The 122,572-nt window shown below is 37.8% G+C and overlaps 6 protein-coding genes across 9 annotated transcripts; 2 read left to right on the top strand and 4 right to left on the bottom strand.

Annotated features, from left to right (window-relative positions):
- Nucleotides 1-1,400: 1,400 nt before the first annotated feature.
- Nucleotides 1,401-26,442, top strand: LOC139965764 (uncharacterized). 3 transcript variants are annotated; one of them, XM_071968450.1, is made up of 17 exons: nt 1,401-1,656; nt 3,535-3,779; nt 8,296-8,321; nt 8,676-8,705; nt 9,988-10,123; nt 10,245-10,258; nt 10,843-10,945; nt 11,634-11,779; nt 13,346-13,415; nt 14,070-14,220; nt 14,745-15,337; nt 17,599-17,660; nt 18,546-18,599; nt 19,214-19,694; nt 20,190-20,351; nt 21,272-21,427; nt 22,147-26,442. In XM_071968450.1, the coding sequence occupies exons 1-17, from the start codon at nt 1,629-1,631 to the stop codon at nt 22,462-22,464; spliced, it is 2,775 nt and encodes a 924-aa protein (XP_071824551.1). In that variant the 5' UTR covers nt 1,401-1,628; the 3' UTR covers nt 22,465-26,442. The 3 variants fall into 3 exon arrangements, with proteins under 3 accessions (XP_071824551.1, XP_071824550.1, XP_071824552.1); XM_071968449.1 differs by lacking the exon at nt 10,245-10,258 and having other exon boundaries at nt 1,402-1,656; nt 9,988-10,143; XM_071968451.1 differs by lacking the exons at nt 8,676-8,705; nt 10,245-10,258 and having other exon boundaries at nt 1,402-1,656; nt 9,988-10,143.
- A 1,372-nt stretch (nt 26,443-27,814) lies between these two features.
- On the bottom strand, nt 27,815-32,202 carry LOC139965768 (transcriptional adapter 1-like). The gene is made up of 2 exons (XM_071968458.1): nt 32,023-32,202; nt 27,815-30,557 (listed from the first exon to the last, which is right to left on the bottom strand). The coding sequence occupies exon 2, from the start codon at nt 30,468-30,470 to the stop codon at nt 29,472-29,474; it is 999 nt and encodes a 332-aa protein (XP_071824559.1). The 5' UTR covers nt 30,471-30,557; nt 32,023-32,202; the 3' UTR covers nt 27,815-29,471.
- Nucleotides 32,203-36,547: 4,345 nt separating this feature from the next.
- On the top strand, nt 36,548-42,182 carry LOC139965749 (uncharacterized). Of its 2 annotated transcripts, none has more exons than XM_071968424.1 (3): nt 36,548-36,967; nt 39,562-39,754; nt 40,054-42,182. In XM_071968424.1, the coding sequence occupies exons 2-3, from the start codon at nt 39,673-39,675 to the stop codon at nt 41,097-41,099; spliced, it is 1,128 nt and encodes a 375-aa protein (XP_071824525.1). In that variant the 5' UTR covers nt 36,548-36,967; nt 39,562-39,672; the 3' UTR covers nt 41,100-42,182. The 2 variants fall into 2 exon arrangements, with proteins under 2 accessions (XP_071824525.1, XP_071824524.1); XM_071968423.1 differs by having other exon boundaries at nt 36,549-37,207.
- Nucleotides 42,183-42,734: 552 nt separating this feature from the next.
- On the bottom strand, nt 42,735-68,626 carry LOC139965748 (differentially expressed in FDCP 8-like). The gene is made up of 13 exons (XM_071968421.1): nt 68,476-68,626; nt 65,553-66,521; nt 58,880-59,004; nt 53,440-53,589; nt 52,388-52,535; nt 51,826-51,890; nt 51,460-51,559; nt 50,687-50,814; nt 48,830-48,943; nt 47,391-47,471; nt 46,699-46,839; nt 46,071-46,180; nt 42,735-45,368 (listed from the first exon to the last, which is right to left on the bottom strand). Exons 2-13 carry the CDS (start codon nt 66,487-66,489, stop codon nt 45,266-45,268), a joined length of 2,202 nt encoding a protein of 733 aa, XP_071824522.1. The 5' UTR covers nt 66,490-66,521; nt 68,476-68,626; the 3' UTR covers nt 42,735-45,265.
- Nucleotides 68,627-104,352: 35,726 nt separating this feature from the next.
- Nucleotides 104,353-112,100, bottom strand: LOC139965767 (tubulin beta-4B chain-like). Its single transcript, XM_071968457.1, has 2 exons — nt 111,879-112,100; nt 104,353-106,769 (listed from the first exon to the last, which is right to left on the bottom strand). Exons 1-2 carry the CDS (start codon nt 111,933-111,935, stop codon nt 105,468-105,470), a joined length of 1,359 nt encoding a protein of 452 aa, XP_071824558.1. The 5' UTR covers nt 111,936-112,100; the 3' UTR covers nt 104,353-105,467.
- A 2,323-nt stretch (nt 112,101-114,423) lies between these two features.
- Nucleotides 114,424-122,088, bottom strand: LOC139965763 (tubulin beta-4 chain-like). The gene is made up of 2 exons (XM_071968447.1): nt 121,343-122,088; nt 114,424-117,072 (listed from the first exon to the last, which is right to left on the bottom strand). The coding sequence occupies exons 1-2, from the start codon at nt 121,397-121,399 to the stop codon at nt 115,780-115,782; spliced, it is 1,350 nt and encodes a 449-aa protein (XP_071824548.1). The 5' UTR covers nt 121,400-122,088; the 3' UTR covers nt 114,424-115,779.
- Nucleotides 122,089-122,572: the final 484 nt, after the last annotated feature.

Here is a 122,572-nt window from a genome sequence, read left to right as displayed (position 1 = left end):
AGCCTTATATTTAGTACCCTTGATAACTCTTATTGTATTAACTTATTTGCGTATACACATCACTCCATCAACGTCCCGCCCCCCCCCCCCTCAAGGAAAATATGCATACTAGCACTGCAATATCCAATGTGCAAATTGGGAAACAAGGAACAAGTTTTCTTTTGAGACAAAATGAGGTGAAATCATGCTAGTTGCTAATGTAGGAATCTTCCGAATTAGAGTTTATTTCTTGTTAATATCTTAACCAATTTTGTTTCCATTCGGAATAGCCTTGAGTTTGACCCACAGAAATTCATTAAAAGTCAGGGGCGTAGCCAGGATTTGCAAAGTTGTATGCACGACTATCTGAGCGGAGCGCCACCATCGGTTGCCGCGGAGCGTACAAAAAAATTTTTGGTTTTACAAACCCCTCAGATGGCCGGAAACGGCCCTTCCCGAGAGTTCATTCTGGTTCCCTGGCCTCTTGCTAACTTGAGACACCTCAATTTTTATGTAGAAAAAGGGCACATTTTTAACCTGAGGAAAAGTGGGGGGCACGTGCCCCCTGTGCCCCCCCGGTTCCGCCGCCCTTGCCTTCTGCATGTGTTTCTGTCCAAGTCTGTTGCGAGCTTTATCAATTTTGAAGGTGCACAATCATAGAATGAAAAAAAACCTATAGGAACTGTAGCGCTAGGGTGACACGGACCTAATTGCGCGCAAATACAGTGAATGACGGCAAAATTGGTACCTTTACTTTTTTAAAGAAAAGTCAGTGGGTCTCCCTTTGTCAACATAATAAATGTAAAGGTTTGTGCAAAACGTGAACATCATGTGTAACTTTCACTGTTTCTAAACAAAAACAAGTTGTGTGTATTATAGCAATTAAAAGAATAGTCCATGTCAAAATTTGGCAAATTTCACCACAATGCTTAGATAATGTTCCTCTTTAACATACCAAAAAGAAACTTTGACCTGGACTGTTCTTTCAAATATAATGCCATTTCGAAGGACAGTTCGTTTAAACTGTTTTCCGAGATGTGGGAAACATTTCCTTCAGTGTAGATGGGTTTGCTTCATTGTTCTCTAATAAACGTGGTTTTGCTTCCGTTTGTAAAGTTTAAGAATCGTTGATTCATTGATAGGGTAGTATTTGCTTTCAAAGATTCAATAATATGTTTTACAGCAAAAAATTAACCAAAAATGCTAAAAAAATATGTTATAAATTTTTTTAACATAAAGTAATATAGGAAGCATATTTAAAAACAAGCTTTAAGAATCATTAGCTGAAAATTGTATTTATTTGGCACCTATTTAGATTGTAGTAATCCATAGCAACGACCTAATCGATGTCAACAATGAGTGCAATCATGCGTTATGGCTGGGACCTGCCGCTATGTCCCTGTACATACAGTGTGTACAATGGTTAGCTTACTTTATTTGGTACTTGTAATATAAACACGGGAAGGACGTTACTGCAAGTGTACTAATATTTGATGAGTATTGGATCAGCCGATTAGGACACATCTGCACTAACACCTTACCAGATCGATGGTGATGTGGTTGTCAGCCAGAGTACACAGCAGTTTCCCGACAAGCCTAATTCCTGACAATTAGCATTATTTGTGGAAAATGTTAATATTGTATGGAAAATGTATGGTACTGAAACTGCAAAACGTGGTTAGTAACTTAGTGGTCTAGCATTTAAATGGAAGATGACCGTACTCGTACAAGGCCTAACGTTAGGGTTTTTAGGCCAATGCTCTAGGCCCTAGGTCTAGCTTAGGGCTAACCTAAGTGAGAGTTAAACAAGACAATCATGAACGTTTGGCCGTAGGGCTAGGTACTGAAATCAGTAAAAGTGAGGCAGGCTGGCTATTGTTATAGGTTATTCAAGTGTACGATATATTTGATAGGTTCAGAGTTGATCCCTTACTCCCTTAGAAGCAAAAAGACATTTAGGCCTAGGCTAGCTGAACACCACTTCATATTTAAAAGAAAATATGGTAAAGGCTTAGCCTAATTCAATTATATTTGCTCAGGTCTCAACATTGTTGTGAAGCTCTGAGCCTGATATCAGCCTGGCCTGGCCAAATAACTAGTATTAGTACTAAGTTACCTGATTTGTTATATCCATTCCTAGCCATGGTACATCTCACATTAGACATCTCATTATAGTTGAACTCAAAAGTTATCGTACGTATTTTTGCCTACCAGCCTAGTTGATTGAGCATGAGAAAGGCCCATTACACCAGTGTTGTAGTAGGATGGTGACTTCGAAGTTCGCCCACTTAAGACTTAAAACACCCCAAAACTAAATCTTCTGGTCTAAATCACCAGAAAATATACTTCATATGGTGGGAGAATTGTGTTTTAGTACGATACACGGCCAAACTTTCTTTCCTGCAAACTGTTTTCACGTTGTTTTCCAAGAAAATTCTTCGTGATTGTGGAACTGGTATTTCTTGCTAGAGTATTGCGAAGTTCGGCCACGCAACCTACAGTGTGGCGCTGGTAAAAATTGGTGGCGCTGTTGCTCTTTCAGTAATTATAACAGACTTCATAGATCTTCGTCATTTTATTGACAAATATATAAGTAATTTCTTGCACACGGGTCATTTTGGAGAGAAAATAACTGTAGCTTCGTACTTTTTGGTGAAATTTGGCTCTTCCTGTAGGTTTTCATGGTGAAAATCGTGTATTTCTTAGGGTGCCCGAACTTCGCAGTATGGCGAACTTCGCAATACTGACTATACTTGAGAAGTACTCAAATTGTTCTGCAAGTACTCAGTAATCACACTTGACCAAAAGTACTTGGATGCTAAGGTACTTTGACTCGTCATTCAGTACTCAGAAGTTGATGCTAAAGTACTCATAATTGTACTCGGTTAAAGGGTGTGAAGACTCGCGCACAAAGGAACGTCTCATGCCAGTAATCTGACCTAGTTTTGAATGAGGTGTAACAGAAGTGTTAGACACCACCAACGATTCCAGAAAATATTTACACAGCTTGCTACCGTTAATTAGACACTAGTGTACAGTCAATACATACAGCTTCGGTCACCCACAACACAGTGTACATAGCAGCGATGGACATCTCAGGTCTAGATAAAAGATAACAAGGCATCACGTTTCATTACTGTCTGCATTTTGTAGCGACAAGAAGAAACTTCACTTGCAAGCAACGGAAAGTTAACTTTTTCAGAGCGCGGCACACGGTTGAGGCGAATCTTCGATGCCTTTAAGTACTTTAAGAGTGTATTATAAATGAGTAATGTGAAACTGATGTTATCACAGGAAGTCGCATAACTGTTTATCATTTCGGCATTCTATTGTATGACTCGAATAATAGTACTATACTTGAAACTTGAAAGTTTTTAGGTCGTTCTGACTGGCAATAAAGTGGAAAAACATTCTTGACGGTTATTTGGACATGGAGGATTTACTTTAATGCGACCATGGAAAATTTAGGTATCAATTAAAACACTCGTTCAACTGTTTTGTATTTCAAAGAGATTGAATGTTTTCTATTCACTATTTTTTTTACATCTTTTGCAGGACCAACAGAGCAAATATTTCATAAGGTTGTTGAACCAAGCCTTGGCAATTTAAAGTTGGACTTTTACCCTCATCACCATAGTATTCGACTACACACAGCCTTCTATCCTCAGCCGAGTCATTGCCAGTTAGGATCTGAGAGCAGAGACAGTCTCCTACGACCCAGGACTCATCCTCTCTCAAGACAACATAGCAAATTACCACAGATTGCAAAGAAAAGTACAGCATATCAGAATGTCCCGTTGGTACGTAAATTGGATCGTCATGTCTGCAAAAAGACGGTTAAACCTTTCAAGATTTCACAGTCTTGTATCTAAACAAGGCCTTCTTGCACCTCCTTCACAACCACTTTTACCCCGGTCATTGGAAACTTGTTACACCCACACATTAAAGTGTGCTCAATTCAAACAGCCACCCCTGTATAAAGTTACGAGCCGTTTGGGATGTCTTACTGAAGCGAACCGCGGATGGCGGGGGGAAATTACTGGGTTTGGGGTCCTTCGCTTCGAACTCATAAGTTATAAATGAGGATGCAAGAGTTTTCTTGCGTTGAAACAACGGCTGACGATTTATTACAAAACTCAAACAAAATGAAAATATACAAATGAACAAATCATGATACATGACAGTATACAGTAAATGGCTTGATAAACTCAAATGGCTTAAAGGACTCTTTACTATCTTAATTAAAACTATCCTGACTCGGGGAAAAACCTTTACGCAAATAATACGAAATATTCATACAACATGAATACAATTAAAGAATGAATAATATTACTCACAGAAGAATAATATTAATACACAACACAACAGTGGAATGGCTCTGTACTCGCACAATACTGTACGACAATGTATAAAGAATAATGTAAAATGAACATTATGATATAATCTGCATAAATAATACAAAACGTTTGCCAACAGGCGAGGAATTTTAGCACCTTCGTAATGGTCAGCCTAGGGCAACACATGCCAGCTGCAACACATTATAGGCCTTTTCACCTATACTGTTCCTAGACAGCAGGAATTTTCACCTCCTGAACCCACAAACTCTCAGGAGACTTGTCACTCTGTAGCTATCCAAAAAGGCTAAGATTAAAGGACAAGCTCTGAGACAACTCTATAGGTAACAACAGTAACAATTATGTTCAAAATACAAAATACGTATACGCTCTTTACACTGCGAGCTGTACAATACTGAAATACAGTTACAATAATCTTTCAATACAACTGAACTGTCAATTACTTTCGGTAAACTGAAACCTAACCGGTACTGTAAGTTACAGTACAGTATAAAAGTACACAATACTACACACGTGCTTCACGATACACAAGACACGCTATAAACCCGTAGGACCAAGGTCCAAATACACAACCTAACGAATGTACTTTACACAGTGAAGTACAACCTAGCCAGAGGGGCAACAATTACAACTACGATTCAATTAAATAACAATAAGGGTACGTACAGAATTTATGACTTTATATCTTACTAAAAGTGATGTCAGCTCGCTTGCGATAAAGAAGAAGAAGACGCTCGCGGTAAAGGAGATCGCGTACATCGAGACTCCATCAACACTAGCTCGCTATATACTGTAGTAGGTCCGCCATCTTGGAAACCAGTGGCTTCGAGCCAGAAGCCGAACCATCCAAAACCTGAGGCATCCTGCCTCTAAGAAGGTGGACATCTCCTCACGGACTCCAGATAGTAAAGATGTGAGTAAATCTGGGCTATTTACGACCCAAGATTAAGTAAAAATTACGGAAATACAAAGGGATAACGAGGCGAACCCCGGAGCTCTGCAGGGACGATGCTGCCATTAAAACGACGTATACAGAACTGAAGAAAATACACACGTGCAAACAACTAACGCTACAATACAGTATATTACGTAATACATGTAAATAGGGTGCATACAACAAAATTTCACTTCACTACATTACATTATCCAAATAGATTATGTTGGGATTGAAGAAAGGTGGCAAAATGTAGTCATTCTTGTAGTTAGGGATTTTACCTGACTAAAGACTAGAGACTATGCATGATGGATGCTGGCAGCTCATACTAAAGTTTTCACATATTCTTGATTTCTTGTGCCATAATTACATTTATTTGTCCTTAAAATTAGAAATGAGTTTGTCCAGCGTAATTTAAGCCCACTTTAGTAGTATGGACGTTATATATTATCATTCAAGAAAACTGTTGGCAAATTTTAGAAAGAAATAGTAGTTGGATACTAACTTTCTACGATGCAAGATCTCATTTTGGAGACAAAGTGTGAAAGATCTTATAATCCTCTCTTACTAAATGTTTGCTCTTTGCTTGTTTTGTGTCACCTGTCTCTTCAGAAAGAAACACGAAAAAAGCAGTTTGAATGGTTTTCTATTGATTTTAGTTTGCTTACAAAAGACAAGATTGTTTGCCTTGGTCTGAGTGTCTGTTGAATATTAAATTAGCATATAAATGGTTCCTTGATATACCTGTCTGGTACCTTAGCCTTGTTTCCAGTCACTTTTATTGATTAGTTGGAGATAAGTAAACACTTGCAGCTCTTATGGCTGATGAGAGTGTCAATACAATCAAAAGGATACAGAGAGGTACAGTACGCTCTCGATCAATGAGGAAGGTCTATATCAAACAGTGTCTAGCTCTTTGCTTTATGTAGATCCACGAATAGTTTAAGGGATGAAATTGTAGCATATTCGAAGTTAAGATTGGATGGAGATATGAGATCAAGAAAGATTTCCTCTTTCTGTTTCTATCAAATGAGCAGTTCTAGAATTGAATTTGTAATGTAGTTTTGAAAACTGTGTGAGTAAAGAGGTATTGCAATTATTTCTATTCCTCGACATTCATGCACCACACCTCCCTCCCTCCCACCAAGCAAAAGTTGTGTTACATCCACTATGTTCTTACCCCTCCAGGTTTGCAAAGACATTCCCCCCCCCATTTCCCCACTCTCCATATTTTAGGTACATATATTTAGTGCAAAAACCTGGTATGTGAAAGCATACGTTATGCATTGTGTCGTTAAATGAATGTGTTATCAGGATATCCCACCCTTGTGCTAGAATCATCACAAATAAATTCTCTCCCATTTGATCTCATTAGTGTTTCCTTCAATTGAAAGGCATTAAACTGTAACATGTTCTAGTGCTAATTTGTGTTTAAATTTGACAAAAGATGTCACAATAATGTAAATATGCAGGTGTTGCAATAGAAAGGAAAGCTCTAGATTCTCCAAATTTGAACAAAATCATTGTGATGTGACCATTAAATAGTTTCATTACCCTGGTATTTAAAGTGCAAACACTTAACATTTATACCCTTTTACCACAATATTGCACATTTGAAGAGAAATCCACACAAGCATTTCAAAATCAAAGTGCTGTATGTTTTTCTATATCTTTTGGCTTCTGCCTGAGATTGTGTGATAAAGCTTGTCATACACATCAATAGTGAGATGATCAGAGACCTGCAGAAACTACAACTGAAGTATGCTTTCTATTCCAATAAGGGTTTTTTTCATAGAAAGCAAATCTTTAGGTTTCCAAGAAACCATTGAATCAATCTTCACATTGAAAGGTAATCTTCATATTGACAGAGATGCCAAGGTCAGATGTTTTTTAGGCGGGTGAAAATTGTCTGGTGCTGTTGGTTACTTACACCATCTAAGCGGAGCGCCACCATGGGTTGGCGCGAAGCGTACAAGAAAATTTTGGGATCTTACGGCCCCTCAGATGGCCGGAAACATCACTTCCCGGGTCATCTAAGCTGCATCTATACTGTCTCAATCGTATAGGTAACGTTGCTTTCAGCCGGGCATATTTAGCACGATCGGCTTTGAGTAATTTCCAATCCTGGCGGGTCTGAGATACTTCGCATTTTGATGTGATGAAATGAATTTCACGCTAGCAATGATACACTTTCACAGGAAAAACTCTGTGGGCCCACAATGCGGGAGATTCTTCAAAAATGCGGGAGTTTTTTGGAAAATGCGGGAGATTGGGACAGGTGGGCGGGTGAGCGGGAGACGACCCGAAAATGCGGGTGACACCCGCCCAAAGCGGGTGACTTGGCAGCACTGTATTGATTTATGCCACTTATGTCACTTATACATGTTTAAGTATGGTGGAATATATGTCACTTATAACATGTTATACGAGTATGAAGAAATATGCCAACTCTGTGTGTCCCCTGTATTAGCGTATCATGTGTGTGTTATAAATATGCAGCTGCACTGATAGACACTGTACATACTGTGCTCGTGAGTCAAATCGTAACCACTTTTGCAATTTCAGTTTTAATCTTTGAAACATAAATTTTTGTAGTTTGAGGCACTTTTGTCCATTACTCCCCCCCTCCCCCCCCCCATTTAGTGGAATTATACAGTAAACTTCAAGGCATGTACAAAGTTAGGTAAATGTTCCCTTGCTTTCCAGCAGTTTGACTCCCGACCTTTACTAGTATAATTCTTCATACTTCCGACTGAATCGGATAAAACCATCAATGATATCACACAGCTGATGGATAGAACTAAACAACTGAGCACCATCAGCAAGATTCTTATCACGGCTATCAATTAAAAGAACATATAATTAATGCAGCTTACAGTCACGAATGTACCATACACCATCCATACAAAGTGAAAGCTTATTGCTTAATCCCCTCTGAAAATGGTTAGCTTTCTTTATTGCTTTTGGGATGCTCCTTAAAGAAACACTGCAGTCAAAGTTTAACACAGTCTTTGCTTCTCTCCACAGAAATTAACTCAATCTGGATCTGTTGGGTAAGGATTTATTTATTTTTAAAACAAAAGCTGTCAAAATGTTATTTGCAATGTGATGATAGGTCAATTTGAGGTCAACAGAAGTCAAATTACACAAACCCATTAACAACAGGATATAGCTTCAAAAGTAAAAATGCAGATAACTTTTAAAGTGTATATATGTTCATATGAGTACAAGAATGGTGATTATCAGTTGAGGTAAGAAATGTACAAAATTTAAAAACCTTTCTGAGGTGTCAATGTACAATATTATGCTTGGTTTGCCATGGACCATGGTAGTCTGCAAATGGTGTAGGTGGAATGAAACTCTAGTTGTTAACCACTCATAGTAATACATTGTAAATCTCTCTACAGACCCACACAAAGTGTGCCATGGAGTTTTCAGTAAGTGACAATGTGTTTTGCTGTGTGGATTGCACCATTCATGTTCTTTCAAGTCACAGCAGCAGGTATCACCGGGCTCATCTTTCTTCTCTTAACATTAATGATATGAAGTTCTTTGGTGTGAATGATTATTTACGTAGGGTACTGGGCTGTGGGAAGTTCATACCATAATAAGTGTGGCTTCCCATAGACCATAACCTCAGCTAAAAAAATTCTTCAATAGTCAGGTAATGCAAATTTTGAAAGCGGTTTTGCTTGTTCAAAAAATGTAGCAAAATAAGAAAGACTAACCAATATGTGTAAATGTACAAGAAATAACTGTTAAACCCTTGGAATATATCACTGTTAAACCTTTGGAATATTTCACTGTTAAACCCTTGGAATATTCACTCTTAAACCTTGGAAAACTTAACTGGTAAACCCTTGGAATGTTTCATCCAAATATGATTGCAGTTGTTCAAATAAAATACAGAACCTCCAAAGATAAAACATTTTCAAGTGTGATGCTTTCAAAGTTGTCATCAAGGGCAGATCCAAGATTTTATAAAGGAAGGGATGTGGCCCTGGGGTTGTTGAAGCAGACTCCCCATGTGGGGAGGGGTAGGGAAGGGGCCTGGAAGCATCCTCCCATGAGTCTAAATGCAAAGTTGTGCTAAAAACCATTTTGGATATTCCCCTCAACCCCCCCCCCCGTCCCCCTTATTGATCCATGCCATTTCATTTCACTGGATTCTAAGATATAGTATGTTATGTTTTCTTGCATAACTTGGTTATGTCATATACCATCCTACTTGTCTACATATATCTTTAAATCTTTATGAATTTCTTCGTCACTCGTCTCTTACCTGGCTCCACTTCACATATGCACTCATGTCTACCTAACCTTCAAGACCTTGGTAACCTTGGTAACTTTTCTTTGAAGTAATAAGTTTCAAGGAAAAGAGCAGACACTTTGTGTCTAGAATATAAATCAAAAAATGTGCTTGTGTTCCCTATGGAATCTTACAGGGTTGATGCAGGCATGTTAATTATTTTCACTCCTCATAATGAGTTATCATTGTTAAGAACAATAGAAAGGGCTCACCTGTATCATACAACAGTAGATAGGGCTCACCCTTATACCACAGTAGAAAGGGCTCACCCATATACCACAGTAGAAAGGGCTCACCCATATACCACAGTAGAAAGGGCTCACCATATACCACAGTAGAGAGGGCTCACCCTTATCATACAACAATGCACATGTTACTCTCTATGTTGAAATGTCTGTTGCTATCCACAGTTCAGTGAGTCAAACCAAAGAGCTCCCTCTATTGACATCACGCAGCCATGAAAAAGGCGGCAAGCTCATATCCAGGAATGCTCGGAAGGCCATGTCTGTCTGTTCCCAGTATCGATATCTTGGACCTGCCAGAGTCCTGCAGTCACAGTCTGTGGGGTGAGATCTCTATTTATAGATATAAGATAATTACGCTATTGTACTACCTACTTCACTCCTCGCTAACATGTCTCTGAGCAACAACTGCCAGAGTCCTACAGTCACAGTCTGTGGGGTGAGGATCTCTATTTATAGATATAAGATAATTACACTATTGTACTACCTACTTCACTCCTTGCTTCCATGTCTCTGAGCAACAACTGCTCTCTTACTATACTGTGTCTAGAGGACTTGATATTAAACCAAGAAATGTACAAGAAATGGTAAACCAAGAGTACAGTTGTTGTGAGGAGACAGGAAAATTTGTCGTTCAAACATATCCAAACCAAGGAAGTTAAGAATTAACCTGATATCGTAAAGATCTATGCAAAAACAGCAATAATCTATAGCAGTCTTTGAACACAGGAATGAAAGTATATTTTTATTATTATTATTACACCGGTGCTTATATAGAGCAAAATCCCAGGGTTCAATGCGCTTAACAAAACATATACAAAAATACAATTGAATACACTTAACCATAGGTTTGTTTGAAATAAAACATCCTTAACGCTGATTTGAAAGTGCTGATATTTTATTTGTGATAAAGTTCAGGGCCATGAAAAATGCCTGAAAATTCTCCAAAGTGGGTGCCACCACGGGGTATAGATAGTCTGGCTACAATAGAAGTTAACTCTCAAGTTTCTTTTTCCTCAAAAGAGGTCAGGATGAAGGGGAGGAGGTCAAGAGCGAACAGGTCCGTCGATTCAAAGAAGAACAGAAGAGTTTGGACCATACCAGACATTTGAAAAGAGTCTCTGAGGTATAATTTCTCAACATGTTTTAAGCAATTTCCAAACTTCAAAGCAATTTCCAAACTTCAAAGGAAAAAAAAAATCGCTTATTTTTTTCTACAAAATTTGAGGATAAATTTCAAAGGACATTATTATTATTATTACGCAGTTATTACGCCGTTATTTATATAGCGCATAATCCACAAGTTCTATGTGCTTTGACAACTTAGCCTTGGTCATTGGTAACTTGTCACACCTACACACCAAAGTGTGCACAATTCAATTAATCTCTCCTGGGGCACCACAGTGCACCACAACCACGTGTCCCCCGGGGGACTTCTCATAGGGTGTAGCCACAAACCGGCGCACGCACTATATTTACAAGTTACCTTGCAAGTCCCCATTTATACACCTGGGTGAAGAGAGGCAATGGAGATAAAGTGCCTTGCCCAAGGACACAACACAATGATCTGGCCAGTGCTCGAACCTTTAATCCTTAGATCACCAGTCCACTGCCTTAACCACTTGACCACAATGCCCCCCCCCCCCATTTTACATTAGTAAAATATTTGTTTTCAAATAATGTCCAAGCTTTGAGGAATTTACTGCGAACATTCTTCTTTCCATTGTCCCGCCCTCCCTCTCTTTCCCCTACCAGATCAGGGTTGCATTGAATGAACAGTTTATAAGATTGTATTTATTTTGCCTTTTACCTAGATTGCAACATACCAACACAGAGTGGATAGGATGTACTACATGTGTGGCTCAAGAGTAAGGATTCAGGAAAGATATGATGTTGACAACGAAGAGTTAGAGAAATTGAGAGCCTTTTCTTTAGCCAGGTCGCAGAGCCGAGCTACCAGGTAAAGTTTCATTCAAATTGAGAGGAAGCAGGAACCAAGGTTTTGGCAAATGTTTTCCTTGAAAAGTTCAAATTTTGTGTGCTACTTTGAATGATATCATACTCAGAGAGTTTTTCTTCCTGGTTTCACACGTACATTTATAAAAGGTTTCCTTAAAATGCTTCTCTTTACATCATAGGAGACAAAAATAACATTTTGCCAAAAAAAACAAAGGATTTTGAAAGTTGATCCTAGAAGGAAGTAATTGGATCATGTTAGCAATTGAAGTTTGAAAACAAGAAATAGCAAGAATAATAGTGGATATTGTCTCCTTTTGAAGCATGACAGTTTAATTGTTTGTACAAACATGATAAGATGTCAAATATTTCCTACTATGTAATACTTGAGCTCAAAACATTGCATTAATTTTTGGTTCCTTGCTTCCAGCAAAGGAAACTATGCAGTCAGGTTGTTGTGCATGCGCCTGTATGTGTGTGTGTGTGTGTGCACAGGATTTCAGGCAGAAATGATAGATGTGGGTGTCCAAATTTTTAAAGTGGATGTTCTACCTATTTTGGGCAACATGATGGTGATGGCCCCTCACGGTGGGGGTCAAGGGGCCCGCCTAAGGGGCCCTTGTGGGGGTTAAGGGGCAACGTCCCCTAGGAAACTTTGTGTTTAGAGGTATTGGAGGGTAAAAAGCAAGCTGTTTGGTATAGTCAATTAGAGATTTGATTGGTAAAATAAGGGAAGTCGGAAACAAAAAAGAGAAAAACCAAAACAATATTGACAAAGTTGTCTCATTTCTGTAACTCTGTATATTTGCGTACTAAAAACCTGAGAAAACTTTGCACTGCTTCATATATATTTTGCAAGCCGTGCACGTAAAAATAGGCCATCAGTTTGTGAAACTGGCCGTGCAATAGACGGCTGTGGCTGGCTGCCAAACCCCTGTGTGTGCATCTATTACACTTGCTTGGGTGCGCTATAAACTCAACAATGGAGTGATGGATATTTGTCATACTTACTATGTAGATTTATTATAGTGAGAAGGTGTTTTAGGCACGGACCTAATGAATATTAATGAGGTTATGGGGTGAAACGTAAATATCTTTACATCTTGCAATAGCTACGCAACCTTAAGCCGGATTGTAGTCAAACTTGGTATACAGATGTTGGTTAATAGCTGGTACCTATGAAGGTGTAATTTTGTTTTGGACCATCTCGGCCCAACAAATTTCAGGCCTATTTTTGGACTGGGTGGGCCCAAATTTATTTCTACCTTAAATGCATTTTGGGAAACATTCTTTGGGGACCATATTATGAAACCCATTATTTGTTGGACCATTTGGGCCCACATTTTCTTTGCATTGCAGTAACTTCACAATTGTAAGTCGGATTGTAGCCAAACTTGGTATTTAGGTCTTGGCTAATACCTGGTATATGTGTGCCTAAATATTTTGTGACCATGTGGGCCATTTTTGCACCAGATGGGCCCAGATTTTATAAGCTTAACCCACTAATATGGCAACTTAACAAGTTGGATCCAGCCTTAATCTATCAGGTTTTCTTTTATTCTCTTCTCAGTGGTGGAGGGAGAAGTAGTCACAATAGACATGGATATGGAGGTGGGAGTTTCACATCCGGAAATGTACAGGTTTGTTTATAACCAGGTTTGGTTTTACTTGAATTTTATTGAAAATTTGTGAATGTAGCTAGTTTGTAGATTTTAGTTCATGCCTCTTTTACATGTCTCCTGTACAGACAGACTCCGATCTACCCTACCGTAAGAGCTGGTAAACATTCTTGAACTGTGCAATTGGCATTTTAGTTTACTCTGTGATAGTGATTTATGATTAAGTGATTGATTTATTACATATATTCAACTTTCCAGAAAGAACTCGAGACGTTCTTATTCATGAATGCGTATCTATTTGTTTAATAACTGTTGTGTCCATTTTGGGTACTTTGCTCCTGCAGCGCTTCTGAGCAGATTTTTTTAACTGGATAAAAGCGCTTTACAAATTCTTATATTATGATTATTATTATATAACCAGTATTTTTCTCAAAGAGGGCACAGCCCAGAGAGAAGTTGGTTCTGAAGCACCAGTGATTTAGGAAGTCCTCATGTATAGCGTGAGGCCCAGATTGGAATCCTTGGGTGGCAGCCTGGCACTTTCTGTGCTGAATGCAACAAGAAGAACTATTTTAGTAGTTTTACTTTGTAAGCTCTGCGAATCTCAAATTGGCCACTTTTGCTTCGACTTCCTTCTGCTAAATATATCATGATAACCTTCTGTTGTATTTATAGGCTGATCCGGACTTGACCCTTGACCTCTTATCTGGGACTGTTTCAAGGTCAGCTTACTTAGACCACAACAGGAAAGAGATCGGAGATAATCAAGACGATGAGAAGACAGAAAATGAAAAGACAGAAAATGAAACTGTTGCTTTTAGTAAAGGTAATGTAGCACAGTATCATCCCACCTATTACACCTAGGAACTTTGTTTTCAACATGACAAATTGAGTGTATAGAGATGCCATCTTTGTGACTCTTAGGAAGTCCGTCAGATAAGCATAGGAATCATTTGTCTTTGATACCTCACCCTCTCCAGGGATTCTATGGTGTATCATGCATTTGACAGGCGCATGAAACTAGTTAAATGTACACTTGAAAGGGAAATAAACAAAACTTAAAATAAACGTATATTTGTGACGTTTGTTTGGAAGCATTTCAACAGGAGAATTGCAAAGTGTACTACAAAAAAGTATGAAGTTGTTTTTAAAGAAACAAAAAAGTAGATTTTTTTTCATTAAGTACATTTTTTGGGATAAAGTATGTTAGGTCCAGGTAAATGATAAAATAAACATGCCTGCTTACATGTAGCTTTCTTGTCATGTTTGTTCAGCGAATCAATTAATTTGGAATTATTTTGTCTCCAGTATTTGCTTTTGTATTTCACATGTCGTTCACTTATCTTTCAGAGGATGATTTGTCTAACTTGAGAATAGATGGTCGCGGTACCAAGCAAGACAAAGATACCTTAATGGGAGGAGGCGGAGACAAATCTAGCCAAGAAGAGAATGTTAGAAATAGTCACGAGAATATGCTAGATGCACAAGAACATATTAATGATTCACATGAAGACATTCAGAATTTAGGAGGGAGTAGTACAGTCCCCAGTGCAGGAGGAGACACTGGTACTGCTAATGTAGGAAATACATTTGTAACTCAAGAGAAATTGGAAGAGAATGAGGGAATGGACAGTATTGACGCAAAAGATAATCATGAAAACTTGAACGTAGAGGTACCGCTAGATGGAGGAGGAATCTCGGACGGAGGGAGGAAGACTCCTGGGGGAGATGTAACGTCTGAAATAAATAATCAGGGAGGGGGGTCAGATGCATCCAAAGATGGAATGGATGTGAAGGATGTAGAAGAGTTAAAGGGAGAGGATGGTAAGGAGGTTGGAGATGAAATCCTTGGAGAAGGGGCAGAGGATGAAGAAGCTAATGATGAAGAGGATGTGGAGGAGGAATCTGAAGAAATCCTGCTGACAGACAGAACGGGAGACAGTGTAAGTCAGCCACCTGCACCACCTGGATGGATTCGTCATTTATAGAGCTGTAGCATAATGTCATTAGTATTGCTACCCATCCACCATGGCTTACTTTATTAGGGCGGCAGAAAACTAAGAAGTGGGGGTGGGGAATATTTTGCTTCTGTATTAAACAAGGTACTATAGCACTATATACTTGTGGTAGTTTTGTCATGTACCCTTAAACCATTTACATACTGATCACATTTTACAAGTTGCAGAATAACATTGGTTTCCAACGAATATAAATACATAAATTAAAAATAAAATAAATAACGGAAAAAGAGAGTCTGTCGACAGTAGGTGAAAAGTTGTTTGATGCAGCGTTGTTATACAATTTTTTGTGGATATCTGGAAGACAGAAAAAAACTGTTTATTTGAGGTGTGATTTGGTCAGTTTGGTTTATTTATAGCTATGAAAAATTCATGGACTATATTTTTCATCATATTGTAGATGTTTTGTTACCTAATGTTTATGTTATTAACATATGCATAATATATAATATCCCAAACACGGTTGTTAATGCTATTATAAGGAAATGCTGATGTTTGTTTTGAGCTATTTTATAGCAAGGCTCATCTAATGGTGATGGTGTTAGTTACAAAGGTGAGGTCATTGTATACAGTTAACAGAGTCTTTTGCTTGCTTTCTGTAGCTCGATTCAAAGGCCATCAGATTTCCGCTCAATTTTTCAGATGCTACTAAAACGGTGCCTGAGGTACTTAAGCCAGAGGTCTTGATTCCTTAAATTATTCCCACATATCTTGGGGGGGGGTTGGGAGGTGGGGGTGTGGGGGGAGGATTGGGGTTAAAGAAAGGATGGGGGAATTAAGTGGAATTACACAATAATATCTCAGTGGGTAATCTGGGAAAAGTCTAAAAGTTTTATTATTTGTGTCCAGGTTGGCCTTTGTAGCCTACTTTGGAGGGGGTGGGGGTGCCCGGCAGGGGCCGGGGGGAATACTGATAACCTTTGATGTTATCTAATTTTAACTTAGCATCGTACATTTTAAATAACTCCTAGTTGCTTCTCGATATCTTTTTAATCCCAAAATGAAAATTTCATACAATATCATATTTCGAGGATGCACATCATATTTTAGCTATAAATAAATCAAGAAGTGATTAGAATTTGCAAAATAAACTAACTGGGTGTTGGACTTCCTTCCTGTTCAGCCCATGCAAGATCTGATGAAATTTAATATACGAAAGAAAGAAACAAGAAAAGATTAAGAAAATAATTGATGGAGTGACTTAGTAGCATAGACTTTATAGATGTAGCTCAAAATGTTTGATCATTCTTTTCTATTAAAAACTAACTGTTTACATTTGTGTTCTTTGTTTTACTTAGATTTTGTAGACTTTTAGTTTAGTTTAGAGAGAGAAGTTCATGCTGTTTTAATCCTTAGAAATAAACAAAATATATACTTACAATGCTGTGCTAGGTTTGACATACTCAAACAACACTGAACTTTCAAACTTAATTTAATCAGTTGTGATTGTGACACACATTCTCATTCTGCTTGCTATCTATCTTACTTTAATTCTCCTGCCTACTTTTAATTATCAAGTTACAAATTATACCAGTCAAGAACAAAGTGCCACATATTTTTCCCTTTAACTTTTTCTCAAAGTGATATTATTATTTTTCTTAATACATGAAGTATTTCTTTTTTCTAGTGACAGAACTTCTAAAAATACTTTATTACAATAAAACCCACATATTTACAATTATATTTAATTGTGGTGTTAAATAACACATTGATAAAAGAAGAATGCGTTACACTTATGCTTCTGCATGTAACACTGCATGTGTCCATTACTTTTGGATTAAGCACTAAAAATACTTTTTGTTACTAGCTGTTTAATCTATTCAAATATTTTATAGGAACAAGTCTTCCATCCTGTTTGTCAATATGTTTTAAATTGGGCCTTTGGTATTTTCAATGGAAATGACAAGTTCCTAGATAAATGTTCCTTAGTGTGCCAGTTGCAGTCTATGTTAGCTACTGAGGAATGGGTCGGTGCACCAAACAACTTAAATGATGTATGTTATGGTTGTTTGATGTAAGGTAGATTTACTGGTTAATAGTTCAGGGATACTAGGCGTAAAACTAGATCTTTCAAATTTATGAATGATATTACAAGTTTTGTACAGTCGTGTTCAGCCGTAAACAATTTTTCATGTTGATATTCCTTTATTAAAGTCTACGATTGTTCCATTTTTGTTATATCGCAGGTCACGGAAGAAGGTCCTTCTGAGAGTGAACTGACCGAGAAGATGAAACTGAACCACCAAGAGTAAGTGTATTCATAAAAAATTTCTTTTTTGTGTAAACTTTGATGGTTTGGTTTAATCCTTGAGATGGCACGACTAACGTACGGATGGTAAACGTGTAGTCAAGCCTTCTCTTATGTTTAATTTAACTTTGACAATCAACAAAAGTGGTGGGACAGCAATAAGAGAAAGTAGAAAACACCAGTAGAGTTTTAAAATCCCAATGTAGAAGTTTACTCTTCTTGTCTTCAGGTGCAGTGTTTTCATATTCTCACACCTGTGATAGCACCAGTCTCACTCTCAAGTTGCTCATTAGTTACGTTGTACAATATAATCTCAAGTCTCAAATGTTGTCATTAAGTGCATTCACCCCTGTTCAATATCTGTCCTGTCCCTTAACATATGCAGTGCACAGAAATGTTCTTTTTACCATTGTTATGATGACATCATAGTTAGAGTTTAGTATGATCCAAGCTATCAATAAGTCTCTTTCGTTTTAAATTTCTGCTGCTAAAATGTATTATTAGATGTGTCTTTTGAAAATGTATCTCAATTTTTATTGTGCATTCACCCTATGAACCTTGCTGATGGTTTGTGTTGTTTCATAACTCTTTTTATTTGAGGGAGGAGGAGGGGGGGTGAGGAGTAGGCCTTGCTAACAGGCTTAAAGTTGCTTTCATCCAGTTATAATTTTCTTGATGCAGAGCAAGACATTTCCTTTAAAACACACTTACTATATAGGACACTACATTGTTTAAAGGTCAGGGTGTTAAAAATATAACTCCCTGCTAGGATGACCTTTTTTTCCCCTTCTGAATTGCACTTTGCTTTCAGTCTCAACAGTCTCAGTGTTAACAACAGTAATGTTTTTTTACTTTATGTAATAATTACTTTTGTCCATTTTACAGAGTGGGCTACGGCATCGTCCTGGATAGCACGCCTTTTCATGCGAGCAAAAAACAGTAAGTGTCTCGATTGGATTATGATTACACAAGGTTACGTAATCTTGTAATAAATGTGTTTCCTATATCTCTATGAAATGATACATCAATACACTGCATTACCTTCAGACCTCCATGTTAATTAGCTGTACAGAGCAGACTGCTGTATGTGCTATGATATCTAAATTTTTTAAGTTTTGCAGATGCACAGAATGGTACTGAAGGAGTAATAAACACTCATCCCTAACAGATCTGTATAATTTAGAGGTAGCTTGGAATGGGTGTGTAAGGGATATGTCTACCACATATTTGAGTATCAAAGCTTCAATTTAGATTGGGGGGTAACCAATAGGCAGCGTGCAACTCAAATATGGCCTGCAAGAGACTTTTATTGGGCCTGTGAATGGTCACAGTCTTGTACTTATCATCAGATCTGGTTCCCTTATGGCATTCTATCAGCCTACCCTGAACATTACTCCAGGCAGATATGAGATGTTTATTATGTCTGGCCCTTTTGCTCTAACCTATGCTTTTCTCTGGCCCTTGTAAAAATTAACTAGGGAACCCCTGCTCTAGTTTCTTTTACTAAATTTTCAATAGAATAATTAACTGTATTTTTCATTACTTATCAACAGGATATATGATAACACTACTTTTGAGAATCCAGCATTGAAGCAGTTTGAAGATTTAGCGACCCTGTCCAAAGATGTCCCCGATCCAGGTTCCACTACTGGTCTGCTGCCTCCGGATTTTACGCCCAGGACCGACGACCAGAGCAGCTACATCTCGGACACCAGCGATGCATTAATTAGCAAGATGGAGGACGACTTACAGTCCAAGGACCGTCTCTCTGATAATCTGAGCAGAGTCGGTCACTTGGAAGACTCGAGACTCGACCAAGACCTGTTAGGGGAAGACAACGATGATGAGGGGACAAAGGACTGGGATAATGGCGTTTTTGGAGAAGTGTTGAATGACGAAGAGAGGAAACAAAAGGAACAGATGGTAGAGAAGAGGAGGAAAGAGAAAGCAGAGGCAAGGGAGAGGCACAAGAAGATGAAGAAGGAAACGACCGGTGAAGAGAAGACAGCAGATGTCATCCCCCGAAAACTTAATGTAAGGCGATTAGTTTTTTTCTTCGTTTTGGATAATTCAGTAACAGTGTAATGCTGAAACTATGGTGTGAGGCTGGGGTTAGTTATGGGAAGCGCAGGATTTATAGAGATATTTTAAATACCATGGCTAGTTTAAAACTCCTTATAAGTTTGGTGGTGCATTTTATGGATGTTTTAGCTGAATGAGGGAATTAATGCCCATAAATTGCTTTTTTGTAACACACAAATGTGGCTGGAGAACTTAGGGTCTTTAGAGGCAATTTTCTGAAATGTATAAAGCTTTGTATAATGCTGACAAGTGCTTCAAAGAAGAAAGAACAGAGAAAATCATAACTGACTCCTCTGAAAGAGGACTGTTATATTTTCAACTTTAGAGGTATTCACAGCTATATATTCCTGACAACATTCACATCCCTTGAACATTCAAGTTCACTTGAAGATTAGGGAATTTTTTTTGGAAACACCCAAATTGTAAATGTCTGCTTTCTTCCTTTAGCTGACAGATGTTTACAGCTTCATCACAGCTCGACAGCGGATGATATTTCAGAAAAAATTCCAAGATTTAGATGTTGATCGGAACGGAAAGATTACCTTAAAGGAGCTGTCTCAAAGGATGCATGAGTGGGTGGATAAGAAGGAGATCAAGGAACTAATGAAGGTAAGAAGTCTCCAAGATGAGATCTCTCCTGTCAAAACTTCGAAAAATCTGTAAAAATGGCAAAGTTGCAATATTAACTAAAGAAAAATTGCATGACATGTAAATATTTCATGTGTCTATCCTCCCCCCCCCCCCCTGCAAGGTTGATTGTTCAATATTGTTAGCAGTGCTGGGTTAACCCCCTCTGGAGGCCTAAGGCACCACATGCTTGCCCACTTCCCACTTGTTAAAGGGTGTGATGACTCGCGCAAAAAGAAACGTCTGATGCCCGTAATCTGACCTAGTTTCGAATGAGGTGTAAAAGAAGTGTTAGACACCACCATCGATCCCAGAAAAAAAAACACAGCTTGCTATCGCCGGTAGTTAGACATTAGTGTACAGTCAGTACATACAGCTGCGGTCGATACCCACATCACAGTGTATAAACGATACAGCGATGGACATCTCAGGTCCAGCTAAAGATAACAAGGTATCACGTTTCATTACTGTCTGTATTTTGTAGCGACACGAACGAAACGTCACTTGCAAGCAACAGAAAGTTAACTTTTTCAGATGGCCGCACACAGTTTGGGTCGAGTCTTCAATGCCTTTAAGTTTTGCAGGTTCAACCTAAACATATAATGTTGGTATTACTTGCCTGGAAGAGTTCATGAATGCACCTTGACCTTGCTCAGCTGTTTCATGGTTACAAATGTGATCAGAACATAATAATGTAGGACATAGTGGCTATTGCTTTGTGTGTTTCAATACGTTTTGTGTAGTTATCACATGAAAGGAAAAGTTGGTGCTTTTTCTAAGAAAATATTGAGTCAATGCATATTTTTTAAATTCCTCAGTACTTACTAATTAGCAGGATGATTGATACTACTAGGGTGCACTGATTTCAAATTTACGTTTTTTTTGCTTATCATTTTGTCTAGGTATTTGATTTAAACAGTGACAAGACCATCGATGAACGTGAGTTCGTAACCGTTGCAGCACTGAACGATCAGCTGCTGGGCCGGGAAATTGAATCAGAGAGGGCACCCTTGGAACTGAATTTGAAGAAACTTAGCCTCCATATCACAGCTTATAAGGTAAGGATAATGAATCCTTATAAATCTTTTAGTTTTTCGATGAAATGCTGATCAATAATTTTCTGAGGAATATTCCCTGAACCTAATTTGCATATAAGTATCTGGACTGAAATTGTTCTTGTTATCAAAGAAAAAAAAGGCTGAGGTGAATTATCATCTCATAACAATTTTTTGGGGATGATAAGAATACCTTTGTAGAGACCATTTCATTTATAACATAGCAAAATTGGTGAGAAATTATGAAAACAACCTGCTACCGTATTGAATCACGCAAAGAGTGGGTACACCCAGCCTCGAAGCGCGGGGTTGTCAAGGGCTACAGACCCATGGCTTTGGGTCACTGAAGGGGCCTAGGTAAATAGCAGGTTAAGAGGAATATATTCACCTTTTGTGCAAAGTAGATATCAGGAAGGAATGAAGAGTTCCTAAAAGGGACATAATTGTCCCTGGGCCAACCTGGCTTTGGATGTCCCTGTGTGCACTGCTAATTTGAATATTGACACCTTACTTGGGGTGGGGGTCACATGATGACTTTATACATGTTGTATAAACAAGTAGGCATCAAGTGTAGAACTTAAGAACCAGATACAAGGGACTGGAAGAAGAAAAAAAAGAGTCATATGTCTGCTTGGTGCAACAAATAATAGTATTTATAATGAACCAAGCAAAGTGGTACAGATCTCTAAGATGTTGTAAATTGCTTCATTTTCATTTATCAGGAAATCTTTGAAATGACCGATCAGGACAACAGCGGTCACTTGACGTTGGACGAGGTCATGTTTGTGATCTCGATCTCTGTTGGTGAGGACATTGGTACAGACCAAGAGGTCGTCGACTACATCTTTCGAACTCTGGATTTGAACGAAAACGGTAGCGTGGACTTTATAGAGTTTTTGTCCTTCATTCCCTTCTTTCTGAAACTGCATCGCGAAATTGTTGGTCGGCCTGCGACCTTCCAGGACATCATTCAAGCAAATGAAGCGGTCAAGAGAGCCATGGCCGAAAAGGGAGCAAGGAAAAGTAAGAGGAAGTTTTAGCCATGAAATTGAATGTGGCGCAATTTTGGGGGATTTATTTTTTTGGCCTTAAACACTAAATTGTAGCCAGCAGTATTTACTTATCGGGTGTTTTTGTAGTAATTAATGCGTTTCGATACGTGGAAATTTGAGTTCAAAAGTATGTCAAGCATTTAAAGAAATTGAATTTGATTCCTGGCAGAGAACTAAAGTAATAAAGAACTAAAACTAATGCCCAGTGGTAAGAATTCACTGATTTAGTTAGCAAGGTTAGCTAGCATAATGTACTTTCAGCTATAAAGTATGCACAGATGCATGTATTTATGTTGAAGATCTAACATTCCTAATTTTAGGTCTGTTTACTTTAGCTGCCTGCACCACTGACAAAACAGGTGGCTGGTTTGACAATCATCATCATCACTGCCAATACCTCAGATTAGATTGCTGTTCTTCCCACACTCAGATGTGAATATGATTTGTAAATTTATTCAAAGGTTTTTTGTGTATCTTGTATAACTTGATTTCTTCAGAAAGGTAAAAGAGTTGTATGAAAATACTGCAAATGTAATTAAATTAATTTTTGGTCATTTTTTTATTTCATTCTTACTGTTGCTTAGACTGTTATACAAAAAAAAAGTCTTTCAAAATGACATGAACATTGGCTATAAGTTCCCAGTATTTTCACAAATCAAATGTTTGAAGTTATATTGTCAAAGTTACTTTTGATAATACATGGCTGATATTTTTGGCAACATGTTTATATTGTTTACTATGCATTGCAATCAAACTTTTAATCTTACACAGTATTACACAAACAAACTAGAAGTACACTTTTAATTGGAGATTAATTAACTGCTGATTGGCATAGCAACAAATGAATGTCATTTTATATTAAGCATTTTTTTATTCTTTATTAACTTATTTCCTAAGAATCCTGTTGCATTCCTTCTATTCCAAGGGCGTAGGAACCTGGGGGGGCGCCAGCCCCCCGAGTGAAAAATATGGTGGGGCGGAAGTATCATTCCGCCTCCCCGCTTCGCAAGTCAGAAAACCCCTTTTTCATTTCCAAATGAGAAAAAAAATCTCATTTGGAGCACCAAATTGCATCTTAGGCCAGGTGAAAATGCAAAATTACTTACAAAATGGAGTGGGTGTTGAGGTGTGCTATATTCAAGGGCGGCGGAACCGGGGGGGGCACAGGGGGCACGTGCCCCCCCACTTTTCCTCAGATTAAAAATGTGCCCTTTTTCTACATAAAAATTTCTAAATAAAAAAGCGAAACCCACGTCAAATGAAATATTTCGGGAAGTTTTAAATGTTTACTACCACAGGCGTAGGAGCCCAATTTGATTTGGGGGGCTGTAACGACTTGCCCGAAAAATATTACCAAAATTTTTCGCGCGCGCATGTTAATGTGCATATCATGTAAGCATGCGTTGGTTATTACATCGCATGCCAATAACATACAATCATTTGCCGTGTTATAACCCTTGCAAATCGGTTACAATTATTGGGAAAGTCGTTACAATAATAATGATCATAATAATATCAGTTTAACCATTGAAAAACACATAGAAAATTACTTTTCTTTCAGTATTTTGACATATTTCATTTGCTTTCATGCATGTACGATCGCGTGTGCAGGGACTTGGACTTTATAATGATTTCACCTCATTTTGGTTTTTTCCTTGTTTCCCAATTTGCACATTAGATACTGCAGTGCTAGTATGCATTGTTTCCTTGGGGGGGGGGGGCCTTGATTGAGTGATGTGTATACGCAAATAAGATAATACAATAAGAGTTAAAAGGGTACTAAATATCAGGCTGCATCAGTCCAATAGAATTTCTGCAAAGTGCCCTTCGACGTTGGTGCCCCCCCAGATTCAAAGTTCTTCCGCCGCCCTTGGCTATATTGCACCAAATTGCATCTGAGGCCACCTGGAAATGCAAAAAAAATCCAAAGGGGAGGGGGGGCACCCCCTCACCTTAGACCCCTCCCCCAGGTCGGCCATCAGTCTTTAGCCCCCCCACTCAAAAGTACCTTCCTACGCTACTGTTCTATTCTGCTATATGCCTTTATTGAAAAGACATTTTAAGCTGTACTATTATCACATCTTATAAAATGTTATTATCTGAAATTCGGGGGTCTATCTAACGGGTGCATGGGTGTAAATTTGGATAGGTCGACTTAGGAGGTCAACAGTAAACTAACTATACTAAAACTAAAATAGTATAAGGAACTTGATTATCCAGAATTTATTCATATCCCAAGGAATCATGAGAATTAAAATTTTACTGATTGAGTTAAATTTTGAATAATAAAATTATGTTATATATAATTATATATGATCAACTTTAGCTGAGCTTGGGATTAGGTTAAAGTTCTTTGTACTGCTGTGCACAAATCTTGGGTTTAGAGAAACACATTAGTGCTTTAGTCTTAAATAACCATCTAAACAAACACATTAGTGTACTAGTCTTAAATAAGCATATAAACATACACATTAGTGTTCTAGTCTTAAATAACCATCAAAACATACACATTAGTGTTCTAGTCTTAAATAACCATCTAAACATACACATTAGTCTCAAATAACCATCTAAACATACACATTAGTGTTCTAGATTAAATAACCTTCTAAACATACACATTAGTGTTCTAGTCTTAAGTAACCATCTAAACATACACATTAGTGTTCTAGACTTAAATAACCATCTTAACATACACATTAGTGTTCTAGTCTTAAGTAACCTTCTAAACATAAACACTTGTGTTCTAGACTTAAATAACCATCTAAACATACACATTAGTGTACTAGTCTTAAATAAGCATATAAACATACACATTAGTGTTCTAGTCTTAAAAAACCTTCTAAACATAAACACTTGTGTTCTAGACTTAAATAACCATCTAAACATACACATTAGTGTACTAGTCTTAAATAAGCATATAAACATACACATTAGTGTTCTAGTCTTAAATAACCATCAAAACATACACATTAGTGTTCTAGTCTTAAGTAACCTTCTACACAAACACATTAGTGTACTAGTCTTAAATAAACATATAAACATACATATTAGTGTTCTAGTCTTAAGTAACCTTCTAAACATACACATTAGTGTTATGGTCTTAAATAAGCATCTAAACATAAACACTTGTGTTCTAGTCTTGAATACCATCTAAACATACACATTAGTGTTCTAGTCTTAAATAACCATCTAAACATACACATTAGTGTTCTACTTTGAAATAACTCAGCAAGTAATAAGTATTCAGCTATGTCAATAACTATTCAAATGACAAGGATATTTCACATTGTTCAGTTCATAACAGGTTTAAGGACAAAATAAATAAACAAATGCTTTTGATCAGGAGTCTCTTAATCTTCAAGAAGATTTAAACAATGTGTGCCATTGGTCTTGAATAAGTTGGTTTTATTTGAAGGTAATTTACAATCTACTCTACTTTTGCAAATCTAAAACAATCATTGGCTGAGATAACATCATCCATTGTTTTATAATCATTTGTTATATGAATTGATGTAACTCATTAAATAATATGTACCATTCCACCCCCCCCCCCCCCTTCCATTTAGTTAGAAACATGTTAATTTTATCCGCTATGAAAAAGATGCAATAAGCAAATATTGAGTACTATAAATGATGTGATGTACTATAAATGATGTGAGCATGTTTAAAATAAAACTTGTTTATTCAGTAAGGTATTCATATTTAAACATTGAAATTCATTTGAAAAGTTTATGCAAGATATTTTTAAGCTATTTATTTTTTCAATTTATGAGAGCTAAAGTACAAAACTAATAAGCTGAAACTTGTGCAAACTAAGCTGGTTGAAGATATCTGTAAATTTTGAACTAAACCAAAGGGAATTTAATATCTATTTGATACCTGAAATGTGTTTATTTATAGTCTTTTTTTTTGTGGAAATTTTCATTTACTGCATTACTATTATAATAAAAGTGCTATAAATTTGAATTTTTTTACGTTTTCCATTTTTGTCTTTCTGAAAAAGTAACTATTCATGATTTAAATATAACGCTTGCCTCTTAAATTCTAATAAAGTTGTAACCATTGAGCAGGCATCACAAACTCTCATGCATGTTAAAGGAATCCCCTAGTGAAGAAATAATGCGAATACCTTTAAAAGGGTTTTGCTGATTGGTTAATAACATGGCTGGGAATTTGCTACATTTTTACGTCAAAACCGCGTCCTTTATAGTATTATGTATGGCAAAGATATGAATTATTCAAATCTTTTGGTATTTCTTTTAATGTATCAACAGTAGAATGAATGATGTCACCACAATTCCAGCAATTCAGCTGAATTTATGTGTGTTTTCCTACATAATATTTTAAATCACTTATTCTCAGTGGAAAATAATTTTTCTATGAAACACTTTGCATATTGATGACGGTCTTAACACAGATAACATTCCAATTAAATCAGTTTTCAAGGGTAACTGAAAAAGAATATTACATTAGGAAAGTGAAGCTCTTGAAGAACAGTTGCCGTTATAACATCACAGACTAACTTTTTCGATCCACTCCGCGGAAGAATCAAGGGTTTAACCAAGTTAAATAGGTTACATTCAACCAACCATATCTTTCAGCTATGAATAATATATTGAAATTGGTTTTTCAGCTAACAGTGTATTTGTTTCCTTTCCATGTGTCAAATATTATACACTGGATTACCCCTTTTAAAACTTAACAAAAAGAGAGACAATTTCATGAGTTATGCTTCTCCAGGAACAACTTCTGTTCCTGCTAATTAATGGTTCAATCTAATTATAAACTTGTTAAGTTGATGCTGACCGTGTAATTAAATATACCAGACTATCCAATTGTCACACAGGACATCATTTTAAAAACATAAACAACAATATGTTTGGTGGCTTGCCTCCTTGCTAGATTGTTTACAACTTTACATGAAGCTAAGAGAACATGTTCTTTCTTGTGACATTGTGATTTGGAGATAAAACTGCATATAAACATTTGCAATTAAACATTCTAAACAGAAAAGCTGACCTCTCCATCCATTGATTGATTGTAAAGTTAAGTTTTCTTAGATAATCACTTGTTAGGTCAAATACACAAGGACATATGATTAGCCTATTCTTTATGTGACTGGCCACAGAGACACATCAGCAAGTTATAGACCATCAGGTAGTTTGTAAAATTGTTAAACTATCTGCACCATGATGTTCAGCTGTCAGGTTTCTCTGTCTACACCTCATTACAGAGGTATTTGTACTTGCCGTTTAAACAGTTAGATTTGTTTCCCTTTAATAGTCTCTATATAAGTCTTTAAACTGCACTCACAAAAACACTAACAAAGCATCCAAAATTCAGATTCAACAATTCTTTGTTTATTATAACTTGAAAAGAGATGTGTACATTCTACGAACAAATTGTCAACTTACTTATGACTGAAAAATGACAAATTATGTGGACAAACTAATGCCATTCACGGATCAACAAAATCTTCATCCTTACAAAGGTACAGAATTTTTGTTAGAGTATTGCAAGCTTTTTGCTGTCCTGTCAAAGTATAATTAAATCCTTTAATTACCTTGCCTTGCTCTTTGCAGACCTTTTTCATAATTCCAAACATCATCACTGTGATGGATTCACCACATCAGAGATTAACATATGAAAGCATTCAACAGGATGATTGGTACTGCCTTTGAAACAAATGTGTTTGATACCAGTACAAAAGAAAAGAAAAAAATATACAGATATTCCTATATTGAACTTATAGCACTTAAGGGCTTCTGTACTTTTAAATGTCTTTAATAATACACAACTATGTGGTTTCAATTTTGACATACAAGCAACAAATTCAATAAATAGCTGATAATTGCCAGCAATTTTCAATATTTTTTCATGAAAGTATATTCAAGCATTGATCAAAAATAGTATGATTTCAAAAAACCCAAATACACTCCAAACTGGCATTATTTTTAACTGAAATATTGTTATCTAGAGAGTAATTTACTATTTAATTTGATTTTGAAAGAAAAAAAATAGTTGTCAACACTTTTTGCTACAATAGTACTTATCAAGTCACATACAATTCTAATATTTTCTTGTCCATATGAGACTCAATATGTCGAAGTGTTATTAATGCATATGGGGGTTTGAGCTGTGAAGGATCCTCAGATTCCAAACATAATGCTGTATTAGTGGTTTTACGCCAAAACAACACACTTGCCATTTTATACAACTTTTGACAAATTATGACCTGAGTATATAGTTTCAATCATAAAACATAATCAGATCCAGAAAAAATCTTTTACTGTTATTGTCATTTCTTCACAAAATTATTGTATATTATAAACAGTCTGAAGTAATATGATGGCAAAGAAAACATGTTTCTAGCATGTGGTCATTTTCTGTAACAACATTGCTGTCAAATACTTGATAATCCATAACACAAAACGGACTTTAAACATCTTTTTATCCTCTCATTAAGTCGGTCATTTTTCCAGCTGTTATTGATCAAAAAGGTATGATTCTAATTTCTAATAATCTGCAAACTTTCAATGCAAAAATCTTAACAACAAGACACGACATAAGAAAAGAAGACATCGCTGTGACATTCATCCAAACTTTGCAACTACTGACAGCAGCAACAGACTCTCTCTCTTTGACTTTTCAAAGACATTTTCATATCAAACCTAAAGTGATAAATTATAGTGTCTACTACACTAAAGTTTCATTCTTGGCTGACGTGTCTAAATTATCCAAATGTGGAAAAAAGCTAATAATTTTAGCACAAGGTTAATAATCTACTAAAAAGTGTCCTTCTTGGCCAATTGTCTTGTTATCTTATCCAGAAAATGGAAACAGCTTTAAGGTAAACAGAAGTTTACACTCTAAGACAACTGTTTTTTGGAGGTCTTGTTTCAAATATTTAAACAAATTTTAGTTTAAATGGAATACTACTCTGCTCCACAAAACCATCACTGTCGTTCCTGGCTACAAAGAAACTACCCGTAATTTTACCACACTTCATCTTTCTTCACAAGCTGTTTTCTCAATAAAAGATCTTGCTGTAACTCATCGTAGTCTGGATGCCAGCGTTCCACTAGGATTCTCTCTGTGGCTGCAGAGCTCACCAAGTGTGACTTTAAAACTCCTTTGTGCACTTGCAAGGCCTCCAGTACATCATCCAGGGTGAGAGGGCCTGTCTGTGAAGTTTGGCCGCTGATAGCTACCTGTGTGACCGCCTCTTCTTCACTCTCCTGATTGGTAGGGTGACCTACTCTCTTGCTAGGGGCTAATGGCAAGTCCTGGTTTCCACTAAATGGGTGTGTTGCACTGTAATTGAGAGCCTCTTTCAATGTAGCCCTTAGAGAGGGTGTGTGAACCTGTTGACCGAGTCCGTGCTTAAAATAATTATCTCTTAGCTGGTAACCGCTTTTCCTAGCAAGTGCAGCACTGATGACGTTTTTTAACACACATTCCACAGCATCAGTCACCAAAGAGACGACTCTTTCAGCGGAGGTATCTAAATTCCATTCCCAAGCAGTCACCAACACTCTTCCGTGTAGAATCGAGTTATCGGGAAGACAAGCACTCTGTGAACAAAACTCCATAGTACCACCACTTCCTGGAGTGCAAAGTTCAGTGGGGATGTACAGCATGGGATTAACCGGCATGAAACGTCTCTCAAAACTCGGTCTGGCAAACACTTTCTTCTTTTTCACATTCTTGACCTTCTTGGATACCTTGCCAGGCATCGAGATGCCCACTGTTGCTGATTTGGAACTTGAATTCTCGTTCTTGGATGTAAGAACTTGGCACTTGGTTAGAATGGCTACGATAAAGTCATTATGGTAACGAACATTATCACCCGACAAAATCTTCCTAGCTTCGTTATCAAATTCATCCTTCGTCAGCTTCTGTCTGTACCAATTTTTGACGAGAGTCCAGTAGTCTGTTACCTTCTCACCCAACAGTTCGCACAAATTTTTCCGAGCCCTTTCCAGTTCAGTCATGTTGACTCACTTGTTGCAACAAGTATCTTTCTCAAATAGCCGATAGTTGCATGCTAATTTCTTTCCTTCCAAAATTTATGGAATGATCTGACAAGAGAAGAAAAACTAAATGTAGCAAAATTTTACTCTGTCTGTGCAAATAAACAATGACTGGTGAGATGCCATGTTGAGTCTTAATGAAGTGAAAAACCTCAGATATAGATCTACATCAAGCTCTAAAATTAACTGTGCCTCTACTTTAAGTTGCCCACATTATTCATATCTGCAGAATTTGCATTACTTACAACAACTTTGCTGCACCAAACATCTAGTTTACTTCATCAAAATTACTGTTTGATCTGCAGAAATTACGTTATTTTTATTTTTTTAGCTCACTGAACTTGCTAGGTCACCTTCACTATGCAATGTAGCATTATAACACGGAAGTTGTCCAGTATGGCGTTACAAAATGAGACAAACAAATTGTAACATTGCTTCACAACTATAAAGATAAAAGTTTTGAACACAGTTACCATTATGAGAGACAAAACTATGAACCCTTCAAAACTGCTACACAAAATCTGAACACTAAATTATTACCTTTATGACAGCCTAAAGTAACATACTGCAAGTTAGTGTTGCATCAACCGTCTAGCCTAGGTAGGTTGAATGGTATTTAGGCCTAGTATAGTAAAGGCTTCATAATTGACGCGCCTTTGTAATTGACGCACCTTCAAATATTACTAGCAACGATACAGCAGGCAACCTAAACTATTTGCAGTCAAGCAGAGTTACATATTTGATGAGTTTTAATCCATTTCAGGTACATGCTGATCAAATTGTGTTTTTTCTTAAGCTTTTATCACCTTGCCCCCAGTTTTGCACATTTTGTGGGCATTGGGAAATCTTACTCCCTAAAAATAACAAAAATTACTACAATATGATACCACTACACTCTGGGACCTGACCAATCATAGTTCAAAGGCTCAGAGTATAGCAAACAGCTTTCCAATGTCAATGGATGTATACTTAGGCCTTCACTACAGTTATCTTATCGACAAATGTGTCAATTTAGGGGTATCAAAGAACTTGACACGGATGACATTTTGTGGTCAAATTTTGCTCAATTGCACGTTGTGTAGGCACAGAACAGTAAATATTTTGAGATCATTACATTTCTGAGGAACTAAACATATGAAAATACGAATACGATTTTTCATTGTTAGACATCGTTAATCAAATCCTTCAGTGCATCAATTATGAGCCCACCATGCTACTACTAGTAGTAGTACCACGGATCTTGGTGGATTTTTCTTGGCTTAGTTAATTTATGGAATAGTGTATCGTTCCATACACGCTATGTACGTCTCATTTCATTTATCTTGTATTAATATTAAAAACAATTGCGAAGGCTAGGCCTAAGTTATGCTTCTTTAGCCTACATGGAAATTACTGTTACAAAAATTCTCGTGCAACTAGTCCACACACAACATATGCTAATGAGTTGAAAGTATCATCTTGATGAACAACAATGTTGTCAACTTTCCCATATATCTGAGGCTATATTCCTTACCAAAAGTCTACTTGATCCTTAACAGTGATATTTAGGTTGAAGACCTGGATTTTATAATTAACTACTGTCCGAAATATTAGACAATTTCACACTTTCGTCATTTTGTCTTCTGCTTCAAAAATCGTTTCGAAGAAAGATGGAACACTGATAAGTTAACTTGGCCTGTATATATGTGACGACATAACTCTGTTAACGTCAAAGCGACGTCTAAATTACTTTTGCGTAATTAATCATATACTTTGACAAAACGTTGATCCGACATCGGATGAACAACGTACACAGAACGCGTTGTAAAGCGATCGTTAATTGAGTCGGATTTAAGTTAAATCAAAGTCACTACCGTCTGAATATATGTTCCAAACCAATTCGACGTCCATGCATTCATTACACCCATATAATAGGTTTTAAATTGCATCTAAACAATTAATAAACGTGTGTAAATTTAGGGAGGACGGACTGAAGAACTTATATGGTGATGTACAACTGAAGCTTATACGTCACTATTTAGGCGGTGCACCACCATCAGTTGGCGCGGCGCGTCGAAATTTAAGCAAAAAGTCAATCCTAGATCAGCAAAAATGACACCTCTGATAACAATAAATCGCATGTAGACAGTTCTTTCCCCCTAACATTATTAGTATATTGTGCATTTGACCGATCAAGAATATGTTCAGCACCCACTTCGAAATTCTCCCCGTGGTCCCCACTTCTTGGAGCACTTGGCAAATATTGGGGGCTGAACATACCTTTACCCCCACTTTTTTCATGGGGGATAAGCCCCTCAAGTCCACCGGTTCCGTCGCCACTGAAGTCGAGGCGGGGTGACTTTTTGGATTTTACAATGCGACTATAGGTGCAACATGGAGCAATATTTACGGGTCATTTCGTAGTACTGGCTGACATTTTGAAAGTGAAATTATTACCTGGCAGTACTCAGGGACGTAGCTAAGGCCTGATGATTGGGGGGGTGTAGTGGCTGAAATTCCAACTGGATGGGTTTTGGAGTCAGAAAATTCCGACTGCTGCCTTGTACCCCCCCCCCCCCCCCGCACTCATCGTCAACGATACGGTCAGTGTCAGTCAGACACCCCATCTTTCGCGACTGCACTTTTGTTCCGAACTTTTTTCAATACATTTGTACCTTATGGGGCAAAGTTTTTGCTTATGTTGATGGCACTTTTAAACTTCCGTAGATTAGCATTGAGTGTTTTAATTGTATACCATAGAGACAATGTATATCCCAACGTCGTAGCCAGGAATTTGAAAAGGGAAGCACTTTTTGCGATTGATATGGGGGAGGGGTCTAAGGGGAGGGGGTGTCCCCCTCCCCTTTGAGATTTTTTTGAACAATTGAAGGTCCTTAGATGCGATCTGGTGCAATTTGTTGCCAGTTTCATCATTATCATATGATATCATATTATCAGCAGATTTTGTTTCCTGTTTGAATTCTTTTACATGTTCTTTTACATAATATATCAGAAAGACAAACATAGTGCTCTTTTACAATTTTTCCAGAAGGATGATTCTTGTTTATTGTCCAATGTCTGGACTTAAATACATTTGACGAACTTAATTGATGGACAATATAAACTTTCATATTTTGTAAGACAGCCAGATTTGCAGTGGCCTAAAAAAATATCGTTATCTCCGTGTATTAACAGTGTAATAATTATTTATAGGAAGTGCGTATCACGTACCATTGCTAGCTTAGCTTCATAACATGCTGTTCGTGCAACAACTTAGGACGAATCATAGAACGGATGAGAACGAACTTGTCGTCGTCGTTGTGCATACGGTTCGTGACATTCCATCGAGTGAGGTTAGGTAGGCAATATGTATTTTATTACGCAGTGGCCAACTGTAGGTTTGAAATAGGCTATAGGCTAAATTTATCTAATTGCATCTGCCAAACTAAGTAAGTAGTTGAATCAGTAGGCCTGCATGTTATTACGATTATAATCGAGTTAACGGAGTTGACGAGTATTCAAGATCAAAAGAGCACTGACAAAATACCATGCTAAAAAACAAGTTTTTAAACATTTTTTTTCGACACTCAAAGGGGGGGGGGAGCAGTCGCGCCCCTGCTCCCCCTGGCTGCGTCCCTGGTATATCCTGAACTTACTAAGTACTTTAAGCTAGCGAACAGGGTCGACCCACCCAATAACAAAATTAATACATAAATTTTCCGAAATGAAGCTGGCGAACGTTGTATTTTTTTTTAGAGTATTCAAAATCAGACGAAGTTTTGTATGGTGGAGTATAAGGATCGCGAGATACAATTTCTCAATGTGACGAGGAAAACGTGGTAAATATGACTGATTAAAGGTCAATTTTGATCGAAAATTTTATGTCACTCACAAATTACAAGAACATATGAAAATAAGAGTGTGACAGTCAGAAAAATTAGAGCGCGACAGTCGGAAATTCCGAATTGAAGCTGGCGACAGTCGGAAATTCCGACAGTCGGAAATTCCGACTGTCGCACTCAAATTTTCCAACTATCGTCATTTTTACCAAGATTGGGGGGTGAGACACCCCCCACACCCCACACACCCCCCCCCCTCTAGCGACGTCCCTGGCAGTACTAGCATTATGTTTGAACTATTGCCAGATTATCAGGCAACATAGAAATGCATAATAAATACTTGAATGTTACTTACGGCAACGTTGAAAATCAATCCCTGAAGCTAGCACTGTAGCACATGCCGCGGATTCATCACATGCAGAATTGAATCGCTAGTGCGTGAGCTCCAGGATTCGTAACCTGTGCTGCGAACCATGTGCTAGCTCCAGCTCCAGTTATTCTGCATGCTACATGTGACGATGTTAAACACAAATTCGACTTAGATTCGAAACATATAGGCCTATTTGATAGAGCTGTTGTAGGGGAATAATTTCGATTAGGGTTGTGCACATTTGTCTGCAAAAAAGACACAAAAGGTGAACTAAGGCCTGGGAAAAAGTGGGGGGCAAATGCCCCCTCTTGCCCCCCCCCCGTAATCCCGCCCATGGTTACGATGGTGTATTACATTTAGGTTTAACGTCAGACGGAAGTCGAACCTCAACGCCTATAGTATTTGATATTGTTTAGGTCTACTTCACTTTTAATTTTACCAAATTTCTTTATTCTCTTTACTCTGTACACGTTTTAACTATTTTATTAAGCAATTAGGTTACATCTTATTTTTTTTTATATTTTGTATTTATAACTTCTTAAATGTTCATACATTTTATATGATTATATGTCTTATTAGAGGGCCTCGTGGAAGATTAGCTATTGCTAAACGAGCTACCCTCTTAAAATAAAGTTTAACTTAAAAAAAAAATCAAAAGATTGCAATCGGAACTGATATAGCTACGCCGTGCGCCGACTTCGACAACGTTCCGACCTCGGCATGCGTATTGTATAAATCCAAAATACGGCCACGAATTTCAAACTACGTTGTGACGATGGTATATAATTATGTCTGATCGACGTTGTACAGATGCTCGGGGGTCATCAAGACAGACTTTAAATTGGTTTGCAAAATATTGGCGGTGTCGTACCGAATTGAGCCGACGTCGTCGCAGCGTCCATACATTTACTGGGTTAGCTACATAGAAAACTTGTGATAGAAAATATTTTCAAATTTGATGCATCGTATTGAGCCTACTTGAATGTCGTCACAAGCGTAAATTTACGCGGTCATTTTAGGTACTTTTGCAATATGCCACATTCCCAAACACTTGAAACCATGGTTACGGTACTATTGTGAATGTTTCTCTACCCAAATGCAACAGTTCATTCCTGAGTTCCATCCGCTAAATTGTTGAAGTGAGAAGTTCAACTAAAAATATGAACTTGACGTATTGTAGAGAAAGTCAAGCGCATAGCCAGGATTTCATCAATCCATCCACGCTAGGGACGTAGCCAGAAATTTGAAGGGGGGGAGCAGAATTTTTAAAGGAGCATTTCTCACAAAGGCAGCCATGATGTACCGTACAAAGAAAAATTTTGCCCACCCAAGTATCCATTTATTTGTTAAAATCAGTATTAACTATATGATTGATGTCTCACTTTTCTTATATTTTACTTATAGTGCTTAAATGTGATTAATTCATTCTGAAGAAAAAGGGAGTCGACGAACTTGTTACAGGTATTGAGATAAAGAAAAGAGGTGTTGATGAAGCAATGGAAAACCAAGGAAAAGAGTGCAAGGGACACCTGTTCTGCGAATAGTTGGACATATATATACATGCAGATACATGCATATTCCTGACGTTCGGCTGTTGCATCAAAAAGTGATGTAGCCAAATTCCGACAGTGTTGCAGGTGTGTGAATGACAGCTTTCAGTTTGAAATGGCCAGAAGTTGATCATCGGTGATACGTGATAAACTTATTATTCATTCATAGAACTAAAATAGACTATTGGTAAACGTGTTCATAAATATCTATTATTTGCATATAGCAGTCTAGTCGATTTTAATGAAAGTGCACTCAATCGGATTCAAATTTCCCAGTATCAATCGATACCTCGCTTGGTCCTCTTCTTTCGTGACATGGTGTTCAATCCTCTCCGCGGTCCAACTCTATTGTCTATGATCCTCGTTGCCTCGGCCACGGATTCCGATTTAGGGATCGTCCATTCTTTTATCAGCCCCTTTCAATGAGGATTTACAATCCTATCCCTTCAACACGGAGACCCGCTAAGGCGCACATCTTCTATAGGAACTGTTTGCACAATAGCCATGTTGATACACTGTCAATGCAAGCCAGGAGGCCGTATTGATCCATTCCTATACCTTTGTATAGTTCATGTTTATTTCTGATACTTATACAGTCAACAGGAAAATCTAACGTTTCAAGTTTGGTTGCCAACGTAAAGTCTTAACGGTGATAACTGGATTCTTGTTTCTCGTTCGGAAATACAGCAAATGTTTAAATGACATGTTCGGGATAAAACAGTAAGCTTTTATCATTTTATCAACATCTTGTCTCGAAAGGGAGAAATCTTTTCCCAACATTCCAGAATACTTTGTTACTTTAAGGAAGATAAGCTGAGGAATAAACTAACTTCAGTGTCTTTTGTTTGTCGGATGCACAAGACCCACAGCAGCCTACTCGTGTCTATATATCTAAGTGTTTACCAAACTCTCTGATGTGATCGAAACGGCAATCGCATGTACACATATAGCTAAGAAGAGGTAGGTTCTATTACTTTCCCTTTCAATTCTCGTTTCTTGTACTTTTGAAGCATGAAATTAGAAAATAAACTCGGTAAATCTTATATCATACGTTGTCAAGCAAAGTGACGCACAATTGCATGAATGCATTATAAACACATGAATACACTATTGAACAGGTGCATAACTGCACATCATGAGCTAGAGGTAGGGGAGGGGAGCCTTTAGGTGACCCCCGCCCCAGTGACAGTGGTTGGCATGTCTTCTATGTGATTGTGAACGTCCCTCAATCATTTTCTTTAAGAATACATTTTTGCGTTGAAATAATCTTCTAATATCCCCTCGATATATGCAGTACGCGGTATGAGTCATGGTTTACATAGTATTCATGAAACACATCGACTGCCTGACAAGGGTAATGTAAGCTCAGTAGAGTGTTTATACTCCAGATTCACTTTGGCGGATCTAATATATTTTTTAAAACACAAGACAGAACCGTGTGTTCCCCTCAAACCCGCTCCCTCCCCTTCATTCAAATATGGGTACCATACCAGTCACCTCACAGTAAAGCTATACACATTGGAATAACTTTAAAACTAATTATATAAGTTTCGGATTAAAATGCACATTAGCCTGATATTTTGGCGGGACTCAACCGAGGCTGTTCATGTGGGATGTACAGAACCGACAATTTGTGATGTTACCTCCACATCAGATGTTCGAAACCAATTTATGTATATATTGGCACGTTAGTTTGAAAAGTGTTCATTTTTTTGGATGAAAAAAGCTCATACTGATAGAGTAACCGATAGAGTTTAAGAGAACGGTAAAATTAGTCTATTTGTTTTTAGATGATTTGATTTTTCGCACAACATTGAAAAGAAGAAAAACAGTGTAGACAAATACAAAATGCAACGGGAGGACGCAGAAAAGTCTGACATGCACTGTGGTCCATATAAACATGAAAATACTATACGTAACAAAACAACCAAATACATATAAAACATAAATCTAAAAGTTCAAAAATAAAGAGCTATCTTCTTCTTTCAAATTAGTAATAACATATTTTTTAATTGCTAACTTAATGATATTAAGATTAATAGACTTCTGAAATTTGGCAGGTATTGAGTTCCATAAAATACAGCCAGTATAATGAAATGTTTTAACACCATTATTTGCAGAAATATCTAAGAATTAATATCGACGATAGACCAGATCTGGTATTATAATGATGATTAACAAGGAGAACAAAAGTGTTAGATATTTGGGAGACAATACCTTGAGAATCCTATACATGTGAATTAACTTTAAATTGTTAAACTCTACGTTCAACCGGAAGCCAAATCATTTTCGTAAAATGCGAAGCGCAGTGTGAGGATGCAGATCCGACACAAAACGTTTCACAGTGAAGAATGATAAAACCATAATAATACTGAACAACTTCATAACAGTAAATTGGTTGATGTGTGGTTCTAGATATTATTTTAGAAAAACGACTGTTCTCTTTGTCTAAGTTAAAGGGAATCTTCAGGTAGCATACGCCCATTAAAAGCCCCATTGACTTACACAGTTAATCACAAAAGTATTGTGGTCTCTAAGTCTAGATAAAAGTTATCACTAGCTAAGCGCTACCCATAACCGGATAGCTGACAAGTTGGCCTTCCAAGGCACCATCAATTTTCCGTATCATGACCATTTTCTGCTATCCTAGCCGGAAGTTTTCGTCACTTGTAAACAAACCTCTTCACTTAGTAGTAAACAATTTTCGTACACTGCTCCTGGGAGTCTAAAATTGCCTCAATTGACCCAATGTTTTCACCACATGTACTTCCGTTCATGTTCTTCAACATGCAAGCCAGAAATAACTAGATCATGATTGATAACAGGTCAAAAACATGTTCTCCTGCTGCTTTTTGGCACCTTTCCTGAAGCAGGAGAACAATCGGGCGGATGGATATAGACTCTAATAGGAGTATGCCACCTTCATGCTCACTATACACCTTTTTGTATACCTGCTTTACAATTTTAGAATATATTCAGCCGTTTTATATGTTATGGATAAGTATCACGTCTCATTTCAACTTGCATTTTCGTTTTGTTTATTTGTTTTTCTACAAATATTAAATTTAACAAGTTGCACAAAATAACAAAAAATAAAATGAACAGCAATCAGTAGAGGGAAGTAAAAATAAACTGCGAGGGGCTTGTCGAAGAGTTTCACTTCCTAAAAACTGGGAAAAAAAGTCAAATCAGAAATAAACAGAGAAAACATTGAACGGAGGAATTAAAGAGAAAGTAAACAAAATAAAACTTTATGAATTTCCTTCTCTGTTTAATACTTAACCATTTCCTATGTTTTTTTTCTTCTCGCTAAGGTGCAATGAATCCAGCCGACTTTAATAAGACACACAACCAAAGAGCAAATGAAGATTAGAGACCACGGAATCAGAGTATGTTCAGCATGCATGGTCAGACTTTCTTGAGGGATGGTGTTCCGTGTTCTAAGACTCTGTCATCAATGCGAGTTGGTCGTGATGATAATTCTATATGTAACGATTTCGTCATCAGGTCAGTATTATCAAAGTTTCGTATAAAAAAAAAATAGAACTGATCAATTCATGAAGTAGATATTCCATATCCAAAAATATGAACGATATCTATAGCAAACATCATTCTGATCGGTTTGTCAATGTAACGTTTAGAACCGGCACGACTGGACTCGAACCTGCAATTCAAGTCCATTGTCTTAGCCACTTAACCGATTGCAACGCTTACCATAAAATGAATATTTACTCAATAAAGAAACCCCCCTCCCCGTTTCCCGCCTAATTCTGTTTATGAAAATTCTTTCACGTTTCCATTACCAGGAATGAGTATCACTGGTGCGACGACAGACCCACTAATGATGAGCTCAACCACGGCGCAACCAATCACCTTCAGTGACACGACTTCGTCCGACACAACCAAGACACCTGTCACTTCCCAAGCTCCACCTGACGAAGACTTCCCCAAGATCGTTGGTAGCGTTGTCATGATATTTCTCGCCATTGTGGGTAGCGTGGCAGCCAGTTGGTTCGCCCGTAAAGTCTGCCCGGATTCGTGGACCGGGAAGTATTGCCATTGTTGTCGGGACTATTTTGCTTCTTTTAAGGGAAGGAAACGGCGGAAAAGTGCAATAGTTTTACCGATCGATGAAGATAGTGGTAGTACCATTAGGTGGACAGTTGGTGATGGTGGTCCTTTGGGCTCTGTACCTGCACCTCCACGTGCCGACCCTCCAAAGGCAAAACAAGCCCTACATAAGACTCCTGGTGTAACGAAAAATGGTTCTCAGGGTAGAGGAGGATCAATCGGACATGCTAAAAAATCCACAGTTCCGACAAGAGCGAAAGGAAAACCTAGCTTTATGACGATCGGATCATTGGTCTCCACGTTTACAGTACCTAAATCAGATCTTAATGAAATAGCGTTACAACAGTTACAGGAAGAGAAAAAACCCAATAAAACAAAGAAAATGGAGGACGGTAAAACGTCTACAGAGGATGAAGATGTTAATGGTTTAAAAAGTGATACCGGCTCGGATCATTTAGAAGAGGACACAAACTCAAAAGAAATGCTTATTAGGGAAAGTCCGAGTACTGACCAAGAAGAGATAAAACCCGGCAAGAAAGGAAAGAAAGGTAAACAAGAAAAGAAAATCACAGAAGCAAAAGAAGACGAGGAATTTGAAGGGGAACAAGACAAGACAAGAGAGGGGGCAGAGGTCATTAATTTACGTGAAATTTCAAAGCTAGAATCACCCTCTCAAAAGAGCGAAACTTATTCTTCTGATTTCGAGTCAATGACTACGGCAAGAACTGTCGAATCACTTCCCAGTCCCATCAGAACTATACACGAAGATTTTAAAACCTAGGAACTTATATGGAGAGGGGTTGATGTGTAATCAATCATTCTAAAATTGGTCCATTAAGTATAATTAAAACAAAAGTTAGGGTTCGAGTCCATTTTCCACCATCCATGGGTAAGCCGAGATATATTGTACTTTAATAACAGCATCAAAACGTACCAGTTCTTTACCTAAGTTGCAGAATCTTTGCAAAAATGCGTGGAAAACAAATTGAACACATTTTAGTTGAGACATTGCAATATATGTTTACTGTACTATCATTTAAAAGAGTGGGTGTTTTCCAAATGTGTTTTTTTTCTCTGTCATAAAAAACGACAACATTTGATGAACATGAAAGACACCATGTTTGTTTGAATCATTAGATCTGCAGTAGAAATAATCCAAACAAAACAATGACAATACATACAGAAACAAACAAACTGCCAATCCATTGTGAGGCAAACTCCCGATACCGTCTTTGATATCTATTTTTAGCTAATGACGTAGAGCTCATCCATTGTCTGGTTATCATAATGAAGGACACGTCATGATACGAACTGTGTAATCTGGCTACTGTGACAGTACATTATCTGAGTTGTATGTAAGATGCTGTTTGTGAGGTCATACTCAAAACGGCGATTGACGAAGACATTGAGCAAAATATCTCGGCTCCGTCCATTTATATAGAGGATCGAATATATTGCAAAGGTACGATAGCTTAACGGAGCCCAAACGGTGGCTAAACGAAGCCCAAATTATTACAAGTTTGTTTAGTGCAGTGCTCTATCCCATAAACAAGAGTATAATTGCAGACCGGAAGATAATATGCATTCTTTAGGAATCATAGTTTTACATTAATTATGTCTTATGAAGGTTTATAACAATTTGTAAGGTAAGGTAGATTAGAGAGAAGGGTTTAAAGATTGTTGGATGATAGGGTACCAGGTTTGGATGGATACATTTCCCTCATTGAAATAGCTGTCTCATTTGTTCCATAAATTGTTCAGCATTCATTGAAACGTTTAAGATTTTGATTAACCGATGCTTTCAACATGTAATGTTATAAACATGTATTGTAAAATATGAAATTAAATCTTCCATATTGCACCATATGAGTTGTTACTCTCTCTTTCCTTATTACTGTGAGAACCTGCATACTAAACCTGTGGGCCTAATTGCATGTAGCACATCTTCACTAACACCACCCTCCCACCTGGTGCCAGAAATCCCTTGTAAATCGTTTTCAATCATATTGATAGGCATGTGCACTGCAATGCACAGACAATGTGTTATGATACTAGTGTGTGGTATGATATGGATTGGAGGGAGGGGGGGGGGCGTGGGGGTCACATATGCCCTATAGGAATAGCGACAAAATATTAGGTAACTATTTAAGAAGGCATTGTTTCCTAATTATAACATTCATCTAAGGAGTCCACTTATTGCAAATTTCCTATTTTCCATATTTTAAGCCATATTTTGAACGGGGTTAATTTTTTTCCTTTCAACATGGTTGATTGACTTTATTTAACAACCTGGGACTCTGAGAGATGATAGGCTCACTGACCATCTCTCCTTGGTAACATATTGAACACAACAACAACAAACAAACAACAATAAAATGTCTGTAGATGTAAGCAAACAGAACAAGTTAGACCAACGTCAGTTTTCAATACAAATTGCTTGTTTTTAATATCATTCATTGCACAGGCTTCTTTCCTTTTGGGAGACTGATGCGGTGTAGAAAACTGAAAATATAAGACAACAATTGGCTGCATCATAATCCATAATAGAGCAAGCATTCAAACCATTGTTTTAAGATCCATAACAGCATGTCAATAACAACAAACAAAGACAATCATCTAGGCATTTCATAATTTATAGCACCTTAGCTATGTTGAAGTGAAATTTTTAAATATGTAAATTAGAATTATGTAAATTAGAATTATGTAAATTAGAATTACTCTTCTGGTCTACATATGGAGCCATCATCCTAATCCAAGGGTAGGAATCTTTTCTCACGATATAACACTGCTTGCTAAGTCTGTCAGAAATCAATTTGTAGGGCAAATTCTAACTGGCATCTTTCTGTGACTAAATTTGATTGTTTAACAAAAAAATGTTAATTTTATGCAACATCTGTATCAGGCAACAGCAGGATAAGTGAAATAGTAATGGGTGACAAGCAGTAGATAGATGCCTTTGTCTTTAAACCGTATTAATTATTCATCCACAGAAAGAAAATAATCTTTATTTAAATTACCTTACAGTTAGGCTTTGAATTCAAAGAACACTACCAGCTCATGTATTTCAAGGCATTCCAACTTTAAGACATTTCACAGAAAAATCAACAACAAAGTTATAACAGGAACAGATTTGGTGATCTTTAGAATGTAGCTGGACCATTGCAGGTTTAGAGACAAGTTATTGAGATTTCCACTCCACTCATCAGATGTGGATCAGGGAGTGGTATTAGGTGTGTACACCCCTCCCTTTTAATCCCCACACACAACAAAATATGAAAGCAGTTAATGGCTCCACCATATCTGTAGACATTATCATAGGCCTACTTTATAGACTACATATGACATAGATAGCCTCATTTCATGTCTAAAATTGTACTTTTTGTTGTGAGGGGGTAGGGGGGGGGGAGGAGGTCCCACAGATACCCCTACATTAAAAACTTGGATCCACCCCTGCTGATAGTGAGAAGACTCTAACTTCACATTTTCAGACTGAGGTAAAACTCTTCAGATGCGATATTTGGTTTTTTAGTGCAGATAAAAGAATGGACTGCCAGAATGTTTACAAACTGTACTTCTTTGAGGTTCAAATTTATTATAAGCAAAACTTATCACTATTGTCATAAAGTGCTGCATTACCAGGCATTAATGCATGCTGATCAAGTTTGCAATGCATTAATGTACAGATAACAACTTATGTGAAATGGTCACATGGCACGATATTAGTCAATCAGAGCCCAAGACCAACATAATAAATTGAAAGGAATTGCAGGATAGCTAGGTTATATCTTGATAACAACTAATTGACTCACGGAAAAAAAGTTTCAGTGGGTTCGAACTTTGCTAAATGTAGCATCCACATCAAAATAATTTATTTTTATACACGAAAGAAACTTGTGAGTTTTATTCTAGAGAACCAAATCTCGTTCTACTCCCATTTGAAAGACAGAACGTAAAGCATTTTCTTTGCTAAAGCGGTGAAAGGTTTGTTAAAAATACTGGCATCTTATTTATAAAATAAGGACTATATTGGTTACATTGAACAAAGACCTTGATCACTTAAGTTGCCGACTATGTGACCACCGTTTGCAGTAGAATTTTGATTTAAATTTCATTGGAAATTAAATTTTTGAGTAAGGTTAATAGCTGCATTACATTTCAAACAAGTGAATACCATTTCTGGATATGAATAATGATAGATACACACAGTTGTTACAATAAACTACAAATCATTAAACTGAACACAAAGGGAGAGTAAAAGAGGAATCTTGTGCGACATACAGCTTCCTGTTTAAAGAGTTACCAAGCAGTCTTTGTTCAATAATGCCGGTTGAAATAACCCTGGTTAACAACAAATTGTCCGTTACTGATCGTTATGGCAAATACATTTTGGATTTTAACTTTTGTCCAGACTCTAATACAAATTGTAAAAAATTTGTAATAAACAGTACTACTATGTTAACATGCAAATATTACTGGAATTTTTGGGGAAGTTTCATAGGTATAGGTTTAGTGAATTTTATTTGTATGTCAGTTGGCTGAAGTCTTGGTTGATAAGGGGTAATAGGGTCAAAAACATATTATGCTGATGTTGAATTAGTTCTTGTGGTCTTTGAACAGTTTGTGGTCTGTGAACAGTTTGCAGCAGCACTTGTAAAGTTAATTTCTTTTCCGAGAAAAGCTTATGTTAAAAGGAAAACACTTCATACATAATTGGCTTAATTTTCCTCCAAATATGTTATAAATTCCTTGTTATTCAAAATACTAGATATATATGTATATAATACAATACTGCATCTTTGTCCTTAGTAATGTTCATTTTAAATGAATTCAAATTCAATCCACTTGTAATGGATCACGATAGGCTTAATTTAATCCGCTGGACCAATGTTAGGCCTGACTCCCAAATCTGTGGATCACACTGGGCGCAATGAGATCCACTGGTGTGGATCACGTTGGACTTGATTCATCAAAACTCACTCCTGTGATTGCTAATTGTTTGGCTAACCTCTCACACTTTGGACAGACTCCATTCTTCTTAAAGAAACAGTCCCTGTTTAGTCAAATGAAAAAATGAAAAAATCAAATACATATAGTTTGTCGTACATATTATCTTCCCTTTCTGCATGTGTTGCCATAAAATACATATAGTTTGTCGTAAATATTACCTTGGCTTTCTGCATGTGTTGAAATCAAATACATATAGTTTGCCATACATATTACCTTTTGGTTTCTGGATGTGTTGTCATTAAATACATATAGTTTGTCGTACATATTACCTTCGCTTTCTGCATGTGTTGCTATAACTTACATATAGTTTTTCCTATGTATTACCTTGGCTTTCTGCATGTGTTGCCATGCCCTTTAAAAGCAGCTCTAATTGTCTATATCTTTTACATCAGTATAGCTATTTAGACAACATTCTGTAGGCACAACACACTGTGCTGTAAACACACTACATTCCTACTACTACCATATATTTTCTTCACTTCAAACTTTCCACATTTCCCTCACTTTTTGTTTCATTACTACACTATTCTGTTTACTCTGTTTATTTATTCAAATTTAGCCACATGGCACATTTTTCATAGTCTCCTAATTACATAGACAACATTGCAGTAACACACTTTACACTAAAATGAAAGAAATTGAATCCAAACATATTCAGAGGAATGGAATGCAATCCACTGAAGTTGCCCTATGCTATGCATGACACACAGGATCCAAATACCATATGTCAAAGGTTATGACTTACCGATGGAAAACAGCTGAACATTGACTACAAGCGATGGCTATAATATCAAATGGAAATATCAGCTCCTCTGCCCGACATAGCTCGCAGATGAATCCTTTGGCACGGCATAACTAAGGGAGTAGTAACAAAATAAATCATAATTTAACTTCCTTCTGAAAACTTAATATCTTTTATTATTAAAGCAACTGATCAACAACATGGATTTAATAAGTCAAAATAGGAGCCAAGTAAGGATACTTCTTTACTTCATAAATTACTCAGCTGTTTGTGTATTCTTAAGACCTCTGGCCTTTTGTAGACGATCAACAAACTTGTCCATAGACATCTGAAACAATTCAATTATCTCTGTTTATTTGAAGTAGGAATAGAGTAAAATCAAAGGAGTCCAGAGAAATATGATGGGGGTGGAGTGGGGTAGGTGGTAGGTTGGGGGGGGGGATTTGGTCTTCTTTAGAATCTAGCTTGGCTATTGCCTATTACTGAAAGGGTTACATTTCGGCAGGGTCCCTTTAAGCCATCCTCTTGCACCATTATGCACAGTCAAATGCTTCTCAAATAAATTGCTTTTTGTCAGAGATAGAGAGAGAGATAAAGCTTATAATAAAACTCTCCATAGATGACCACTCACATCACACTCTATCCTGATATGTTGTGAGTATCTCTTGTGCGTTTCTTTGATAGAGTCGAACAGCAAGTCTTCTTGGGTCTCCATCAAATCTCTTACAGTGTAATGGACAGAACCTTCAACAAAATGTGGCCTGTCTTCCAGCTGAGGGATAAACAAGATGAAGAAATATGTTTTAGTTTATTATGTACTTCCCTGAACAAACAAATGAGAAAAAAATAAGAGAGGAGAGAGGAGGAAAGGACAAAATGCTTTCTATTTTTAAGAATGAGGTAAACTGTGCAAAATATTGTTACTGTCATTTGATGAAGTATCCCTTTCACAACAGTCATTCTGTGGGGGCGGGAATTCAAGGAATATGGCTCGTGATCAGACAAGGATTTCCTCAAGCGGCGCAAATACTTCCCTGGTTTACTATAAGCTTACTATAATGAGTTATTCAAGAACATGGAATTGCTGCATACAGGTTAATAACAACTACTTACCCTAATAATACTGAAAAAGAGCTACGGTGTATTTTTGTTTCCCACATGTTTGAAATAAATGGCCATAGGCATTTCCTGCAAATTTGTGAACATTTATAAATCTATCAACTGAGGGGATAGTGTTGACCACATTAAATCTGTCATACAGGTAAGATACCTTACCGGTACAACTTGAAAGCATTACGACTAAAAACGGAGCGTGTTTCTCACCATTCTGAGGAGTCGGGCCTCTTTAGCATACTTGCAAGAAATAAAGTACTTTTTCATGACTAATATATCTTCTCGTAATTTCTGGAAGAAAGAGAAAGAGAACAATAATCACAATTGCGATAAACACAAATAATATCTATATTGTTCCCTTATGTGATATATATCAGCTGCTACCACCGACCTGACTAATGTCAGCCATTTTCCACACATTTCTGCTAAATTACTTAATTTTTCAATAAATGAAACTCAATGCAGAACCTTGTTAAGCAATTGTTTGTAAGCTTCCCTCCTTCCTAGTCTTCTCCTGTTGCAATATATTTTAACACATTCTTCTTTCATTTCCGATCTTTCCCTTTCTTATTATTTCTCTTTCTCTTTTGTTTTTCTCTCTTTTTGTTTTCATTTCTGTCTCTTTCTTGTCTGTCATCTTTCAGTATCTTTCATTAAATTGAAGTTTCTTTGGTTTTTAGTTTATTTTTTTGCATCATGGTCACTTACCATGTGAATAGTATCTCTGTTTACTGCCCCTCACATTATGCTTTTTTTACTACTGTACTGTGTGTTGTTTTCTCTGTACAATAATCTGAGCAACAAACCTGAAATGGATTTGGATTGCATATTTGCTGTGAGTCCATGGGTGTTAACCAATCTTACTACTAAACTGAGATGAATAATCATTTCTTACAGCAGTCAAATATAGTTTATTCTCTGGATATACAGGTAGAAATGTTTGAGTTTTCCTTCTATGGGTCTGCAAAATATGGCACAAATATGAATCCATTATCATTCTTGTGTTTTAAAGTTTGACAACTTCTGTAGCAACAGACTATGCAAGACTGTGTTATTTAAATATGCAAAACAGTATGGCATTATTAAGCATATCTGTTAGAGAAACTGGTTTGAAGGTAGAATAAAAAAATCCTGTTCAGTTTTGAGGGACAAGTAACTCTTGACTTTCTAGCATACTTGAGAGTCCTTCTGGTGACCTTTTAAGTCCTTCTGGTGACCTTTAAGAGTAAACTCAGTGGCTCGGCATTTATCGACCCTTCACAACTGGCAACATGCATCAACAAATTCGCCCAAGAACAGAAAGAAACACATCCATAAAAGAAAACATTGCACACACACTATAACCAAACAAATGAATTTCCGACCCATGTTCCTTTCATCTACATCATACTGAATGAAATTGTTCTTGTGTGTGAGATAAAATCACCTGAAGATTATGGATTCATATCAAAATAGTTTAACTGTTTCTTGGAAAATAATTCATTGTGAGCCACAGTCTGCTACTGTTTCTCATTCGATAGGCCAATCTTTGACATCACAAATTTCCTTCTTTTGGGAAGCATTGCTAGGACAAACCAAACTGTACAAAAGCCCGGACGGAAAGAGACAGATAGATGTACAGTTCCTGACAGAGAGAGAGAGTGACTTACTTTAATATTCGTCAAGGCTTCTACTCGATTGAAAAGTCCCGGATTGAGGTCACTAAGGTTGATCACCACTCTGTTCATCATTAGATCTAAAAGTTGTTTGGACTGGCGGCATATCTGAAGGTGAAACAATTCAGCAATATATTCACAACAGAACATTTGTATCAATTCCACAAGAGTCTCCCAACAAATTTGTATGAGAAAATGTTATAACGATCCGTTTTTTCAAGCTTTTACAGCAGAACAGTGTGGACCCTGTAGTTGAGGATAACATTAAAACAGCAATGTGTTTGACAGGGTTATTAGAGTTTATGAAACGATGGATTCAGAGTGGCATTCTGGTAAGAACAATAACTCAAACGACAGAAATACATTTAAATGAGCAACACTCCAGCGGTTTTTAGCAGGGATATATAACAGGATATAGCATAGCAAGAACTACAATAAAGGGATACACTTTAGAAGGGATACACTCTACCTCTGTTGTTAACTTGTCTTAGACATTTGTTGTAAATTTTCTGCAAAACAATTTGGAAATCACAATCTGATGGTCTCTCTGAACTTATTAACTACTTTGGTTCCTGTCTTAAAAAAAAATAATAATAATACAAAAAACGGTATATATCGTTGCATTTGTATAGAAAAACTGCCCAATTTTGCCATAGCCTTTTGCAATGCGATAATTAATTTATTATACCCTGATACTTAAGTTGCTGATCGAAATTGTTGGTAATTTCTAATCTGCCCTTTGAGTGTGACTAATACTATACACAAAGTGTCTGGGCGACGTAAGTTTCACTTATGACTGAAATAATCACCTATTCTCTAATTAACATTCTTTTGGACAAAAACTCCAAAACACCGTCTGAGTTTGATTAATTGCTACAAAAATGTTGAGTAAATACTTGGAAGGTTTGTAAAATTGCTGCTACAAATTTTGGCAGAATTTGATCAAAGTCTAGGCCAACGGCAGATTTAGTGACTTCAATTGTGTCGAGTAAAGTGCCGGAAATGGCTTTGGTATTTCATTTGCGATATAGAAACCCTGTAATTCATGGAGGAAGTAGATGCCAGCTAAGCAAACATGCAGAATGCATCACATTTTGCTACAAAATCAACAAAAGGAAGGTTCATGTTTGTTGAGATCACAAACCATCGACAGGGATTCATTTCCTGGAGTAACAATAGGATTTAGTTGACATAAAATCAGTCACCTTCAGAAAAAAATTCTACCTCTATCTAAAGTTAGTAATAAAATATTGAGAAGGAATCTTCCCTTTAAACTTCACACTGCCTGCCAGCAGAATTTTCTTTCAAAAATTGCTGATAAGCACAGATTTTAATTTTGGTATGCCGAACACTGATAACTCAGTTTATTAGTTCTGGTTGTATTGCTTTACCACCCCACATGCCCTGACACATTAATGCTTTAAATATCAGAGGCTGAACTACTTAATCTAGCATAAAGCTCCTTAGAAACAAAATCCCCAAAACTTTAAAAATGACTAACGTTGACAATTAAATATGGACTGACAAGCCGATATGTTTGAGGGCACTCAGCATATTTCACAGATGATTACCTTAAAAGCATGATTAGAAATGGAAACAGGATCTGCACTCAAAGTTTCGTATTTTGTCTGACAATGACATATCTATACTTAAACTCTGGTTACGGTTATCCTAACACATAACGCCAAACAAAACAAAAAACATCGTTGAAAGACAACTTACATTCCAACGTTCCCATTTAATTTTATAAGAAATTATAAGCATAATAGCTAAACATTTAATATTTATAGCCATGTCAGTACGGTATTTCAATAAGACATCTCTGTCGATGAAATTTGAAATTTCTTTTACCTTTCTGGGGCTAAAATCCCAGTTATGGACAACCCTGGCAGGAATCACTTGTACATCGTTCCAGTGGCATGTCTGACAGTAATATAGGCCGGTATAATCACACTGTCTCGGCTCACCACTATCACCCTCTATTGATGGAACAACAAATTTAAATTTTTTTAAAAATGATTTCAATGCTGTGATCAGCAGCAGGTGATCTTTGCAGTACATAACTCTACAAACTGTACCTTCAACGAACACTGTTGGGTTGAAAGTTTCACTGACATTTTCCTTATTGTGAATAATTTTGTGCATAACTATTCATGCATTGTAACTTACGAGTCATCGATATTTCCATTCACATATAGCATAGTCAGGCGATTCAATTTCAATTTTTTTAATGTTTTTAAAATCAATTGTATGTATGTATGTATGTATTTTAGATCCTCCTGCAAGCAGGAACTCGCGAAGAAGCCTCAATTTATTTGAGAGGCAGTATAGTAGCTGGTCTTTGATTCCTGTGCCTGAAATAATTTTAAACTTATGCCAAAGAAAGTAATGTCTGTCCAAAATACAGAATTTTTACTGAAATTATTGGTCAGTGGTTTGATTTCAGTTACACTGGCAAATACTTCTATAGTTTGGATAGTCTGTGGTATTAATGGTTTGATTAAGATGAAGAATGCAAAATGTGTTACTTTCAGGTTAACCGTCATATCGGGGGTTAAAGACTTTATGTGATTAGGCTCCTACGAACACTTTAATGCATTGAAATGACCCTAAGAGAGACTTACTGAAAGAAATGGCAATTTTACAATCAGCACATCGGTACTTCTGGGCAGCTAGGCCCACCTCTGGACATATAGACATCTCATAGGCAGCTTTCCTTGCCAACTGTCAGTCAGGGAAGAGAAACAGTTATAAATGGTGAGAAGGCATTCAATATGATGACCAGTTTATTTCATTTCACTTATGTACCAACAGGAGTAGAAGCATTTTCAATTCTTTCATGAGATTTACACCGAGGTGCGTTACCATTTCATGTGTGGATACTTTACATATTGCACTAATTATGGAAGCATTTCTTGGCTTGTTGTATAGATCTCTTCAGTGTCAACATTACCAGAACCATGCTTTCTTTTTCATTTTGATTATCTTACCTTTACTGCTACACAATGTCTCTTCACTATATCAATGCATTTTAGATGACAAGAAAATCCACACTCTGAAAATGAAAAAGAAGATATGTATAAATAGTTTAGTAGACAGAGAATTGTTTGTAAAGAGTAATGTTATTTAGAGAGACAGAGGAAAGTAGTGTTGGAGACAAGTTAAACAAGAGCAAACTAAATCACAGGGTAATTTTGTAAAATTATGATGAATCAGAAAAAGTGATAGTGGAAAGATGAGTTAAAACAAGTCAAACTTATTTTAAACAAGTCCCTCTTACTGTTGTTAGTTTTGCAAGGTTCTTCAGAGACAGGGGGGAAAAAGTCTCTTTAAACTGGGCTATTTTATCTGATACAAATCTCTGCTGTTAGTTTTGCAAGGTTCTACACAGACACGGGAAAAAAACTCTCTTTAAGCTGAGCTATTTTATCAGAAACATGTTCATAGCACTACCCGGTCCAATCCATCTAGCCTTCATTGTTTCTCAGACATTTCACAAGATCTGAATCTTTTGTCTTTGTGTATGGTCTATGAATATTCATTTTTGCTAACCTTTGCATAGATAAATAGGCCGTAGTCTACTCCACATGCTGTTGGCACAGACATCACATTTGCTGGGCTGGGTCTTTCCATTATTGGTAAGGGCAAACAGGTGGCCAAGAACCTTTTTATTTTCATGGTCTTCTACCTCTGGTTCATCCTGCAAAGTTAAAAAAAGAAAACAAATCCTACTTAAATGATATTCTGAAAAAAAGTGTTATTCAGCGAGTGGTACTTTATTACATTGCTAACACTAACAAATTAAAATAATATAAAATAATGCAGAATATTGATAAGCCACCAGGCTGGAGTAACAGTAGAATACCGTTGAAAGTTGAAATGTGCTGTTTTTGTGACATTTTACAGATAAGTGCTCGCACAAGCAATCCCCTGAATGTTGACATTATGTTGTATTACAAATTGTCTCAACAAGGAAGTCAATTTTACAAATGTTGAGTGTTTCCTTTACATGTTGAATTTAAACTGAGCTTTGAAATTGTTTACATTTCTACAACCCTTTACAACTTTCTTTACAATTATTCTATCAGAGACAAAACTAATCATGCACTAGCATTCAGGGACATACCTAGACATCTGCTTTTAGGGGGATCAATGCTTTTCTAGGGATTTAGACATGACCTACTAGGAATAAATTCTGACAACTTTTTTGGGTGCCTGACAGATATTTGTGGGGCATCAGCCTAGCCCCCCCCCCCTGGCTAAGTAACTACTAGCAATGCTGATATTAATTGAACTGAAGCTATAGTATACATACATTTTCTATAGTAGGACTACAGCCACTAAAACTATACGTTGAAAGTTGCACAATATTACATCAATAAAAGCAATATTTAATATATCCCCTTGTTAACCTTAATGTCACTAAAAAAAAGTCACCTTTTAGCCCAACAGTTCCCAAATAAATCTATTACTGTTAGGCTGCTGATGATAGCAGTGACCCCAGAGCAAGTCTTTTCTATGTTATCATTTCCAATACAGACAAAGAAACAAAGAGTTAGCAAATATTGTCCCAAGGCAGGAGACTTTTGAAAAACTATGTTTACCTTGAGTTCTTGTAACTTCAGCCGTAATTGCACCAGTTTCTTGACGAGTCCTTGTCGTTTTGTGGAATCCTCCGGAGTACTCATGACTTTCTCTTTGTATTTCTGTATAGCTTGTTCCAGTTCCTCATTCCGGGAGTATCCGAAGAAGCCCTGTTGAGAACAAGAGAGCAGTTATTCACACTAACTGGTTGCTGTTGTCCATACTCTTTCTTTCCAAAATAAAGATTGAAATTTGGCTGATAAGTAGTTAAATATGAAAAAAATGACCCTTGGATGTAGGTAATCTACTACTCATTAATCATTTCCAGCTACAAATGCAGGAAAGAAAACACTTAGCGATTGTCCATTCATTAAGGCCAGGGTATACAGGCTGACAACAGACTAAACTGTTATCGTTAACGAACCTTTTGGTTACTCATTAATACCAACAGGAATTCATGAGGGCAGCTTCGATACAAAATTTTGATGGTTACGACGTGCCTTTCAGTTCCGTGTTACATCGCAATAACTTCCTATTAAACAGACTGTCATACACATTTGAACCACAGAGTTAACTTTAAATTAAAGCAAGATTTCTAAGCCAGGCTCCTTCAAATCAGGCTGATAGACATATGAACAATATTCAGCCATATCTAACAAAACTGCAATTGTTATAATGATGACAGAAATCTTACAAAATTTAATGTCGTCCGAAAGTTAATCGAGAAGTAGGTATCGGTAGGTTTGGATTCCAAAGTAGTGAAACACAACAGCACTGACAAACACCCATCCTACAGATTTACACACATGAGAGAAGCTGTACTTAATTACCATGAAAAAGTTGCAGTTTTGGAGGCAGGCAGTCTAGTGTTTAGTTAGTGACAAGTTGAAAATTAACCATTTCAACAGGGAACACACATGTCTGGCGCTACTCATTGGACTAGTTTGATGAACATAGTTTACTCATTAACTTGTGCAGAAGGTGGTAAAAGTTCATCACAACTTACAAACAGTGTCAAATGCAACCACTACCACAAACGGTGTCGAACGCAACCACAACCACAAGTAGTGTCAAACACAACCACTTCTACAAACAGTGTCAAATGCATACACTACTACAGACAGTGTCAAACGCATTCCTTTCCACAAACCATGTCAAATGGAACCACAAACCATGTCAAACCCAACCACTATTACTACCACAAACAGTCAAACACAACCACACCCCAAATGGTCAAACGCAACCAGTTCCATAAACAGTCAAACAAACCACTATCACAAACGGTCATCATCTATTCTGCCACCTCCTTCCTGCTCCCTTCCCCTAATATGATACACAGTCAATACTGTACCACTGAAGAGCTGCCGCGAAAGTTTAAAATGAAAATGTTCTCAAATATGAAAATGAAAGCAAGTATCAGTCCAGAGCAAATGGAAGAGGTCTGACAGGAAACCAGACAAGGAAGCCTAACGCACATGTGCAGTCATGTAGAGTAATTGCATTGCCTTTCCCTCTAGCTGTCTGAGAGAACGTTTTCAGTTTCTATTCACAATATTCAATAATTTGAGTATAAAAATAAACCATTGGTCACTCAATGTAAATACAATGTTCCTATGTGTTTTGTTGACAACAGAGTTACTTCCTCTCAATGAACGAGTACAGTACCTGAGATAATTAGATTGTACAACAAGCATGGGGGACGAGAACTCTCATACAGTGTCAGTATAGACTAGAGTATGCATGACAGGTTTATACACAGTAGGTCAACTTTACGATAAACACTGTAGTAACTCCATGTGAAATATACTGCACAGACTTGAAAAGATGCAATTCTGTTGCATCCCAAAGAACCAGAGTGACCAGAATTATTTACCGTTATTGCAATTTAAAACAGCATATATCAGCTTTCATATGCTTTACATGGTAGGCATGGTCTAAATGATAACTTTTATTACTAGACCAAACAAAGGTCAATAGAACAGTAACAACAGGATTAAAATGTGATAAGGCATAAACATGTGTAATTCTGACACAAAATGAAATGGAGAGAGAAAAAAAGAAGAAAAAAGAGACAGTGAATCACTCTGATAAGAGTCAATTTCAACTTTTAAGATTCCTAAATTTGGGCAGTACTGTATACATATAAACATATACAAAGCATACGAAAAAAATAAATATAATAACAAGCTGTACTTACAGTATGTACACCGTCAGAAAATATGAATGGATATTCTCACAAACAAGCATATATATTAATGACTCAAAAGATAGGCAACTGCTACATTCAAAAGAGTACTGCTAATGAAAAGAGATTGCGAGTCCTAATGAAGAGCCGTTGACAAACCCACAGAAAATACAAAGTACTGGGAAAATAATGAGACGATGAACTCAAATGCCATTTCCTTCCTGTTGAGTAACTTTCACATCTTGCTGAGTTTTCTTAATGTTTCAATGTATATTTAATACACTTGGCACAGTTGACACAGTGTCCTATATATGAAGAGAAATGAACAAGTTGGCAACTACCCAGGTACAGAAGAAGCTAGTTACTGTTTCAGTTTCCACGATACTCCAGTTTAAATATAGATGTGTTCATATTTCAGAAGACCCACAGATTTGCCACATATACAGCTTTCTAGAAATTTTCTGTTTCTGTTTCTGACTTTCTGTTTCTAACTGCCATGGCTGTGATCAACTCAACATACATTTTGTTGTTATTTTAGGTATGTAGGAAATGTGTTGTGAGATGACGTTAAATATACTGATGTATCTGCATATCATGCATACTGTTGTATATTATTGCAATTCCAATACATGCATGGGGGGGGGGGGGGTGGCCACCATGCACATCATCATCATTTGGTTTGCAATTAGAATTTGTGTTATGCGCAAACTTGTGACAAAGAATTTCTACCTCCCTCTCGTTCTTCTTTATTCTACATTATAACTGCTTTTGTGAGACATTTCTTATTAAGAAGGAGTAGAAGTGTACAATTATTACAGTATTTGAACTTTTAAGTTTCCTGGCAATGTCTGATTCTTCATGGTACAGCCAAATTTTATTGCAATACACCTCCACCTTGCTGGCAAGATTTAAGAACTTGTACAACAAGATAGCTGATGACGTACTCGGGTTTTTGCGTTTACTTCCACAATTACAAGTAGTACGCATAGTACACATACTGTACTGTAGTAGTATTATTAGTAGTAGTAGACCCAATATCCATTAAAGGTGAAAAAGAAGTATTATCTATAAATTTCATGATACTGCTGCTTCATATTGACACATGTTATACAACAGATCATCTGTGGACATCTACCTGGATATTTCAACAATGTATTTGGCAATGTGATGATACAATGTGTCCCACACACACTGGAAATCCCAATTGTGACTAGAATGGTAAAGAGAATTTATGTAACTGTTGAGAGGGAGAAAAAACTAACCCACAGTAGCAGTTGATTATACACTTTGCCCCAAGGATCTACTGGTAACATTGAACTCTGTATTCTGTATAATGCCTACAAGATCTAAACTCTTAACAACTTAGAAACCCTAAAACATGCTACCAGGGGTATGTCATATTAGAGATCAATGCAGTTCCTTTCAAACTTTCATGCTTAAAACAGAAATAGAGCAATCAGGTAAAAGGTAGGACTGAAATTCTTCATCGAAGAGTCCTACTGTATAGTCCTACTGTATATAACAGGGAAAGAGGTTAACATCTGCTATGCACAGCTAATGATTAATGAAGGTAGAAATCTAAGGCAATTCTAAAACCATCTACTTTCTTTGTTAAATTATATATCCTCTGGCAGGCTATTCAGGCCTTATCTGTGTATAACAGTGAAACTTAATCATGAAATCCACATAGGATTTGGCCAGCAAGGATTAACATCACCTACCTCTATCTCTCTTGGTTTAGCTCAAAACCTGAACACCATCTCCAGGGAAATCCAAAACATCAAATTATCTTTTGTTAGCTTTTAAATTAAGATATTAGCACGCTTTCATTCAATGTAGGCTTTTGTGTACCGTTCTTAGAAATCCTCTGGGGTACCGCGCACACTTTATTCTGGAAATGTAATATCGTTTATAATGTCCCTGCAAAGTATTGCATTGACCAAGAGTACTTTAACGACAACAACAAGATTAATATGATTTACGGTCACATGACAGATACACAGCCATGTGTTTATGAATCCCAAACTATGCAAACAAACTGTCCAAAACAATTCACAACCAAAAGAAATGGCACGTTTCCAAAATCTAGATTTTCCGAGTACAAAACTTGCTTGCAGTTCTTTTAACTCAGTTCTCAGTTCCACTATGTTGTTAGGTTTAATACTAACTCTTTACAGAGCCGTTTCATAATTCGCAACACAAAGTGAGGGTCCGGATCCCCTGAAATAAATATTTAATCTGCTTGTTGTTGATGTGAACAGCTGATAATAATCTGAGCCTTTTATTGCAAACAATCTGTGATGGGTACTAAAATTGATGGTATATTTACTGCTAGTCAAACACACGTTATACCAGACATCAGATTGTGTGCATGGGATTTGTACACTAGATGTGACTTTATAACGAACCTCTTAAAAGCCCACTCGTACTTTTTGCTGGTGGCCACTCTTGGCTCTATCAGGTACACTTATGAGGATGGAAAACAAATGTTCAAACAAAAAAACTTATTTTCCTTAAATGTTTGATGTGAATGGTTCTAGTTAATTTGTATTACATTGTAACTCACTAGCTTAAAAAATTCTCTTGAAAAATTCCTTTTGAATAATCATAAAGCTTGAGCAAAGACACCAATTAAAATAGTAGACTTTTGATATGATAAGTACTGGTACTAATTAATATGAAAAAGAGGTTAGTTCACAATGAGATGACTAAGAAGTCACAAAGAAGTGACTAAGGTGAAGAGAGTCTACTCAGAGGGAATCAGACATATGTCACAAACTCTCTATATGGACTGTGAAATGTTCGGGAACGGAAAAAAAAAAACAACATGAATAATTACATACCTTGATCATAAAATGCAAACAGCACATGTATGATGCATAGTGGTGTGACGCAACAACAAATTAAACCAAATGTATTACCAAAGTTTGTAGATTAGGGCAGGAGAGCATACAGGGAGCAGATAAAGGCGAATGAGGAGAGAAGTAATGAAATGCATATTTTATGTGTATGAGCAAACTTAAGGTCGATTCTGGTGCATCATTAACATATATATAATATACCTGACGAATTGGTGAGCTATCCAATTCCACCTGGTGCTTGATGATTACTCCCAGACAATGGAAATGACTTTCTTTACTCAAATCCATTCTCTCTAAATCTAAATTTCATAATTCAGCTCTAGCAGCCTTGGAAAGTGACAAATTTAGCAAGTCAAATGTCCAAGAGCAATGCATTGTGGTACAACACCTGCATCAAAGACGGTATTAACCTACCTCTGGCTGCGAGAAATAATCCTCTTCAACATTAAGGCTTTCAGTGATGATGTCAAGAACATTTTGCTCCCAGAGGGCAAACTCATCGTCCATCTCGGCGTCATCATCTGCTGCCTCCTTCCACCCTGCGTGAGATCCAAACAGTTAATTAATACAGTTAATTAATGACAGTTGTCTTATATGAGGCAAATGTAAGTCATCTAATGATACTACTACTACGTAGGTGACGTCATCACATAAGCTTTCCAACAGGACATTTTCATCTGTGTGGACTTTGCTCTAGACTTAACTTTAATTGACAGACTAGAACCAACACTTAGCGTGGACTTCATGAATAGTTATTAATGTCTTCTTTGTTGAATAATAAAGGTATGGCAGCAACAGATGGAATTTGATCCTATCAAGTGTCTATTATTATGTTTATTTTATTATTTAAACTGAATGATTATATTGAAAGCTCATTTTCAAAGACAAAGGCTGATTTTAGTAATGTCCCATAAAGTTCCTGTTTGTGTTTCTTTCGCCAATTTCCGGCAATGTTATCATACCTATTGAGTGTACATACTCAAAATAACATTAAATTTGATGAAACTAATACAACCCTCCTTTGTTACTGTCAGTACACTAAACGATCAATAATGGGCAAGCTATATATCAATAATTTGATCAATTCTAAACCTTTCGCCATCAAGAAACATATGCTGCAACAGTTGGGGGTTTTTTTGTATTTTTTTTTTGTTAGGCGCTCACTTTCCAGACAATTTTATCTTCTACGAACAAAAAAAAAAGAAAGAAATGAAAATGCTAAAACACCTCCCACTCTCAAAATGGAACAGGCCTAAACAATACTTGCTTGGGCTAATGAATTGTACTACATTAGTCACAGTATAAGTTAAAATACAAAATGTGTATTACCTAATAACTTTGGTAAAAGAGCTGTTTAATCACAGCAATACTTTTATTGCTTTATATTCAACTGTTTTGAGGAGCACTTGAAGGTCATATGACATTCATGTTCACAATTGCTGGTTAGAGATCAGTACAGAGCATATACAGGTATTCAATATAATAAACATACATCAAGTAAACATGTACTTTATCTATAGCACATTCCATTGGGCCCAGACTGATGGCAGAGTGAGTACAGTGGAGTCATCACACTAAACACAACAAACACTGCTTTATAAATTGTAATCCTTCACACACCTGTACTGTATACACTTGGTTAGACCAGCAACTATATATATATTGCAGATTGAATTTAATAAGTTATAAAGAGCAGTCCCATAGACAGAATTAGCCCAAATCTTTGGTCATCATCAAAGCTATATTTGGCCTGTTTATGATCACTTTTACTGTAGGTATATACGATGAGGTGAATTATCATCCTTGTGGTCCTATATACTGTAGTTTCTGTTTCAATAACAGAATATTATTCAGTTGGGGTTTAGTATCAAGAACACTACATTAGTTGCGTACTGGCTTGATACAAAGCTATTCTTGAAGATGACAGTTATCTGAGAATGCAAGATTGCACCATGTTACACTACTACTGAAAAAGATATAAATATAAAAGTGAAATCCCGATAACCTTGCTCTGTAGAAGAGTGCTGTAATTTTGACCAGCTTATTGTGTATCTACAGTATGCATCAATAGTTACAGTACAATAGTACAATCCTAAAGATAGAGTGGCAGTGATCCGGCCTGGCAGTGATCCGTGCATCAACAATTCTGTAGTGCAAGTTCACAGTCTGGTGATCCCACTAAAAATAAAAGGACAATGAACTTCTCTCTCCTGTAACTTCTAGGAGAGTAGTAGAATTTTACAGTCTTCACTCTGCTATTAAAGATGAATGACACACTACTACATCAATGAAACTAGAAATTGGACATTAGTTAATAGAGAGTAAACTCATATCTCCATATCAGAGAGCGTTTAGATAAGTGAAATTAAAGTAGAACGATAGTGACAGAAAAAAAATCTCTCATTTTCACATATAATGTAGTTTATATGTTACCAAGCAACATATTTTTTTAATTTTCCAAATAGCACACCGGAAAGTTATAAAAAAGGTAATTAAAACATCGTTTTTTCGTCTCCGTAATTTAGGAATTTGCAAACACTGCAACGACCTTGAACAGCCCTCAGGTCAGTGAATGACGTCACTGTGATGATCTTTTCTGTTGTGAACTGTTCAGTACGGAGCTGTGCGTGCATTTCGTGTCAGCATAACTGTTATTTTCCGGCGTAATCTTCAAGACATAATAGATAATGAATATCATGGTGTTTCTTGATTTCTTCACCACGTGTTTACAAGTTTTTTTTTACGAAATTTGCGGCGATTTCGCAACGATTTCCCAATATCTGAAGGGGTAACTCGCAAGCTGACCCAAAGTAACGTAAATCTCAAGATCACGTTTTTGGCGGGTTTTATACAGAGTGATGTATGAATGTGCTCACTTACCAGTCAAACTGGCACAATAACAATAGTGATGATAGTCTCAAACGTAGTTTAGTATAACATCCGAAAGAAAATCCAAAGTTCTAAACTAAGTAGATTCGCTTGTATGCACTAGGCCTACTGTAAGACATAAACGTTCCTTTTTCCGTGCGTCATTAAATCCAACAGAAAGGTTTCATTGAGCTTGAAATACAACCGCATTTGAACTCAATCGAGTAGTCAAGGGCGGCGGAACCGGGGGGGGGCACAGGGGGCATGTGCCCCCCACTTTTCCTCAGGTTAAAAATGTGCCCTTTTTCTACATAAAACTTGAGGTGTCTCAAGTTAGCAAGAGGCCAGGGAACCAGAATGAACACACGGGAAGGGCCGTTTCCGGCCCGTGTTCTTAGGGCATTGTAAAACCAAAAATTTTCTTGTACGCTCCGCGCCAACCGATGGTGGCGCTCCGCTCAGATAGTCGTGCATACAACTTTGCAAATCCTTGCTACGCCCCTGACTTTTAATGAATTTCTGAGGGTCAAACTCAAAGCTATTTCGAATGGAAAAAATTTGTTAAGATATTAACAAGAAATAAACTCTAATTCGGAAGTTCCTACATTAGCAACTAGCATGATTTCACATCATTCTGTCTCAAAAGAAAACTTGTTCCTTGTTTCCCAATTTGCACATTGGATATTGCAGTGCTAGTATGCATATTTTCCTTGAGGGTGGGGAGGGAGGGGGGGCGGGCATTGATGGAGTGATGTGTATACGCAGATAAGATAATACAATAAGAGTTATAAAGGGTACTAAATATCAGGCTGCATCAGTCCAATCGAATTTCTGCAAAGTGCCCTTCGACGTCGGTGCCCCCCCCCCCAGATTAAAAGTGCTTCCGCCGCCCTTGTGAGTAGTTAGTCTAGCTCGAACAATTTTCTCACTACATGCAATGCCTATTGCGTTTATTCACATGCATGCCTCGTGGTTTGGGCTTCAGGAGGAATCGTATTCTAGCCCAACTTCACGTAGGTCCGCAAACGGTACTTTCACACTGTGCAAACATAAGTGACAGTGTGCGCTACCGTAAGTAATACTTACACGATGTTTTGTTTCGCTCGAGCATACACACATTTCCTATTCGTATTACATAGTGGTTTGGAGGGTATGAACACATCTCTGCCCAAAAAGACTCTGCCTAAGCGCCGTCCATGCCCCAATTGAAATTTGCACGTGGATTCTCTCCTCACATAGTCATTAGGTTGTTCACGTCTGACATGTCTTCCAGTTCGATCCAACACTTACTGTTGCATTTATCGGGATATATATAAATAATGCGGCATAAAAGCATCAATCTTTCAAACTTTTTTTACTTTAGTGACCTTGCCACACGCAAATTTCAATTGGGCCCGAGATGGCTCTATGACCAATTATTCCGTAATTTACATTGGGGCAGTCGGCTTCACTAAAACGACAAGTAAAAGCAGGAACAATAACACCTTATTAAAATTAGACCGTTAAATGTCTCACGCAGTGTATCAAATCTCCTCTCTGCATGGTTTAGGTTGTTTGTCGAGTCCAATATAGAGTAGGTTGCAACTGAACTTACACACTAAGTGCACACTGCTGAAGTACACTACGCCGAGCTCACTTTGTTATCATCATAATGACGTCACATGTCACTGTAGATCACGTGATCATCATATCGCTGTTCGCGAAAAGCCCAATTTTTGTTTAAAAAATCAACGAGTTTAGGAATTTTTTTTAAGCCTTTCCCAACATCGGATTGACTTGAAATTTCACATGTGTAATATGGAAACCAACTAGAATACTCTTGAATAAAATCGTATTTTTTCGTCGATGCTGAAAAATCACTATCGTTCATCTTTAATGCAGTCCAAACTATTGTATCTATGACAGAATGATAAGTAAACTTGGAAGTTGGTCCTCACATTCTGAGTTGAAAACAACATAGACAGTGTGAGTTTACTCACTGATTCATACATGACGGAAGGCATATCGTTAGTGATGTTATCTTTGTTTTCCATTTTCATGGGCCAGATAAGCTCCTTGAAATTCTTGAAAGTTGACTTATGTTGTGCAACTGTCAGTTTGACTCAAAGAGTTCTGTATGGATAACCATGACAATTTGTGTGTAATGGTATATCATAACCTTCAGCAGTATCTCTATTAGTGTTGCGCCGATATCACCAATATCGGTTTTGGCCGATATCCGATATTATCATCCCAATATCGGTCCGATACCGATACGATACCGATATTTTTTAACAGTCAAAATAAACTGGACGCAGTAAATGTGAGCCTTAACATCGTAAAGACTTACAAGTTGCTTACAGTGTTAACGTATGCTTGCAAAATTGCATCTTAATTAGGTTACGAACTGTCGATCACAATGTAAAAGTTATAATTTATTGAGTTTATCAATGTACAACTTATTCTCTTGACCGTATAGAGAAAAAAAAACTGAAAATCAGTAGAGAAATGACCAATTGTGTACGGAAAGTAAGGTGGTACACCTTTTCAAATATTACGAAACTCGAGCAAAACACTTTCGAAAAATTCACGCAAAACTGGCATATCGTACTAAATGCAACTAATGTCATGTAAACAAGGCTCTAGTGCATCCATTTATGAATATACCGTAAGACCACATCTGTTGTTAAGCGGGGGGAAAGGAAGTTTTTTCTAGAATTTCCAAAAATACGGAAAAAAATAATATCCTACCATAGTTAAGTGTATAGCAAATAGCCTAACCACCTCGGCGGTTACGGATCTCACGTAACTAAAAAGTTCCCTGGCAACGTGCCAAAAAATGTTAACAAACAGGTGTTACACAGGGGATGAGCTCACAGTTGTTTGGGAAGGTACCTGGGAAAATTTGCAGCACATGTACCGCGGTAGTTGGGTATAGGATTAAGCACTGCAGTTGTAAAAATGTACGCATAGTGCACGCTATTCATTGTTAGGCAGTCTAGAAACAGGGCTTTGCTGAACGTTGTTTGTTTCATAATATCGGAAGTTTTGTAACATGCACTTTTTAAAGATTGAAAGACAGATTAAATCTCTTTTCATTTTATAACATTACATAGGTACTCTAACTTGTCATTTTAAAATTTATCAGTTTCGTGACAATTTAAATAAAAAAAGTTGTCAGTATTTTGTGTTCGCAGGAAATTGAACAAGGTTTTCCAACACTGCTGAACTGTGCAGTTATACATCATGTTCAAGGTTTTCACGGACTTTGAGAAAATGAATGGTTAGTACAGTGTATATATGCTGCACTAATGCTGTGTGTAGGCCAAGGTTCACGAAGGTCATTGGTTATATTCGCGCGCCGTAGACATGTTTTTAGAGGTTACGGAGGGTCAGCTTTCCATAGATATTAATCGAAAATGAATCTGAGTTTAACTGACGCTAAAGAAATGGATCGTCTTAGGCAGATTAACAGATCATTGCAAGTATAAAGAAGTAGCTCTGCTGTTAAAAAGAAAAGTTCAATATCGGTTTGCTGTTATCGGCAATTAGGCAAAATTTTACCGATACCGATATGCTGCCGATATTGCAAATATCCACCGATACCGATACTGAAAACGATTATCGTAGCAACACTAATCTCTATCACATACTCACTCATGTGACAGTTGTTGATTACACAATATGAACTGTGACTGTGTGACATCATGGTTTATTCAGCCCTTTCAGTCTTTCTATGAATGACCACTTTTTAGTGGTCTCTATCCAAGACTACTTCAGTGTAAACAAAGGCATTTCAATTTGTGTAACTCAGTGTTACTTCACCCAATGACATCACATATTATGACCATCTTTAGTAAATATTATCAGCAAGGGTATTTAAAGTGATTTTCTCTCATTGCATCATACTCTTACCATCAATCAAGATTTAGAGAATATTTGAAAAAACCATATAAGACTTCATTTATTAGCATGTTACTCTTTGGCCTCAGTAAAAAATTCATCAATGTCACTTAGATTAAGCTGCATATTATGAGTCCATCCAAACGCTTGCTGGCGTTTTTAGCGTTTTAGAGCACTTTTGTGGATTTTACGCTTTATAAAATAAATTATTATTATAAATTATAAATTATTATTATATACTTAATAATTTCACAGGATTAAAAACACTGAAAGTATGCCTAGAGAAGAATTGATATTTACAAAATATATCTCTACATCTACAAATTAAAACTTTTACCTGTAGGGTTACTTCGGTCATGGTCTTGGAAGGTTTCTGATAACGAATTACTGTCCATGGAAAATGTTTTATCTGCATTCTCTGATGACCTAACTGTTTGGACTGTTGTTACATTGAAATGACCCTCATCTATAAGAGGAACCTTATTGAAAGGATTAGTTCTCTGAGGTAGAATTGCATTGTTCCTAGGAGGTGATTTTTCAATCAAATCAGATACCCTGCCATTAAAAGTGCTTGCACCAACCCTCTGATTCCCCTTCAGAGAATTCTCAGCCTGTATATCCACTCGTTTATTATGGTCACGTATTGATACTTGATCAACGTTCTCATTGAATGTAAATATGGATGATTCATTTCCTCTAACAGTTGTGGAAGATTCCGGGGTAGCGAGTGGTGATTTCACTTCTCCTGGGTGTGAGAATGGCTTTATAACAGGAGCCACGAATTGAAACACTTTCTTGTTTTCCACCATTGTGGCATTGTTTGTTTGACTATGGGTAGAAGTATTTTCTTGATTCCTTGTACCGTCAAAAGTGGTCAAGTGGTTTGATGCTTTGTTACTGTTTTCTTGCTGGGCTTTACCCGTGTTTGAAACAACAGGGCCTCTGCTACCCATGATTGGCTGCTGGCTTTGTTCTGTTGCAGTAGCACTAAACCCCCCATGCCAATCCGATACCTGCGACTCTTGGTCATCTTGCTCCAAGTTTACGCCATAACCTACATCCGAGTTGAACCCAGAGTCGCTCTTCCAACTGGTGGTGACCCACGAGGGAGAGTCGTCGTCGTTCTTGTGGGAGGGGGACCCTGTCACCGGTGGTGGGGGGCTTTGAACCTCCTCGTCGTCTGTTGAATCAGAGAATGTGTCACAGACTCCTGTCAGCTTTACCAGAGCAGCTGAGGACTGAAATGTCTGTGGTTTACCACACTGGACAGACATCAAGAATAACGCATTCACTCCTTGGATGGAACCTACATGACAGAATAGAAAGGTATTGTGAGCAAAAATATTTCGTTCAAGAGGGCAGACCTAATATTAAGGACCACAAGGGCCTGTTTAGACCATGCAAAATGGCCCTTGGGTTGGTACAGTAGGATTTTGGTGGAACCAGACCAGAGTTATTTTTAATATATCCAGGGTATTTTCTATTCTATTCAACCACTTATACTCATTTTGATGCACAGACAACAATAGCATTGCACATGGTTAAATTGTGCTTTTCTTTTTCTCTCTCTTTTTTTTTGGGGGGGGGGGGTTTGTTTGTTTGTTTTGACAAAGACAAATGGGCCAGAGAATGGTTCATTAGCTGGGTACTAAACTGTGTTAGAAATGGTTACTGATAAATTTTCTCAAAGATCTAAGGGAGCAGTTTGGCAATATTCATTCAGCCCTTGGCCCCACATATGTCCACACTTGCGAGAGACATACATGATATTGTGCCCATACTGTAAAAATACAGCCAGAGTATATGACTTGAACACACAAACCTTTACAAAATGTTTGATGTTTCAATGCAAGGTGATTACCCAGAAAACTTTCCAAATCAATTTCTATTAGACTTGCTACCATTGCAACATGGTAACCTCCTAAGCGCCAGTGTGGTGAGATTCAGCTGCTGTAACCGCCTATAATAAGGAACACCCTTTAAGGAACCAATCATCCTAGTAGCCCTCCTCTGGAACTTCTCGAGTACTTCTTTATCCTTTGCAAAATGTGGGTTCCAAGCCTTGATCATACCTAACACCCTATTTTCTCTTATAGCAGCTTCGAGACACTGTTTAGAAGGTTGCAGAGTATAAGTTTACTTTTGGTCACTACTACCAATATGCATCACTTTGCAAATAAATTGTATACACACAGCGAACAAGTTTGTTGGTCTCAGTACAGTCATGGATTCGATTGCTAACGAAGCAACTAATGACTCAAGTATATTTGTGAAATGTGTCCTTTAAAGGGCTCACTCTGCTAGGGAAACTTCATTTGAGAGAGAGAGAAAGAGAGAGAGATAGAATGGTGCTGGACATGTTGATTGCCTTAAAAACCATTAGGTGAGCAATTATGAAGGCATGGGTAAATCCATCTGTCTGCCCATGCATCTGATGAATATTTTAATTATTAACAGAATAATAATAAAACAAATTGAATTTGAATTTTCATTCTCTCGATCTCTTTGAATAGGCAAAATTTGGCCAAAAAAAAACACACCATAATGATTGTGTGATTATATATAACACAATAGTACCAAAACTGATTGTAGAGTTAGAAATTAGTTAGATGCTAATTAGGCTTAATTGTTAGTGTTAGGAGAATGAGCTTTGTGTCCTTGTTTGGTATCATCTCACTGAAACATGTAACACCCTAGGCACAATTCAAACTACCAAGTTGAACCAAAGTTGACAAAAGCCTTTTTGTGGTCAGCAAGTATGAAATATGCCATAAAGCCTGCAGACAACTTGTAGCAATCTAACAAATCAATCAAAAACATACCTAAGTAAGACATGATGCTCTGATGTTACTGCTAGTTAGTCTATTGAGTATAGTATCAGCAGCAAACATTAGTTTTTAAGCAGTGTGATAGATCCTGCGAAATCCAAACAACTTGTTCCCTTCTCAACCCGAGTCCCTGTATCTGTATCGTCCACATGACCATTACACAATATCTTAACTAGCACTGTAACTTTTGTAAGTGTTACTTAGTTATTGTTCATCGCCAGTTAGCCTAAGCTTTCTAAATGCTAAGTTAGTGCAGTGATGTCACATAAGCCTAACGTTACCCCTACACGTAATATGTGTTGTATTCATCATACTAATTCATAGGCTATCCTACTTCGAAACCAACGAGTAATGAAACTAAGACGCGGACAACAAATTTAACTACATAGTTAGTCCCAAGACTAACAAACTGCTTATTAATACTGTTCTTACCAGAAGTTTGGGCAAGGAACTAGAAGAATCTTTAAAGTCGAACGCCGGGTATGGCACACAAAGTGATTGTGATGTCGCTCTGAAAGTACGTTACGGTCTCGACGTGTTGTAAATCTGTTGCCTAAGTATGACATACAGTACATACCATACAACTTACAAGCACGTATGCGACTCACACTGATTGCGTCATCTTATGTTTTGATTTTTGACGGTACAGGCATGTGCTGGTCATTCATCACGGCCCTTACCCAAGGCTTACCGTACTGCTCATTTGTATGTATGTATGTATGTATGTATATATGATCTTCCCGCAAGCAGGAACTCGCGAAAGAAGCCATGGAGGCTTGTAGACTCGCAAGCTGACCGAAGCCAATCTCTCGGCACACATCCATTTAACGTCCATGTCAGGAAGTTGTTATTGAACAACACCCTTGCCAGACGACACACATTGCTGTCGGCGGGGAATCGAACCGGGGATCTCATGACTGGGAGACGCCGGCGTTAACCACTAGGCTATACACTCCGCCAACGGTGGACATTTGTAACGGTGCAAACGAAATAAATGATATTTCTACGACTTTTTGAAGCGTGAGGTCAGTGGAGTGCAAACGGTTGGGGAGGGGGTTAGTCGATTCTAAAAAAGAGTCCCGAGTGATTTGTAGGTTGGGGATGAACCAGCTATGTGGAAGCACCAAAGGTGCATATGAAGAAGGGTTTCCATGGAGTCCTGAAAGCAGACTCCTGTCATATTGCACATTCTGGAGCATTTTGTAACTGGAAATTAGGTCTGTTATTAGATAGTGCTAATACATACTCTTGATATTTTTGGTGTGTGGTTGAAAAGGGGGTGAACACCCATGAATAGCAGTGGTCTAATTCTTCTCCTGCACAAGGACTTAACCCCCCCCCCCCCAAACTCCCCGTCTCCAAGTTGCACAGCACTGCTTGTGGCAGTGGCATGTACTGACACTTGTTTTCCATGCCTGACGAGAGTCACATCCCTGGTCTGCTGAACAAGGAGGAACACTGCATAGCTCCAAGTGAATCCACTTGGACGTATTTAAAGGGAAACTTCCATTGCAGAAAATGAGTGTCACTAACATAAACCCTTAACATATCTCTACACTCTTAGTTGAAAACTCGAATCTCAATTAATATCTCTTTAATTACTACCTGACTATATATGGTTGTTTATTGTGAACTATACATATAATTAAAAGGATAAACAATTCCTTATACCAGTTAGTAGATTATACTAGACGTTCTGTGAAGATTTCATTGTATACAAATGTTCATCACTGAAAGATTTTCTTTCTCACTGCATTATTTTTTTCAAACCCTCAGCTCTTTCGACTGCACTATGGAAAATGTTATATAGGGTGCTTTTTACTTAACCAGATACAGATCAACTTGGACATGTGGGGTGTACACCGCCTTGGAACCTAGCACAAAAATCCAAAAGTATACTTTTGGACATCCAACTTTTTATCTTTCATTCATTCTGATGAGAGGGAAGGAGATTTGGCAGACCCCACTACATGGGAGTTGGCTTCAACGATGCCAGGTCCGCACAGTCCGTCATGTATCCAGGCATGTAATGAACAGTGTTACCAGCGACAGTTGACGAAAAAACCCTAGTTTTGCGAAAATAAAACCCCAGAAAACGCTAAATGGTAGTTTACCTAACTTTCGTGTTGTTTCGAGTCAATTTAGCACAGATTCGTAGGATGAATGGTCACCGATCACAAAATAGATTTTGAATAGTTGATTTGAGTGATAGTATGACCCAGAAAATTTGAAAAAAATATGGAAATTTTCGGAAGGAAATTCCGAAGATTGAGCAAAAATACTCAAAATAAATTTGGATGGGTCTCCATGTAAGAATTAGGTCTAAAAAATCTGAAAAATGGTCTATTTTTGGTAAATGTAACTAGTTTTAGGCAAAAAACGCTAGAATTACCAAAATTAGAAAAAACGTACGCTAGAACCCCAGAAAAGACTAAAAACGCTAGATCTAGTGTAAAAACGCTAAAGCTGGCAACACTGGTAATGAATCAGTAAATTCCTAGTAACTATGCTACCGTTTCAAGTTAGTCATAGGAATATGCTTTAAATCCGGGTGGTACTAAAACGAATGACAATTGCTATACACATAACGAATGACAATAAGTTGTACACACTAAAAAATTGAATTGACTAAAACGAATGACAGTGAATGACAGCACAAACATTTGCTTCAACCGGATATCACAGTTCAGACTTCGTGGGTATATTAAAGCCACGCAAACCGAGTGGACGCGAAGTGCGTGGCTTACATATCTAGTAAAGTACGGACAAGATACAAACGCACCTTATAGTAAGCGAAATTGTAAGTCTGATTTTAAAAAGTAAATTTAACGTCATTTTTCCGATATTAATTGTTAGAAACTAACAATACTATAATCTTGAAACGGCTAAAAATTTCAGGAAGAGTCCTTATATTGGACATTTCTATGAAAAAAAAAGTTTTTTTTTTTTTAGGGGGGGGATGCAAAAGGGACTGGAAAAGGAGAAAATTTGCGCCAGTTATGGAGCTACTCTGTAACAGTGGCGTAGGGAAGGGGGGCAAGGGGGGCGCCCCTGGCGGAAATTTTCGAGAAAACAGTCGTTGCTACTACAATTTTTACAATATCATAGCATTTTCCACTCAAATTAATCGTGGATATATCAGTTTCAAACAATTACTTCAGTTTTCTATCCGTAAATTAGACCAAACCCCTGCAACCACGTAACATGCGATTTTCCTCAAATCATTTTATGCGCAGAAAACCAATAACCGCATTTACTCCACTCCGTTAATCATTCTATCTCCACTCACCACCGTCCTTCGTTGTCCTTCGTTTTCCTTTGTTGTCATTCGTTGTCATTCGTTGTCATTCGTTGTCATTCGCTGTCATTCGCGAATGATAATGAACCCTGTACAAAGTCAATTGTCGTTCGGTCATTCGCTGTCATTCGTTTTAGTTTGTCCTTTTAAATCCCTATGACCCTTTTAGTAAGTGAACCACCAATACCGAGCAAAAATTGTGGGTATGTCTGTGTGTTTCAATAATCTGTTCTAGAGTCCAAAACCTATGTCAGATATTCTTGATTTCTTTTCTTTTCTTATTGACCCCAAAAAAAATGGTATATTCATCATTTGTGTCATTCTCACGGAAAGATACTTACTTCTTCCCATTCCCGGCTTCTTCAGCATTGGTCAGTTGGAATTGACAAATATGGAAACGGCGTTCCATAGCTGTATCCTATGGAAAAACATACCAACCGAACGTTGTTGCGATAGTATACTGTGACTACTGCAAGCATGCTACATCGAAGGCCTAGCCTAACCTAGCCTATACACCATCAATTGCGCATTGTGTGATATACGTTGTTTGTGAGACCCTGAACAAACTTAGCGTAAACGTTACATCCAGTAAAAAACTGATTTTAACTGAAAGCAATATGGTTTCTGCTTGGCGCCAAGTAGGGATGACGTGAGTGACAATCTCTCAAATAATTTGAGTGACTGTGACAGAAACTTAACTTATAAAAGAAAAGGAATTTAGGAGCTAGGTATATAGGCTAGGCCTAACGTTAGTAATAGTAATTACCTTACTTAGGCCTAAGCTTTAACTCAGGTTAGGCTAGCCTACCTAACGACGTTACGCAAAGTAAGCCTAAAATTAGGCCCATAGGCTACAGCAGTATTATTTACTGCTCAGCCTAATGTTAATGCATACATGTAGTAAACGCCACAGTTAAGTCTTACTTACAGTGGCGTAGCCAGACTTTTCCATCGGGGGGGGGGGGGGGCAAAGGGGGGAGCGAAGGGTCTGATTGGTGGGGCAGACTAAGCTAGTACAAAAGACATACCAAACAGTTTGCATGACAAACTGTGGCAAATCGGGTATTGTGTCAGCAATGTAGGGTACAGATGGTCACTCTAGTTAGCTGACGTTTTATATTATTTCCACATAGGTATTATTAACGATAAAACAGATCACTGAAAAAGTCATTGATAATTCTCTTTAAAAATCTGAATAGACTGTGCTCTTTCTGTCAGTATTTAAAGGTGATCAGCATGATATCTGACTTGCCTGGGAGTGTAACCACCCCCCCCCCAATCAACAAAAGATGTTATCATTCCCCCTTCGGGCCCTTCTTTTGCACTTTCTAGGGCTCACTCAAACAGTCTAGCAAAGGTTAATTCGCCTATTCTGATGACTGTCTGCGAACTTATCGACGAATTTCGCGCCCTATTACAGTTTAAGGTGACCACATTTTTGTGACTGAAATCGGAGACATTTATTGCCTGACTGATATGGGGGAGGGGTTTAAGAAGAGGGGCTGTCCCCCTCCCCTAAGTTGGAAAATTTTCAAGTGCCTAAGGTGCTTAGATATAAAATGGTGATACTTTGAAGCACTTTTTAAATCAATTTTATTTTCAAAAATGTAGCTTTTTCTTAAATGAAATCCACTTACTTTATGTGGTTCTTTGAGAGCTTGTGATTTGCTTTTGCTCACACTATAGTGTCGTTGTGTCGCCGTAGTTGCCATTTATACGGTCGAAAGATTGCTAGGCTTGATCGATCTAGCATATTTTTAACAGTGTTTCCACTTTACACTGGCCCACCTGAAACACTGGTTATAAGTTCCGTTCTGCGACTGCACACTTGACTAAATTTTGTTTTTACAATTATTTTACTAATAATGTGGAAAATTTTCAAAATTCCTGAACATTTTGATGAATCGGGGACATTTTCGGGGACACTTGTTCATTGGGGACAGCACACTGTAATCGGGGACTGTCCCCAAAAATCGGGGATGTCTGGTCACCTCCGGCCTAGGAGCTCACTACGGAAACATAAACGTATATAGACTACTAGGCTGTTCTGTGTTGAATGTACCTAACCCAAGAAACACATCGCGATTGGTCGTGTAGGCGTAGCAAAACATGTTTAGGTTTCAGTCAAAATGCAAATTGTTTCTAAATACTGTGATATTCATTCTGCCATACACGTCACTCACGTGTGAATCATTTCGGAACACAATCCAGGGATCGGGGATAACCATGTGAACATAAACTGAACGTAGCCTCCGCTTGTGAGTGCTGCGGAGACTGTTTAATTAAATTGCCAACCCGTTTCCACATTTGACAATACAGTGACAGTGGCGTTTTTTGCGCTGCTGCTTGGGTCAGATTCTTTTTCAAGGCAATGTTCCCATGGAAGTGATTTTTATTTTATTTTGGGCACCCAGTTTCACAGATAGAGAATTAGGTAAAAGGTAAAGAATAAAAATTGCATAAAAACCATGGTAATATGCACATAGGCCCAGCAACATATTTAGTGTGCATTCAAGTTTTTTTTCTCAGTCAATAATCCCATTAGGGGGGGGCAAGTGGGGGGGGGCAAGCATTTCAACTGGGGAGGCTCCTGCCCCCCCTGCCCCCCCCTGCTGGCTATGCCACTGCTTACTTAAGTTGTCTGTTAAACAATATGTAAACTGAAAAAACCTATTAAAATACTTCTTGACATCTAATTCTAAGTTCACTACCTTAGCCTTTTCCAGGCTAGGCCTAGGCTAGGCTTTTTTTGTCATCAACCTTGAACTAAGGCAAACGAGTACCAGTAGTAGTGATTTAATTAGCATGTTACTGTTAGACTAACTTCAAAGGCCTGATCATGCCACTTGTAATGATTGGCTCATAAAATAAACACTCGCTAGGCCTACATGTAGAGCATACCCAGACTGTAAGGTGTTTTGCGCTGCCATTCAAGTCAAAAGGAAGCAATACTATAGATATGCGTGGAAAACACAAAGTTTCAGATAACTATATGCTCAGAAATTTGCATAAGACAATCTTGCATTAAGTCCTAGAGGTATCAATTCAAGGTCATATTAAAATATGTTTGACATAACAAAAAGGATATTCCACAACGTATTTTTATTTTGATATATGACTATAATTTTATTTAAAGGGAAGATATGAGCAGTAATCCAGATTTTTAGGGGAGTAGTGATGGTCCATAACTGGATATGGTCTTATTTTAGCATGAGGTTGTCTTAAAGGGGCTGCTTTGTCTAAATGTTTCTAAAGCTCCTGGGTAAGCATGCACGGTTTCGTGAAAAACCAAAACCGGTCTTATCTAGCCAAAAAACTGAATCTGGCTCGAAAACCGTTTTTTTCCCCCTCCCGAATTTCATTGGAAACATCCAAATCTGTCACAGAGGTGTCGCGATCGCTAAGATGCGTATTTTTGAAGCTTTACCAACAGCGGTCCAAGTCTAGTTCGTTCGCAGTAAAGGGTAAAAGATAAGGAAAATAAATTCAAAAAATGTTACTGTTTTCATGATTCTCTTTTTATTACCCACATAACTGAAGTAAAAATGTCGAAAAGTAATGTGTGAGTGAAATGTTTTCTTAAAATTTTAACATCACGTACATGTATTGTTTGTCTTGTGTTTACTGTACTTCAAGAAGTTCAAGTTCGTGTTCAGAAAAAAATCACGGTCATTCCGATCAACCGATGGTCTCGTCAGCTAGAAAACAACTCTGATAATGACAGTACAAGTAAACATTTACTTACAATCGTCTAAGAATTTCTGTTAACTAAGGAAGGGTTTGTTGCTTACTGTTACCTGCTGATGATGATAAAATAGAATTCGTTGGTTAACACACAAAACATTTGGCCCAGATAGAGAATCAGCCTAAACGTAGATGTTATTGTAATACCCCCTCCCGAGAAACTACATTCAATTGCTCTACCCCCAAATTCACGCTATTAAGATGTTATATTTTTGGAGATTAGGGCCGAGCGTAAACCCCCCTATGACCAATTGGAGATTGTAAAAAAAATTGCCTTGTAATTTGATTGGTCCAATAAATTCAGTAGTGGCTGACAAAGTGTTCGAAGGGACCAAATTGCAAGAGGCTCTTGCCATGTTCGTGGGTGGTGTCTTGGCAGTAAAATAAATTTCTCTTCAAGGAGTGAAGAGAATTTACTGTCTACATTTTCAAGTACAAGCTGAAAAATATCGCTGGCAAAAGCGGGGATTTGGTCGGCAAAAATTATAAATTGTTTACGTTAAAGTTGGAAACGTGTACATCAACGTAAAAGAACAACCAACTAAAGAAATAGTGAAAGGAAACTTACAAGGAAACTAAAATCTATTAGCGTACAAAGAAAACTTGTCCAACAGCAACGTCTGTAATTTCCAGCCATATATGCAACATTTTTACTCCTTTAGTATTACTTGGCTCAAGCCTGACGCCAGGTGTGTCTGTGAATAGTGGACTGTGATTGGTCTAACTACTTTTTGCATTTTTGTTGTTCAACTGACAGAGCCCTGTTCAAATGTTTTCTCACTGCTAGGACTGTGTTCTGGGCCGGCTGCGTGCGCGGCTGTACATGTCGTATGGTATTGTGGATTGCGCAATGTACCTTTCAAGTTTTAACGATCAGTTTTTTAACACGAACTGTGCTCAATGTGTTTGAAAAGATTTTCTCCATATCCTCTACTATTAAATTGAAGTAAAATAATAAAAACAACACAAAGAGGATATAACAATTTATTTTGAACTACATATCGTCATTTGAGTGTGTACTTCTAACAACTACTAACGTTGGCGACCAGGTCAGTTCAATACTACCAGGTCACCTAACTGATTCTTGATATAAGGGCTGCATAGCCTAATGTTAGGCCTAGCTTTCGGCACTCAGCACTGGTATATGGCGTGTGCCGATCGTAGCTGACAATGTCGTCTAGCAAGAAAAGCTTTCTCTTGTTGCAATTTCTTTCATATTGCAAAAAGAACAGTTAATAGGAGAAACCAAAGTCAACAAATGATGGATGGAAGCTTTAACTTCGTTTTTTTTCTAGTATTTGCAATTCACATTTCGTTTCTGTTCGTTTTTTCTGTTTTCTTAAAGTAAAAAATAGTATCGAAATTCGGTCGGAAAAAAATGGTTTCGGTACTAAAACCGATTAACCGTGCAAGCCTACTCCTGTTCTATGCAATCCATCCGTATTTGTTGAAGACTTTTGCACAATAGAATAGAGATAAATAGAAATCCTTGCATAAATATGAAAGGGTACTAATGGCACAAGCAAGAAAGTATAGCATTTTGTGCAATTGGTACTAGGGTCAAAGTACAATTGGGTACAGTTGTAGTTTTCTGAAGGAGAGAAGACACTTATGGTTTTGCCACCAGTTTAATCAAGTCCTTTATTAGTGTGGAAGTAGATGTTTAAGACTTTGTAAAGACCTGTCTCTTTTACTTTGTATGACAAATTTATCAGCACTTGACCAGGAAGCATCACAGAGCTTTTACATCACAGAGTCTAATTCCAAATTGCATCGGTAATTGCAGAAACCCTATCATCTTTCTTCATAATTGTCCGGAGTCCAGTTACAGTGGTGATTGAATTGAAAGAAAAAATAAAAATAAAAACAATCATCACAATTTTTCTGCAAATCTTTACATCAGTAAAAACATTTTTTGCTCCAAACAGAAGGAACAAGCAGTAATACCATTACAACACCATAAATATCAAGAAAGTTGATTAAAAGTGTCAAACACAGGCTCAGGGATCTCACTGAATACCTTAACTGAATACTGTACCTTGTGAAGTGGAATGACAGCCGTCCTAGCACCTAGTTGGAACTTATACTTCCAGTCTGCTTAGGTGAATCAGTTAACTGTAATTCTATGATCCATATTTTATTGTCAATAATAATCTGCAGATTGTATCACAATCAGTTAGGCTATTATCAGTCCCATCACTACTGCCACTGTCGATGTAGGCTAGGGTTGCATAATTTAAATATTAGGCAGATACTGTAAGTACGTACAGCTTTGATTTAACTGTGGAATTGTTATCTTTTTTTCTTTCTGTTGACTTATTACCTACAGCTACATCCAGTATTCTTCAATATGTGCAAGACTTGTTCGACAGGCAATTAAACCAGAGTTCCAGAAAGGGGCACTTCAAAAGCCAGATGCTCTCTCTAAACTGACAAAGTGGGAAAATGGGAAGCCAATCAAAGACACTGGTAAGTTGATTATCCTGCAGCAGATGCATTGAAATTGAGAAAATGTATCCTTTCTGCTCTTTTTTGTTAAATGTTCAAGAACTAAAAAAGGGAATTAATTATAAAAAACACACACACAACCTCCCTCCCCCCCCCCCCAGAAATTGGAAAGTTGTCCAACTTTCTGTTGTAGCTAAATTTCAATTGAGCAAGTGCAATCTCTTCTACTCTTTCTTTTGCTAATGGTTCAGGATTCACAATGTCTGCCATACCAGTATGGATTATCATTTTTTCGTTAATTAAATTATGGAAATTTAAAAAAAACTTTATTAGTATAATAATCTAAAGGAGCTACAGTGGCCAAACATGGAATTATTGCTTGAAGATCTCTCCGGATTCATGGCAAAATATTGGATTGAATCATCATTACCCTAACAGTTTGAATCATGCTAAACAGTTTGTCATTATACTGGGTGTATTGGAATGGTATTAATCACCCCTTCATATTAAGGCACACAAGTCTGTCACAAAATTTAGCTGTTCAACTGCAACTAGTTTGTACCATATCTATTAGTGCTATTGCTTGCTAACTTGAACACTAATTGTAAGCTTTAATTAAATGTGTATGCTTTAGTGTGCGCGATATAGTGAGTTTGCTACAATGTGTGTACTACAGGGAGTTTTCTACAATATGTGTGATACAGTGGTTTGCTATGTGCGTGCGCTACACAGTTTTTGCTAGATAGTGCGCATGCTATAGAGGTGTGCTGTGTGACACTGTGTGCTCTACAGTACAGTGTGTGTTCTACAGTGTGGACATGCATAAGTGAGGTGTGAGTGTGTGGGTGCACTATAATGTGTGTGTACTAAAATCCTGTTATAGATATTTAATCAGATTATTTAGTGTCCAACAAGATATAATGAAATACATATTTTTTTCTCCATTACAAGAATAAACGTATATGAAACCTCTGTCAACCATGACTTTTTCTTTTGTTTTTGGTTTCTCACATCACATACTCTTCTTTACTTGGTCAGCTTTCACTTTGTTGACCTCACAGCATTTATAACATGACCAGGTATGAAATTGTTTAACTTTGTAGAGAACACTTTTTTGGGTGAGTTTATACAGTACTGAAAAAACCTGTAAAATGAACAATTAAAAGAACATAGTAGAAAACAGTTCAATAATTTGCTTCATATGGATATGGAGGGATCACATAGTTGGTGTTGTACTGTCAGGATTGTTTTTTTTTTAGTCCAATGACCTTTGACATGGAAGTGTTCCTTATTTGGTTGTGGTTAGTTGCCATCACTTTGACTTGGTGTCATTTTGTTGTGTGTTTGTCAATACCTCAAACAGGTGACATGGCTCAACGGGTAAACATAAATATTCATATATATCTTATTATTGTGCTTAGTTTTTAATGTACAACACTGTACTGGTTACTTGCAGTATACAATTGTATAATATTTGACTATACTCCCCTCTCTTTTTGCATAGTTACATTAGTACTACTAACAACTGAAATTTGTCTGAAATATTTACAGATTATATTTTCAAGAGATTTTGTAAATTTCTAACAACAGTTATCAACATTTAGATTTGGCCTATATGTATTTGTAAAGCAGGTATAACTAAATGTTCATACTAATATGTCATATATTTTTTTGACACTACTGTGGTACTATTGCTTTAAAGTTGTGCTTGAAGTTAAAAATTAAAAAATATAATGGAACAAGTTTATTTGAATTATAAAATAATTTTAGTTCTTGTTTGGGATGTATGCAGTATTTGAAGTAGTATTCCATCAAGGAAAAATGCTTAACTAACTTTTGTCCCTGAAATGTGTCTAAGACTTTCAAGTTGAATAATGGCATATTATAATGTTGCATTGAGAACAATCTTCTCAGAGATATTATTTGGGGATGTGAGCTTCATGCCATCATGATCCTCACATTTGTAACTTACACAGAAATGTATAGTGACAGTGTATCAGTTTATCTTTAATAAGCAGCTGTAAGAGTGATACACCATACTCCATCCATCCAGTATGATTAGGGAGTTTCAAACATACTCCCTCCCTGGTAATACATTACATTGTCTAGCCAATATGCTGTCAACTGCCTGCATGTTATTACTGAACTGCAATAGTGTGTGTTTAGCCTCATTGTGTGTACTGTACCTTGGCTCAGCAGCATCAGCTGTTGTTGCAATGCTGCATGTAATTACAGACTTCCTGTTTTCCCTGCAATCTGACAGTTACCACCCCATTCAACGGAGACTAGCGTAGCTTGTCGCTGGAGGCAGTGAGTTGGCAGTTTGAAGATAATGAAATAGCCCCACCATTCTAATAAGCCATCATTTCTTTGGGGTGTGGCATGTAGCTGATGCTGTTGTTAGATCTGAACACAAAAAGCCATATATATACAGATTTGCTCAGTACAGTGTGCATACCATGTCCATGTGTATGAATAATGCACTCAAGTGTCTGCTTTCTAGAACCTGAAGAGGGAGGTCGTCGGTACTTGTAAATGCAGTAGACTCAAATTTACTGCAGATATTCTTGTTTTTGTATTTTTCTCACCCTGTCTTAGAAATTAAGAGTATGCACTTCCTGAAGTGTATGAAGGTCTCCAAGGTTGTAATAAATTTAGTAAAAAAAGGATAGTGAATTGAAGTCTTGTCTGAAATTATGAAAGAGGTAAATGTAGGGAGTAGACAAGGCTGGGGAGGGGCGGCAGGAGGGGAGGGATGATCCAAGATGAAAAGCATGAAAGGAGCATGTCAGTTAATACTGAATAGTTGTACCTTGAAATTTTAAATGTCTAGTGATTCATCAGTTGTGCACACATTCTGAACTCAATTTGAATATATTGATGCAGCCAATCTTAGTGATTTTGAACATCAGCACATGTATATGTACACATAGTGGTTGCAAGGGGGAAAACATAAGCAATTTACCATAGAGAATGCTGGATTCATACACTTCAACTGCTTCCCTTTTTCATCGCTGGCTCTTCTTCCACGATTTTCCCATCTTACAAGTGCTTGACATGCAGCCTCCTCAAGGCTGAAATTTCCAGTCCATAATTCTTGACCTTGCTTCCATGCATTCATGACAAACTTGAAAGTATGGCTGGAAAATTGTGTACAGTGAATATAGTGTGTGTCAGAGAGTTATAAACTGTGAGGGCTGATGGCATATGTAATTACTGTATGAAGGTGACACTATGTGTCTATTAATAGCTTGTGTATCCGGTAGATCAGAAGAAAACTAATTTTGGAAGAAATTATTTTCACTTTGGTAAATTGGTGCTTGCATAATTTATGGTGTATGGCAGTTAATGGTTTGTGAATGTCACCAGTATGAAGTGATTTGTCACAGACCGATAGATGCAGTAGGATTTTGGGTGTTCTGTTATGGTTGCTGTGTGTCAAAGTAAGCCACACGGATGAACTTACCCGTCTACAGATGTATTGTTACAATTACACCTTCCCAAAATGCAATAAGAAATTTCCAAGTCTCAATAGTTTAGTAGCCTTTCATGGCCTGCATTTGCAGTCAATTTCCAATTCTGATCAAGTTTATGTTTAAAGGTGTCTTGATTGGTCAGAGAGAAGAACATATTTATTCTTTGCATTTTAGCAATCCTTCCAATATAGATACATGGGTTGTTGGAAAAGCAACTTTACTGAAATGCCAGTTAAAGTACTGTTTTCATCTTGATATGTCACAGCCCCCCCCCCCCCCAAAATGTCATTTTAAGCCAACAAAATACTTATATTTTCTCGGACTGTATATTAGACTATATTGCCCTGTCAAATAGTTAAAGTGGTTTAGAAGTGCAGCCTGCATTGCTAGCAGTGTTTATTAGGACTGCAACTTATCAAAATTTTAATTTTGTGCCTAAATTCATTCCTATAGAAATTCATCATTTAAATAATCCTTCCATTAAACAGTATGTTTTTTTTACTTGTATTGTGGCAATGTTAAATGCAAGACCAGGATTTCAAGGGGAGATCAACAAACTCTCTTCAAAAAGACCAATTGACTTTACCTTCTTTACTAGAAATATCCTGACTACAAGCCAAAGTTTAGCATGCCAGATGTTTTTCAAAAGTATTTTCATGGAGGTTTTGAACTGGCAAACTAGTCCCCCAGACCTCAAGGATGATTGCGTGTCCACCTCAGTCAATGGAAAGTCTCAAAGAAAATGCTTCATTTTTGGCAGTAAAGTGCTTGTTGGAAGTTCGTAGGTCTGTAATGACCTTTAATGTTCCTCTTAAATTGTAACTAATGTAGTTAAAATTGTGACATGGGATGCTACTGGTGCAGGTCAAAGTATGTATTTTGCTCTTTAAATTCCTGTGTAAAGTCGCCATTTTGTTTAGAATTTGGGATTTTCTCCACTGCCTGCCGCTTCAATTGCTTTATTGATGTCATGTCGTATGATCTGCCAGGTTCCAAAAATGGTTTACAAATATCAAAAATTAAATCAATATGACCTTTCAGTCAAGAAATATTAAATTTCCTCCAACCATCCATAGTACAAAGTCTACTGCAGTTTTGTAAGTAATTTTGTATGTCAGGTACTGCAAACCAGAGAAATTATATGCAATGTTCAGTGCCATCCTGAAGCAAAGAATCGTACAGTACACTGCAAGTTTCAAGTTTATTAAAAATCCAATATATATACATGTAAGTACATATTTATAAATTGGATATGAAAAACAGTTAAGAGTTATAAAGCTTAAAAGAGTATGCACTGTATGTACAAATAATAAATCAAAAGTTAAGAAATTACTTAAAGTAGGTTTTGTGGAACAACACCCTGAATAAATATGGCAGCCCTATAAACGAAAGAATTTTTAAGATGTACAGTTCGAAATTTTGGCGTGATTGTCCTTTTTCTCAAATTATAATTAGTCTGTTGAAGAAGTGACTTCCGCTTGTTATGGAGTGGGTGTTTCTCGTCTCTATTAATTTTAGGAGAAATCCTTTTAAAATATCTCATGGCTGCATTGTTAACTTGGTTAATAAGGGTGTTAACATCTAGGCTAAAAATGTTGTAGTAGAAATGATATAATAAACCCTATTTAAATTTCTGAAAAAATGACATGTAAAATTAAGCTGAATATCTATACATACCCTAAAGTCATCGTCTGTTCAGTACGGTTAACTTCCGCACCCTGTATCACAGTTTTCCTTGCTTTGGCAATGAGAAGGCCCTCATGTTTAATATTAGAATTTTCAAAAATCATCTCTTTAGATTTCTTTGGGTTGAGAAGTCAGTTCTTTTTTATCACAGACAGTAACAACATGAGATACCACAGATTCATAATTACTTTGATCCACATAATGTGAGGATTTAGATATTTGGGGACCCCAACGCTGATTTCAGATTTGTTGTATAAACCCTCTTTCAATTTAATTTGCCTTAAATTTCATGAAATCAGCCAGCCAGTGCATAATCCAGGGATTCTCAACAACGGTATTAAAATCATGATGTAACTGATTGTAGAAAACACACACAGGGTCTTCTATATGCACTGAAATTGCCTTAGGATTTTAACACTATTGACACAGTAGAATGAGAACCTGTGTTATTCAGTGAAAGTGAAATTCATTTATTCTCTGTCTGTCTGTCTGTCTGTCTGGCTAAAGAGGCCTCTGACAGAAGACTTGTGTAAGTTGTAACAAATAGACAGTTTGCAGTTAGTTGCATTTAATATGCATCGTTGCAAATATACTGTCATGTTCTGAAGGACTAAAAAGGGTGTAACATAAAACAGGCAAATAATGTTGAATCCCCTTTCCTTTTCGCTGAGTAGGGGATCTAGGATTGACAGCCTGTTCCTTCCCTCCCCCTAAGCAGGTTAGGAGAAAAGCCATTATAAAGAGCCAAAAATAATTATGATAATTAATATTGATACATAATAAACACTGTTACTCTCTTTAAAGATTTGCAACTTTTACTTTCATGAATTGATTATGAAAAAAAAAAATGTCGCTTAGCAAAAACGTTAAGCTGTTCTGTGGCTCCGGTAGAAGATGCTTCATGTGCGTTTGATTTAATAGAGAAGAGATTCTTGATAAATGCATAGAGCTTGTTATTAATTAATTCATGATAAATAATTAATTCACAGCAGTAGACTTTGAAGGGAGATTGAACTGAGTGGCTGTGTATTCCTATGTTTTTTTCTTCACATTCCATTTAGACAGAGATATAATGGGAATGCAACGTTTCTAAAGTTCCTTGGCTTCATTGCATACTTATCTGTCTCCTTAGGACTCCCGCTCCACCATGCCTAGAGTATGACTTTGATAAACGTTTTGGTTTGGACAAAGCAAAGGCAACATTTCATGCTCAATGAACAAACACTCATGAAGAAGAAAAAAATGTGTTGTAAGTTAATGTGAGTGAGATTGACAAAACTAACTGACTTAAGCATTGTACCACTGTTCTTAGCAAGCACATCAAGATGTGTATGAGGTGTCAGTAAATACGTAACGAGAAAATTCAGGGTGAAGTAACAGTGTAACAACCCGTGCGCTAGCAAAACTTTCACAATATCTCAACTGTGTTTTATCAAGGACTAGCAAATCGACCTGACTTGGAAAAAATTGTATTTGAACTAACACAGTACTTTACACTCTTGACATGGAAATGACTTGATTTGAACTCTGTTGAAACAAGCTTTAATTAAAATATCTACAAATACTTTTTGGTGAACATATGCAACATTACTGTATAGTGTTAATGGGCCACTCAATGCAATTAGACCCATTGTTGGGACTTATTATATATTTGAAGCATTAAATTTAACCATGTGACCTTATTAGTATTCATGATGAGTACCAGAAACAATAGGGTTATTGACTCCCTATAACATGTAGGTATTATCACCAAACAACATCACACCAAGTTCCAGGACAATGAGACTTGTAATCATTTGGAAACTGTCAGTTTTGACCGACCCTGTGACCAAGCACCAAGAACAACAGATCACTTATACTCATAAGATTGTCTCCATAGTGATTATTATTAATATTAGTCTCATTCCCCTGAATTATCAAAGGTAGATGTTACATATATATACACACACACACATCAACAAGAGCCTTATTGAATGCTTAGGTTCCTGTACTTTCTGCAAGGAAAATGCACAATTGACTTTCCCGTCCACCGCAACATTATTTCAACCTAGACCTACAAAACTAACCACATGGAATTGCATCAATATTTGTCCCAGTGAAATGCCACATGATGTATGACATTGAAGATAATATGGTTGGGTTTGTATTTTACACTTTGCATGCTTGTTGATACTGTGAATATTGTATAAACAAACACATTAAGGAAGCAATTTGACGTAATGGATGGCTAAACTTTTCTTTCTCCAACATTGATGCTAGTACTACATATGTCTAGTGACCACATTGGAGAATCCTGGATGCAGAAAGCAGAGTCCTGAAAATGAAAGAAAATAAAAATAAATGTTAACAGAATGTTGGATAATAGTCCGAGACAATATATATATAAAGTCAGATGACGAAGGACTTCAGGCAGAGATTAATTTCAACAAGCCCATATTACATAACACATTATAGTGGAACTTTTTACTGCATTTTCTCTCAGAAAATGACAAATGTACAGCAGTACATGGTGGAGAACTTCATTGCATAGGGATATACTGTAGGCACATGCACAACCAAAAAAAAAAATTAACTGCAATATGAATTCACACACAAGGAAATGATTAGCGAAAACTGTACAAAAATTCACTGCAGACTTATCCTTAGCCTAGTGTTAAAAAAACAGATAGATATGGTACAAAAGCTTTTCATAAACTATCTCTACACCTATGAAAATGGGGCCCTGCTCTTGGCACAAAGTAAAGAATCAATGTTGACTTGTCACTGACTCGACCTGCCTGTGACTTGATCCAGAATTAGCAAGTGCATGGGCCTATGTATCTAGGTACACTGGATGGAATCACTCAAGTGTAGCATGGGCCTATGTATCTAGGTACACTGGATGGAATCACTCAAGGGTAGCATGGGCCTATGTATCTAGGTACACTGGATGGAATCACTCAAGGGTAGCATGGGCCTATGTATCTAGGTACACTGGATGGAATCACTCAAGGGTAGCATGGGCCTATGTATCTAGGTACACTGGATGGAATCACACAAGGGTAACATGGGCCTATGTATCTAGGTACACTGGATGGAATCACACAAGGGTAGCATGGGCCTATGTATCTAGGTACACTGGATGGAATCACTCAAGGGTAGCATGGGCCTATGTATCTAGGTACACTGGATGGAATCACACAAGGGTAGCATGGGCCTATGTATCTAGGTACACTGGATGGAATCACACAAGGGTAGCATGGGCCTATGTATCTAGGTACACTGGATGGAATCACTCAAGGGTAGCATGGGCCTATGTATCTAGGTACACTGGATGGAATCACTCAAGGGTAGCATGGGCCTATGTATCTAGGTACACTGGATGGAATCACACAAGGGTAGCATGGGCCTATGTATCTAGGTACACTGGATGGAATCACACAAGGGTAGCATGGGCCTATGTATCTAGGTACACTGGATGGAATCACTCAAGGGTAGCATGGGCCTATGTATCTAGGTACACTGGATGGAATCACTCAAGGGTAGCATGGGCCTATGTATCTAGGTACACTGGATGGAATCACACAAGGGTAAAACTACTTTAACTATAGACTACAGTCCAAGACATTACTTTGTTTGATAATAAGCCTATTTAATTTTCAAGTACTACTATATATACTGGGGAGTGTGGGTTTTGCCAGTGCTAGCTGACACCACCAGTGGCAATAGTCAGTAGTAAACTCGTATCAGCATAGGCCTAGGCTAGTACTGTGTAGTTGTACTAGCACTACCCTACTTTGAACAACTCAAGTCCTCCAAAATTCAACAAAACGGCATTGCATTCGTAAACAATATCTACATCTTGAAAGCTAACATCATAAACACATGGTCTTGTAGTTCCTAATACACTGCACTGTAGAATGTTTATAATTATAATTTATAACCCTAGGCTACACGGTATGGCAATGTGCATACACAAATACATGTAATTATCCACGATAGGATACGTTGATGACGGTGACCAAGAGCACCCTAAAAAATGTCACTTTAATTCGACCCAGAATGCTAGAACAACTCTGAATTTAGCTCCAAATCATTGTTTAACTTGTTTTATACCATCGGCCGAGTGATGGAGGTCGTACCTTCTTGAAAACAGAAAATGTGCTGTTCGAAAGATTTAAGGTTTGTACAGGTACTCATGTTTCGTTTGTATTTTTGAGGCTGAGCCGCAGAGGTAAAGAAATTTTCAGAGGCTATCCAAGCTGCAGTGTACTGAAATCGAGGAATGGTTTGAGCTCCCATAATGCATTTCACCGCTTTTGCCAAGTGTTCGTAGATTGCGCAATAACGGTAAAAAGTTGCACTGTGATTTCTGACTGTTAACGTGTTAGTTTCCTGGAATGAATAGATTGGTGAGAAAAATGGATGATTTGTCCTTCGAATGGCTGCTTATCAAAACAGGCTATATAGGAAACTGCCTGTGTTATATTATCTCAGTCAACAAAAGGCCATTTATACTCTTGCAAGAGTACAAAGGGATGCTCATGTTATTTAAAATGCAAGTTCATTCTCATTCAGTATCCACTATAAGCCGATCATGTATAGACTCATTGACAAATGACCTCGGGTAAAATGGTTATTTTGATTTTAATCTCTGTGGACCATGAAACATAACTACTATCAGAACAGTGTGCATTTATGTCATTACTTTCTCTTCCCTAACGCATTAGCATCGAAACATAGGACACTTGTCAATAACAGTGGCTGGATACATAGGACACTCGTCAATAAAAGTGGCTGGAAACATAAGACACTCGTCATTAAAAGTGGCTGAACTACCTAGTTTACAGCATGTATGTAGGTGGCCTCTGCAAATAATAACTTGACCTAATATGATCATAAACTGTTTCAATTTTTGGAGTCTTACGATAACAAGAAATATAGAATAATTAATGTGGTTTGTTTTCCTCTCATTTATTGAATCAATCGCTTGTAAATCACTACTTGTTCAATTATAGACCCATTGCTTATTGAAGCACATTTAATTACAAGCACAATCACTGTTTGATGTTTCCTGTTTGTGCAGATCTTGAAGCGGGTTATATGGGTTTAATTGGGTTATCTCTCATCATCTGTGCCTATGTGGCCATTACACCTTGACCAAGAATCAGCAACAACATGGTTGGCCAGTTGATATCCTGTAAGACTGTCTCGTACAGGCACATGTAAACAGAATTCAGTAGCCATCAAGAGACCAGACATGACGGTATTGTTCAAGTGCAATATTTGTTTGTCTGTGGAATGCCATTTTAATAAACAAGTCATAGTAAATCTACTTGGATATAAACATGGATTTACATATCTATATATCCCAATTGTGCAAAACAACCAAAACTACAGAGAACTCTTGTCACACTTTTATGTAGCGTTGCATCAGGGAGTTGTTATGGAACAACTCCCTGGTTGCATTTACTTCTAGCAACTCCATGTAGCTATGTTCAAAATCATTTCAGAGGATTGGAAACTTCAGGGAAAGTTTGTTTCACATCCCTTTAAGAGCTTTAACATGAACTTAGATTACCTTTTGTGTACCCCTTGAATTTAGTGAAGAATCTATAATGTAGAATATTCACAAAGACAATATCTGACATTATGTGCTACAATATATAAGATGGATGAAAACAATAAACCTTGAGTATGGACATTCCAGAATGAATAGTGTTTAAGAATACTCATAAGCATTTTTATTAAATACCTTTGACAATACAAATGAACAGGATTACATATCATGTAGAATATTTCCAACTCCAAACAGACTATAGGTAAGATTATGTAAGTCTGAAAATTTTCAGTTTCATTTTTTTGTAGGCCCCTCCCTCAGTAATTTATGTGAGATTGTCTAATTTACTGTTGTGAGATACTGTACTGTATATATGTTACCATTACAGAGTAGCCCAATGTGCCTCTAGCCCTTATCCGGGGGGCTTATTTCGCATATTTGATTGAGGCAGAGAAATGATCAAGTCGTGTAATAATGTGTTGATTAGCAGTGAACTAGGCCACGTCCCTTTGATGATGGAAGAAGAGTAATATCCTGCGGCAACTAATTCAGTAAATTTTTGGTCCTGCTCTTTCAGGAGACAGAGCTGTTTAACTTGTGACTCAGCCCCATCAATGTCATTTTAACCTGACTAAAAGATCATCAATGTCTTATCTACAGTCTAAGGGGGCGTTTTTGAAAAAATCTCACAGATTTTATCCTATGTCTTTGCCTTGCGTACTTGTAGGGAATCATTGATAGTCGCTGAATATTTCCAGCCAGCGATGGAGAGTCGGTGCCTAATAAAATTGATTATGAGCTGGTGCTTAATAAAATGGATTACATGCTGTAACTTATTTGTAACGTAGAGCTGGTCATTTTGTAACTTTTGGGTTAATATTATCTGGAAATTATTTATGTTTACTAGTGTCATCTACTTTACAAGTAAGCTCAATGTTAGAATATGCGACAAATGTTACTGAAGGTTAGAGTGCATATGTTCAAATGTTGAAAGGAGAGAAGAACTTGAATAAAATACATTCAGTTAGTTATTTGCTTTTTAGTTCCAAATTTTTCTTTAGTACTGCTGCAAGATGCTGTACCACTGGTGACTTTTAGTTACTTATTCATTTTTGGTTAACTGACAAGAAAAGTAATTGTGGTATTAGTACTGTGTTAAATTTTCACTCAAATAAAGAGGAAAATATCCCTAATGGGTTTGCATCTTTTTTGGAAGGATTTTGGAAGGTGGGCAGTATGATTGATTTATTTATACCCCCAAAAACAATGAAAGTTGGGTAAACTATGCATGCTCTTCACAGTTCACAGTAGATCTCAAGCAAGTGATCAGTTTGTGGATCTGATCCTCTGCTTCGGATCAACTTCCTTCGAGATGAACAAATAACAAAAGTGAAAGCTTGTTAGATTGTGGTGACCTGAGATCACAATGACATGTATGGCGTCAAGTCCCTATCTAGCTGTAGAGGAGGAGCCCATCTGATGAAAGGGTGCATGCAACTATTACATGTGAAGACATGGCGTGATGTGCCTCACATGTCTTACGTAACTCCCTGTTTGTTGATCGCTCAATCGCGGCCTGATTGCGTACGGGGGTCCAGTGTGGAATGAAAAAGTGGGTTGAAATACTTGTGGTTCTGGAAAGACAGGATTAAGATCAGAGGATTAAGATCGGCACAGGATCAAATGTGAAATCAAATCCATTTTACTGTTGCTAGGAACCCAACTATCACCATTCATGTAACTGTGAAAGAGATGTTATGTATCTATATATATTTGATGATTGGATATGAGGATTATTGTTCAGTTTTCAGTTGAGGCAGGGAATAATTTATCCTGTATCACTATGAAAAGTGTGCAAAATTCTGTTTACGAGAGACTTAGTTGGGAGCCTACAAGACTGCTCCACAAGATTTAAACACTAACTTATTGCAAGGTAAATCACTTTGGTTGTTGCTTTCACATTCTCGTTTAATTTTTTCAAACTCTGACTTTGAATGACGAGATGACCTATGACCTCTTGCTTTATCTCTCTCTTCATTTCACTTTTTGTCATCAAAGTATGCACATCTAAAAAGATAAAAACATCAATATTATGAAAGTGAGAATAAAGTTACTTATTAATGTGTGGGTGCAATCCAAACAGGCAATGATAAAATAGAAAAAAATTAAAAACATTTCATCATTAACAGAGTGTTTATTACCCTGGGCATGGTATTTAACAATAACTTTTTGTATTTTGTGCAAATTTCAAGCTTGTTTCTTTAGCAAACCTTTTGGGATTTACTCAACAAGTTTTTGTTTGGGCAAAAGATAAATTTAAAAAAAGTTAAATAGTAAACATCTTTATACTTTTAAACTTTTTTTTTTTCACCAAAGGCAAGTTTGTTAGCAAGTAGTCACTGATTTTGTCTGACTCTTAAAGTTTGGTCTAGTCCAGATATTCATACGATGACTGTTAATCGTATATATGCATTTATGTAAGCAAAATGAAAGTTTTCAAATATTTGGGTTTCTTTGCCTCACTGTCAATAGGAAAACTTTAGTCAGTCATGCTAATGAACGCCATTGTTCAGAATGTATTATGTTAGTGTCCAATAGCATGACAAATTTGTTATAAAAATCCAAGGTCAAGATTTCTTTAACAAAGGAGAGAGATGCTTGGATATCATGTGTCTGTGAAGTTGTTACTCATCTTTCTCTCACTGAACTCTCTAGATAGATTGTCATCCCAGAAGTGCTAGTCTGTGAAATTGAGTCTTGAGATGAAGTTATCAAAAATAAAATATAAAAAAAACGATTTGCATCTCAAGACCGATGGTAATAATATGAAGCTCTGCGAGGGAGGAAAGAGAAGCAGCAAGGAATAGAGAGACAGGTGATGCATTTACAGGCGATGAATCTCTAGTCTATGACTCATTACAAATGTAGTAACTGTCTAAAAACCCCTAATGAGACATGCTACCTGTTCCATTTATCTTTTTTGGTAAGACTCATTTTGTATTCCGAGTGAACCTGTTCAAACAAAGGTAGACATTTTGTCAACACTCACTGTATGGTCTTGTCTTTAAATCGATCCAAATTCGTGGAAAAAGCTAAGATTGGCTTATCAGTTCGTCTAGATATAAATCGATGTTCCTTTATAATTGGCAAGGGAAAAGTAAACTTGCACACAAGCCACTTGAGATGTTAATATAAACTAAACATGAATATCCGGCTGCGTCGGTCGATTGGGAGTGTGAGTCACGTGACTCGGTTTAACTGCACGTTGCATTGACTCTGCCACACTCTACTCATACCATACAGGTAACAATGGCATGAGGAAGAAGGGAAATGAAAACCATCTAGAAGATTTCTTGATGGAAATATTTAAAAAGCACAATATTAAATATTGTGAGGGTGAGGTCAGAATTATTAGAGCAGATTTACTGGTTAGATATGAGCAAACTTGATCCAATTTTGAGGTCCTTAACAGTCCTGCACATAGCTAGAATGCATAATAGGCTGGGGAGATCTTTTTGTCTAGCACTCAGTAGTAGCAGCATGGGTGGTATCTCACAACGGGTTAGTGTGGGGGATTGGGGTGGGAAGGGGAGATAACCAAGCCAAATATGACTAAATTTATTAGGTTAGGCATATTATAACTGTGCATGTTATAGAGGAGGCAGGTAAGTATCATGGTTTGTAAATGCTCCAAACCCTTACAGTTACTTTGGTGTTTAATATCACATCTACTTTGGTCCGCTAAATATTGGCATTGATGTACAGAACATTGGTTATTATATTGCCTACATAGCTCAGGAAAAGATGGTTGACACAAATTATAAAAAATAAAATAAAAAATAAAATAAAAAAAATTGAGTGAATGCACTAGGCAACTATCTGTATTTTGTGCCTGCTCTTCAAAATAGTGGTGACTTCCACAAATATCACAAAAACCTCTGCTGCTGTTTGTTATAGATGCTGGTACATATAAATATCATCACCTTATTATGCATACTAAGCACAGGTATGTGGTGTCCCATTGAAATCTCTGGAAGTTGACACATACAGTAGTACTAACTTACTGTGGGTGACTGATAGTGGGATAGATGTGTGATGTTGTACCTACAAGAGTAGTTGTTCTTATAAGTCCTTAGGCTTTTGTTCGCATAATTTGAGACTGCAAGAGGTAATCAGGATCTTGTGTTCCCCCTGGGAGGTAATAGAGCTGACTACGGATGGGTCCACGATTGAAAATGAGCGATGGACCAAATCAGAGGGACAGCATTATGCAAGCATGAAAAGTTCATTATGATTCTTCACAAACAATTAGCTAGAATAAGCTAGATAGATACAGTCCTGCAGTGCGCCTGCATTTAGACTCCCTCAGATCAGTCTTTACGGGGAAGTGGTGAGAGCAACCTAGCTCCAATATTTTGGGTCGCATGGCCCTACGAATGTTGACACTACAATCTGATGACTGCCCTCGCAGGGTCAGGATCTCGCCCCCCAAATGGGAGATCACAATTTCAGTGTCTGATCCTCAGTACACTAATATTCATACTACATTGAAGTTGATCACCCTTGGTATCAGATACCTCTTGCGTTCTCAAATATGAAGATGGCCTAAGAGCCTGGATATTATCTAGAGCTTCGCAGTGTAGTCCAGTCGACCTGATGGATCAAGCAAAATGCCAGTAGCGCAGTGCCATACATTGTTCTGCAATGTCAAACATCACTGCTGCCACGCAGTAGTGATGTTTGAATGTGGATACCAATTTGAGTGTTGGTTACATATTAATTAGAATTGTGTCTTGTCATGGAATTGATATTACACACATTTATGATTTGTTCATTCCATACAGAGTACCAGAGCAAAGAGGTCTCACCTCATTAGCCACACATGGTAGAATGTGTAGATGTGTTTCCTGTGTAGCCAAATCTCTGTAAAAGTCATTGACTTGGGTGTATTTCCAAAAGGAAGTTTTCATTAGAGTAAAAGAAAACAATGAATGGTATAAAGATAATAATTTCATGTCCGAGATGTTGTGCCTAGTCTGCAAGAGTTTAACTTGCAATGACATGTCTTCCCTGGGTATGTTATATGTATGCATATATTTGAGTTGAAGTTGATGATTTAAGAAAGAAAACAATGATACAGCTGGATAGGTAATTACCATTGGAAATGCCTATTAGAACCCTTTATAAATAAATATAATATAATTCACTCCTCAGACACTTACCTGTCTCTTTCACTTACGCACACCAATCTACCACAGGCTAACCACTGGTAACATTCTTACACAGCGCCCCCAATGACCCTGTCTAAGGTCACTGACCTCTTTCTGAATCTACCATTCTGAAACCTATCACACACTGTGTTCATTCTTAGAAATTTTCAACCTTTGTTTTCAGGCCTGTTTTTGAAGCCTTTTATAATTGAATGTACTGTAATACCAGGACATACTGCTGTGCAACGTAAGAAATGTGTGGTATAAGGAATTAATACCACCAACAAAGAAGCAAACTATGATTTCCTTTCCTCATAAATCTTATACAAATCAGAGAGATCTTCCTACAAAAGACAGTGAAATAAAAGTTAAAGTTGAATGTTTTTACAATCTTGTATCTAAGCAACACTCACACAACTTTACAACATCCCCCCCCCCCTCCCCGGTCATTGGTAAATTGTGAGCTCCGCACACCCAAGTGTGCACCACTCAACCCTCCCCCTCCGTGGGCACTACAGTGCACCACATCCATGTGTCTCCTGGGGGATTTCGGATTTGGCATGGACACAGACCTGCCACAATCATGTTTACAAGTTACCTTGCATGTCCCCACTTGATACACACCTGCATAACGTTAGGCAATTAAGATGAAGTGCCTTACCCAATGACAAAATGTAATGACCTGGCCAGGACCTATAACCAAGTCCAAAGTCTGTTTGCCTCTTCATTTGACCATGAACATGCTGCCATGGATTGTTAATGTACAGTAGTTAGTTCTCTTGTATTACCATACATGTACAGTGTTGTACGTATATACAATGAGAGAGTAATTGCCCAGTTTAGAGACGTGCACATCTACTCCCCTTTATGCATGCACATGAACATTTTCCATACATGTTTGAACACAATGTACATGTACATTGTAAAGATTGTTCAAAAGTTTGCCACATTTCATGGAACTGTGCTAACAAAATTGAATGAATGAATAAATAGTCTTGACAATAGGTTTGGGGGATGACTAAATAGTCTATACTCAGAGGTAAATGCTTGACAATAGGTTTGAGTGGATGACTAATCTTTAAGGTCAGGTGAGGGTTGTCTGATTGTCTTTCCTTAGGGTGGGTTTTAGCTAGACCAGTCTATTCAGTTCCCTGTTTGAAGATAGCAAATACCGAAGAATAGAAATATCACCCTTTGGGCGTAAAATGCAAACACCTTATGATTAGTGCCTTTTAGTTTCTGTCAGTACCAGACATGAGCTCATGGCTATTTCAAGGAATTTTCAGAGAGGTGAAGTACCACCATCTAGTAATGCTTGACCCAGATTTGATTTGTAGAACCTAATTTTTCTTCTATGGTTGGATGCATTTGTTTGTTATTCACTACATCTGCTATGACTACATGGTAAGGGTAGTTTATACATATGTTAATGTCTGAAAGTTAACATGTTCCCCTAAAATATCTATTGTGACTTGTATATTATGCAAATATATATCTGTGCATGTTGAAGGTTATCTGATGGCCGGGGAAGTTATGCTGCAAGGGCAACCAGCTGTTTAATCTCGGCCATCTTGAATTTGTATCAGGAAAGATGAAATAAAGCAAAGACCTTCAAGGATTACAAATGAAGCAATGAGTCATTACATTACATATTTGGGATGCACAATTGTCTGTCTTGGAAGATAAGGGTTAAGAACTCACTCTTAAAAGCAATGAGGTGGTAGTATTATGAAATAGAACTCTTACTTTTCTGCATCAATATTACAACAGATTAATCAAACATTACACAGATTTTAAGTCATGTTGTTTGAACTGACGGAGGTAAACAAGTAAACATGCTTATAGCCTTAAACAAAACAACAACAAAATATTGAGCTTATCTGTAATCTAATCAACCCATTTAGTCTATGTGTTTCATTACACTGACTAATGTTGTAAGTATCAGCTTGGTACATTCATTACATCAGAAGTGATAACCCAGGAAACTTAGTGCCTCAAAAAGAATTCCATTCATACAAATGTACATGTGTGCAGATAGAGCTGTGGAGGAGGACGCATCATACATAAGCAGAGATTAAATGTCATATCTAATGCAGACATGGGTGTTGATGTGATTGCAGGCATGTAGACTGTCCAGGATTCTGTCACAGCGTGTTTGTAATATATTGATTTGATGCAGTGTGACTCATCCTAGTGTAATGGAACATCAATACAACACACCAAAGTCTCCGGCCTCACCTTCATTCCTTCATCAATGTCATTAAATTTCAATTTGAAAAAAGTTTGTATTCTTTTGTTTATTTTTTAAATTTATTTTAAGCAAAGTGGGATGGTGAGGGTTAAGGGGAAGGGAAGGGGGGTAGTATGGAGAGATCTGAGGCACATTGCTAGTCCGTATGTAGGGTTACCTTGGGTTTATAAAATATTTATTAAAATTAAATTTACTAAAATGGGTTTATACTTCTTCGGATGGACATGTGTTATAAATTTAATTATATTGTTGTGTATATATATGAATCAGTAGTGACTTGGGAAGCAGAACACTCTGTCTGCTATCACAACAATGAACATTGGTAATTATTACAGCATCTGCTAGTAATTTTATTTTACTTGAATGAGAAACATATGAGATTCATTGACAAATCTCTGGTATTTGAATAATCTACCTAAGTTGATGACAGGTTCATACTAATCGCCCATTTGATATTGTCATTTAAATAATGTCCACAACGTACACCGTGATACTTATGTACAATGTAAGTGTCTTGACTCATAGACTGTCAGTAACCTGATGTCTTTTGCAGTTTACAAGCAAAGCTGTTTGGCATGATGTCATCACTACCATCAGTCACAGTGTTGGATAAAGCATATTAACATACAAATTCCATATGGAGTTGAATAACTGTACACAGAGGTGTATATGGGTTCTGAGTTGTCCCATGCCACAGGTATATTAAATTGCACTGGTGGAAAACAAATGGTCTCTGTAAGTGTAAAACAGAGACTGGGGTAGGATGGGAGAGGATTGGAGGAAGATAATGGGAGGAGAAGGGAATAGGAGGGAGAGGATGGGGGAGGATGGGTTCACAGGATGGGAGGCACAGAATGGGAGGTACAAATGGAGTAAGATGTCATTAAACCATCTGACCTATAATCCCATCATATAATTCCCTCTCTAATAATGCATTGTCCCAGTCTTTTCTCATGTTAGTTTTAATCCTGCTGTATCATCTTGCTGGTAGGGGGAACAAAGTACTCCCTCTACAGTGCAAAAAAGGTATCATCCAAGTTAACTTTCAAGTTCTTTGCTGAGATACAAAATACTGACATTTAACCTGGGAAAGTGAAACTATGAATAATAACCTGTTTACATCATTGACAGTGTCATTACCAAAGGGGGTGAATTTGTAAATTTGGGTTGATAATATTTATCATATAACATAGCCTTGAATTGTTGGTTACTAGGCTTGGAGATAGTGTAATGCCTATCATATGATCAGTGAAAGTAGTTGACAATTCAGTAAGTTACTTATACAATATTTATATACCTAATTTCAATGTATAATACCAGATAAACATATCATTAAGTACATAGTTTAATACAGTATTCTGTTCACCAAGCTTCCAATTGATACCAGATATCCATACAAACAATGCATGGGTTAATGCAGTATTCTACATGCCTAACTTTCAATTAATACCAGATATCCATAAAAACAATGCATGGGTTAATGCAGTATTCTATGCCAAACTTTCCAATTAATACCAGATATCCATACAAACAATGCATGGGTTAATGCAGTATTCTGTATGTCATGCCAAGCTTCCAATTAATACCAGATATCCATACAAACAATGCATGGGTTAATGCAGTATTCTATATGCCAAACTTCCAATTAATACCAGATATCCATACATATATGCATGGATTAATGCACTATTCTGTATGCCAAACTTCCAATTAATATCAGATATCCATATAAACAATGCATGGGTTAATGCAGTTTTGTGTATGCCATGCCAAACTTCCACCAGATATCCATACAAACAATGCATGGGTTTATGCAGTCATGGATACTTACAGTGTTGATATATTCATGAAATTGTACATTCAGTATATCGTATGCCCAATGTCAACATCAATGACATATAAATGCATTTTGCATGCATTCATCCAGTACATCCCTGCCCAATGTCAATGTCAACGTCAATGATACCAATGCATTTTGCATTTTGCATTTACCATCTATATATTGCAGGTTAAAGTAGTGTTCACAGTTGATTTACTGTTTTGCATCCATTTAGCCAAATTTGACCGATTCCTGTTCAAAATATGATTTCAAGTGACCATGGAAACTTATTTACATTCGCATGTGATATACTAGAAAGGTTGCCATTATTGTCTCCCCACACCCCTCTCGACTCCCCCCCTCCCCCCACAAGTGATGCATCATGAGTCTGTGTTACTCTCTTTTGTTATTTACTTGTAATGCCAACAAACAAGTCCAAGCCATCTCTTTATTTATATTGAAAATATATTGAAAATTAACAACGAACGCACAAACAGATGCTGCAAATTGCAGTCAACATCTGTGCCTTTCATGACAAATTGGCCACAAATATTAAATTCACTGACCTGTGAAGGCAATTTGAGTATATACATGGAAAGTTTGATTCCACCTGGGGTTTATTCTAATTGCATTTCTAATCTGTACAAGTGTAGTAGTTATTTATTTCACCTTAACTCGCTTGAAGTATTTCAGATGAAAAATTTGAAAAGAGGATTTGTCAAATAACTGAAGACACTTTATGTACAGCAGTAGGTTGTGTTAGCTTCACAAATTATGTTATAATGATGTAAACACACAAGCGCTATAAAGGCCAAACCCTCATACAACAACTAACGTACTGTATATATATGCAAATAAAAGTGAAAGTCCATATCGTTTCACCAAACCTTTCATTTTACAAGGAAAGGGTTTCCAACAGACTACAGTATATACGTATGCTCTTCTATAAAATAACAACTTTTACAATTGATGAGGTTGGCTTTTTAGTTTCCTCTTTAAGGCTCTGAACAATTTGATGAGTCACCTTCATCAATATGATCAGCCGCGATTGCCCGTTCAGCTGCGTTTATAGCGCACAAAATATTCACAAAACGCAAATTACGTCTCGTGGTTACGAGACAGACGATTAATATATATATACACTGTTGGAATTTAGTGAATCTAAATGGACTTTGTCTACTGTGAGAGGTTTATTGCATGTCTGAAATTACCTCACGGTGTGTCTGTTCGGTGATAGAGAGTAAAACTGTATAGGGATGCATTATTAGTTTGAAGCTTTTTTGACAGGTTATCTGGTTTTAGTCAAAAAGCTGACAGTGTTACTATCTTCTATAGTATTGCATTTTAATTTGTTACGTGATGTGTTTGTAAAGCCTCATTTTGACGTATTACTGGGGTAAATACATCAGTAATTCTATGCATTAGGGGTCCAGCTTTGGTCAGCTTTTGATTTCTCCAGAATAAGCAAGACATATCTTGTTGACTTTGTGCTTTGAATAATAAGTAACAAAACAAAGCAAATGTGATTTAGAATGTGATTAACAGTACATCTTAGAGAGTAACAAATGTTAAATAAGAATTGCTTAATATGAAATATATATACGACAGTCCAACGTAGTTGTTACGATAGTAGGGCTTGATGAAACTTTCGTTAATTTTGAACTCTTTTAATAGTTATGAGTTGAACTTATGACTATGACAGTTTCTGACTTACAGTAAGTTTGAATCATTTGTTGCATGTCAGCTATCTAATGAAATCTAAGCTGAGATAACGTTTGTTCATTCATACTTAGTAAAGATTCCTAAATCCTATTGGTCCATTCAGGTCAGCTGACCGTGGTTAATCCTGTGAGTAATGCACGGTAAAATTACGGGGCATCACTTTAATAAATCTTTGGTTATATGTAACCAAAAATGTTTTGTTTTATGATTTTCTCCCCACACTAATGGTAGTGTATGAATGAACGGGATTAATCAACGGTCTAGCGTGCGTTACTCACATGATTAATGCACTCCGGGTGTTAATGCTATCGCTGGATGCACTCGGGCTCCGCCCTTGTGCATCGCTTGCATTATCCCCCGATCGTGCATTAATCCTGTGAGTAACGCACGCTAGACCGTTGATTAACCCCTTATTCAATATCGAAGACAGACTGTACGTCATGGTTTAACAACGAAAAGAGTACACCAATTGTTGGCCATCTTTCTAATTGTTTCCTTCATAGTGTTGCTGGTAGCTTCACTAATTTACGATAGACTTTTGCGCATTCATCGATATGCAGGACTTCATCTTTAATTCTGACCATGGAAAAGATACTTTCATAAACCAAGGTGACCTGCATTACATGTATGCAGTGTTTACACCCTACGTCTGGTCAGTGCAACTTAGAAGGGTAAGGGATATTAACCAAATTGCGACATTTTCTGCACGAATTGCAGATATATATTTCTTATTTATAAAGCAAATCAGGAAAATAAAATGGACAGGGATTTTACAAACAACTTTGTGAGAGTCCAAAGAAAGCACTTGAAAGAGCAAAGAAATGAATGCCGATGAAAAGATACAGTAAATCGTGAACTGCAAAATCATCTGATTCAGACAAGCACATGGAGAGACTTTTAAAAAGAAACTGCAACCTGAAAAGTAACTCATCAGTTTGGAGCTAAAGACTTGCTCCACTCCCATCAGGCTTTCCGTAAGCCTTTCCACTGCTGTGCACAAGTTTACAGTGCTATAATACATATATTATGAGTCGACCCTGAAACACTTGCTCATCATCGGACGAATAAGACTAAAATTATAATCATGATAAGAGAAGTTTACGAGAATGTCTTAAACAAGTAATTCGCTCTGCTGTAATGTAGAGCCTTCCATTCAGTGACATTTTACACAGTGTTTTACAATGAGTTGTTAATTGCTATCTATGCCATGATCGATTCAATTCTAAATATAATTTTCCCTTCGGTTTATTAAAAACGCAGCCTTGCTTTTACCTTGTAGTGTTAATTTAAGCTTTCAGACTCATTATAGACATAGTCTGTGGTAGACTTTAGGTCAAGAGATCCTCATGTGAGTGTTGCAATACATTTGCCTGTAGACCATCTTGTTGCATTGCAATTAGTGTATATTGAATTGCTTAATGGATGTTGGTCAATTTGGTTGATATGGAGGGGGTGCAGGGAACTATAAGTAAACTCCTTGCCTTCATCAGTCACAGCCTTTAATTAATAACGGTCCAAGTGATTCATTAACAGTGCAATGTAATTTAGATGTTTTTGGTTTCAAAAGGGTTCTATGCAAAGAGAGTAAATCCGAACGAATTGTATTTGGGTTGTTAATTGAAAACTCGGGACATATCATCAAATTGATCTTGCATAGTGTTTTTGTAGTGGACTAAAGATCATGCAGACCATGCACTGTTACATTGTATAAACTCAATGAGGTCCTCAAACAACCAAGGTTATTGTGGTTGAAACAAAAATCTGACCAATTCAATCTGTGAGAGACTTCACAGACTTAGTATTAAAATGAAATAAATATATATGAAGACATTAAAGTGTTCCTATGGGTTTGTTTATTTATTGAGTGCTCTTGAATTCCCTTCTTTTTTTCCCCTTCTTTTTTTGGTTTTGATGATAATCGTAACCTTTGCATTCATAATGGCGTATGTGGGTACGTGTGTGTGTTTGTGACGCCCAGCTTGTAAACACGGTACCTCCAGAAAGAAAGGTCGGACCAATTTCATATTTGGTGTGTAGAAGTACCACACTGAGTGCAAGAAGCCTATTGTTTTAGTGGGGGTCAAAGGTCATTTGTAGTCACCAGGGGTCAAATTGTGAAAACCTTGTAACACGATTGCTCTAGGAAGGAAGCTTGGGCAGACCTCATATTTGGTTTGTAGAAGTACCACATTGAGTACAAGAAGCCTATTGTTTTTGGTGGAAGTCAATTCAGATTTTCAGCGTTGTGATGTCAGTCTGCAAAGGATATTTTCTCAAGTGTCTTGTGACTCTTGTCAGAATTTTTTTGATCACTGAATATTTGTTCTGTTTCGACGCAAAGATCTTTGTTGTAACTAATTGAAAGCTTTCTCTGTGGTTTGTAGTGAATGGTTGAGCAGTGAAGACCCGGTATTAAGACAAACAATTTTTTATAATTGAAGAAAGATGTGGTGATTTAATACAGCATTCAGGGTTTTCTTGCTCATTCTCCTGTAGATGCTACAAAGTGAATAAGAACCTTGATTTCCATCTCTTGAAAATCTTCTTGTTTGCCATACTCATTATTACTATAAGAAAATACAGAGATATTTCAAGGTTTCTATCCTTGAGAGTTAAGGTCTGTATTCTTTTTGTTTGATGTGATTTGTGATTCTTGAAACTATAAGAACTCCCCCCCCCCCACCCTCACTTCAGGAGTCTTTCATCTCTTGAGGCAAAGATTTGATTGATACTGCTCTTGACTTGTTCCAAACAAACAGATAATTTACAAACATACTGCAATAGTTAATAATGCCATGTTAATAATTCACAGCTGCATTCTATACAGTACCCTCCTTATTTACTTCACTTCACTCCTTACCTGTCTCCATGCTATATATGCACTAAAATCAACCAGGTAGCTTACAAAAGTTTACAACATAGTAGGCCAGTGGGAAACACTTCTAAAAAGGTTACCAACTTTTGTAAGCTAGTTTGATGTAAGTGCATAAGTAGAATAGAGACAGGTAAGTATCATGGTTTGTAAATCCCCAAACCAGTGAGTCATCGGGGTCTTTAAGTGATGCATTAATATGATTAATTTATCTCTTTTGACTCATAGCTTTTTTCTTTTTGTTTCTAGCTAACTAGAGGGCCATGCTACGCTTCCTGGTTTCCTGGACTTTTCAGGGACTTGAGTCAAAGATGTCTATTTTGTGATGGATTTGAGTGTTTGTGAAGAGCAGAATGATATCAGAACAGAGATATTTTATAGAGACCAATGTTTGGTCATGATCAACAAAATCGTGGACACTTGGAGGAAATTTCCTCTCTGGGAGTGATATTCTTTTTGATGTTGCCGTTACCAGACCAACAAGGTCAGTTCAATGGGTCAGGAGAACCATGTCACCTAACCAGTGCACAGGTCAGCGGACAGAAAATATGATATAGTTCCTTGAAACATAAAAAACTGAACTAATCTTGTGATCTTTTGAACTGTTAATCTTATGAAATGCAGTGTGCAGAGGTCTGGTGTTACGTTGTTGTTTGTTCTTCAAATTACCTGGTGAAAAACAGAATATGAATTAGACCCAAGTTGATCCACGAGAGCTTCATGTGTTTTTGTCTTTATTTTGTTACTCTGTTGTCATATCAAACATGTTGTCATGGTTTTCTTTTCAATTTCTATTGTCAATGGCAAAGAGTTAGCACAAAAGTGACCAAAAAAATCTATAATGTGAAATGGTAAAGATGATATATCAGACAATGTGATAAAAAGCTGCAAAAGATGAGGAGATTTCAAGTGGAACAGTTTTACAAGGTACATAAAGTAGTGCTGAAGGTTGACAGTAGTAGAAGTTATTAATGGGACTCGTTAGTGATGCCAAAGAAAACATGACTAGAAATGCCAAAATTAAAATTACACAGCAATCCCCTCCCCCCTCCCCCTACTCCCCAATTGATTATGAATTATTGAACCCACCCTTCTCATTGCAGATTGGGCAATGTGATAATTTAAGTGGTATTAACTTTAACAGCCCTGTCTTCCTCATATCCCATTAAAGAGGTCAAGCTTATATGCTTGTTCACCTCCTTATGGCCTGCAGAAGTCTTTTGAGATGCTAAAATTGGTTGTCTTTTCTTTAGGAGGATTTGACTGGCTGTCTTGCACAAGTCACAATAATATGATGCTGGTCTGTCTGTCTTGTAGAGGGGAAGGGGCAGTTCGAACGAAGTAGTTTCGCGGAACTACTACCTGAGAAAATAACGTTACGCTAATAAAAAAGGAACACATGGGCGTGAGTTGCACACTAAAAAAAGCCCCCAAACTCCCTTCCCTATAAGAAATGGGTACTTATCAGGCTGTAATAGGCTGTTGAAAGGCTTAGAAATCCAATAGGATGTGAAGAAGGTAATAATCCAATGTAATCCGGGCAGTTTTCGAAAGATTTGAATCCACTACGAAAACGCATGAGTAAACACTTTGGATGGTAGAATGAGAAGGAAGGGCATTGACCGGAAGGGACCAGTCACTGAAGGTGCACAGTGTTAAAAGATTACCAGGGCATACTAGACACGGTAGAATGAGGTGCCAATGTTGTGGGGAGACAGGTAAGCAGGTCACTCGTAAATATAAAAACAAGTAAGTTTTATAATGTCCTTTTGTGTCAGTATTTGTTTTTCAAATCTTTGGATTCCCTTTTGAGAAGTCCACAATTAGGAATGGTTGATAAGTGATGAAACAGTTCATTGCAAAAAGATGGATGTGAACATAGGGTTGAATTTCTCTTTTCCATTTTATTAACTTTAAATTCTTTTTCTAACATGAAATTAATTATTTGTAACATTGGCACAGCCATGACTCATTGTTCAGTTGCAGATTGCATTTGCTTGTAGTTCAACAATGAACAAGTGGTAGCCTTCACACACACACACACATTTTCACAAAATGGCTAAAAGTTGGCCTTTGTAACATCTTAACCCACAGAAGATTGCAAAAATTATGAAACATTTCAGATTGCACAGATAAACTTTGAAACACAAAATAATGATTACTGCAAGTGAAAAACTTAGATGCCCGAATTCTTTTTTTCTTCCAAATTTTCGTTGATCTTTTCATTACTATGTCAAAAAAATATTTACTCGCATGTGGCAGTGAACAACACATTTTTATCAAAAAAGACACCTTTCACATAGATAATGCACATGATATTTAAAATGACCCACCATCCTTTGCTCTCTATATTCTTTTAAAGGCATACCCTTCTCTGGAAATTCCCATGCCTAACACAAATGTTATACAACTAGTCGCATCCTATGATGTCTCATGCTGAGTTTTCCTACAATAATAGTACCCATGACTGACCTTACCAGAAAGAAGACTAGATATCCACAAATCAATTATTGATTGAATTATTGATTGTCTGAATTGAGAATTCAAGTTACAGATTAGGATTTGTGTGTTTGGGGTAATTATGAATTAATTAAATAATGATCTATGTAGGTGGCATTGTAGTTACCATCGTCATCTTGCCGTTCCGCTTAATATAGCTTGCTGACATCACAACTGATTCATCTTACTATGTGTGATCTAGCAATACAAACAAATGTAAAAATAAATATTCCTCACACAAGGACGACTAATTGAGACCCTGAAGAACTTGGAAAGTATGTGCCACAAAAAAAAAGGCAATGGAAGCATGAAAGTAGTAGTACTTAAATTACATCTAACAACATTGCTTGAGACTCAAGAGCGATTAACTTTCAAATTTTTCGTTAAAGTTTCATCTCTCCCTTTTGCTCCACAATTATATAGTGGAAAACTTGCAACAGTTTTGAAATACATTGAAGGCTGTAACCAATATATATATGTATATATATATATGATGAAATGAAAATGCTTCCTTTATGTTGACAATTACAGGTTCTCTTTACATGGAATAAGTAGTAAATTTTGTGAGGTTATCATACCAAAATCAAAATATGTTCTTGGCATTGTCCAAAAAGAGAATGCAAGGGAATGATTCAATTTGGGAAGGGAATTATGTAGTTTGTACCATATCAGATTTGACCTACAGCATGAACGCTCACACCTTAACCTCTCAACCTTAGGCAGTTTCAAGTCCATTCAAAATATGAATATAGATATGTCAACTGTGTTGTAACCGATGTTGCAGCATTCACTCCGAAAGCCTGGCAAAAGAAAGAAATAGAACAGTTGCATATTTCACTGCATCAACTAATGAAGCTACTTTAAGATGCATCTTCTTCATAGTCTTCATTTTCACCAACGTCTTCTTCTTCAAACTCTCCCTCCTCCTCTGCTGTTGCGTCCTGGTATTGTTGGTATTCAGACACCAAGTCATTCATGTTGCTCTCAGCTTCAGTGAACTCCATCTCGTCCATGCCTTCACCGGTGTACCAATGCAAGAAAGCCTTACGACGGAACATAGCAGTGAACTGATCAGAGATGCGCTTGAACAGCTCTTGAATGGCTGTGCTGTTGCCAATGAAGGTAGAGGACATCTTGAGCCCTCTCGGTGGAATGTCGCAAACGGCGGTCTTGACATTGTTGGGGATCCATTCAACGAAGTAGCTGCTGTTCTTGTTTTGAATGTTCAACATCTGCTCGTCGACCTCCTTCATGGACATACGACCACGGAAGATGGCTGCGACGGTCAAGTAGCGACCATGACGAGGATCACAGGCTGCCATCATGTTCTTGGCGTCAAACATCTGAGTTGTCAGTTCTGGAACAGTGAGGGACCGGTATTGTTGGCTACCACGACTGGTCAGAGGAGCAAACCCTGGCATGAAGAAGTGGAGACGGGGGAATGGTACCATGTTGACAGCAAGCTTTCTAAGATCAGCATTCAACTGTCCAGGGAATCTCAGACAGGTAGTGACACCACTCATAGTAGCTGAGACAAGATGGTTGAGGTCACCATATGTTGGATTAGTTAGCTTTAGAGTACGGAAGCAGATGTCATAGAGAGCTTCATTGTCAATACAATAGGTTTCATCTGTATTTTCAACAAGTTGGTGAACAGAAAGTGTGGCATTGTATGGCTCTACAACTGTGTCTGATACTTTGGGTGATGGTACAACACTGAAGGTGTTCATGATACGGTCTGGATACTCTTCTCTGATCTTGCTAATGAGGAGTGTACCCATACCTGATCCAGTGCCACCACCTAGAGAGTGTGTCAACTGAAAACCTTGAAGACAATCGCAGTTTTCTGCCTCTCGTCTCACTACCTCCAGCACAGAGTCAATGAGCTCAGCGCCCTCTGTGTAATGTCCCTTTGCCCAGTTGTTACCTGCTCCACTCTGTCCAAATACAAAGTTATCTGGTCGAAAGACTTGACCAAATGGTCCAGACCTTACAGAGTCCATTGTGCCTGGCTCCAGATCAACCAGGACAGCCCGAGGTACATACTTCCCTCCTGTGGCTTCATTGAAGTAGACGTTGATCCTCTCTAGTTGAAGATCAGAGTCACCGTGGTAGGTACCGGTGGGGTCGATACCATGTTCATCAGATATGACCTCCCAAAACTGCAGATCAAGAAGAGCATAAAAAGTTTGGGTTAGTCACAAATTAGTTTGAGCTCCATGGCCATTAAAAGCTATAGAAAGGATATTTTTGAATCACATTTGCATTTTTTCCTAATGCTTGAATATCAGACAGTATGTACAATTATTTCTTTCAATTGAAACCATAATCTCAGGGCTGCATTCGATTTCAAATGATCTCTAGTCCATAACAGATTGGGTCATCAGCATCTTAGTTTAGGTCAGAACGCGATGTCTGACAAGACAAGCTGTCAGGGTGACTGGGTCCTGAAGTCAACTAGGGGCCTGGGTACAAGGAGTTTGATATGTGGTAGACTGCTTGTAGTCCAGTTTGTCAGATAGCCCAGGTAGACAAGCTGTCAGGGTGAATGGATCCCGAAGTCAACTATGGGCCTGGATACAACAAGTTTGACATGTGGTAGACTGCTTGTAGTTCAGGTAGTCCAGGTAGACAAGCTGTCAGGGTGAATGGGTCCCGAAGTCAACTATGGGCCTGGGTACAAGAAGTTTGATATGTGGTAGACTGCTGGTAGTCCAGTTTGTCAGATAGCCCAGGTAGACAAGCTGTCAGGGTGAATGGGTCCCAAAGTCAACTATGGGCCTGGATACAACAAGTTTGACATGTGGTAGACTGCTTGTAGTTCAGGTACTCCTTGTAGACAAGCTGTCAGGGTGAATGGGTCCCAAAGTCAACTAGGGGCCTGGGTACAAGAAGTTTGATATGTGGTAGACTGCTTGTAGTCCAGTTTGTCAGATAGCCCAGGTAGACAAGCTGTCAGGGTGAATGGGTCCCCAAGTCAACTAGGGGCCTGGGTACAACAAGTTTGATATGTGGTAGACTGCTTGTAGTCCAGTTTGTCAGATAGCCCAGGTAGACAAGCTGTCAGGGTGAATGGGTCCCGAAGTCAACTATGGGCCTGGATACAACAAGTTTGACATGTGGTAGACTGCTTGTAGTTCAGGTACTCCTTGTAGACAAGCTGTCAGGGTGAATGGGTCCCGAAGTAAACTAGGGGCCTGGTTACAAGAAGTTTGATATGTGGTAGACTGCTGGTAGTCCAGTTTGTCAGATAGCCCAGGTAGACAAGCTGTCAGGGTGAATGGGTCCCAAAGTCAACTAGGGGCCTGGATACAACAAGTTTGACATGTGGTAGACTGCTTGTAGTTCAGGTACTCCTTGTAGACAAGCTGTCAGGGTGAATGGGTCCCGAAGTAAACTAGGGGCCTGGGTACAAGAAGTTTGATATGTGGTAGACTGCTGGTAGTCCAGTTTGTCAGATAGCCCAGATAGACAAGCTGTCAGGGTGAATGGGTCCCAAAGTCAACTATGGGCCTGGATACAACAAGTTTGACATGTGGTAGACTGCTTGTAGTTCAGGTACTCCTTGTAGACAAGCTGTCAGGGTGAATGGGTCCCGAAGTAAACTAGGGGCCTGGGTACAAGAAGTTTGATATGTGATAGACTGCTGGTAGTCCAGTTTGTCAGATAGCCCAGGTAGACAAGCTGTCAGGGTGAATGGGTCCCAAAGTCAACTATGGGCCTGGATACAACAAGTTTGACATGTGGTAGACTGCTTGTAGTTCAGGTACTCCTTGTAGACAAGCTGTCAGGGTGAATGGGTCCCAAAGTCAACTAGGGGCCTGGGTACAAGAAGTTTGATATGTGGTAGACTGCTTGTAGTCCAGTTTGTCAGATAGCCCAGGTAGACAAGCTGTCAGGGTGAATGGGTCCCCAAGTCAACTAGGGGCCTGGGTACAACAAGTTTGATATGTGGTAGACTGCTTGTAGTCCAGTTTGTCAGATAGCCCAGGTAGACAAGCTGTCAGGGTGAATGGGTCCCGAAGTCAACTATGGGCCTGGATACAACAAGTTTGACATGTGGTAGACTGCTTGTAGTTCAGGTACTCCTTGTAGACAAGCTGTCAGGGTGAATGGGTCCCGAAGTAAACTAGGGGCCTGGTTACAAGAAGTTTGATATGTGGTAGACTGCTGGTAGTCCAGTTTGTCAGATAGCCCAGGTAGACAAGCTGTCAGGGTGAATGGGTCCCAAAGTCAACTAGGGGCCTGGATACAACAAGTTTGACATGTGGTAGACTGCTTGTAGTTCAGGTACTCCTTGTAGACAAGCTGTCAGGGTGAATGGGTCCCGAAGTAAACTAGGGGCCTGGGTACAAGAAGTTTGATATGTGGTAGACTGCTGGTAGTCCAGTTTGTCAGATAGCCCAGATAGACAAGCTGTCAGGGTGAATGGGTCCCAAAGTCAACTATGGGCCTGGATACAACAAGTTTGACATGTGGTAGACTGCTTGTAGTTCAGGTACTCCTTGTAGACAAGCTGTCAGGGTGAATGGGTCCCGAAGTAAACTAGGGGCCTGGGTACAAGAAGTTTGATATGTGATAGACTGCTGGTAGTCCAGTTTGTCAGATAGCCCAGGTAGACAAGCTGTCAGGGTGAATGGGTCCCAAAGTCAACTATGGGCCTGGATACAACAAGTTTGACATGTGGTAGACTGCTTGTAGTTCAGGTACTCCTTGTAGACAAGCTGTCAGGGTGAATGGGTCCCGAAGTCAACTAGGGGCCTGGGTACAAGAAGTTTGACATGTGGTAGACTGCTGGTAGTCCAGTTTTCAGATAGCCCAGGTAGACAAGCTGTCAGGGTGAATGGGTCCCGAAGTCAACTATGGGCCTGGGTACAACAAGTTTGATATGTGGTAGACTGATGGTAGTCCAGTTTGTCAGATAGCCCAGGTAGACAAGCTGTCAGGGTGAATGTGTCCCGAAGTCAACTAGGGGCCTGGGTACAAGAAGTTTGATATGTGGTAGACTGCTGGTAGTCCAGGTTGTCAGGTAGACAAGCTGTCAGGGTGATTGGGTCGTGAAGACAACAAGTTCGATATGCTGTAGACTGCTGGTAGTCCAGGTTGTCAAGTAGACAAGCTGTCAGGGTGAATGTGTCCCGAAGTCAACTAGGGGCCTGGGTACAAGAAGTTTGATATGTGGTAGACTGCTGGTAGCCCAGGTTGTCAGGTAAGCAAGCTGTCAGGGTGATTGGGTCGTGAAGACAACTAGGAGCCTGGATACAAGAAGTTTGATATGCTGTAGACTGCTGGTAGTCCAGGTTGTCAGGTAGACAAGCTGTCAGGGTGACTGGGTCCCGAAGTCAACTTGGGGCCTGGGTACAAGAAGTACGTTTGATATGTTGTAGACTGCTGGTAGTCCAGGTTGTCAGGTAGACAAGCTGTCAGGGTGATTGGGTCGTGAAGACAAGTAGGAGCCTGGATACAACAAGTTTGATATGTTGTAGACTGCTGGTAGTCCAGGTTGTCAGGAAGTCCAGGTAGATAAGCTGTCAGAGTGACTGGGTCGTGAAGTCAACTAGAGGCCTGGATACAACAAGTTTGATATGTCCCGAAAGGGTAGCCTATTCCAGACCATAACATACTTTAAATCTATAATATGTGAAAAATGACCCATACGCAAAAACTATATTTTCATCGAATAGTTAACAGATAGTAAAATCTAATAAACATCTTCCTAGAGTTATCTATTACTTTACCTGCATACGCAAATCCAGCTCTGCCTTTTTATCAACGTCACACCCATGACAAGACAACGATTCAGAAATCAACTTTTAATTTATTATTGCTCGGATGAACACGTCAGAAGACCGCAATAAATATGGCATTTTACAGTTTAAAGTCTTTGTAAACTCTTTACAGAGTAAATGTCTGACATCTGGTCTGGTCATATCATCAAACCATGGAGGTAAAAACCTACTTGCTTCTCAGGTTTCTCGTCAGAACCGAGGCAAAGCGGAAATTTACAGTCTCCTCTTGGGAGACTAGGCTACATAGCCTATTTCCTGTTCTAGTTGATTAAGAACTGTAACGCAGTTTGATATATATGTGACACACAGATATGTGGGAGAATTAATCAAATCTCCATATATTGGTATGGATAGCACTGCTACCATATGATGGGTATACCTATGCACGTTTAACGTGAAAATTAGAGTAGACTTGTAGTAGCAAATAATGGCCTAATTATTGGTTGTCGCTCCGACTGATGGGTCCGGGAAGGGAATGGAGTGGTGCAATGTAGCATGGGTTACGAGTCCTATTGTACACTGCAGGCGAAACAGCTTTGGTATGACTGTGTTGGGCCAATGAAACACATTAAAATGGGCAGGGTGGGTTGGGGAAGAAGTTACTGAGGAAGTCCACAAATATCTGATCAAAATATGGTAACAAAATATACCGTATTCAGTTATTTCTAGGATGAACAAATGTCTCTATCCCTCATGTTCAATGCAATTACACATTAAGTCTAACATGAAGAAAAGGAAGATCATGAAAAGTATTTGACATAAATGAAAAACTTTGTTCATCCACATTAATACAGAATTAATCATTCACCATGAGGAGACTAGTATCAGACGAGCCCATCGTTTGATGTTTGTAGTTGAAGGAACATTGGGTCAAAGGTCGTTTGTTTGGCTTCCAATTTACATGCTAATAATTGCTAAAAAAGATTTTGAAAGTACGTCACTGGAGGTTCTCTTTTCTCCCGGAAGGTCAACTCAAGGGGTCACCAGTATCCAAACCCAAATTTAGCAAGGTAAACAATGCTAAATTTGTGCAAGTTATTGTCCTTGTCTTTCTAACTTGTCAATAAAATGTTTCGAATAATTGAGCATATTAGTGGTACTCTACAACGGACCAGTCTTGCCATTGATAAAGAATAGAATTAAAAACAAAAGAAATATACAGTTCTAGTGGTAAGTTAGCTGTAAATATTGTAAGCGTAAGCAATTATCTTTGATAATCCTAAAGTTTTGATGAACAGTATGGTATTTTTTTTTTCTCGACCGGCTTATACTGCAGTATGGTAAGCACATGGAACGTATATCGCGCGACACGCCCTTCTGTGAGATGCCCAAAAAAATGATGTCATTAGCCGCGAGACAAAGGATATGCATAAAGACTGATAAAGCAGGGAGTGTCGTCTGCAAAATAAACAGAGAAGGAATTTGCCATAGAAATGAAACAAAAAGCAACAAAACTATGATAACATAAAATATGAAACTAACCTTTGCGCCTATTTGGTTCCCACATTGTCCGGCTTGGATGTGAACGATCTCCCGCATTTTGTTGTTACTGTAATTCAGCTAAACTACTAAAACAAACCAGTACCTCCGTGCAGCTCGCCGTCAGCCGTGGAAATAATTTTCCCCATCGATGATGATGACACATGCCCGGGTATTTCGTTTGGCTTCACGTGTTCTCCTTATTATTATGCAACGGCGCTCCTTGGCAAGTGAGAGGCTTGAGGTAGCCTACTTCCGCATTCACATTAATATGTAGCAATCCCCAGCAGCGCCGGAATGATGACGAGGGAAAGATATATAAACTGATTCCTGCTTCTTGCGGTTTGTCAGAGCTGAATCATCCAAAATAAGACGAAAAATGAATAAAGCAAGTGAAGTTTGGAAATCCTGTACAGACGAAACGCTAACATATGCAATGAATATTTCTCCATATAATATGCAATGGAGGGCGAGAGATATCCGCATAAAAACAATACAATATATTAGCCTACTATATGTTATAGTTATTGTGGATATAGAAAATGTCCAATAATAAATTAAAGGATGTTTAGAATATAGGATGTGATGGGGAGGGAGGGAGGGGAAATATTTCAGTCACATTTTGCTAAACGTACACCTTTTATTTTTCGGCTTTGACAGCTCATTAACCTCCCATATATTTATGGTTTGAAGGAACCCCAAACTGAAGCAAAATGAACCATCGTTGACTGTTAATAGCAACATCTAGTGAAGAGTGAAGAATGTCTTGCTCAGTTTGTCAGCGTAAAACATGTCCACAAACTTAGGCCTATGAGAATCAATCTCAGAGATATTCTGTAAGGTGTATTGTAAGATTTTAAACTTAGTGACCATTTTTTAGCATACCTATCAAATAATGTGTCACTATGAATTAGATTGTGTCAAGTGATAGCACAAACATGCGCACGATTCAAGGTGTAATACAGTCTCGTTGTTTTTGTGATTAGCAAAGGCAAGCCTTTAGAGGTCGTTCACGTGACGTCATCCCGATCCTTTGTACTTCCATAAATGAAATGGGCGATACAGAACAAAACTATGATTAAGTATTAAATCACCTTCCAAACCCTAACTCACTTTCTCTCCGAGAATCCAAATGAAACAATAACAATATACTGAGCTATGGAGCCTTATACGTAACTTGTTACCATAAGTTATCTAGTGGAGTAAGGGTTGATTGGGCAGGGTCGGATCTTGCTACCATAAGTTCTCTAGTGGAGTTAGGGTTTGTTGGGCAGACGGTCAGATCCGGTCAAGGACCCCGAGTCACCTTTTGAAAAAAATTTTGACACTAAAAATCAGGTAAAAGCATATTGATCGATGCAATCAGTCACCAGTTGAAAACATGTATAGCATGCATATTTTTTTAACGAATATATATGCATCTCCATTTCGGATGCTATCTATGAACATCAACAGCGTCTTCCTTGCTTAACACTTGACCCACGGGGTCTACCGCCCATCGGCCGGTCTTCACATCTTGATGATAAAAAAATACATTGTATCGAAATGAAAGAGAGTGTTTGAATATTGCATTTACAGCCTCCGTTAGACCGTTTGCAGTCCTGTATTAAAGTACTTTGTCTAACATTCTGAATTGTATTATGTTATTTTTATTTCAGGTTACAGCACCACCTCCTCCCCCCCCCCCCCCCTTTCACTCTTCGTTATTCCACCCTCCTTGTCCTTTGGCCAACCAACGGAAGGGAAGTTCTTTCAACATTGGAATATGACACTCTCTTTGCCTCCCCTCCCCCCCTGCCCACACTCACCCACGGGACAATTATTAACCCACGTCCGTCAATAAAGACCTGGTACAGTCACTTCACATATCGTTGAGACGGAATCCTGTGCTGCTGTGGAACCATGGATTTAAATTACGAGTGAACCTGCTACTCTGTGAGTCTTTGTTAAAGTTTGAAAGCCCTTCCCGCCGTGCTTTCTGTAGGACCATTTGGTTTATAGCAGGCTAAAAAGTGATATATCAGCACGCCCACGTGGTCTCCCTCCCCGCCCCACGGTACTATTTTAATCCCCACCTGTGTTAAGCTGTTGCAATCTCAGGCTAATAATTTTTCTAGGTTATCATAAGGGGAAGCGAGTGCATCAAAAGTACTACCCGCATCCCCTCCCGCCCCCCCCCCCCATCCCGGCCACCTTGGCCGCCCACCTTCATATATACACCCACTGTATCTCAATAGCCGTGTACATTGTTACACGTTAGTTGTAAGCTACATTCAGTTGTAAACCTCAACTATTTCAGTCACATTTGAGTTATATCCTCCTCTACCCTACCCGTCGGGCTTTCTCTCCCTCCCACTTGCTCTCCCTTTCTCTCCCCTCCCATTCTCCCACTTCCCCTTTCTCTCCCTTCTCCTGTCTTCCCCTTTCTCTCCCCCCCCCCTTTACCCTTCCCTACCGCGTTACTTTTCAAGGTCAATTTTTTCCTAGTAATAAAGTAATCATGCAATACCAAAATTACAGAAAAACAGACAACGCTTACCGTACTATCTATCAATGTATGCCACGTACACATGAAATGTTTATTGGTATCGCCAAGTTATTGTTACAATAACGCAAGGGTAATTATTCTCGTAACAGCGAGTTGTAGATTACTGTATTAAACATTGTCATAATATGTAGTTTCCTTCTGGGAGTCTGTTCTTTAACGAGAGCGATGGAATGACTTTAATGATATGACTTTTATATATTTCTTAAGTCAATGAATATTCCTGTATGCTAGAAGACACTCAGCTATTCCTAGCAACTACGATGAACCATGTGACCTTAAATCAACTATGAAATGCAGCAAAGTAAAAATATCATCAGTGGGATGTTATACGAGGGGTGGATGGTGGGTGGGGGATTCCGAATATCCAATGTTAATGCCAGGTTACAACACAAAGTGTGTCAATATTAGGAGACTGTCAACGTTAAGGTTATACTCAAGTAGAATACCTCGTAGCCTATATATTCACATTACTATAGGCCTCCACGCCAGAGAAATACGTTTTTTTTTGTGGTGAATTGTTGATAGTAATGCAACACTTATATCCTCTTGACCTTGTCTTACATTCGCTTGGCTATTCACTTTACATTTCAAATAGTCGGAAGAAAACTTCCGATTTGCATTTCCGGAATTAACCGGATCCAAGCGGAATCATTGATTATATGTTAATTAAAGTTGATGAGGCGAATAGTAGCCATACGGTAGCTAGTATAGCTGTGTGTCTTAGTTTGATTCTGTTTTTACCTCCATGGTTTGATAAATCCGAACTGATTTGCCCTGTATTCGATGGGTTGCTTTTGCATGAACGTCCTTTCAGCTGTAAGGCGTTAATCTTTTACTTAGCAACATTATGATTCGGTTATTTTTATCTTTAAACATTTCAGTAAATACGTAATATTGCAAAACAATGTTAACTTCCTTCATGCACACTAAACTCATAATAAAGTAAGACACCTTAGAAATTCGACGTAAATAGCTTCCTGTCCTGACCTTTTTCAAGGATTCCAACGTTGGTAACTATGGCTCTAGTTAACAACTGGTCATTTTATGTTGGTTTCCATGGATAGCTCTGCAAAGTCAAAGCCACAAATGGATGGAATATGTCGTTTACTGTATGATCAGTTTCATTTTTATAGATTCTTGGCATGAAATTGTACGGCGAGGACATTTCTTAAATCAACAGCACATTGATCACCTGATGTAGTTCTACCTTTTACACATACAAGCAAACAAATTTTAGGACAAACATTGTAACAAACGTCTTTGCATATTATAAGGTATTGAATGGAATTCAAAAAGATGCTTTATGAATCAACTGTTCAAACATTCACTGGACCTGAAGGGTGATTATTGAGAAAACTAAGCTGCCTCTTCTTCTTCATCTTCTTCCTCTCCCTCTACAAACTCTCCCTCCTCCTCCGCGGTTGCATCCTGGTATTGTTGGTATTCAGACACCAAGTCATTCATGTTGCTCTCAGCTTCAGTGAACTCCATCTCGTCCATGCCTTCACCGGTGTACCAATGCAAGAAAGCCTTACGACGGAACATAGCAGTGAACTGCTCTGAGATACGCTTAAACAGCTCTTGAATAGCAGTGCTGTTGCCGATGAAAGTGGACGCCATTTTGAGTCCACGTGGTGGGATGTCACAAACAGCGGTCTTGACATTGTTAGGGATCCATTCGACGAAGTAGCTGCTGTTCTTGTTCTGGACATTCAACATCTGCTCATCAACCTCCTTCATGGACATACGACCACGGAAGATGGCTGCGACGGTCAGGTAGCGACCATGACGAGGATCGCAGGCTGCCATCATGTTCTTACTGTCAAACATTTGTTGTGTCAGCTCTGGAACAGTGAGGGACCGGTATTGTTGGCTACCACGACTGGTCAGAGGAGCAAACCCTGGCATGAAGAAGTGGAGACGGGGGAATGGTACCATGTTGACAGCAAGCTTTCTAAGATCAGCATTTAACTGTCCAGGGAATCTAAGACATGTAGTGACACCACTCATGGTAGCTGAGACAAGATGGTTGAGGTCACCATATGTTGGTGTGGTCAACTTCAGGGTACGGAAGCAGATGTCATAGAGAGCTTCATTGTCAATACAAAATGTCTCGTCTGTGTTTTCAACGAGTTGGTGCACAGACAGTGTGGCATTGTATGGCTCTACAACTGTGTCTGATACTTTAGGCGATGGTACAACACTGAAGGTGTTCATAATACGGTCTGGGTATTCCTCACGAATCTTACTAACAAGGAGGGTACCCATACCTGACCCGGTGCCACCTCCTAGAGAGTGTGTAAGCTGGAATCCTTGAAGACAATCGCAGTTTTCTGCCTCTCTTCGTACAACTTCTAGCACAGAGTCAATGAGCTCAGCGCCCTCTGTGTAATGTCCCTTTGCCCAGTTGTTACCTGCTCCACTCTGTCCAAACACAAAGTTGTCTGGTCTGAAAATTTGACCAAATGGTCCAGACCTTACAGAGTCCATGGTGCCTGGCTCCAGATCAACCAGGACAGCCCGAGGTACATACTTCCCTCCGGTGGCTTCAGTGTAGTAGACGTTGATCCTCTCCAGTTGTAGATCAGAGTCACCGTGGTAGGCACCAGTTGGGTCGATGCCATGTTCATCAGAGATGACCTCCCAAAACTGGTAAAGAAACAGAAAACATGAATACCAGTGAGAAGGTGCAATTATTTAAACAGATGTTCGTTTTGAAAGAATCTCATGTCTCTTTTTAAATCACTTTGGAAGGTATATCATCTTCTGACGGACATATCCTTTCCTGGTCTTCTACCTCCCCCATCCCCACCCCACACCGCACACCCACACCCCACGATGACATAAAAAGTCCAATGTACTAGGCTGTGTTGTTCGCTGCAGCCTGCAAGACTCCTAGGACATTTGATATCAATAGTGGAAACTCAAACTTCGTTAAGACAGGTGGAATTCGTTTTTGGTTCAGTTTCCAGAATTACGTCGAGAAGATCTCCCCCATACGAATGGAAGTTTGTTTGACACAAGAGACTATTCTGCATTTACTGACAGATATCAGGGGCGTAGCCAGGATTTTCAAAGTTGTAGGCACGACTATCTGAGCGGAGCGCCACCATCGGTTGGCGCGGAGCGTACAAGAAAATTGTTGGTTTTACAAACCCCCAGATGGCTGGAAACGGCCCTTCCCGAGTGGACATTCTGGTTCCATAGCCTCCTGCTAACTTGAGACACCTCAATCAATATCACTTTTAAACCCCAAAAACAAACGAGTTAAAATAGTACGTAATTCAATACTACATAATGTATTTAAAATTAGCAAGGTACGGTACATGTACAGAGTAAGCCAGTAACAACAGGCAACAAAGTGCTGCAGCTCTACAAAGTCTGTTGTTAATCACAATAGGCTTATTTGACCAGGGAGTTGTTATGGATTCCATAACAACTCCCTGATTTGACTGTGGAATGTTTCTCAACTGAAATATTATCTGCGTAAACGATGTTAAAAACTGACAAGATCGGATCCTAGTCTTTTTCGGCGGGTAGAGTGTTGTATGAAACGGCACGCGATAGAAATGACAGCCTAGATGACAGAAGAATAGGTCACCTAATTTAGCCATATTCTTGCTACGTTCATTTCATAGTTTTTCCTGTCTAGACTCTAAAACTCGTCCAGCAAGCTTATGGATTTGAATTATGGGTGATTTAAAAAAAAGATAACTTGGCCAAAAAAAGTGTAGGCCCTGGCCTAAAGTGCTACATACTGGCTACGCCCCTGGATATTTAGCAAAATAAGCACCAAACCAGAATGCAAAAATGCATTGTGGTTTCGATGATGTAACATGAGCAGTTTTCTTCATGAATCTGATGTAATGTATAGTGAGGGTGTACAACATACTTGATCTTAGTAATACAGTGAAAAGCAGTGTGATGTGACAAACAATAAATGCACAATGACACAGGCTGTCCTGAAATGACAAATGACCTCAACAGCAGGCTTCTTGTACTAAATGGGATATATCAGCATACTAAATATGACATTTGTCCTAGTTGAAATATTGTGTAAAACATTCTTTTCGCAATTTGACCCCTGTTGAACTCAAACGACCAATGACCTCATTGACTTCTTGTACTCAATGTGGAACAATTACATACAACATATGCGATCTGTCCAAGCTTCCATTGCGATATTATGTTTAGCAAGGTACGTTAGTGTAGAGAGACAGGTAAGAGGGGAGTGAAGTAAATGTTTGGTGTTTGTTGACTTTAAATGACCTTTGACCTCCAACCAAAAGCAATAAAAGGCTCCTTAAATTTGATATGGTACATCTACACACTAGATATGAGATCTGCCCAAGCTTCCCTTCTTGAGATATCGTGTTTACACGTTTTTCACAATTTGACCCTTGGTGGCCCCAAATGACCTTTGACCTCCACCCAAAAAATAGACTTCTTTTGCTTAATGTGATACGTCTACACACTAAATATGAGGTCTGCTCAAGCTTCTCTTATTGAGATATCGTGTTTACAAGGTTTTCACAATTTGACCCCTTGTGACCCCAAATAAACTTTGACCTCCACCAAAAACAATAGGCTTCTTGTACTCAATGTGATACTTCTACGCACCTTATATGAAATTGGTCCAACCTTCCCTTCTTGAGATATCGTGTTTACAAGCTGGGCGTCACAATCGCACGCACACACACATACGTCATCATGAATGCAAAGGTTACGATTATCATCGAAACCAAAAAGTAAGAGGTTCAGGTGAAACATTGTAGTAGGCCTATATGTGCTAATAGTTCGTAGAGCTAATACAATTTTAAAACACAATTAAAAAACTCTTTTCAAAAAGCAAAAAGACCTCCGGCGTCTGAAGTAACATGAAAGAGAATAATGTATTTTGTTACGTGCAGATCTTTTGAATACATATTGACATTGGAAAACCTTGAAATTCTTCATAGACTATATATATATATAATATTGAAATCACATAGCGTGCAACTATAATACCCCATCACGTTTCTAACAGTCGTGCAACCATAATACCCCATCACGTTACTAAAAGCCACGGTACTAAAAGTCAGGGGGGTCGAAGTGCGGTCTTTTCATTAGGTTTAATAATCGATGACTCATCTGCACTAACAAGCTATAATGACAAATTAGCCACATTCGTATGCCTAAATCCCTCTATATCAACCACTGCTAAATATTTCATAGCAGAAAAAAAAGATAAGTTATCAGGAGCCATCAAAGAGGATATAGTAGAAAGATAATTTGTGAGTGATGGCAAAGTAGTTTATACTAACGACGTGTTATTTATGTTATTGTTTGTTGAGGCGGTTTTATAGGATTTTGTAATGTGCGAGCGGACTGAAAGATAATCCTGTACTCGTACCAAGAGAAAGCATACTTGTACTAGTAATTATGGCTGTTATACTCTAAGGCTACTAAAAGTCTGATTTTCTCTATCACAAAATAACTCACTGTTCACAAGAGGACACAATAGTGGGACAGTTTACGGGCTTTGAGGAATACTTGTACGGAGTATCAGTATACGTACACGTATTATAGTGTTGAAGATTGATAAACTGTTCGTGTGTATATACTCGCCATAATGCATTGGTAACCGTATACTCGTATTTACACTGTTTATATTTATTATATGCAATAGTGATAGTACTCAAATTCGCGCTTGGATTCTTAAACTCGTATACTCCATACTCATACAAAATATTGGTAGATCATCCTCATATGTATGTAGGTGGAGCCTGACTAAGCCGACGTCATCATCAAATTTAAGGAGCGTACCATGGACGTTTAACATAATTTAAGTTAATGGAGATTGTCTTGAAACTTAAATAGAAATACAAAAGGTTATATTTCTTTTCCGCTTTTTGTTATGAACTAGCAATTTTAGTAAAGGTGGCCTTACACCGATTAGTTTCATATCATTTAGTAAATACATGTACGTTGAAAGCTAAATGACAGTTTGAAGAACGAATTGCTATGAAACCTTTCCACACTTTCCTTAAGCATTAATTCTTCTAAACAGACGATCACATAAATGTCTCCCTCCATCCAAATGTCATCCGGCCACTCCACCTCCTACACTACACTACATGGATCCATGTTTGACCCTAAATGTCTTTTTGTAAGTATCTTAATACTGTTTTATTGTTTCCTTCGATCCAAACAAACATCGTTTGCCCTTATCCCCCTCCCCTCCGCCCCCATCTCGTCCCGATTTTGCAGCTACATCACTAGAATCTTGAACTTCTCTTCTACATCATTCAATCATGGTATACAGAACTATTAAATCAAGTTACTTTATAGGCAGCAGTGTGGCCTGTGTTGAACTGTGTAGTGCACGCTGATGTTCATACCCGTGTATACGGTTTCCATATTAAAGTGTGTAAACGTGCATGTACAAAACACACACACACACGCGCACACAACGCGTGTATTGATTCTTACTAAGACCACACCCCGTCGTTGGTTTCATACCGCAGGTTGTGGCACACATATATGTCTACACAGAGTAGAGTTCGTGTGCGCAGTGCATTAAACATACTGTACTTATATACATACGAAACATTGTCATTGACCTAGGCCTACATGATTATATCTCAGTTGCTCAAAGCATCGTCAATTTATTACAACATTTGTATAGCATCCCTTATTAATTTTAGCTTGCTGCAGTTTATCGATTAAAGCAATTGTTAGTGACATCATACCATTACAATGATGCCAATGAAATATTTATATTTTGTGATTACAACAGTTAGGTCTTACATGACAAGGAAAGCTTGGTTATAGTATAGTGGTTCATAACACATTACCAATTCCCTACTTAACATAAATTTGTTAATGATATAGCTTAGGACACTTTCTTCAAGACTATTAAGAAAGGCAATCCCCATACCTTGGCTCCGATTTGGTTGCCACACTGCCCCGCTTGGATGTGAACAATTTCTCGCATGATGAATTGCAAATTTCAGGAAGAAGTTCAGTAAATACCACAATAACAACAACTACCCCTTCTTGCGAACACAACTCACCGCTCCCGAGCACGCACAGAGCAAAAGTAACGACAATCTATGGACTGTTCGTGAATTCCCCTTTACAATCACACTGGTACTATATAACGATTTTATTCAACATTAAAATAGGCAGACGACATCGATTTAGGCTTATTATGACGTAGAGTAGTAAAACGAAGGTTTTTTAATACACCCCAAGTGATTGCTATAGCAACATTAATTAATTGGAAGAACAATGAGGATCAAAGAGGTCCGTGGAATTAAGGAGTTTGGTATAGGTAGCTTTGTAGACCATGGTCTTTCCATCCGTTTAAGTGTTTTATTTCCGAGGGGAGACGCCCTTACTTTGTTTTCCCGTATTCTCGTATTCTCATTGGCTCAGACGAATGACTCAAGCTTTTACCGTCAACATCATATCATTTCCAACAAGCCTGCCAGTCTTTCAACAGCTGATGACTCGAAAGGATGATCGTGAACGGAGAGAAACGGCAAGAGGAAATACACGAGAGCAAATATATGATTAATGAATGCACTCCAACAGCCTTGGCAAGCTGCAGTAAAAGGTTAATTCAGACACACACACACACAAAACCAGACATGTTTTAGTGACTCATGGCACGACATGAACTGAACAGTCACGATATTACTATAGACATTAATAAGATACACGAATCTGAGACAGGAAGATCCGATAGGGCTTATCGCTGTTCGTACGTTAAGAGCTGTTATCGCTGTATAATTAGATGAACGTTTTCTTTTTAGCAGAAGGAAAGCACTGTTCGAAAAGTTTTCATGCATAAGCATAAAGCTATAGCTTATATACGTGTAGTCGCATACAGGACGAAGGAACCCATAGGCTTCATTAGGGCTACATATATATATACATATATATATATATATATATATATATATATATATATATATATATATATATATATATATATATATATATATATATATAACAAAATTGGAAGAAAATGTAAAATCTACCAAACGTTTTACAAAAGGAATAAATTGAAGGTCACTTGGGACCACATGAGACCTTTAAATTATTCATTTCTAAACTCAAAACAAAAAATGAAACATCTGAACTAAAATTCAGTCCTTCCCTA

The sequence above is a fragment of the Apostichopus japonicus genome, chromosome 3 (genome assembly GCF_037975245.1).
Source record: "Apostichopus japonicus isolate 1M-3 chromosome 3, ASM3797524v1, whole genome shotgun sequence".
Taxonomy (NCBI): Eukaryota; Metazoa; Echinodermata; class Holothuroidea; order Aspidochirotida; family Stichopodidae; genus Apostichopus; species Apostichopus japonicus.
The sequence above is the reverse complement of the archived record's forward strand: the minus strand, read 5'-3'. Positions and strand labels throughout refer to the sequence as shown.

Excerpts from the sequence above, each read along its gene's own strand:
- LOC139965764 (XM_071968449.1), top strand. The coding sequence starts at position 1,629 with ATGTATGGTACTGAAACTGCAAAACGTG. Across the intron at positions 8,706-9,987 it reads AGTGTGCCATGGAGTTTTCA|TTCAGTGAGTCAAACCAAAG; the intron begins GTAAGTGACAAT and ends TGCTATCCACAG. Across the intron at positions 17,661-18,545 it reads ATGAAACTGAACCACCAAGA|AGTGGGCTACGGCATCGTCC; the intron begins GTAAGTGTATTC and ends TCCATTTTACAG.
- LOC139965768 (XM_071968458.1), bottom strand. The coding sequence starts at position 30,470 with ATGACTGAACTGGAAAGGGCTCGGAAAAATTTGTGCGAACTGTTGGGT.
- LOC139965749 (XM_071968424.1), top strand. The coding sequence starts at position 39,673 with ATGGTGTTCCGTGTTCTAAGACTCTGTCATCAATGCGAGTTGGTCGTG. Across the intron at positions 39,755-40,053 it reads TGTAACGATTTCGTCATCAG|GAATGAGTATCACTGGTGCG; the intron begins GTCAGTATTATC and ends TTCCATTACCAG.
- LOC139965748 (XM_071968421.1), bottom strand. The coding sequence starts at position 66,489 with ATGTCTGTCCAGTGTGGTAAACCACAGACATTTCAGTCCTCAGCTGCT. Across the intron at positions 59,005-65,552 it reads TGACCGAAGTAACCCTACAG|GGTGGAAGGAGGCAGCAGAT; the intron begins GTAAAAGTTTTA and ends GATCTCACGCAG. Across the intron at positions 45,369-46,070 it reads TGTTCAGCTGTTTTCCATCG|GGACTGTTTCTTTAAGAAGA; the intron begins GTAAGTCATAAC and ends TTGACTAAACAG.
- LOC139965767 (XM_071968457.1), bottom strand. The coding sequence starts at position 111,935 with ATGCGGGAGATCGTTCACATCCAAGCCGGACAATGTGGGAACCAAATA. Across the intron at positions 106,770-111,878 it reads GGAACCAAATAGGCGCAAAG|TTTTGGGAGGTCATATCTGA; the intron begins GTTAGTTTCATA and ends CTTGATCTGCAG.
- LOC139965763 (XM_071968447.1), bottom strand. The coding sequence starts at position 121,399 with ATGCGAGAAATTGTTCACATCCAAGCGGGGCAGTGTGGCAACCAAATC. Across the intron at positions 117,073-121,342 it reads GCAACCAAATCGGAGCCAAG|TTTTGGGAGGTCATCTCTGA; the intron begins GTATGGGGATTG and ends TTTCTTTACCAG.